Source organism: Thalassophryne amazonica, chromosome 17, assembly GCF_902500255.1.
Source record: "Thalassophryne amazonica chromosome 17, fThaAma1.1, whole genome shotgun sequence".
NCBI lineage: Eukaryota > Metazoa > Chordata > Actinopteri > Batrachoidiformes > Batrachoididae > Thalassophryne > Thalassophryne amazonica.
Genome location: NC_047119.1, coordinates 19,738,362 through 19,871,508, shown reverse-complemented (window position 1 = coordinate 19,871,508; position 133,147 = coordinate 19,738,362). Strand labels below are relative to the sequence as shown.

Here is a 133,147-nt window from a genome sequence, read left to right as displayed (position 1 = left end):
GCCGTTTGGTATGCTTATGTATTTTGGGTAAAAGATGACTGCCGCCAAAACGGAATGTTGATAGGACTAATATTTTTGGAGAAGCCACGGATATTAGCTAATAACATTGAACAATGGACGTTGCCAACTACATTCTGTACTCACACGCCATTCCAGCAGGGGGTGGTAAATCGTCTTTATATTAAAAGCATGAGTGCATGATTTTATTTAGAAGGTTAAATTTAAGTATATAATGTAATTGTAAATATATTACAAATACATGGATGACACAAGAAAGTGAAAAAACTTATTTCCATTGTGGTCCATTTAAAAGTCAAATGACAAAATAGAAGTAATAATAAAATAATAACTGTATATGATAATAAGAACCTAAACAATTTAAACAGATGAAGACAGTAAATTAACATAAAAATTACATAATTAACAGGAAATAAAAGGGTCAAGTTCCTCTTCTAAAAACTGTTGAGGTTGTAAAAACATTCTAGACCCATGTGTTATTCCAACTCATTATACAAGCTTTGTTTAATTTATTACCACCCTTGAAAAATGTCAGCCATCTATTTTATAAACACTACTCAATCCAGAGCCCATGGATCCCCACAGGCAACACACTAGAATATATTACACACACACACACACACACACAAACTCCTGAGGGTTAATTTTTTGCTTTGTGGCAAAGGCTGTGAACACTTACGTACATGTGATGTCTTAGTAGTTTTCTGTTTGTTTTAATAAATTTGCAAAAATTTCAAACTTTTATCACATTATTATTCTGGGGTATTGTGTGTAGAATTTTGAGGAAAAAATGAATTTCTTCCATTTTGGAGTAAGGCTGTAACATAATGTGGAAAAAAGTGAAGCGTGTATAATCCAGTGTTCACAATAACGGGATAGTTAAGACGATGAGGCTATCCATTTGAGTGTGGAGAGAACAATTGTGTGCACTTCTGACAATGGCATTTCAGGCTTCTCCCCAGACAATGGAATAATGCCGCTGCGCCGTTACAGTCTCAGCACAGCACTGTTATACTCTGTCGTCATCTCAAGATGATTTATTTATTTATTTTTTATTTGACAGGGCTCGACATTGCCATTTGCTTGCTTGCCTGGTGGCAATTTGGCCCACTGTCGGGCCACTACAATTTATAAAATGATGGCCCGTTCGAGCCCTTGCAAATATTCGCAAAGTTCTGTTTATTTTACCTGTTTTTTTTTCTGGTGGCAAAATTGAATTTCTTCACATCTCTGTGTCATCAAACTTCAGCAGTTTTTGAACAGGGGCGCGATAGCTGATCACTAGCCATGACGAAAACACGTTTGTTTTTGTCTCGGACACACTCCACTGAGGAAATTAGAAAAGCTCCACAATCATTGGGTCCAAGTCCGATGATTTACCCAGACAAACAACCAATATGAGTAAATTAAGTACTTTTATTTATTTTTTGGTAGTTTCTTGAGGCATTTCATGCGGAAATGTGTTCCGACCTCAAAACTCGCCCCTGTGAAATAAACCAAGTGCACCTCTCTTCTTCTATGGCATTTAACAGCAGCTGGCATTCTTACTGTTCCATTGCTCCCACCTTCTGCATCAGTCTGTTACATGCGCTCAATGAGTCCAGTTTCTTTCACATATTTAAAAATCCAACACTTCACCCTCCAAGTTGACCCTATGGCTAAAAATCTTCCTACAGAAACTTCTTTGAAACCTATTCTGTAAAATTTTGAGAGAAGCTCTTGCCTTTCTCTGGAATATTTATTACAATACATGAGGACATCATAAGGTGTTGCTGACTCCTGGATGAACCTGTCCCAATACGATTGATAGCTGACACAGAGTCAGTTCAATGTGCATTGTATTTTATTAAATGTATTTAAGTACCGTATTTTCCGGACTATAAGTCGCACCAGAGTATAAGTCGCACCAGCCACTTTATCCATTATAAAGAAAAACAAACCAGAAATAAGTCGCACCGGAGTATAAGTCACACCAGCCACTTTATCCATTATAAAGAAAAATAAACCATAAATAAGGTCCACTGGACTATAAGTCCCATGGACATACAGGTATGTTAACATGAAAAGTTCAGATAATATTGTGACGGCTACCGTTTTCAGATGCATATTTCACCAGTCGCAACTTGTAATCTGCAGAGTATGATTTTCTTTTTGGTGGCATTTTTTCGGGCCTTCTCCGTTGTCTTGTTAAGTTATCAGTAACGTTAAAATTTTTATTTTTCTATGGTAGTCAGAAGTCGCAGGAACAGTCACACAAGCCTCGAGTGCCCTCTCGTGAGCTGCATTTTACCTACAGATATGTTTGTATTTTGCGGACCACATTGTGAGCCGAACCATGCAGCACCTACCTGCGCAGCTCATGACCACCCAGCGGTGTCGATCCAGCTCCTTCCAAGTGCAGACGCTAATCCTCCGCCGTCGCTCAGTGCTCCCATGCAGCTCTCAGCGTCAACTCTGCTCACACTGATATCCAAGGGTTGAAGCTGTCTTGTTAGCCGTCCCGGAATAAACACCATGTTCGTCTGCTTCAAACGCTTTTCACAATCATCGACGCCAGCTCCTTCCTAGTGCACACGCTAATCCTCCGCGGTCGCTCACCCAATGCTCCCACGCAGCTCTCAGCGTCAACTTAAACACTCTGCTCACACTGATATCCAAGGGTTGAAGCTGTTCTGTTCGCCATGCCGGAATAACAGCAAGCACCGTGTTCGTCAGCTTCACACGCTGTGGGTGAGGTGAGGAATACGCATCCAAAGTTCTGTTCTCTGATTGGTTATCGCGACCAGCGTGAACTATAGGATGGCCGTCATACTACAGTGCCCATGATGCATTGCATTTCCTTTTCCGGTGGCCATTTTAAAACATAGATCGACTCTGTCACGTAAAATTGTTTTGTTACAGTAAATTAATTGAGATCCTACCAGTATATTTTTCATTTATAAGTCGCACCGGAGTATAGGTCGCACCCCCGGCCAAAACATGTAAAAAAGTGCGACTTATAGTCCGGAAAATACGGTAATATCACTGTGTGACATTACTGAACTGAGCATTCTTTAATCAAATCTATGATAGAAATGTACATGTAACTGTTTTAGTTTCAAGAAATGTTGCTGTGAGCTCATGATTTGGGTGTTACTGTGAGTTTATGTACCTGACTGTCTAATATTTTGGAAACATGCCAAAAACGTGCCACCTCTGTGATAATTGCTAACAGCACCGCTATATTAAACATTTTTGGGGAGAACCCTGCTTTTAGTGTTGACATGGAAATGCCATTTGCTGTGATTGTTGTGCTTGTCAGCAATAGTGGTACTTAATGAAACTGTAATTTGGTGGAAGCAGCAATTTTCTATGTACAATAGCTCACAGGTCATTGGGAAACCATTTTCAAATTCATCACCACTTTTATCTCTGGGTGTACTTATGCAGAAGGGTCTAGTAACTGTAGTGTCATCAAAGGGTCACAGAGGAGCTTCTAGTTGCCTCCCAGGTCTGACTTACATTTAGAGAGAGGATGTCAAAAATCGAGGGGGAGCCACCATAAGGAGGAGGCGAGAGAAACAAAGTAGGCAAAAAGACAATTACACGGTAAACAGCACTAAATATAGAATAATATGATATAAAAATGTGACACAACTAAGAAGACAATACCAAACATCCAACCAAAAAGAAGTTAGAAGACAACTTAACTTCATCTGGCTGTGGCTCTGCCTCACTGCCATAAAGGGGAATATAAGTCAGTTGTCTCGAGCTTGTTCCATAAAAGGTAAAGACAGTGCAGGTTATCAATCATACCAGGAACATCAGCAGGTTATTCCACTGATGAATGTGTCCTCTCTACTTAAAATAGTTTCAATCACTGATATCAGCATGTGGAATCTATCGTTAGAAGGAAAACATGTACCCTCTGGCCCTTAATGTGATGAGACTGAGGTTTCTGTCATAAAGGAATACTACAGGGCAACTTCAAACACATCCAGTTTGGCACGATGAACTCAAAATTCTACCTCATCTACTCAACAGCCACCATGGTGACGCAACTGAATTACAAGCTCTGCAACTCTGAAATCTAAGATGAATGGGAAAAGCCCTTCACAGCCATAAAAAGTTTAATCTCTTCCAAAGGACAGAGGACAAAACCACAGAGAGAATCCAACCCCAGCAATCTCAACATCCCATTAGGCAAATATAGCTGGGCTTTCTGAATAGCAACATGTGGGTTCTGAGCAGGACTGTGTAGAGTCCAAGGTATATTGGCATAACTGTCTGCAGCCAGTCTAGCTGGCACACGCATACACATATTCACACCAACATGCATTCATAGCATAGCAGGGCTTTAAAAAGGGAAACTCTGACTTCAGATGACCAGTTGGGGATGACTGGACAATATGATCTAAGAGGATGTCCTTGTTGCATGAGAAACTGGGCTGTACTGGGCAAACACAATGCTTCATGTCAAACATGAGTATCGTATTTTATGGACTATAAGATTTTGCTTTTTTCCCCCCAACTACTTTGGGAGGTCGAATGAGTTGTACAACTCACTCGTCTTTTCCACTCTTCATGACGCATTTCAGACAGATGCTTTTAGACTGAAAATTTGGTAAAATAAATGCATATATGGCATGAACTACATCTCTGTGATCATGATCCCAAGTTTCTGTTTGCAGGGAGTGCAAAAATAAAGTGCTGTGTCAGCAATACATACACACACACACACACACACACATATATATATATGTAATGGTCTAAACACAAATGTTTACAAAAAGCTTGTGCAAATAATGAAAAAGAAGCAGCTCATCCCTGTCTCTGTCTCCCTCTCTAGAGTGCGCACACAAACCTCTTCTCATTCAGATGACAAAATGGAGATATGATCAAGTTGCTGACTGTATGCGTTTGGTCTGGGGAGTGTTTCCATGAGAAAAAAAAAAGCCCACACAACAATTTTTTCCTCACAGATCTGCAACTTTTTCACCTCACAAATTTTTTTTTTTCTTTTCTGACATAAATGCAAATGAACCAGTTCTGAGAATTATAATATTTAATAAAACATCCATAGTTAATGAACAACAAATAGCCTCCAGGCTAAAAGTGAGTTTCCTTACTTCCAAACATCAACCCTTCTGGCAGGGTTTTAAATTTGAAGGTTCTTAACTGTAATTCAAGGGCACTTTGATTAGTTGTCAGCCACCTCAGCTTTTGTTAACCTATGGCAACGTGCATATCATTAATCATCACTGCTGAACCAGAGAATGTCTACAGTTGATGTCAACTCAATTTCACAATAATTTAAAAGCATTTGTATCATTTGGTACAAATTAATGGCTCCTTTATTGTGTGGTCAAGAGTATTCTACTTTTGCGTTTGTCATTTCAGAGGAAATTTCTAAAAAAAAAAAAACTCTCATAAAGGGTCTAATCACTACAGTCACATACTACAGAAGAATTATGACAAAAAAACTACAAATACTTTTTAAATTATATAACCTAATATTTAACAATTATTTACAATGTCAATGATGCTAAGTGCAGAATTTTTCCCCCTTTTTTCTGCTCCCACTTTTTGCTTGGGAGTGCCACATTAATTAAAACCCTTCTTGGTGCACCACCAAATGGACATGAAGAGTGGGGAGGGGTGGCTTTAAAACAGCCAAAATTAGGAGACTCCATTTACCCAAAAAAAGAAAATAAAAAAATAAAATTAACTGCAAAAATTATGCGATTACAGTACAGTTACCCTGTAATGTGACAACTAAGCATGACACATGGTGCAAACTAAAAACTAAACTAAAACCCTATTAACTCAACCAATAATTTGCATCCCGTTTTATAAAAATTGGAGCAATTTTAACTTTTGACCCCTGTACAAACTGACCTTTGTCAGCATTCTTGCTTTTTTTTTTACCCCATAACATTCAGTCATATAGTTCAAACTATACCTTTTTGGAATATTTATGTTAAGACAAATAATGTGGTATACCTTTCAATATGATTGGAATATTTTTTAAATTTTGACCCCTGTGTAATTCTTTAATTGACCCCTACCTGGCCGCCTATTGAAAATTCAAGTGACCTGTTGTTTTTTTCAAAAGAGCAACATCTAAGGAGTATTTGTGTTGACTTGGGTGCTTGTATCACCATTTGAACAATTCTTCTGTAAATATTCTGTTATCTGCTGCACTAGTGATGATCCACTAGTTCAGACACGCAGCCTGGGGCAGTAGTTGCCGCGAACTAAAATGCTGCGATTACGCTGGGATACAAATACAAGATGAGAGAAAAGGCATAGCATCAATACCTATAACAAATCCTAGTTTCTGATTTTTGCCCCCCCAGGAAAAAAGAAATCAAAATTAAAACCAAAAGAAAAGCAAAACTGCAAAGTATATTCCCTTAAAAAAAAAAAAAAAAGCTTTAGATCCATTTTGCTGAAAAAAAGAGTTTTCACTCGGTTTTGAGCAACATGTCAGACAGCAGCATCACCTCAGGTCATAACGTGTTAAACGGTATGATCGTCATTTGGGCTGTAATAATACCTTGAGTCTTAATCAAAAACAGAGCAGATGAGGGTGTTCAGATCCTTACCAGCACAGAGCCAAACAGGACATGCCGCATGCTCATTTTCAAAATCAACAACCACCTCGAAACAGACTAAAGATAGAAACAGCCAACTGTCAAAGAGCACTGACTGCTGTTAAGAGTATTACCTAACCTGAGTGTCCCATTTCTGTAAAACAAGGCAACAAGTGCATCAGGAGAAATGATCCTTTTATCCATAAACATATTCCCATTTTCCTTTCACTGCTCCTTTGAGTTGGCTGATGTGTGAAAAATTTCAAATGCCTGAGGTCAAGAAGTGAAACAGAGCCAGTACACATACTTTAGCTCACCAACTGTTCCTTGTGCTTTTTCACTTCTCAGAATGTTGCCACCCTTTTCCTGCACCAGACAGCCTCACTGAGGTATGGCTCGGGGAGTGAAATATTGTAATATTACCATCAGGGATTTGCTAAATCCTACAGACATGGTATTAGGTTTGCAAAAGTTACGTAGCACAAACTGCACTCTGGTTCTGTACTGATATGTCCAGGTCGTAAGCGATCATGCACTCAGCCAAATGTAAGATGATATCTGCTTCTGAAGCTCATTTCTCTTGAGTAAAACTGTATCATGGCCACAAATCATTTGGTGGATCTTTATAATTCCAAATATAAAGGAAACAGCAAAAGAAAGGTTGAAAAAAAAAAATCTTACCTTTCTATAGCTCATCAAATCATTACCACAACTGTCATCTTCATCTCCACCTCCACCCGAGGTCAAGTATATCTTGAATCTAGGTTGTCTTCTGTGAGTGCCCCTGCTGATTGTGAAAGTACAACCTTTTGATCTGTTTCCAGCTTCCATTCTCTGGGTGTCCATGTCTACCTGGTTCTCCTCCAGAGAACAGCCATCTGCGCAGGTTTCCTTGTTTTGATTCTCCAGGGAGAGAGTCCGGTGAGGTAAGCCTTTCTCCAGTCGGATTCTGGGGTAACGCACCATGTGGCTATCATTTGTGCTGGCTAAATCAACATCAGTACATTCTTCCTGGGATGAAGCAGCCTGTTGCCTGCCTTGGCTCTCATCCTGGTTCAAGTTCTGCTGGAGCTGAAACACTAGTCTCTGTGTTCTACCATTAACTCCAGAGCACTGGTCCAAACTTTGCTGCTGTACCGACCAGCTGGTTGCACCGCAAGGAAGAATTCTGAAATGCTTTAGGTCAGAGCCGTCTAAAGAGTTCCTCTGAATGCAGATTCCACCAGCAGCAGGTTGAGCTCTGTTATAACCATTTGAACCAATATTAAAGACCCTGCGTTTGGGCTGGTTCAGCTCTGCATGGAAAATGTACGAGTTCGAAGGATCTGGGCTGTAGTATGGAGGAGGTGGCTGCCTTGGAAAATCTTGGATATGTGGTTCAGTATAGGCAGGCGCAGGCTCTTGAGGAGTATAACAGGGTGGTGGAGTATCATCAGCGTGTCTGCTTGAATCTCCATTGTCTGATCCACTGGAGCGCTGGAGGGAAATCTGCACAGAGGAGCTCTTGGTGGGCCGCGGTTCAACAGAAGGGGTGAGCTGGGGAATAAACATGGAGGAACTCCGTTTAAGCGGCTCTGAACGAAAACCAAAAAACCTATGTGGAACCTGTTGCGTTGCCGAGTCTTGAAATGGCCTCGATACTGGACGTGGCTGCATGTGGAAAGTCATGGCAACATCGCTGTCGTTCTGCTGCTCCTCAGAGTCTCCTTCCAGTATTTCTGGGGCTGTGTTACTGCGGCCTGAGCCAAAGTACAGACGCAGACGTTGGGCCATTTTCACTGCTGTCTCCTGTTGCTACTCTCTTACTGGATTTTTAGTTCTCTTCTCTAGCTCCCGTCTCTGTCTCTTAATGTCGCCTACGTCTCTCTTTGGCAGGCTAGATAACTGATCCCCTTTTTTCTTCCCCTCACTCTCACCCATCCACCCTCCCACCCTGCTCGAGTCTGTTCTACAACTTTCCTTCCACAGCAAACTTTGTGGAGGAAAGCGAAGGATCAAATTCACTCCACAGAAACTAAACAGCCAGACAAAGACAACTAAGAAAAAATATTTTTCACTGTTCATTTACGAGTGTCAGAGTGAAGCCAAAAGATAGAAATAAACAAAAAGAGGGATCCTTGTATATCACGCTAAGTGGTACCAACACTAGCGACAGAAAGCAGAAATAGCCCGAGCTGAGTGACGATCAACATTCCTGACATGATTGGATAAGAGCGGCGCTCCTGGTTTCCGAGGTGACAGTGTGCTGCTTGTCAGTCACGTGACTACAAACAGACCCACCACCTCCTGTTACGACCACATGCTGCCCTCATGTGACAACTAGATCCAAACATTGCACCTACAACAGGCTCTAAGATCTGTTTTAACCCCTTTTAATTCCACTGCGACACAGCGTGTGTGATAAACAGTTAAGTACTCTGCAACTTGATTAGCATATCACTATGCCTACAACTCATTCTTACAGTATATAAAACTGTAAAGTTGCTTATGGTGAGGTCATTGTCAAGAACTAAATTCTCTCAAACAAATTGGTCTTATTAAAAAGTTATATTAATACAGCATAGTGATCCCAAGGAAATGAGAGAAGCTAAAAGAAAATAAATAATTTTAAGATCATTACATTAGTTACTAATCCGCGCAAGGAATCATCCACAGCCCCCAGGAGAGGAAAGGGAAGAAGCTAAAGCAGTGCTTCTCAAACTTTTTCAGACCAAGGACAAAACCTCTTGTGGACCACCAAACTCCCCAAATATCCAACCAACAGTACATTACAAACTAACTTTACAAATAGCTTTGTTTATACAGACAGATAAGGAAGTTCATGCTAAAAATGGGCCGAGGGGAAAAAACAAAACACATGCAATACAGAGAGGAACTGCAGCTTTCGGAAAGCAAACACTGCAATCCTCTCAGGAGAAGGAAAGAATTCTGCAAATAAGAGTACACACACGATGCATCCCATACACAGTTGAACATTTAACTGTCTGGGGTTTTTACAGGCCACACCAAACACTGCTGCAGATAAGACTCAGCTGAGGTACCACACTGCAATGCAAAGTGTGTTTAGTAAAATACATGTGGCTACAACATAAGAAGGTGAAACCGACACCTTATCTCTGGATGACAAAGGAGTATGAATTCTACCTCAAAACAGATTATTATATGGCTGCGACGCAACACATGCTTTGATTGACTGATTACCGGTCTGATATTTTCCCATATCAGACCATTACTACAACTTTGTTTACAATTTTCACGGCTCAAAATAAAACTAAACAAAAAGCGAACAAAGAAATTATGAGCGGTGAAGAGGACCGTTCTCCGATCAAATTTTATTACACTGACGAGTTTGAATTGCAGGAATTAACAGGAAATGAGCTTGAAGTGGACGTGCAAAATGAACACCAACAAGATGAAAGCAGCTCCCAACAGCCATAATAAACAAATTACTAGCCTCGCTTTCTCGGTCTGTATGGGAATATCAGACCTCTGCCTTTTTTGTATGGACCGAGTGCAGCAACTTGAGTATACATGTATGAAGTTTATTTGAATTAAAGCAATATGACTTTTTTTTTTCCTTTGTGGACTTCTTTATCACTGAGGCCAGAGTTAGGGGGGAATGCATGCACAAAACTTATCTTAGAACTGTGACCAGGTCCTCTCCCTCAATATACAGTAATGGGCTTTTAACACTGAATCCGTCAGGCCAATCAGTCAACGCATGGGAATCCGTTGGAAAACGCATCCGACGCATGACGTCAGACGCGTCACTTTGGAAGCGGCAAAAAAAAAAAAAAAAAAAAAAAAAAAAAAGGTGGGGGGCGGAGATTGCCACGTCACACTCTGGCTGTTTCCACAATCTGAAAAAGTTCAGCGATCGCCATCTTGAATTTGCGTCGCCTGAACCACAAAAAAAAGCTTTAAAAAACAGCAGTTGAAAGATTCTCCCATCACCCTGCTGGGAGAAGCTTTTTTTTCCCCACTCCCTCGGAGTGACCACCGACCGAGGGAGGACCGACAACTTGGTAGGATATCGATCGAACCGCGACAGCAGGCCTACCCGCGCGGAGAAGCCAGCCTTCAGGCATCATCACTGGGCAGACCGAGGCAGGCAGCCGGGGTGATGGAGCAAACCCACTCAATCCGAAATCTCCCACTTTTTGGATATATGCGAAGTCCCAGTTTGCCCAACGGAGTTTAGTTCTGCAGCTTTATCAAGGTGAGAATAATGTAAAAATAAAACGTGACGTTTACTGAACTGCTTTGAAGGTTTGCTAACGTTAGCGTAGCCTTTTAGCACAGTTGATCTGAGTGAACACTTTAATTTCTAAATGGTTCAGTCTTTTTATTTTTTACCAAATAAAGCTACAGCTTTTTTCAGACACCACAAAAGCTCAACTTTAAATAACTTATTTTTTGGGGCGTTTTTTCCATCGTTTTTTTTTTTCCCGTTTTTTCCCCTTTTGTATATATAAACTGTTTAGTGTTTCTTTATATTTAAAGAAATATTTTTATTTGCCCCAATCAGGAACATTTGCTGTGCAGACAACCAAACTTCCATTGATGAGCTGAACACCACGAAGTCCAGTCGAAAGAAAACATCTCTGCTTTTCAGAAAAACCACCAGAGTTCAAAGCTGCAGAAGAGACCTTCATCTGGTCCCGAGAATCCAGCAGAACATCACCTGCTTCTAAATAAAAGGCTCTTTGAACAGCAACTATTTTATTATTTTTTAAAAAGCTGTTTTATTTTATATTTTAACAATAAATGAACAGATCATTAAAAATGCCCACGAAATCAAAGTCAAAAGACATTTGCACAGGTAGAAGCTCTCCACTTATTGTGCTCAAATTCATATTTTAGAAATGACTGTCCTGATAACAACATTAAAGGCAGTTACATATTTTGGCGAAATTACAAGTTGAAATGACCATATATATATATATATATATATAAATAAAAAAAATCATGAGGTTTATGTCACAGAAATCCTACTTTACAATCACACTGCAGTCATTGTTAAATTATTTCCTGTTGCATTTATAATAAACATTAGTATTTATTTACAGTGTCTGTTTTTCTGGTTAAAATGAGATATAAATAATCTACCAGACTTAAAAAAATGTACAAATGTCCATGTTTTGTCTAAAAATAAATGTCCAAGGTTCCTTATGTTAAACAAGAAATTAAATAATCTGAAATAACAGGTGGTTTTAATTTACAGACGAAAGGTTTCTAAAGAACCATTTATTGATTTATTTAGCTATTTTAATTACAAGTGTTATAAACTTTTTTTTTTAAACAGTAATCACAGTAATCAGAAATAATGAGGTAACAACAACAAAAAACATTTCGAAGGATTTTTCTTCAGAAAACTGCTCCATAAATGAGGAGTCCTGTGACACATATGTTTTGCACAGATCAGTTGTTTCTGCACTGTCCATTTTGTAGAGATCAGTGGTTTCTGCCACCCGTCTTCCGTGTTTTGGCCCGACGCGTCGTTCCTATTGGACAACGCAAAGGTATGTCACAGCTCAGCAAGTCGGAAGTTGGATTGAACTTTGACTCCGTCAGCCTGCTGACAAGCGGCAATGCACGCTCCCGTCAGATGCGTCGGTTTAGCTCGGCTTTTGACACGACGCATCTAAAACGCAACGCGTCTCATTGAAAATAATGCTTTTTAGACCGATTTTTGACACATCTGACAGATTCAGTGTGAAAGGCCCATAAAACTCGCTTATACCGTCATCATATAAACTGCATATTCATACCTCACTGGACAAAAGCAAAAGTCCCAATGTTTTTCTATGTAATAAACTGTATATAACTGATTTTCGTTCACATCAGACAAAACATCCCGCCCCATGGCTATGTATTCCCATTAAAAACCCCTCGCATGTACCGGCCAGAGCAGTCTGGACGTGTCCAGTAACAGAGGTACAAAAATGGAATTTAGCACTGACACTCACCAATTTAAGAAAAGTGGGGCATGTATTTCCTTGATTCAAAGTCTGGGAATTAATTTTTTTCAAACCATGCTCAGACCCAGCACCTAAATGAGGCAGGCCATAATTCAAGGCCGTTGATTATTAACAAAATGCTGCTTGCTGCACATTTTCACACAGGGGCGTAGGTTTGCATATGGACCATAGGGACAAGTCACAACCAATATTTTGGGATGGCAAAATAGTCCCTACCAATATTTAGCATTTTTGTTTATATAACAAAATCATTCACTATTTTTTTGAAAACTCGATACTATAATTTTAGTCGTCACGTTTTGTGTTTTCGACGTGCCAGAATGACAGGGTTACCCATGTTGCAATTTCATTGGCTCACGTTCTTCTCACATGGACGTAAACAAAGCGCATCTCGTGGCAGGCAGTGCTTAATTTGTAAAGTGGGAGGTCCCGGAGTGCAGAGGATGGGTGGCTCCGGTGCAGTGTTGCCAGATGTACGATAATTATCGTATTTGTACGATAGTTTTGCCATCTGTACTATGTACGATCTATAATGGGAAAAAACCCAATATGTACGATAATTTCAGTTGGTTGCCCAAACACGCATCTCTCTCTGACACCCAAGAATCATTTTGCAGGCGTTGCACTCAGGCGGCATCAAAGACACACCACACACAGGGCTGCTGCTGGCTTTGGGCTGCCGGGACAGTCATTTGAAAGCCCGCCCCCTCCCCATACAAAGTAATGAGTTCCCATCCAATCTCTGCAGGACAGGACAGGAAGATTCCCCAACCAACATCTTTTTTTTTTTTTTGAAACTGTATTTCAACAAATGCAATAACAAATGAACAAAACACAAGAGCAAAGAGATATACAAGAAAAATAAAAAAAGTTCAAGTTCCTTATGGAGGTGTCAACATTTTTTCTGTGTTCAACAAAATCTGCACAAGTGGCCATGGCATCGGATGACGACAGCGACCTCGAGGTTGAATTCGACTCTTTCTAGTCTGGTAATTAACACATGTTTGTGTTACTTCACAGTCTGGTAGTGCATTTGCTTGTGCATTTGCATTCTTTTTGTGCCATAGTTTCCCCATTAATATAATTACTGTTTAAAAATGTGACATAAAATTCTTTGTAAATTAAAAAAAAAAAAACTAAAATAGCTACGTTGTATGCGTTTTGTTTGTGTACGATAATTTCTCCCAAAATACGATAATTTTGAGGTTTTGGTACTATAGTTTCATATTTCATATCTGGCAACACTGCTCCGGTGCAGAAAAACAAGAAGGGCGGGAGGGAGGGCTTGCGAACAATGCTGTGCGCCACACTTAAAATAAACTGCACACCCACACAAACACGCACACACACCTTCACAAGTGACACTAACATCCTACCTTTTCCTTAAAAAATACATTTATGTTTGCTGTCTGTCTATGTACTTTTCTGTCACTTTTGCGCTCTTTTTCATACTTTTCCCTCGTTTCAAAAGTCACCGAACGCACTTTACTGTAATATATGCAACATATAGCATACTGTTGGATAGCACGGGTTCTTGGCTTGCTGTCAGTGTTGAAATTTTTCAGAGTGAGGGCTTACATGAGAACTTATGGTAATGAGAATCAGCGGCGCACTAGTGTGAAACGTCCGTGTTTTTCCTCTGCGTTATGACATCACAGGCTTATGTTTACCGTAATACACCATATATATCATTGGAAATCCCTTCTTTTTTTTTTTGGCAAATTAGGTTGCCAGATACCTACAACTGCATTATTGATGAAGAGAATAGATTATACATCTTGTTTGCAAAAATTTTTTTTTTTTTTTTGTTAGCTCCACAAGTATTTTTTTTTTGTTGTCTTGTTCTCTCAGGTGTAGGCCTATAGAATAGATTCGTGATTTTGGGTGCAATTTTGTTATTTAAGCTATTTGTTTGTTTGCCTACACACTTAATATTGTAAATAAAGTGTTAAATTATTCAGCATTATGTCGTCATATGTTATGTATTATGCTGTACTTGTGCGTCTAATGGTATGAGTGGGTTAGGGGGTGATGGTGGTGAGCAGGGGGGCCGGGTGGGGGGGGGTGGGGGGGGTGGTATTGTCCCTACCAAAGCTGAGACCAAACCTACGCCCTTGTTTTCACACATACTCGCTGTGTATGATAAACCAAACCACTTTAGATGAGAGCCCTCTGTGGGGCTGCAAACCTGTGCACCTGCTAAGTGACTGAGCACGCAAAGAGCTGTGATTTGTCACTTTTGTTTTCACTCCTTCTCTCACATCATATTTTAAAAGTTTTTGCAGTGCGCACGCCGATTACATTTCGATCATGGATAAATTATGTTTGGCAACATTACAACACGGAGTCAGAAAAAGACTCAAATGACCTGCAATTCATGGAGGAAATTGTATGTACCATACTGACGGTTTAGAGGTTGATGATTGTATAAAGAAGTGGAGCTCATTGAGGGACAAATTAATCCAGAAAAAGCAACTGTTCCTGCTGTAAATTGCATAAAGATGCAACAGAGAACTTTAAAAGGGTCACGCGCACGTCAACATCATTGCATGTCCACGGAGTTACAGACGCGTAAATCAGGCTTTAGGATTTTAAGGTACCACTCCACAACTGACTGGGGGTGAATGACTTGACCAAATGTAATCCTTTTAATGCACATAATGTCCAGCACTTATTTAAGGCAGGAGTTTTCTTGTTTTTTTTTTCCAAAGTTTTGACCAGGTCATTAACTGAGGCAGTTCCCAATTCAAAGTCAGGTGTTTAATCAAGGAAATATGTAAGCCTAATTAGTGCTGGAGATTACCCGTAGATCATTCTGCGGCTCTTGTCTGTAACTAATCCATTACATACATAACGGATTTCGATTTTGATAACAGACAAAATACACTGGTCCACCTAAATCCATTATATGTGAGTTTTACTGTAACAATTTTATAAAAGCGAGCTGCAACATGTCGATAGTTCAGCCACTAACATTGTAGCGCATTAGGAAAGAGAAACAGAATATAAAAATTTTAAATTCTGTTCAACATTGTGGGCAAGATTGCATCAAAGAGACTGGTGAGAATGAAGGAAGGCAAAGGAAAAACTCGAATGGAAAGCACTGTCAAGCAAAAAAAAAAAAAAAGTTTCCCGGCAGCCTGGTTACTTTAGCAATAGCACACTGACTGCAGTGTTAGGAACAGTCAATGAATGTGTGTGAGAAGTTATGAAGAATGTTCTGCAAAGGGAAAAAATGAAATGCCAGTGTGTAGTTCAATGGCAACAAGCCCAGCTTGCCAAATGGCATAATGTGATTACTTCAAAGTGCTCCACTATAATCAAGATCTATTCATCCCTATATCTCCTATTAAATACTCATATATATATACACACACACACATATACATACATACACACACACATATACATACATACACACACACACGGGACATTTTTGCATTTTATTGCATAAAATAAGTATTTGACCCCCTGCTCAAGCCAGCACATGTCCAGGACCATTTGAAGTTCACCAGTGACCATCTGGATGATCCAGAGGAGGCATGGAAGAAGGTTATGTGGTCAGATGAGACCAAAATAGAGCTGTTTGGAATCAACTCCACTTACCATGTTTAGAGGATGAGAACAACCCTAAGAAAACCATCCCAACCATGAAGCATGGGGGTGGAAACATCATACTCTGGGGGTGCTCTTCTGCAAAGGGGACAGGACGACTGCACCGTATTGAAGTGACGATGGATGGGGTCATGTATTGCGAGGTTTTGGCAAACAACCTCCTTCCCTAAGAGCATTGAAGATGGGTCATGGCTGGGTCTTCCAGCATGACAATGAACCCAAACACACAGCCAGGGCAACTAAGGAGGGGCTCCGTAAGAAGCATTTCAAGGTCCTGGAGTGGCCTGGCCAGTCTCGAGACCTGAACTCAATAGAAAATCTTTGGAGGGAGCTGAAACTCCAAACCTGAAAGATTTGGAGAAGATCTGTATGGAGGAGTGGACCAAAATCCCCGTTGCAGTGTGTGAAAACTTGGTCAAGAACTACAGGAAACGTCTGACCTCTGTAATGACAGACAAATGTTTCTGTACCAATTGTTAAGCTCTGTTTTCTAGGGGGTCAAATACTTATTTTATGCAAAAAAAAAAAAATGCAAATTAAGTATTTAAAAGTCATACAATGTGACTTACTGGATTTATTTTTAGATTCTGTCTCTCAGTTGAAGTGTACCTACAATAAAAATTACAGACCTCTCCATTATTTGTAGGTGGGAAAATCTGCAAAACTGACAGGGGGTCAAGTACTTATTTTCCCCACTGTAGATATATACAGTTCAGCCCCTTGGTATTTCATGCATTTTAATTTGTTTATGGCATTTCAAATACAAAAAGTAGATCAGGCTTCTCAATATAAAAATTTATAAAATTATCTTCCTTAGACTCAAACTGAAAGTAAATCTGTACAACTTGATGTAAATTAATTAAAAATATAAAAGCCAAGGTGATGGGTTGCATAAGTCAGTGATTCTCAACCGGGGTGCCGCGGCACCCTAGCGTGCCGTGATCGATCGTCAGGGGTGCCGTGGGCAATTATCAAATATCACCTTTATCGGGTGTATGTGCTGTAATAGTGTGGCAAATGATGTAATGCTCTTTTATTCCAGTAGATGGCAGCAAAGCACGCAGTAGCGCTAAGCCGTGTGCCGACAAGAAGGCGTGATCGCCATTTTAATTCCGGGCAAGTTAGTGGTTTGTGTGCATAGAAGTTCAGTTAGTCTCGTCAAGAAACAGGTGGAATATGCTGGAATGCTGCGCATGTTGGCAAAGTCACAAACGGAGGAACAAGGGAGACAATATTTCCTTCCATAAGTAAGTGGTTTTGGTTATTGTTGTCACTTTGACCGTGATATTTGGATGATAAACAGCTGTATGTCTCCTGCCATACCTGTGTCGCCCGATGACACGGATCATTAATTTCACTTATGTCTAGTTGATATTTTCCACTGCTAGACCAATGTCTAGTTAAAATACTTGTCGTTAGTGACTAAAAATTGTTCAAGACTGGGGAGTTTTTTTTTTTTTGCACCTTAAAATAATGAGATTAATGACCCGCGCTGTGCTGCCACACACACAGAGATGTGCACACACACACCGCTGACTTCATGAATGAAACTCGGTCAATAAAGGATAATTGTGTAAAAATATAATATATATAAAAGTGTTGTAATGGTTTTAGGAGCCGTGCTGCGTTGAACAGCAGCAGCTCAGCCGAGCAGCGTAGCTTATCAGCGCAGATCCGTGTAACTTTCAACACTAATATTTGTGAATGTGTGTGTGTCAGAGTAAGTTTAATACTTTCCTGACATAATTTAATTTAATTTTACTGGCTCGATATCCAGGACAAAATGGCATTTTAACACGTATTTTGCGAGCATTTTTCTGAGTGTGTTCAGTCGCGAATCTCCAATGAAAATGCATTAACATCCGGGTACTTTGTCAATATTTTGCCCGATTTGGAGACGTCATGTCACTGCCCATGAAGGGACGTTTTCATTTAGTGTGCAGCAATGGGACTGCGCTCTCTAGTTCTTATATACAGCTCCATCACTATAGTATACTATGTTACGTCATATCTGTACCGCACGTGTTGCTAACGTGCTAAGGCACCGTGTAGAGACAGTCGAGTTAGTGGTGCGTGACATGTGACACATGACAGTGGTGTGCCGCAGGATTTTGTAAATATAAAAAGGGTGCCGCGGCTCAAAAAAGGTTGAAAATCACTGGCATAAGTAATCAGCCCCTTTGGTATAATACCTGTAAATAATCAGTTTAATTGCCAGTTTTCTTCAGACAATTCAGGAGATGGATACATGAACATTTCCAAGTCACTGAATGTCTTGAACTTTATTTGCTTCAGTTATGAAGAAATACCAACAGTATGGCACTCTATGGTAAATCTGTGTGGAGTAGACAGTTATCAAAAACTGAGTGACTGTGCAAGAAGGAGAAGAGTGAGGAAAGCCACCAAGACACCCAGACAACCCAGAACAAGTTACAGGCTTCTGTGGCTGTGATTGGAGAAATTGTGCACAGTGCATGTTTTGCATTTTGTGTCCCCAGTTATACAGCATCATGATGAAGTGGTACAGAGGAGGGTTTTCTTTCACCAAAGCATTAAATCTAGGCTTGCATCTCAGATGTACCTTCTGGCAGATTGTAGCTGAACTTTCAGGTGTTCTTTTTAATAAAGCCCTACTGTTCCTCTCCTTCCCATCCACTGTTTTCCTGTCATTCCTCCTCCTCCTCCTATAATATATATATATATATATATGCATGCACACACGCACTGTACGGCATATATAAAATGTGGATATGAAGGGCTCAGTCTAAGCTCATGAGAAAACATTCATTATTATAGGTGATTACACACTCATGACAGATGGTGATGAATGATACATTTCTGCTAATGAACACCCCTAAAACCCTACCCAATATAGCTTTGAATCAGAATAACTTCACAGCCATCATCAGTTCTGACTAACTACAGGCTCAACCTGCTGCTCAGTCAATGGTGGACAAGCTGCCTTGGCCTGCACATAGGGACAGACAGAAAAGCACCGCCTCAGAGTGCTAAGGAGAGGAAAGTGTTTGCACAGCTTGAGCAGTTCTTTCTCATGGCATCCACTTCTGTAAAACAGGGTTCCACATACGAACACAGGCCAATCATTAGCAGTCATTTCTTCCGCAGTGGAATTACTCAGTAATAGCAGCAAGTACTTCACTCACCCGCCTGCTTGCCATGTTCCCGTTTTTTTAAATTACCAAGGCTTGCATGTTTGTTTTATTTTGGTTTTCATTAAAGCAGCTGTTGATATTATGCAGATATCTAATCTAGTTGTCATGACAACTGAAAGCTTAAATAGAGTTAATTTCAGAAGTCAATGACAATAGTGTTCACAACTGTGGAGGAACTCTGAGAAACCTGACATAAGAGGAATGTAGGAGTTGTTCGTGAGCTACAATTGTTTCAGATAAAACTTGTAAACTTGCAGCCAATAGATGACATCTGCCCACTTTTTCCTCTTTTTCTGAGCAATATCTTATTTTCCTAAATCCTGTCCATTCAAATATACAAATGAGTCACACGGCAAATGCTAGTCACAGACAGAGCAATGTTTATGAGTAACTACGACTGTACAATCCATTATAACTGAAAAGCATGCAGAGAGCGCATACATCCGCCAAGGCCATATACAAAGTCTGTCAATAAAGTAACGGTCCTTTTTATTTTTTTCAAAAACTATATGAATTTCATTCATATGTTTTTACGTCAGACATGCTTGAACCCTCGTGCACATGCATGAGTTTTTCCACACCTGTCGGTTACGTCATTCGCCCGTGAGCACGCCTTGGGAAGGAGTGGTCCCGCCCCCTCGTCGGATTTTCATTGTCAGGAAATGGCGGAATGAAAAGGACTTTTTCCCCCAATCAGAATTTTTTCAGAAGCTGTTAGAGACAGGCACCTGGAAACCATTCGAAAAATTTATCTGGCTTTCGGTGAAAATTTTACGGGCTTCACAGAGAATAAGGTCTGTTACTATAGCTTCAAGGACCCCTTTAAGGACGCTCGGCGCGCCGCGCTCTGAGCTGCGACGACGCGGCACAAGCCACCGGACCATTTCTAAAGGGATGGCTCTGTGGATACGAGACCGTCGCGCGTAAAGACCGATTCGCTTTGGAATCAAGACAAAGGAACACCTCCGTTTCGGCGTGTCAGAGGACAAGTTTGGACATGTTCAGCTCTCCACAATTTCTCTGATACTTACTGGACTGGTAAGCATTGAAAGCCAAGATAGGCATGTCCAAATTTGTCCTCTGACACGCAGAAACGGAGGTGTTCCGTTGTCTCCGTTCCAAAGCGAATCGGTCTTTATGCGCGAAGCCTCCGTGCGGCTTTCCATGACAAAATCTCTTGTTAAAAGTGAAATTTGCTGGAAAATGGCTGATGTCCAGCTCTTGTGATAACCAGAGAAAGAGCACACGATGGTCTCGTATCCACAGAGCCATCCGTTTAGAAATGGCCCGATGGCTTGTGCCGCGTCGTCGCAGCTCGGAGCGCGGCACGCCGAGCATCCTTAAAGGGGTCCTTAAAGCTGTAGTAACAGACCTTATTCTCTGTGAAGCCTGTAAAATTTTCACCGAAAGCCAGATAAATTTTTCGAATGTTTCCAGGTGCCAGTTTCTAACAGCTTCTGAAAAAATTCTGATGGAAAAAAAAAGTCCTTTTCATTCTGCCATTTCCTGACAATGAAAGTCAGACGAGGAGGCGGGACCACTCCTTCCCAAGGCGTGCTCACAGGCGAATGACGTAACCGACAGGCGTGGAAAAACTCACGCATGTGCACGAGGGTTCAAGCATGTCTGACGTAAAAACATATGAATGAAATCCATATAGTTTTTGAAAAAAATAAAAAGGACCGTTACTTTATTGACAGACCTCATATAGCTTAAAACCACTGGATCCAAAATATGTTCTGGATGAAATTCAAAATTAAGTTCCTCATTTGCAAGGGCATTATTCATCTGTCCACCAAATTTCTTCAACATCCTATCACAACTCTGAGTTAAATACTGCTGTGTGCCAAACGTTCTGCTGGATCTCAGTTTCTGAACATATTCAGGATCACCTCCAAAACAGAATCACTTAATTCCCATAACATTTTCATCAAATTTCAGTGAAATCAATTCATTACTTTCTGAGTCATCAGGCTAACAGGCAAACATATGTTTGTGATAATGTTACCTCCATGGCAGAGGTAACCAGTAACAGCTGAGGAACACACTATGGCCAACAGGGAATGACATTCTTAAAGCAAAATGTACACAGTAATTTATCATTAGTTTAATTACAATTACACTAAACGTGTGAACCTCAAAGTTAATTAAAACAAGTACAATGGTTGTGATTGGTGGAACAAACTTAAACAATCTTAAGTATAATTTGTTAAAATGCAAGACCAAATTTGAAAGAAATGTGCAGTTACAGAGGGAATGACAAGAACATGAAATTTGGAATCTTACCAATCTGTTTTCATCAAACACCTCAAACAGGAGCCTGTGATTCTGTGGGCACACCTGTGATGAAAATGACATGGAAGACATTAAGACACTCATTCAGTGGATACAGGAAATGCAAATAAATGTAGATGAATATGGACAGGACTATACATTAACTTTCTGGAAACACATGCCCAATGATCTGCCTGCCCAAAACGGGCAAAGAAAAAAAAAAAAAAACTGCCTAGAGTTTATCAAATAAATTACACACAGTAGTACCTCCAATGTCTACAATATCACAAACACACATAATGCATATTCAGATGATTTTACATAAGGAAATAGGGGGAAAACAAAATTGCAATTCCACTCCCAAACTAATACTCAGATTCAAATTATCGTTACATTCCAAAACTAAAATTAGGGAGTGTGATGTTGTGTCCGGTTCAGGTCCTTCCTGAATGGCATTGTAGGCTTGGTAAATGGACTGCATTTATATAGCACTTTTCCATCTGCATCAGAAGCTCAAAGTGCTTTACAATTATGCCTCACATTCACCCATTCACGGCGTGACCACACACCGGGGGCAATTAGGGGATTAAGGACCTTGCCCAAGAGCCGTCAGTGATTTTCCAGTCTGGCTGGGTTTTGAACGGCGGATCCTCTGGTCTGAAGCTCAATGCTTAACCACCAGACCATCACCTCCCTGAGGCTTGTCCAGAAGGTTCACTACACCAGCCCTGACCAGAAGGACATGTGTTTTTGTTAAACTCAGAAGGGTAAAAGCCCTTTCCATATTGGTTTTGTGGCACAATTTTTTTTACAGCAACCAAAGAGGTATGGCTAGACTGTCAGCCTTTGTAATATGGCACCAAATTAAAATTACTTTAACAACTGATGCAGTAGTTAAGTATTAGTCATCACATGTAGCCATGTATGTTGTGATCCACTTGATTACAATGATGGAGTAGTCATAGGATTAAGTTTTAAGGGTAATCACTCAGCTGCAGGTACATGCAATAAAGGACCAAGGTAGAGAAAGATGTTGGGAAGAATTATTGGTGGATGGAACTTACTCTGAAGAAGAATTCCTCATTCCATTTGGGGTTAAGAGTCTGAAAGAAACAGAAACAGCCATTTATTTATTTAAACCCACACTCACACACCAAATGTGCTTTTCAGTGAGGCCAAACAACTTTGAACATGCATATTAAGTCATTATTTATAATGTGTGTCACCTGAAGAAGAAGGACTGTATTTATATAGCGCTTTTCAAAGCGCTTTACAAAGATTTATCAAACTAACTTCCCCAGCCAAGACCAGTATCCATTTTTACAGCTGAGTAGACTGAAATAATGCTGATTACACTTAGTTCCTTGGCCAAGGGTACAGACAGACAGCCTGAGCAGGATTCAAACTAGGTCTACATATTGGCAGACCAGCTCCTTATCCACTGAGCAAGAACATGTAGACTTGTGCGTGCATGCATGCAAGCAAGCAGTCATACTTTTAAACCTTTGCAGGCGACTGGCGATGATGTATGCAGGCACGCAGGGTGAATGTGTGTTGTGAACTTGCTTATGTAAGGTGTGTCTGAGTGTTACACTCTATCTTCTTCCTCTTTCGGGTGCTCCCTTTAGGGGGTGCCACAGCAGATCCAGGTTCCATCTCACACTGTCCTCAGTCTTCCTCTGTCACACCAACCACCTACATGTCCTCCCTCACCACATCCATAAACCTCCTTTATGGCCTCCCACTTCTCCTCCTGCCCGGTGGCTCCATCCTCAGCATCCTTCTCCCTATATACCCTAGGTCCCATCGCTATACATGTCAAAACCATCTCACCTCCCTGATATCACCTCCAAACCATCTCATCAGAGCTGTCCCTCTGATCCTGTCCATCTGCATCATTCACAAAGAGAATCGCAACATCTTCTGCTCTGCCGCCTGTCTTTTTGTTAGTGCCACCGTCTCCATCCCGTACAACATAGCTGGACCATTATAATATATATATATATATATATATATATATATATATATATATATATATATATATATATATATATATATATATATATATATATATACACACACACACACACACACACACACACACACACACACACACACACACACACACACACAAATATAATACAACATCATGCTGGACTTCAGGTCTATTGTTTACTGGTCTAAGGCACAAATGCTTTCTGCTGATGGACAATAAACTAACACCAACTCTGTGCCTGACCACACAATTTTTAGACCAACATGCCCTCACCAACAAAAGTGGTATTGTGATTTAGATGGCACATGGGCTGGAGGAGGGGGAAAAAAAAAGACATCTGACAGAGACTAGCAACGATACTTACATCATGCTGTGCACTACTTTGTGCAGGTTCTCAGATTGGGGCAAGAGGAAGGAAGGAGGAAGAGTGGGAACCAGGCTGAATCTCATAAATCAATGATCCTTTGTGGCTGATAGTAAGGTCAATAGGTTATAACAGATTGACTTTAGTTGCTATAACCTTGCGTGTTTTCCAATTACCCCAACTCTAATCACGTGCTGATTGCAGAACAGACCTGAATGAGCTTTATGATGACAGACTGGGCAGGCAGAAAGGGAAAATATGCAGATTGATAAAGTTTTGCAACCACCCACATCACAGTAGCTATGAAGACTTTCAACTGCTTGCAGAAATTTGCTTACCATGTGGCTGCACAAACTCATTCCTTCTACTCCACACATTTGACATTTTACTGGCCTGACAAGTATGTGACAGTTCGTGAAAATTCTTTTGTTTATTGGAGAAAAAAGGGGGGGGAGAGTTAAACACAACAATGTCAATGAAGCCTTAACTCCACAAGTCTCTCTGGTTAATAAACACTTCATAATACTTAACTGTTGTGTGACAATAACTGCGGAAATTAGCCCAGTGACCTTGACAACTCCAATGTCTTAATTTTTTTCAAATATCTACTGTATGACATTAAAAAATAAATAAATAAATATAAGTGAAGTGCTAGTTAACAACGCTAACTCTGCATTCCTCCTGGAGTTATTTTTGGAGTTATATTGGAGTTCTTTCAGTGCCATCGTGCAACAAGCAAAAGTCATGGCTTCAACAAGAAATATCCAAGAAGTCACAAAGAGCTCATGGAAAAGCAGAGCAAAGCCACGGTCCCACCGAATAATGAAGGATGAAGAAGGAGCCACGCACCCTGCTTTTTTTGTTTCGTGAGCTATCGTGGCAGTATAGTGGCTCAGAGTGGCTCTTAGAGGCATTATCTTCAGTTAACGAGGCTCCTCTCTGAGCGTAGCGCTAATTTCAAGATGTTCAAAATTTAGCAACAACAGCGTGGCGCAGTTTGTGTTTGAGTTACTGCGATGGCTTAGAGGCGTTTGCGTGGTGCTTACGAGTCTGCAAAACGTCCATTATCCGTGCGCATGGCACCTTTGCAGGACCTGAGAGGCTATTTTTGGAACAGCTCTCCTCTTGCGCACACAATTCCACCTGCTCTGTGCATTGGACTCTATATAAAATAATTATTTTGTAGTGGATTAATCATTTTCTGCCAAACCTTGGATGCTGAAAACACCTCTTCTAGAATCAGAGGACTGTTTCATCTGGACGCTTTTTTTTCCCCCCTCTCTTTCCTGCTCCATGTGGGATGTATTTTGCACAGCTTAAGGTAATGATTTTTAATGTTTTTTTAATAGCTTGATAAAACAGTTCCTTGCTGTAAAAGTATGTCTGTATGTTGATGTTTGTTGTATGTAAAAGTATGTTGATTTAATATCATCAAATCATCATCACGCTTCAAACGAGCATTTAGGCAGAACGCCAGCTCACAAAAGAGTGATATTTCAGTCAATACTGGACGAACACAAAGTTACAATTTGGGTGACTGCGTGAAAGTGGATGTGTGTTTAAAGCCATGGAAGATAACTCCAGTGGAGCAGCTAAGAGCAGGAGCTGTGCAGCAACACTGGTGGAGAGCGCGCAAAAGACCGATTTTGAAAACATATCACAAAGTTAAAAGTTGTATCATGATAACTTGTAAGCTGCGAAAGAAACAAAGAAATATATATTTTGAAAATGATCCACAGGTGTATATAATAAAACGGCCACCTCATTCTGTATGCAGAACAGCACCGCGCACAAAAAAAGCGCTTTTGCAGAAATAAACGGACGAACACAAAGTTAAAAGTGGATTCACGTTGTAAAAATGACTGTGTTTAAAGTCAAGGAAAAAATAAAGCCAGCAAGCCACGGACGGAAAGGAAGCCACTTAGAAAGAGCACAGAGGTGGCTGTCCATGAAAGGACAATAGCAGTGCGCGCGCAAAAGAGCGATTTTGCAGAAATAAACGGACAAACAAAGTTTTGTGTGTTTAAAGCGCAGAAGAAAAGCCAGAGAGCTGCGGAGCCAGCGAGGAGCACAGAGGCGGCTTTCCAGGAACCCGTGGTTCGGGTCTAGCTGGTCTGGTGCATTACAGGTGGACAGCAGCCTGGCGCACAACTGCGGAACTGTGCTGGAGTGTCTATTTTTGGACTGCGTTAAAAAAAAAAAAAAAAAAAAAAAAAAAAAAAAAAAAAAAGGGACATCTTTAAATGCTGCTGTGAATCTGTGAATTGAAAACCCACACTTTGAAGGGACCAGGTGTGGGAGGGCTGGAGGTTTAGACCAAACTCATGCCTAAACGTATATCATGGCACTACGTGGATTAGTGTGGCTGATGCGAGCCATTCGAGGCTGTAATGACAGGTCGGTCGTGGCTCACTAGAGGCTGCTACACGGCACATAGTGGCACCTTCATAGTGGATATATGATAGATCAAAACGTGGGTCATTCTTCGAATAATCACCCCACACCCATGTGTGGCTCCTTCAGCCTTCATTATTCGGTGGGACCGAGGCTTTACAACACTTCTGTTTTTGATATACACACACACACACACACACACACACACACACACACACCAGTGCATTGTCAGCTACTTATATCCTGTAAGGAAAGCATGGACACAGGCACCACGTTCACCTGTATGGGAGCCAGAGCTGCCTGAATCGAACATGAGGTTAGCCGGTAGCAACATAACAGTACAAGTATTTATTTATTTTTATTTATTTTAAACAAAGAGAGAAGAAGCTGCACGCAGGCACACACACACAAGTTTTACACAACAGGCTGCACCAACACAGACTGTTTGACAGTGTTTAGTGCAGTTTTCCCAAAGATCTGCCACTGTGTATGTAGCTCCACATAGCACAGCCCTGAGCAATGAACAACATACAGAGCAGAACCCTTCAAACTACATTCAATAGTACAGCCTACTTTGAAAGCCAAAGGAGTAAAGGGAAAAACAAGTAACAGCTCCCTCTACTGTGAACAGGTTTCCTACCAAAAATAGGTCGCTGGGGGAAGCAGACCTTGGCCACTGTCTCCCTCTAGACTTAAACAGAGCAAACATCACCTCTCCTAAAAGCCAAAGATGCTTCTGTAAGTATTTCCCCCCACTCAAAGATGACAATAGCACCTACCCTGGGTAAAAAACAATGCTATTGTACATAGGGCTCAAGGGGTTAAGGGGAGCTGGTGGTCGCAAACCAACAACTTCAAACTGCAATTAATAAAGTCACAGGAGACATGAAGAAATACTTGTACAGTGTATTAGAGCTGCAACTATACATGATTTCTAAACATAACATTTGTACTGATATTTTTACAATCATTGTGCGTAAAAAGCAATTATGCGTCTTCTAAGAAAGAAAGGAAGCAGTGGTCAAACTGAAACCAGGGCTGTTTAACATTTTAATTGCAGAAAGCATTTAAAAAAAAAAAAATACAGGCAAATATTTAGTACACCAAATCTGCAAGCATATTTGACATCTTCACTACCCACACTAAAAAGTAATATGGTGAAGTCTAAGTATTTGGACAACAAGTTTTGTGATTTTGTTTCTGCACACCACCACAATGACATTGAATTGAAACAATTAGTGTGTACTTGTAATGCAGACTTTTGGTTTTAATTCAATGGGTTCAACAATAAATAAATAAAAATCACATTGCCCATTTTGGAATTACAGCCATTTGTATACACAGTACCTCCATTTTTCAGAGGCCATAAGTAATTGGACAAGTGAAATATAATGCTGTCACATGTAGGCTGTAAGCAGCAGATGGTAAATTGGATGTTCCATTGTTTCCCTGAGAGGTTGACAGAAAACTTCTGTCACTTCTGGCTGTGACCACTGCAACACGCAACCCAGTGGCACTTCCTGCTAAAAGTTTAAAATTTTCTATTTTTTGCAGCTTATGTAGTGACAAGGACAAAACAGGTGTCTTGTCTTGAATGCAGAGGAAAAATGGACAGCAAGATATGGACTATTTAAGTGCACAGAGTCACCTGGTTTTAAACAGGTAAACATGAATAATTTGTCTGATATTAAAGAGAGGAATTAAATCCATAACCTCACAAAAAGTTAACTTTCTAAACTGGCATCAAAGCCAGGGCTTCCTGTTTTAATATAATGCTGTGTAAAATGCCAAAGCTCTGTGTATCTTTCACTTAATAAACTACTGTCGATGTTGTTAGCACTGAAAAATGACCACGGCTCACATAGTCACCTACAGACCACCACAGAAAATGACATTTTATTTTTACATACATCTACTAGAAAGCCGCAGAGGTTTATCCAATTTTGCAAGAGTGTGACCATGAAGGCTTGGAGAGGAAGCAAAGTCAGGATAGTGATCTCAACAGGTGAGCTGTGATGTGGACACGGGACTTTGAAGCAGCTAGCACAGCTAGCTGTTAGCAATATCTATGCTTACCAGCTTACGGACTGTGGCTGGACAAATGAAACAATCAAAAGACACAAAGGTGACAATGGCAATCGGATGTATAATTTCAGTCTTGTGGAATTTGTGTAACTGAAATATCGAAGCATACAAAGTCCTGTGAAGTAGGGGTGCCGGGGGAAAAAAAAAAAGAAAAACGAAATCGATTAATGTCCGAATCACGATTTTTATTTATTAAGATTCTGAATCGATCCAAAATGTCCAAGAATCGATTTTTAAAAAGCTTTTTTTTTTTTTCTACATTTGCTTACTCACTGCGTGTACTGTTTGTCAGGCAATGGCCTCCATACTACAACCCCTGGCAATAATTATGGAATCACCGGCCTCGGAGGATGTTCATTCAGTTGTTTAATTTTGTAGGAAAAAAAAAGCAGATCACAGACATGACACAAAACTAAAGTCATTTCAAATGGCAACTTTCTGGCTTTAAGAAACACTATAAGAAATCAGGAAAAAAAAAATTGTGGCAGTCAGTAACGGTTACTTTTTTAGACCAAGCAGAGGGAAAAAAAAAATATGGACTCACTCAATTCTGAGGAATAAATTATGGAATCACCCTGTAAATTTTCATCCCCAAAACTAACACCTGCATCAAATCAGATCTGCTCGTTAGTCTGCATCTAAAAAGGAGTGATCACATCTTGGAGAGCTGTTGCACCAAGTGGACTGACATGAATCATGGCTCCAACATGAGAGATGTCAACTGAAACAAAGGAGAGGATTATCAAACTCTTAAAAGAGGGTAAATCATCACGAAATGTTGCAAAAGATGTTGGTTGTTCACAGTCAGCTGTGTCTAAACTCTGAACCAAATACAAACAACATGGGAAGGTTGTTAAAGGCAAACATACTGGTAGACCAAGGAAGACATCAAAGCGTCAAGACAGAAAACTTAAAGCAATATGTCTCAAAAATCGAAAATGCACAACAAAACAAATGAGGAACGAATGGGAGGAAACTGGAGTCAACGTCTGTGACTGAACTGTAAGAAACCGACTAAAGGAAATGGGATTTACATACAGAAAAGCTAAACGAAAGCCATCATTAACACCTAAACAGAAAAAAACAAGGTTACAATGGGCTAAGGAAAAGCAATCGTGGACTGTGGATGACTGGATGAAAGTCATATTCAGTGATAAATCTCAAATCTGCATTGGGCAAGGTGATGATGCTGGAACTTTTGTTTGGTTAAGTTCCAATGACATTTATAAAGATGACTGCCTGAAGAGAACATGTAAATTTCCACAGTCATTGATGATATGGGGCTGCATGTCAGGTAAAGGCACTGGGGAGATGGCTGTCATTACATCATCAATAAATGCACAAGTTTACGTTGATATTTTTGGACACTTTTCTTATCCCATCAATTGAAAGGATGTTTAGGGATGATATCATTTTTCAAGATGATAATGCATCTTGCCATAGAGCAAAAACTGTGAAAACATTCCTTGCAAAAAGACACATAGGGTCAATGTCATGGCCTGCAAATAGTCCAGATCTTAATCCAATTGAAAATCTTTGGTGGAAGTTGAAGAAAATGGTCCATGACAAGGCTCCAACCTGTAAAGCTGATCTGGCAACAGCAATCAGAGAAAGTTGGAGCCAGATTGATTAAGAGTACTGTTTGTCACTCATTAAGTCCATGCCTCAGAGACTGCAAGCTGTTACAAAAGCCAGAGGTGGTGCAACAAAATACTAGTGATGTGTTGGAGCATTCTTTTGTTTTTCATGATTCCATAATTTTTTCCTCAGAATTGAGTGATTCCATATTTTTTTCCCTCTGCTTGGTCTAAAAAAGTAACCGTTACTGACCGCCACAATTTCTTTTCCCGATTTCTTATAGTGTTTCTTAAAGCCAGAAAGTTGCCATTTGAAATGACTTTAGTTTTGTGTCATGTCTGTGATCTGCTTTTTTTCTACAAAATTAAACAACTGAATGAACATCCTCCGAGGCCGGTGATTCCATAATTTTTGCCAGGGGTTGTACAGCGTCCCCGCGAGGGGAGGGTCCGGCGTGCTTCAAACATTCGTGAGCTGCAGCTTAGCATGGCGGACAAAGAGCTAATTCAGCCAACACCGTCTTTGCTGAAGACAAATGTTTGGGTGCATTTTGGATTTTATTATTTGCTGCGTAAGAAGGAGCTTGACATGACTTATGCAGTGTGCAAAATCTGCAAAATGAAAGTCAAGTACTTCGGAAACACTTCAAATCCGCAAGCCCACATGCGATGCCATCACCCGGAGCTAAAAGAAGTGGAGCAGCTGCCAGCCAACTCTGGACGAGCAAAGCAAATAAGTAAATTTACATCTAGAATCACTTGATTAACCTTGTAAAGCTGCATTTTCTTAGACAAACATTTTTTAAGTAATATAACTATTTCTCAGAGCTCTTTCAATCGAAAATCGATTCTGAATCGAATAGTCACCCCAAGAATCGGAATCAAATTGAACTGTGAGTTGTACGATTCACATCCCTACTGTGAAGCCAGAAACAGTCAGACATATATGAATTTTATTTTAATTCAAACAAATTCTCTATGAATGTGAAAACACTCCTTTGTCCATTGATGAACCTCTCAAAGACTGACAGAAAAATCCAGAGTTAAAGTCACGGGCTCCCGAGATGGAAATGTGAGCAATACAATTGGTGTCATCTGTACAGCACAGTTTCATGTTATTTCAGAGAAAAATATTTTCACAACTTTAAACTGCAAATTTGTACAATGTAACAAAGTATCCTTTTCCAGAAAAACTGTCCGACTTGTCCCAGACAAGCAAGCAAGCATTAATATTGACCCGATAAGATGATGCACACCAGCAACGACATTACGTTGCCAGACTCACTGTTGTGTTTTTGTGCAGTGACAATAAAGAAAGTCTAAGTCAAATTTTTTAACTCATGATTTGCAGTTTTTATTTGCCACTATAGACCTTTCCATTAAATTTGTACTCATCCATAATCCTAAGGGCCCTGTCACACCTTGAAATGCTGGCATATGATGATCCCCCCCTCCCCCCAATGTTGGACGTATACATAGAGTATTCATAACCAGCTGGACGTCACGTATACATGTCCTATTCTTAACTTACATGTAACGTTTCAATGAATTTACACCAACGGCCGCATATCAAGTTGCCGGCGTATGCAATCTACGCCCAACGATAGTCCCACTTATGCAAAGTGTGCAGCAGCGTATGACTGACAAGCATGTGGCGGTTGCACTACAAATTGACACTTGCATGAACTAAGACACACCTGTGCAATAATCATGCTGTCTAATCAGCATCTTGATATGCCACACCTGTGAGGTGGGATGGATTATCTTGGCAAAGGAGAAGTGCTAACTAACACAGATTTAGACAGATTTGTGATCCATATTTGTGAGAATCATGTCTTTTGTGTATATAGAAAATGTTTTAGATCTTTGAGTTCAGCTCAAGAAAAATGGGAGCAAAAACAAAAGTGCTGCATTTATATGTTTGTTCAGTGTACATCATCTAACTCACAAGAAGAAATGTAAATGCAACTATTTTACCAATCCATTACACTATATCCATTATAAGTAACTACTTTTGAGTTTCCAAATATTCCAAATATGTTCTCCACCACACAACGTGCACAAGACAACCTGCAGCTGTAGATAATTTCTCTGTGATTCTAGGAGCGACTACAGAATGGTTTCATCAACCAAGTTGGCTACAAAATGATTATTTTATATAGCGTGGCGTCCAGTGGGGCAAAATAGGACGCATAGGTGCGGCAGTGCGGTGAAAAAATTCGTGCAAGTGTCAAGGTGCCTGAAGGCTCAATATCACAGTCATGTCAAAACGAACTTCTGCCGGCCGAGGCCATGGACGTACCCAAGCCCTTCTTCATTCAAAGTACCGACACGTTCCTCCAGCCAACCCTTATATTTTATACCAATCACTGTCAATGTGCCATTATACGTAGCTGACACGTTCAGTAAGTTCTGTGGTCATTGGGAACACGTCAAATAAGTTACATATAGGTTCACAGCTCGTTACTTATGGCTTATAAATACATATAATATAAATAATTATATGTAATATGTTATATAATATAAATAATATAAATAATATAATATGGCATATAAATACTTATAAATACACCTCACCATAGCACGACATATGAGCGTGCGTCAACATGCTCTTAACTTATACAAAACCTACTCATAACTTACTAGACGTATGCCGGCATTTTTAATACACACAGCATAAGCTGGCTAAATTGTCAAGGTGTGACAGAGGTTTAAAGTTTGTGTGTCTATTGAAATTCACCACACTCACTGTTAACTGCCATGTGATGGTCTAAACACCTCAGTTTCAAGTCTGAACAAAACAATGACATTCAGATTAACTTTTAACTACAGTTAAACTGCAAAGATGTGGAAAAACACAGAAGTTGATGATAAAAGTTTCTTTGTGACTCTTTTGATGCAGCCTGCTTTAGTCATTCTGTCGCAACAGACAGGTTTGTGATAATTTGGTAGAGAAACAAGAGCCTGGTTTCATAAAGTAGTCTAATGTTGTTTAGAGGACTAAACTCAGTCGACTCAATTTTTTTTACTTCAGTCGTTCCATGAAGCACTTAGTCGGCTAAAGTTTTACGTAACCCGACTAAAGTTTTTAAGTTCAAAGTCTTATCACGTGCACAGTAAAAACAGCCAGTTATACCACACAATCAAATTCTTACTCTGTTCATTCTCCCTAGAAAATTTGCATATAGGAAGTTCACATAGATGATTAAAAAAATAGAAAGCACATTATAAAATACACAATATGAGACCGAAGAAAGTATTATATACACTATTTAAGAGATGTACAGTTTAGAGGATCGGTGGATGTGCAGTTTATGCAGCACTGGCAATTTTGTGCAATACTATGTAGTTTTAAGCAGCATTCCTGCTGTGCAGGAGTTGAAAGGTGCCTGGATGCATAAATAGTGAACACAGCTATTATAATAAATACTTAAAAGGAGGGGTCAGTGTGTCAGAGAGTTATTGAGCAGCCTAATGGCCTGTGGGTAGAAACTGTTCGCCAGCCTAGTAGTCCTGGACTTCAGACTTCTGTAGCGTCTGATTGATGGTAGGAGTGTGAAGAGTGAGTGCTGGGGGTGTGTACTGTCCCTGATGAGGTTGTGTATCCTCTGTAGGACACTGGTTTGGTAAATGTCCTGCAGTGAGGGGAAGGCTGCCCCAGAGATGTACTGTGAGGTCTTAATCACACGCTAGAGAGCCTTCCTGTCTTGGACTGTACAATTACCGTACCAGACTGTGATGGCAGTGGTGAGGACACACTCAATCTATCGGGTGTTGTAAGCCCAGTCGAGTGTTGTACGTTTTTAGCTTGGTACAGAGGAGGCTAATCTTATTTGAGTTAACAAAACTTCAGTGTCTTACCTCAAAAAAGGCGGCTAGCATGTACCACCACTTGATGAAGCAGGAAGGAAGGAGAGACTTGCGGCAGGAGCGGGTGTTCTGGGAATAATCCATCGGAAATGTTTACAGACAATGAGGCCGAGAGTGCTTCTCTGCTGCGGCGGACTCAGCCATGTTTGTAGCAGACAGACCAACCCGGAAGTAAACAAAACTGTCGCGCATTAGAGGTGTTTCTTGGTACTGGCACTCGCAAGGCTGCTATGTCCATAAAAATCATCAACTAACATAAGATGGCTAATCTACAAGTTTAGCAGCCGATGTGAAACGGAGATTAGACGGATAATGTTGGGTGTCTAATCTTAGTCGACGAAGTAAGCTTAGTAGACTAAAAGATTATTCTGCTTTATGAAATCGGGCCAAGATCTTTATGTTGGCCAGAATGTCCAAGAATGGATTGTAGATCAAACCATACAAATGTGATATGATACCATACACAATGCAAGCACTGGCCTTGATACAGTCAAAACATTCCTCTGAGCTCAGAATATGGTGAGCCCCCACAACTTGGATTTAGCATTACAATCAGCAAAAATATCTATAAATATGACTCCTGCATGGCCAAACACAGCCTACAGACATCTCTGAGTGTCAGTCAATATTGCTACTCACTTTGATATTGGAAACCTGCCTTTAAGATTTAATAACATGAACTACTGGAGCTCTTCAAGAATAATTACAGTCCTTGACTATAGGTTTACTGCGTGGTGTTGCTGTGGGAGATCAGTGTGCACAAACATAGTGCATGAATGCATGCACGCACGCACGCACGCACCTACCTCCTTAAGGACTTGAGAGCCAATGGTCTATTCAGTACAGTGGAAGGATCCACACTATGCCAGAAATCTACGCATTTCAAGTCAAACTTTAACTCAGGACTCACCTTTTTAATGGTTTTTGTTTGGACTAAGGCAAGCTCTCTGGTTTCATCAGCAACGTAGAGGGAAAGTTTGACATAAGGATCACTGCAGAAACAGAGAAAACAGCACTTAGACAAAATCAGACCTGAAACATGATTTTCAATGTGTCACAGACATTATTGTGCAATCCACATATACTGACTGACTAGAACAAATGTGCTCTACACAACATCATTAGTATTGCATTATGAAAATTCCACCCAGTAACATTACAGGACACTGGAACTATTTCCATACAGAGGAAAATGCTGTGTGTAGGCTCACAAATAAATGTTTTTTCTTTCAACAACAAAAATTATTAGTGATCCTAAACCTAGTAAGTCCACTTCCCAACAATCAACCATAGTTATATTCGGGGTTTTCACATATCCCATAATCCCTTGCGCGCCACAGAGTCGCTGCAGTCAAAACAAAGAATCCACATGATGACAATTGTAAATGAATATTATACTACAAAAATGTAATTTCTTTATGCTTTTTGTCACGTTAATAAGAGACTGCTGCATGATATCCTGAAAACTTGCTAAAACAATTATAACAAATAATCCATGTCTGCTATGTTTAATCTGCGTGGAATTTAATAAGCGCAAACCGAATTTCAGACATTTATATATATTAGTCTGGAACAAAGAGAGCAAACAGTGTTGTAAAGAACAATAATCAAGATGTTAAAGAGCAAACTTCACTTTTCTCCCAGAACAACATGATCAGAAAGCGAGCGTAGCTCACAGCAGCTCCCACTGAAAATAACGGAGAGACAGCCTGTGATTCTCGCATGTTTACATAAAATAAACAATAATAGAATAATAGAATATATTCACGAGTTTTAGGCACAATATAAAAATAGTTTTATGTTGCGATGTTAATGCTGTTGTCCGTGTTCCACGGTTAAAGTGCAGCATGATCAGAGCATCTCAATGCAGTTCTCAATGTTACTGAGATCTCGCAGCGCGGCGACCTCTTCAAGGTTTTGCGGGATTTGAAACCTGAAAAGCCTCAATGCTGGACAGTCTCCATTTCTACCTACAGTCTAAATGTTGCATTGGAGTCTGGTGAGAAGAAACTAAAATGTCCTACTAACAAAGCTGTGTGCTAAAAAATGGAAAGCAAAAGGTGAATAGGACAAATAGTAAGCACAGTGGATGTGACTATGTACCATTTTTTTATTCATTATTTTTTTTTAAGAGGTGCTGATGCAGTTTATTTCCCCATGGTTTCCACATATACTCGTAAAAGCAGAGCTGCATTCCACTTTTTGAACACCAATGACATTACTTTTCTGAAGCCTGACAGCAGCATGAAGAACACCCTCATGTAGCCTCACTAAACCTTAAAAAAAAAAAACATTATTAACTTAGAGTATCAGTATTTCCTTAACTAATGTGGCCCATCCTGCCAGTTTCATAGTGAGCCGAAAATACATTTCTTATAATAAGGAAGATGTCTAAACTTATGTCATCATCTCTCACTCCCTGTGCGCGTGCAAAGACATCAAAAAGGAGAAAAAAAGAAAAGTCCAAATATCACAAAATACACAAAAGCACAAACATATTAACATCAACATTTACTTTATCTTCTATTTCACTGCAGACAGCATGAATGAACCAAAGATGTTTCATGTTTTGTGTGGCCAGCTTCATTTAATTTGTTAATATACATCCATTTCCGGTGTGGCAGACCTGACGTCTCGCCCCTAAAAATTTGTCCGCCCTGCCTCCACTGCACATGCGTCATTTCTGACCTCAGCAGCTCGTCTAAGACAGAGTCTCTTCATCCAAAGCGATCAAATGGATTAATGGGATTATTAACCATCAGATGACAAGGTAAAACCTCTTAAATCATTCTAAAGTCAGTTCTGAGCAGAAATTAGGCAATTTTAAACAGAAACGAGGTGATACTCTGACGTTTTGAAATGACCGACGTGCAGTGAACACATCAGCTAGCAGCTCATGTAGCCATGGCGATCTTTTATGATGAAATAATGCTGAATTTATATGGAAATGATTGTTGTACAAAACCTTTAGATATCTGTCGCTGAGATAGGTGACGACTGGAAGGCAGTTTTAAGCAGAAACAAGGTGATAATCCATGAACCGTGGCTAATGATGCATGCGCAGTAAAGGCAGGGGGTATCGATTTTTGGGGGGACCGTTCGGTCTGTGATCACAGTGATCACTGCATCTGCGACGAGCTGATTAAATAGAGTATGACTGATGCGCACTGTTGATCTGAGTGAAAGAAATAGGCTTGTTGCATATTTAAAGCAAATGAAAAGAGTCATTTTAATATGTGGCACCGCTTTTAAAATGTGCACCACGACTCTGCTGAAGCAGCAGCATTGACTGGCTGCTTCTCAAACCCCCTCGTTGGAGAAACCAAGCACTCTTCTAGTTAAGCCTGTTGAAAAGAACAGTCGACAGGTCTCTAGATAACACGTAGGTTCTCATGTTCCTCAATAAAATATGTAAATAAAGACTTTTTTGTTTTAATACCAACCTTGAGAAAGGTCAGTGTTGTCATGATGCTGCTGTATTTACAGACATCTTAAAATCCTTTTCTTTTCTGCTCTTTTACTGTATGCTATATGCTGCAGCTACTGTCAATTTTTATTCATGAAGATGGACTGACAATCCACTTATCATATGCCTAAACTACATATCAGTAGTAAATGAAATGTCAAATTTCCGATCATTTTCACACATGGTCCATCTAGATATGAGAGACTAAGCCCTTCTGAGGGTCGGACTGCGTGTACTTTATGCACTTATGCACTTTTTCCAGTCTACCTCACCTGCTATTCCACCTGAGTATGGAGAATGTATGTGTATGTATGTGGGGTTTCTGGGGATAGGGGAGGGCAGAGAGGGGAGATGTATGTGCAGGTTTTATTTGCATTCTCTTATATTATTTAGTACTCTTTTTTTTTTTATTTTAGAGCACCAAGAGTATTGCTATCCAATTTTGTTGTAGTTTGTGCAATGACAACAGAATTCATTCATTCACTGATTCATTCAAATTAGCTGACTATTCTAAATAACTAAGATTATGAAAATATCAATGTGTTAGGTTTTATTTTTGGTGCCATACAGTGGTGGGCACACTTCCGATAATCCAATAACCGATTATTATCACTTTACCAAGGCGTTGCTAGGCCGGTGTCGTAGATTTACGTCGATGCTATCTGGGTATACATGCCCACAGTAGCGAACGAGTATCGGCATACCCGCCCGCTGTGCGTAAACAAATGACGTCATAGCGTGCGCAGCCCATCAACTGTCCGCAGAGGAAAAGATGAAAAGGCGAGAAGTGCGTGTTGCTTCCAATATGGATATTCCGGATGATTTTCTAATGGATAGTACGACAATGAACAGCAGCCAAAGCAGCCAGCTTGATGAGGACACCCTGGCGAATTTGGAGAGCAGCGCGGTACCAGCCAACACGACAAAAGTTAAAGTGAGCCAGCTTTTTATGTACATGTTGGGTGTCGTGCCTTTTGAAATGACATTAAATATTGTTAATGTGATTCCACGTGTTGTGTATCTCAGTAAATGATAATAATGCAAATAACATGCTGTTGTCCTGCGGTATGCATTTTCTGAGTCTCTCTGTCCATGCCAGATATTCGCCCGAGTTAGACGAAGGCGAATATCTGTCACTGTGGGCGGCTGGGCATGGACATCAGGCCTCTGAAAATGCATACTGCCCTCCAAAAGCATGTTATTGTATTATTATCGAAGATAATGTTTTCATTATCAGATTATCTTTACAGATAACTTTATAAACCATTATCGGACTAATTATCTTCCGTTAAAGTTTTGCCCGATAATTTTTAGACCGTTAACGTGGTAAACAAAGCTGAACAGCTACAAACTTTTATAAAATTTAAAATCAGTTGAGCACCAACCTGTTAAATGTTTCTTAGCAGATGTGTAGTTCTACTCTCTGCAAACAGAGGAGAGCTGCTTCTAAAAGAAACTGCTCTATCCTCTGCAGTCAAAGGGGAACTGATCACCAAAAATAAAAAACTCAATTCTTTTAACCCCATACTAATACGCAGGCAATATCACCCAAGTCATTCAGAGGCATACATTTTTAACTTATGGTTCAAATTTTAACCAAACTAATTTCAGACAAGTTATTTAAATTAATGTCACGTCTGAAGTTTTATAAAGTGAAAATATCAGATATATGTTTTAGTTTTAAAGTAATGCGCTAATTTTTAAGGTTTTAGTGTGGACATGCTGTGCCAAGTGCATGATGGGTTGGATAGGATAATCTCAGTACATTCACGACAGGAGAAATACATAAAGACACTGATCAGGCTCCACGGTCAACAGCATTAAACTCTAGTGCCTAAAACTCTCGTGAATATATTCTCTGGGTTAACAGACGTTGTTATTGTGTTTGCATTTATTAAACTCCACGCATCTTAAATGTATCTGGAATTTTGTTTTGGCAAGTTTTTCACGGTCTCTACTGCCATCTACTGGCCAGTAGTGGCCTTGAAGCTGGGCAGACACTGTATATTTTCCAGTCACTGTACTCAGTTCCAGCCCAAAGTGTACGACAGAACCGCACGGTGTAAAAGTTCAGAGAGCCCGATTTATGTTCTCACACACGTACGTTCAAAAACCACGTCGGACTCATGTTTCCAGAAGCAAAACGTAAACAGAAGCTTTTTTTTCAAATTTAATTTACATTTCTTTTTTTTTTTTTTTTTTTTTTCTTTTTTTTTTTTTTTTACAAAAACTCTCGATGGGACACATCAAAGTAAAAAAACAAAAACATTGTAAGACAGGTCTGTGGTGTTTGCACAGGCACAGTGCGAGAGGTTGAACGCTTGTAGCGCTTCAGCAGTGAGATACTCTCACGACGGCTGACCAGAATATCAAACAGGTTTGATTTTCATCCGACCATACGATCGGCGATCAGGAGGTGGTCGTGAGATGCCGTATGCCCTTAGAAACAAAGTCACTAACATGGGGAATTTAGTTTGATTTCATCTGCTGCTGATAAATGCTCAGAAATGTGAGTGACAAATGTGGACCTCCGTGACATCATGTTAGGGACCACCCCCTCAGAATCATACATTGAGACTAACGGGAAAACTGGAAGTTTGTGGACTTTTGACGATGAATAAATGAAAATGGTGAACAGGTGTGTTTTTTCAGGATGCAGCAGCAGCACTCATGATGTTTATTAGGTGGACAGTTTTCCAAAAGATAAGATTTTGAGAAGGAAAGTGGGAGCTTTTTTTTTTATTATTATTTTTGAAAGTGCCTTTTGGATAGAAATTAACCCGAGTACAGCTGATGTAACCACAGATTATATCCTTTTCATTAATGTAGTCAGAAAACTAACAAAGCATGTTGCCTCTCCCGAAAGCGTGGAACCAGCCGTGTTTGTAGTTTGTGCTGCCACATCGCACCATGCTAAGCTAAGCTGCTATGTGCGTAACCAGCAAGTCTTGCTCAGGAAAGACACATTCTTGACCATGGAGAGCGACGACGGTTATCACTGCTAACAGGAGAGCCCTGACATGGACCAGCTTCCAGCCATTTGTGATATCGGTGTGTGTACCGTGAACCGCCAATGCTAATAGCTACCGGGAGCCAGTGAGTGTGGTGAAGGAATGCCGTTTCCATTGGACAAACAACAGCGCCACAAAGCAAACAATAATTCTACACTCAACAAAAATATAAACGCAACACTTTTGGTTTTGCTCCCATTTTGTATGAGATGAACTCAAAGATCTAAAACTTTTTCCACATACACAATATAACCATTTCCCTCAAATATTGTTTACAAACCAGTCTAAATCTGTGATAGTGAGCACTTCTTTGCTGAGATAATCCATCCCACCTCACAGGTGTGCCATATCAAGATGCTGATTAGACACCATGATTAGTGCACAGGTGTGCCTTAGACTGCCCACAATAAAAGGCCACTCAGAAAGGTGCAGTTTTATCACACAGCACAATGCCACAGATGTCGCAAGATTTAAGGGAGCGTGCAATTGGCATGCTGACAGCAGGAATGTCAACCAGAGCTGTTGCTCGTGTATTGAATCTTCATTTCTCTACCATAAGCCGTCTCCAAAGGCGTTTCAGAGAATTTGGCAGTACATCCAACCAGCCTCACAACCGCAGACCACGTGTAACCACACCAGCCCAGGACCTCCACATCCAGCATGTTCACCTCCAAGATCGTCTGAGACCAGCCACTCGGACAGCTGCTGAAACAATCGGTTTGCATAACCAAAGAATTTCTGCACAAACTGTCAGAAACCGTCTCAGGGAAGCTCATCTGCATGCTCGTCATCCTCATCGGGGTCTCGACCTGACTCCAGTTCGTCGTCGTAACAGACCTGAGTGGGCAAATGCTCACATTCGCTGGCATTTGGCACGTTGGAGAGATGTTCTCTTCACGGATGAATCCCGGTTCACACTGTTCAGGGCAGATGGCAGACAGCGTGTGAGCCGTCGTGTGGGTGAGCGGTTTTCTGATGTCAATGTTGTGGATCGAGTGGCCCATGGTGGCGGTGGGGTTATGGTATGAGCAGGCGTCTGTTATGGACGAAGAACACAGGTGCATTTTATTGATGGCATTTTGAATGCACAGAGATACCGTGACGAGATCCTGAGGCCCATTGTTGTGCCATACATCCAAGAACATCACCTCATGTTGCAGCAGGATAATGCACGGCCCCATGTTGCAAGGATCTGTACACAATTCTTGGAAGCTGAAAATGTCCCAGTTCTTGCATGGCCGGCATACTCACCGGACATGTCACCCATTGAGCATGTTTGGGATGCTCTGGACCGGCGTATACGACAGCATGTACCAGTTCCTGCCAATATCCAGCAAGTTCGCACAGCCATTGAAGAGGAGTGGACCAACATTCCACAGGCCACAACTGACAACCTGATCAACTCTATGCGAAGGAGATGTGTTGCACTCCATGAGGCAAATGGTGGTCACACCAGATACTGACTGTTATCCCCCCCAAATAAAACAAAACTGCACCTTTCAGAGTGGCCTTTTATTGTGGGCAGTCTAAGGCACACCTGTGCACTAATCATGGTGTCTAATCAGCATCTTGATATGGCACACCTGTGAGGTGGGATGGATTATCTCAGCAAAGGAGAAGTGCTCACTATCACAGATTTAGACTGGTTTGTGAACAATATTTGAGGGAAATGGTGATATTGTGTATGTGGAAAAAGTTTTAGATCTTTGAGTTCATCTCATACAAAATGGGAGCAAAACCAAAAGTGTTGCGTTTATATTTTTGTTGAGTGTACATTGCTCTGTGAGCGAACACAGCATAAAATCAGCAACACAGCTTTCAGAGTATGTAATTATTATTATTATTCAATCTTACTGACAGTTTTTTTTTTTGTTGTTGTTTTTTTTAAACTGAATATACCGCAGGTTACAAAGAGGCAGAGACAGACAAAAAAATAAGTCCCTTCAGCTGCTCCCTTGTTTTCACTTGGGGTCACCACAGCAGATCCAAGGCAGATTGTCATGTTGCTTTGGCAGACGTTTTACACTGGATACCTTCCCTGATGCAACTCCATAATACATGGAGAAATGGGGCAGGGGTGGGGTTTGAACCAGGAACCTTCTGCACTGAAACCAAGCGCACCGATTGCAGAATATAACAATTTGATTTGAAAGCTATATTAAAGCCATGTTACACTTGTAAACAAAAAGCAACCCAGCTTGACTGTGTGTACTGGTTTAATCATGAAGTGGACGGTACCTGGACATGGCTGGAGTGACTTTCAGGCAGCTACAAGTCAGATGTTACGTAATAATTATGGATAAAAATGGCTGCGAAGCTGTGATGCATTTTTCAGATGCACTCTGGTTTATTTTACTTTTCTAAGCTCTATTAGGGCCCATACAAGTTAACGAGTTGGAAGAAATGGTTTATAATCTGGTCTATCATTTTTTTTAAAGATGGTGTCAATTGGAATGAGATATGCCCTTTAAGATGCAGGCTCCGAAAAAAAAATAGGATTACCATTTCCAAATCATTTTGTTGTGTTGCCAAAGGCCAATTCTATGGGAATTAAATTACAAAGACTGTAAAATCTGGCCATATTTTAACAATTTCTCTAACTGTAATTCCATTGCAGTAGAATTACTCAAAACGGCCTCTCTCCACCCTGACTTCCGAGTAGTTACAATTAACAATTCTTCTGGTCATTATGCTCTGGCTATGTGATGCGTTATCTCTCAGTGCAAGTACAACTGAATTCCAGCATCTTGACTATGACACGAGTACGATTTATCTAAACCATCAAAGCATGTCGATTAAATCTGATTTATCACAAACATTTCTATTTCTATTATTGCATCCAGTCTTGACACAAGCAATCTGATTCGGTATAGATGGATACAAAATTTGTTTTTGGCTGCCTGGCAGAGAGCATATCATTTTAAGTCAGCAGCTTTACAGAGAGCAAGAAAGAGGCCACAAGGATTAGATGTAAAAAAGTAAATAAATTGCCTGATTGCTAATTATTATCCTGGGAAATGCCTCTAATAGTGTGGTCATACAGCTCAGTGATGTGCAGTGTCTAAACACAAACAACGGGTCCACTGTATCTCAGCCACACTGGGACTCTTTCTCCTTTCTCCATACAAAAAAAAAACCCTCCCGAGAGAGACAGGCTACCTCAGGTCAACGCTATGAGAGGAAAGAGCATAATGGTGGCTGGATTCATGCAAGTTCATCAAGATGCCATCACTACCTCCCAATAAGGTGTTTCATTAAAGCCAAAAATAGCAGTTCTGCACAGTATATCAGGGTTAAGTGTTGCTTGATAATACAGCAGCTAAGTTGAAGATAACAAAAAAGGTAAAATTAGCACACCTTGAATATGTTTGACCAGAATTATTTTCCTTCATGCACATCTGCACAGTGTGCTACCACCACTGTGAAATTTCCTTGAAATCCAGAAAGTGGTTTCGGAGGCATTGTGTTGACAATACCAATATCAAAGATGCATCAATACACACAAGTCCAATTATCTCTGATGGAAACTCGATGATTGATCGGTTTAGGATAAATGAAACCAGATTCTCTTAATCTGTGTGTTTCCCCTCTTGCCTCTCATATCTCAGATGTGCTCTGTCTTCGGAGTGAGCAGGCACGCAGTGCCGTGTCTGCATTCAGCACAGAGCACAATGCATGCTTTAAAAGTATATTATCACACTGCTTCGCATGAAATACCCAGCACATCTATCACATACACATCCTCAGCAGCGCGTGTCAGTCTTGCCAATTCATAACGCAGTACTAATGCAAAAATAAGCAGTGCAAATCTCAGTAAAAGCTGAGGTGGGTCACTTTTCTCTCAGATCAGACAGAGGAAAGAATGCAATCAGGATGCTAACGTGAGGCTCGTTTAGACAGCAGGAACTTGGGCCATTTTAAGGTGCATGGCATCTTGTATACTGTACAAGACTAAACATGAAATAACTCCTCTGATAATTTCAGTCTTCACAGAGCTTAAACACGACACACCAGTGCACAATATGAAAATCTGGATAGCTATCATATTGCTAGGGGTACAAACAATCATCATTTTGACAGTGATTAATCTGCTGATTTGTTTTAATTAATAAATTAATGTGCCAATTATTTTTTGATTAATCTATTGATTAATTTCCAGTCAATTAATCCTTTGGTCAACAATTCATAAACATAGCTGCTACCACTATCTTTAAACCTTATACTGAAACACTTTCTCATAGTTGAAATAAAAAAAATAAAAAAAAAGATATAAAGTGCCTAAAATTAAAAAGGCATCTATGGGAGTGGGGAAGGAGGGGATACAGAAAAAAAATTAAATTCTTGCACAGTGTTACCTCATCCTGACAAATGGAAAGAAAGAAAAGAAAATCTGACATTTATAAGCAATCTATGAATGAAGCTACACAATGATTCTCCCAACTTGCAATATGCAGCCTGATCTGAGCAATTCCAGTAACGACTTTTGTTTTTGTAGCACTGCTACGTGTATTTGCACTTCATTTTAAATCTGCTGATTATAATCAATCATCTTAACCTGCCTTTTTAGTGTTGATTTGCATCGCAAACAACATAGGGGTGAAGGGGATCGTTTTTTTTTTTTTATAGATGCATCAAGATGCAGAAATGGGATGATTCTGAATCAATTCACAAGTGACAAAAAAAAAAAAAAAAAAAAATCACTCACTCGTGTGGAATGGGTGAAGCTTTTGAAAATTCAAGCTAAAAATTGGCCATTCTAGGGGTACCCAAAGGGGAAAAGCCAGGTACGACAGCCTTAAGTCCCTTCATCATGTCCAGAAGGCTGGGGAAGTTTGTTGAGTGGGGGCAATCTCATTCTAGGTTAGCCAGTACATGGTCCTCAGTGAGGCAGTCGGAGTCCATGGACATTTTTAAGTCAAGACTTAAAACCTATTTTTATTCTCTTTCTTATGAGTAGTTTTTATTTTATGTTTTATTGTTTTACTTCTGTTTTTAATTAGGTATTTGAATTTTTTATTTTTATTTATTTATTTTAATTTTTTTATGTTGAACTGTTCTGTGTGAGCCACCTTGAGACGGCTTTTGTTGTAATTTGGCACTTTATAAGCTGATTAAATTGAAATTGAACAACATTTTATTGAGTCTTAAAGTAAATAAATATGAAATTGGTTACTGGATCCTTAAACTCTGGACATAATAAACTCTACAAGGTGGATCCTTGATCTCTGGACATAAACAGAAATAAAATCTGTAGTTTTTGTCAAAAGCATTTCCTTTCAGACATTATTATTGGCATGAATGTCTTTCCATACCTATGAGCTGCGCTCTTGCAGCCGAGCTGCAGGTCAGGTTTACAAAGAATGCAGGACGTCTCATTTTGGGAGGAAAAAACGTTTTAGTCGATTGTAGTTTATTGTCTGTATTGCAACATTTGTAAGAGGTGTCATTTTATTTAAAGCAGCAATTGCTTTTGAAGTTTGAAGTTTTCCGAGCGGACTCTGTCTCAGCAGAGAGCCACGCCAACGGAACAGAGGACAACTCTCGTTTCTCGACTGCAACAAGATAAGAGTCCCAGTTAGCGACTTTAATACACACAAAAGTGACTCATGATATTTTAATGGCTTTCAGATGGGTTAAGAAGCAGACTTACCGCTTCTGAAGAGCAGCGAATCAAAGAGCCACAAGCCAATGAATTGAAACATTGCTTCGATTCACGCTTCAAACTGGAGTCGTGCTGCAGAAACGGTTGATTATAGACGCTGTATTGAAAATAAGCGCAACGGTCCAAAATAAGCGGAACAATCCAAAATTATAGCGGAACGGGCCGTAACGCAAGTTTACACTAGCTAGAACCCTGAAATGTTAAGAGTGGGTAGGAAAACAGATGCTTGTTACAGTTAATGAGCACTTTTCACATTCCTTATGTTATACTGTATTTATACTTCCACCTTAGTTTTTTTTTTTGAGCCAGTAATGTGTTTTTTATACAAGTAAATCTGCCATACAGCTGTGTTATAGCCACTGGACACAAGGGTGCTTGATCTTTACATCTCAGCACCCTCCGCAAGATAGAATGGACTGTGGGACATCACCCACTAGTTTCCTATAGAGACCCGGAAGAGTCAAAATGAAGCCAGTGTCTGGGCTGTTTTCTGTACGACACCATGTTCACAGCAACACATCTCATTATTGCAAAAAGGGGTGGAGCGTGGGTGGCTTTACGTCTGACAAAAGATGTCGGAACACGCCCCTCTCGTAGAGTTCGGCCCACGTAACCTGGATTCTGGTGTTTATTAAATCACATTTTTTGGGACTGCGCAGTGTTCTCCTAATAGTTTACTTTATTGTGGACATTAAAAATTATGAACCACATATTTTCTCAGTAATCATAATTACTTGGAGCTAACAGATGAAGCTACCAACAGCTGCTAAAAGTGATAACACCATTAGCATACAACATTAAGCCACTGAGTTTCACTAAGTGCGTCTACTACAGAGATGTCTGATCTGTTAGGACGTTTTACCACAGACCAAGCCATATTCTTCCAGGTGTTTGTAATAAAATACTACAAACAAGTAGACACAGTCTCCCCAACCAGTCGCACTGAGCGGACTTGGAGCTAAAGACAAGATGTGGAGACCCTCTGCTCAGCAGTTCCCAGCTGTCACAAAGTGACCACACCCCCAATTATACAGAAACTAAGATGGTAGAAAAAAAATAATAAGCCCCTGTACAATTGTCATGGAGGTGTAAACTGCTGAAAGAGACCAAAACTGGTGTTTGTACCAGGCTGTAAACATGTTTATTTCTGCTCTAAAGTTGGACATTTTAACACTGAGTCCTATGGAAAAATGCTATTTTGGAGCCAGCCCCAAGTGGCCAGTCAAGCTACTACACTTGTGCATCATCCTCATTTATAGAAGGCTCAGGTTGCCACTTGCTCTGTTCCAAATCCAGGGAAAACAGTCTGTGGAGCACCTGCTGAGCTGCAAGACGAAAGACAAAAATCCCATTTCTGGAATATGACACAACAAGAAGCACCTCGCGACAAGTTCTGGTTACAACTGAAGACAGTACATCAAAAATCTAAAAATAAACAACAACAACACAGTTACATGACAGAGAGCTTGTTGTACCTGTAAAGAAAATCTCATCTTAAATCTTTACTCTCTGCAAGCATGCTGAAGGCTCAGCTGATGGCTGACTGATATTCTGTTTCATAACAAGCTAAGAAATAAATCCAAATTAGATTATTTGTCAAGTGACTGGGGGCTGTCATTTAAATTTGATCACCTAAAATTCATTTCCACCACTACTTTCATTTTAACATGCATTGGGGCGCATAATATTAGAGCATACTGTGTGCACAGTTCAGTCATGCTCAACCAAAAGTGCAATTAAAAGGAAATTAGTGTGTACAAGATGAGATGTTCTGTGCCATGTCTTCTGTTTTGAGTTTCTGCAAATAAGCAGTGTAAAAGTTTTACCATTATCACAAAGCACACCGCTGTTTTAATTATTCCTGTAAAATTACTGAAGTGGTAGTAATCCAAACCAGAGTCAGTGCACATGAGTCCATATTTAGACAGGTGCTGAAAGAAGGAGAGCAGGTCCTTAATCCAAAATTTGCTCCTGGTGCACTGTTTAGTGCCTTGCATGGCACTATGCTGACACCCATATGCGAGTGTGTATGGACGACTATAAAACACTTTAAGCATCTGCATAGGATGGAAAACCGCTGTAGAAATACATTCCATTTATGAAGTGCCCTTAAAAGTTTAGACTTCATCGCTGCTGATGCTAAAAGGAAACCAAGTGCACCTATTAAAAACTCTGGACACATTGTGGTCTTTTCTAAGCTTTTGCCTGGGCCCATAAAGGTCATGTTCAAGTTTTGCTATTTAACCTATTTGCACAATACATGATTCAGTAGTTTCTGTTGTGGTGTCTCATGATATTACTCATTAACTGTAACACAACAAAGATGGTTCATTAAGCTGAATGATCTATCAAAAGAAACGTGGGTTGAATACAAAAAGGAGCACTATGCAACACTATATAAAAGATATAGCACCAGGTTACACATCAGTACTGAGAGTTACAGTGCATCCAGAAAGTATTCACAGTGCTTCAATTTTTCCACATTCATTTATTTTACAGCCTTATTACAAAATGGAGTAAACTCATTTTACCCCTCAAAATTCTACTCACAACATCCCATAACAACAACATGAAAAGTTGTTTTTATTATTATTGCAAATTTATTTTAAAAAAATAAATAAAAAATAACAAATCACATGTACATAACTATTCAGAACCTTTGCTCAATCCTATGTTGATGCACCTTTGGAAGCCACAGGTCTTCTTGAATATGATGCCACAAGCTTGGCGCACCTATCTTTGGGCAGTTTTGCCCATTCCTCTTTGCAGCACCTCCCAAGCTCCATCATCCAGGATGTCTCTGTACATTGCTGCATTCATCTTTCCCTCAATCCTGACTAGTCTCAGAGTTGGTTCCAAACTTCTTACATTTACGAATGATGCAGGCCGCTGTGCTCATTGGGACCATCAAAGCAGCAGAAATGTTTCTCTACCCTTACCCTTGTGCCTCAAGACAATCCTGTCTCGAAGGTCCTTTGACTTCATGCTTAGTTTGTGCTCTGATTTGCACTATCATGTCTAATCAACTGAATTTACCCCAGGTGGACTCCAATTAAGCTGCAGAAACATCTCAAGGGTGATCAGTGAAAACAGAATGTTCCTGAGCTCAAGTCTGAGCTTCATGGCAAAGGCTATGAATACTTATGTACATGTAATTTCTTAGTTTATTTTTTAATACATTTGCAAAAAATCTAAAAAACTTTCACATTATCATTATAGGGTTTTGCATATAGAATTTTGAGGAAAAAATGAATTCCATCTATTGTGGAATAAGACTGTAACATAATAAAAGGCAGAAAAAGTGAAGCGCTGTGAATACTTTACAGACGTACTGTAACATCACACAACACAAAACAAAGAGGCTTTGATGAATGTTTCAAAGATCCTCATATTTTCAACCACTGTGCCTTCACAAGTGTTTCAAAACATCCGGCAAGAGTAATTATTACTAAAATGCTTTTATGCTGGGAAAGTAATACAAATGCTAGTGGGTAGGACACCGAAGGTAGTTAGGTAATCACTGATTAACATTTTAAGTTCAAGGTCTTTGTTTATATACAGAAGGAATGTAGTACAGACTGTATTGTACAAGGCTGAAAGGACAAACGTGGGAAGACATGAAGAAATCAAAATGAAAGGCAGAAACAGATACGACACAATACACTTGTCAGTTTCTATGCTTTGCTTTCTGCATTTCATTATATCAAAGGCCCAGAAAAATTCAGATTTTTACCTCAACTCTACATGATTTACATAAAAAGTTAATGAAGACAACATCATATACTGTAATTAGCACCTTTCGAATGTAACTCTAGCCCAATGTCCATCTTGACTAAACAAGGAGCAATGTGAGAGAGTACCATGCAATTACTACACCACTACTTGGGGAGTTCAAAAATAATACAGCAATCTGGATTAGTGCAGCAATTAGTACAGTCAATGCAAAGTGAAAATATTAATCCAAAATCATCATGCATTTATTGTGAAATTCCCATAGCAATTCAATGTCACCATTTCTGTCCATGCACACCTATTTCCTCAACATTCTAGCTGTGGTAGCAGCCTTACACCATGCAGATAATGGGCACATGGTACAGGGGTCGAAATACATTTTTAAAACTTACTTGCACTGGTGCTAGTAACAAAAAAATTACTTACACCAAAAAAAAAAAAAAAGTTACTTGCACAACCAAACGTCAGCCTTACATCAACCTTAAAACTCCTCCTCTGATGTGTCAGACTCTTCCTCTCTGTGGAGAATTTGAGGGGAGATCAGTAGCAGCGGCAGATAGTTTTTTTTTTCACGTACGCACGCGAATAAATCGTCCGTGAAGATTATTTTATTTATTAACTACACAGATGTATAATAAAACAGAGTTTGAGGGGAGAGAGAGCGAGGAACTATGGAGCCCTGGAAGTGTCATCGCAAAATGTTTTGCATGTGGAGAGAATGTGTGCACGTTTTATTATATTGTGCGCTCATTTTGTTATATTGTGCGCAAGTTTTATTATATTGTGCACACGTTTTAAGTATCGTTTGAGTAAAACAAGGGCACGATCTACTTAAACATGGCCTCAATTTCTAAAACGTGCACTCAATTATTCAACATTGTCTTGACACATAAATGTTGACTATTAGTCAACAAACCAGCAGACAGTGTAATACATTTCCCTATTAGAAATAGATCTGGTCAGGGTATACCATGGTTTGGGCGCACAAGGACATATAGAGAACTCCAGCTGCCCAGCAGGGCATCATCTGGACTTCAAGCACATTAAAAAGGACGCTGAGGGTGAAGCGTCTCCCCCTCATGAGTATGACAGTTTAGCTTATATTATGGAGTTCATTTTGAACGAAAGGAAAACGTGCACTCGTTTTATTAATTTGAGGGCTCAATTAAAGGAAAACGTGCATACAAATTATCATGGCCAGGAAAACGTGCGCACGTTTTATTCATTTGAGAGCACGTTTTATTAACTCATGGGCTCAATTAAAGGAAAATGTGTGCACAAATTATCATGGCCAGAAAAAAATATGACTTTAAGTGACCTCTCCTGGGTTCCGTAAGGAACCGCAGCAGCAGCCAGGTTTTTTTTTCACGTGCGCGCGCTAACTAATCGTCCATGAAGATAATTTTATTAACTACACAGATGTATAATAAAAGAAATGGTGACTGGTTTATAACACAATGATGACAGAGTTTGAGTTTTTTTTTTTTTTTTTGTTTACATGTGCGCTCACAAACGGTACAGGAGGTCAAACTGGAGCTCCTGCAGCTCATAATGAAAATCCCCGAATTGGGAACATCTCATGAGGATGTTGTGAACCCAGGGACGGCGCCGCTGGCGACATTTGTCAGCTTTCCACAACAAATGGAGCACAGCAACTCGCTCCGTGTGCGAGAGTCATAAAATGCAGGGAAGACGAAGACAACAAACTGGAAATTGTTTTTTTTTTTCTTATTTATTCATTCTACTGGTGCTTATAGTTGATAAAACTTGGATAAAGTTACTTCCACCAGTGCTAGTGCAGTATAAAATTACATGCACCGCTCGAATAATATGTGCACAAACTAGCACATGCACGTACTAATTCGACCCCTGTGGTATCACCTCACATCAATCACAGACCCCTGATTTTAACTGGACTGTGGAAGACTTTGTGATATCAGTAAATACCACATCACTGACCAAAGAATCGTGACCACTTGTGAGGCAAATGGGAGAGCGGTAGTTATGTGAGATGGAAATGAGATCAATCACTAACACAAAAATACTGGATGCAGACTGCATGACAGAAAATGCTCTTTCCTAAAAAGTGACACTCACCTGGCTCCAATGATGTCCTTCTTAGCAAGGTCGATTCCTGCAATGACCTTAACCCGCAGCACTCTCGTTTCATGCTGGAAAGGAAAATGATGGATTCAGACATTTGATCAAACCCATTTGAAAAACAATCGCATGGTACCTTTAACCCCAACTTAAAAACAAACATGTTTAACCACTTTAGGACCCATTCTGAATGTGTTACTTTATCAGACCATTTCATCTACAAATGGCTATAATTTTTAAAGCTTTACTTGGCTGATACCAATGCTTCCCAATTTAATCCTGCATCCTTAATACAGATACAGAGCTAACATGAACACTTGATAAGATAAGAAAGAATCACACTTGGTCACAATCTGAATTATGAAAAGTACTAGAGAACAGATAAAGGGAAAGGTACATGATCAAGAGCCTGCTCTACGTTAGCTTTGGCCACAGCTGGTTAGGGGTTGAAACATTACTGAATGATTATCATATATGGACAGTATGTAAACAGCTTTGCAGAATGTAGTCAATAAATTATCTTGGAAACTTTACTTACAGTTAGTCCCTTTGTTTTTTTAATCAATATGACGATGCAATATGATAAACACACACAAAAACGGGTTGCCATAAAAACAGACCTTGCATTCCTCCTGCCTAATAAAATGATGTGCATATACACACACAATAATGAACCAGTTACTAGGGATGTCCCGATCCGATCACGTGATCGGAAATCGGGCCCAATCACGTGGTTTCAGACTTGATCGAAATCGGACACTGCATCCCGATCAGGAATCCAATATAGATTTTATCCTCATTATTTTGATCAGCGCGATTTCAGGCTCATTATTGCAGATTAATGGGCCTGTCACGCGTCGGAAGCGTCAGAGGCGTGAGACGTGTTGCTTTTTAGAGGCGTCAGAAGCATCGCTTTAACTCAGCTTTTGACGTGATGCTTCTGACGGGAGCACGCATTGCCGCTTGTTGGCAGGCTGACGCGGTCAAAGTTCAACCCAATCTTTTTTTTTTTTTTTTTTTTTTTAATTGAACAAAAGAAAAAACATAAGTTCAACCGGACAGCGGTGGGGGGAGTTACGCGCGCAAAGTTTCTTTCGCAGAACTGCTGTTGGTGTGTTTACGTGCTCAGCCTGATGCCTCGGTGGAATGACAAGAGGATGATGGACACATTACCACCGAAACTCTTGCTCAGTCATCCTTCCGTGCGCAGCAGGACCCGGTGCTGACCAAGTCCTCAGGATGACGATCTGTCATCTGATTAACAAAAAGAAAAAAACAAATTGTCCTGTGATCGTTTGTCTGCAAAACAGAGCGAGAGATGGTGTGTGCACAAGCAACGTGCACACTCATCACATTTAAGTCTTAAAGCGCTTCCGTCTTCATTCATGTTCAATGCGCTGCTCTGAACTTGTTGAACACTGATAAAGCATCAGAGGGGTACACTGAGGACTGTCAGGACGCAAATGTAAGTTTTTTTTCCCCTTTTACTTTTCAAGTTGACTTTTGAACTTTCGACACTCTGAGCTGTGACGTAGCTTCGCGCTGTCCAATAGGAACGACGCGTCGGGCCAAAACACGGAAGACTAGTGGCAGAAACCACTGATCTGTACAAATGGTAAATGCACTGCATTCATAAAGCGCTTTTCCATCTGCATCAGACGCTCAAAACGCTTTACAATTATGCCTCACATTCACCCCGATGTCAGGGTGCTGCCATACAAGGCGCTCACTACACACCGGGAGCAATAGGGGATTAAAGACCTTGCCCAAGGGCCCTTAGTGATTTTCCAGTCAGGTGGGGATTTGAACCACAGATCAGTGCAGAAACCCCGTCTTAAGAAAAATCCTTGGAAATGTTTTTTGTTGTTGTTGTTTGTTACCTCAAAATTTCTGATTACTGTTTAAAAAAAGTTTAGAACACGTAATTAAAATAGCTAAATCAATAAATGGTTCTTTAGAAACCTTTCATCTATAAATTAAAACCACCTGTTATTTCAGATTAGATCATTTCTTGTTCAACATACGGAACCTTGGATATTTATTTTTAGACAAATAAAATAACATGGAAATTTGTACATTTTTTTAAGTCTGGTAGATTATTACTTGATTGTTCAAGCTACCTCAAGGAGAAGTGCACTGTTTAAGTGATAAATAATAAAATAAGGTGATTAAAATGAAATTATTATATATTTAGCATTTGTTCATTCATTTTTTTTAAAGTATCGGATCGGGACTCGTATCGGCAGATACTCAAAATCAGATGACTCGGAATCGGATCAGGGCCAAAAAAAAAAAAAACCTGATAGGGACATCCCTACCAATTACCTTATTTAACAATTGGTCAATTTAGTGAACGCCATCCATTTCTGAGAAAATCCCTGATTTTGGAAGAACGAAGGTCTAGAACAGGGGTATTCAACTCCAGTCCTCAAGGGCCAGTGTCCTGCACCTTTCAGATGTGTCCTTGGTCCAACACACCTGAATCAAATGGCTGAATTACCTCCTCAGTATGCAGTCACGTTCTCGAGTGCTGCTAATGATCTCATAAATTGACTCAGGTGTGTTGAAGCAGAGACACATCTAAAATGTGTAGGACAAAGGCCCTCAAGGACTGGAGTTGAAGAGCCCTAGTCTAGAATGATGAACTCACAGCTAGAAATCTAAATTAACATAAATATAGAATATAATAAAAATATATAATATAAATTCTCCTCCACTGCCGTGAGAAATGGCAGTGGAGAAGAGAGAAATCATAGCTATTGTTAATAAATGTAAAAACAAAAAAGGCCCACTGACTGTGACGCCGTAGATATGACAACAGTTAAGAGAGTTATTGGTGCAATTGTTAAACCACTGACTCACATCTAACCTGTCATTCCAAACTGGTAGATTTCTAAGGAAAATGCAAATTGCAAAACTCATACCACTATATAAAACTGGGGACAGACACCAATTCACATATTACAGGCCTGTTTCTTTACAAAATTTTCCAAAATTTTAGAAAAAGTCTTTGTTGACAGACTGGATAAAAACATTGATAAACAAACTACTGGGTGGATGGAAACTGGCTGGACTGATCTCTAATGAGACAATAAGCAAAAATGTGTCACGATTGCTCTTACAGATCCATCCAACCAGTCTCACTCATGGTAGGGATTGCAAATGCCTTTATGTTGTTTTTTTTTTACAAATGAAAAAGCGATAGAGATACTGTATATTTACAAATACACATTTATTTGTAAAAACCAACACAGCAGTTACAAATCAGAAATTTGTGTTTGTGGGTTGCAAAACATGTGCAAATCAAGGAATATCAGCAAATCACCATCTGTGCATTTGCAGGTATTAATGAGACAGATTTAACTCCATAGCAGTGCAAGTTAAATAGATGATGTGAATGCGGAAAGAATAAAGGAAATTAAATTTCTGGGTGTGATGACTGATCACAAAATCTGATGGAAACCTCATTAAATATGTTCAGACAAAACTATCCAGAAGCATCTCAATTATTAATAGGCTAAAGCAAAACACTTTCTGAATTGTAAAGCATTAGACATTCTGTATTGTTCCCTGATTCTACCATATCTAAATTACTGTGCAGAAGCTTGGTGTAACACCAACAACATTTCACTCCGACCATTATGCATGCTCCAGAAAAAAAGCCATCAGGATGCAGCATAAGGCGGGTTATTATGATAACACTAATTCATTGTTCGTCAAATCCTGCCTGCTAAAATTGCCAGATCTGGCAGAATTTCAAACTGCTCGGTTCATGTATAAAGCTAGAAACAAACAGCTACTGATAACTTACAGAAACTCCTGGTTAAGAGAGGGTGGGTATAAATACAGGGAAAACCTAAATTTCAAAATCTTAAGTGTTCGAACAACCATGACAAGAATGCGCATTTCAGTCAGTGGTGTGAAGTTCTGGAACAAACTCAGCAAAGAGCAGAAACAATGTCCAAGCATGAGTTTAAGAAAATACGCAAACTGGTTATTATTAAATTAATAGGTACAGGGATGAGGAGGGGAGGTGCACAGTACAGATATACAAACAATGTGTCGGGTGTGCAATTGCGTGTTTGTCTATGGTGTATGAGGGTGAGAATGTGTACCTATGTAGGACTACCTCTGGAGGGAGTGTATTACAATACACCCATTTACTCAAAGAGGGTGTTGTGGGGCGAGACGTGCCTTCCACAACATCCTCTTTGCATCTGGATTCTCCCCTGGTTTGCTGTCCCTGAGCAGGAACAATCAGAAATTTGTGTATTTATGTGGAAAAGGCAATCTGATTAAGAGGTAAGAAGGTTTTTTTCAGCACATTTACATCATGCCATCCTCAGAAAACAATGTTAGGCATATTTTGGGTAAAAAAAAAAAAAAAAAGAAACGTTAGCATTTGTTGTTGTGTCGTGGGTCTGCAGCTGTGATTTTAGTTTAACCATAGCAAGGACACTCACAGAGTCACTCAGTACAGACTTTGAAAGAAAAGTTTAAAACTTTATTTTTAAAAACTGTTTGCTATGACACACAAACACACCACCTCACTCCACCTCCTGCAGACAGGACATAGAGAGATGAGAGGAACAGACACAGGGACTCGCTGCCAGGAGACAACAAAAACAAAACGGATGTTATTCTAAAAAATAGATTTTGAAAGTGGTAAATTTTATATCTTGCGCCCAGCCCTGATTTTCATCAGTGCGAATACTACCTTTCCTGCGAACCCAACTGACAGAAATCCGTCATAGTGACAGAGAACTTTAATTCCTGGGTTTATTAGGAATGGGCTTGCTATTTCTTGGCATCAATGTTATGTATTTACAGAAGAACAGATCGCCAAGGGGAAGGCTGCATGCTAGGAATAACACATTAAAACAGCATTTTGGCAAGGGGGCGCGCAGCCAAAACAAGGGGGCATGGCGCCCTTATTTCCCAATTTAGAAATACCCCTGTGTTCTACTTTCCAAAAATTAAAGACATTATTATGCTAAGTAAGGAGGCCATGGCTTGCTTTGGAGTCAGCGGCAAAAAAGACACTGATGTGCAGCCAATTCAACACAAAATCGAACCAGGTTTAACAAGTTCAAAAAAAAAAAAAAAAAAAACATTTTCTGTGTTTGAAACTAAAAGAGTGTCACAAGTATCCTGGGTGGGTGGGGGGTCATGTGCTAAGATCACTCCCATACCATGTTTGTATGTTCGCTGAGCATGCACAAAACACGGGACGTCTGTTCTGTACTGAGCTTTTCTGTGTGTGTACCAAATTTGGTTCTGGTCTTATCTATTAATGATACTGCTTCACTGGACAGTTAGCAGTACTTTATCCATCCAGACTGAGTTTAAATCAAATGAACAAGCGAGTTATTTTCAAAACTAGCTCTCAGTCCTTTCCACACACAGAAAGAGTAAACTCAGTACAGAACAAAACTTTCCATTATTCGCGCATGCGCAGATAGCAAATATACAAATCTGGTACAGGGGTCATCTCCGTAAGTGATACTGCTAACCATAATGCCAGTAATGTATAGAGATTAAATGACTAAAATGTAACTATATCATCGCATCTCTACAGCAGAGGATTGAGTCGCTTTTTGATGCCATAAAGTAGACTTTTATATTTCCAATGTCAGTAGCAGATATCCCAGTGACGTCTTGTGTCCACCCCTTTTCAGTACCTAAACTGGCCATTTCTTAGTTCTTCGGCACTGTATACAGTGGAATTTTCAGGCTCAGAGTCAATCTCTCTCTGTGTGAATCGAGAAACATCCCCTCCACAGGTAGCAATTGCACAATTCTACATAAGAAGCACCTTCAATGGCTTAAATCTGATGTGATGAAGTCAGCTCTTAGCTTTTTCACTCAAAGCGCCGGCCAGTAACTACTGTGTGCGCAAGGCATTATGGGAAGTTGCGAAATCGACAACCGCATATGCTTTAATGAGACCACGCCCCAGTTTTCCAATAAGATCCCAGATGGATATCAGACATTTGCCATCCATTCCAGGCATCTCAATAATGTGCAGTCTGACTATTTCTGACTGCAGCAGTAATGCTGGCTAATGTGATTGGTGCAAACTGCCTGTCACGATAATGGTGGGGCAGCTGCTTTTCGAGCAAAATATGATTTCACCCAGCAAACTCAAACAAAGCAAGAAAAATAACAGACGGCACACTGAGTTACACCACTGTTACTGTTGGTGAGGGTTTGTTAGCTCGGCTAACGGTAACATTAGCTGCCAGAGAAAGCACCTCGTCATGTCTGCCGTCTCGCAATGAAGTTTTTGACGCCACTAAAGCTTACCTCATCTTCTGAAAGTCCGTATATTGGCTCGAAATTCGTAGCCATAAAGCCCCCGGTCCACTCTGTGCACACACACACAAAAAAAACAAGCCGTTTGGCAATGCTAGCTGGCTAGCCTTGAACAATAAAGTCCCACTTTTCGTCTCTGCTCGTGTGATGATAGCCAAATTTCACGGTGAGATCAAGTCCTTAAAAGTGCCTTTAATAAGCGTAATCCTCGCCAGTGCTGTCCGTCCACAACACCGTATGACAACGTTGGAAAACTGCTGCCGAAATGTTTGGGCTGAGACGGAAGGTTTTTGTCAACTCTGAAACCGAGTAACGTTTTTGCTACTCGACTTCCGCCTACGATGTCGACCAATCACAAGCCAAGTAATCGTGATTGGCAGCATATTTCACCAATCAAATCACTGAACTGGGTTCACATATTTGTTTTGGATTTCTGATTTACTGTTTTATATTTAACGTATTTTGACCGGAGAGTCGTTTGAACTATTGTTTAACTTGGCGCCGAAACGGTTATACTGTACCAATTTTTAGCCAAATTACGTACCTATAAGCTAATAAAAGTCAGCTGGTGTTTTTAAAAGAAACACTATAAAGTGTGCAGCCAGAAACCCTGCGCTGAATCTGAGATAATGTTTTTTTTAACATGGAAAAACACTTTGACATATGTCACAGAAGTCAGAAATGAGCTGGATTTATAGCAGAGGACATTCTACTCGAGGAAAGACTACCAACAAATAAACATCACAAAAGGTTTGAGCATGTTTTTGTCCTCCTTTTTCTTTTTTTTTTTGCCAAAGGTGTTTTGTAAGAAACCCTAAATCCCTTTAGAAAAAATGGTAACAAGGTTTTTTCCTATTTTATGGGCTACCAAGAATAAATTAAATACATTCTTGAACATTCTACTCCAATTTTTTTTTTTTCAATTTGCACTGACCGAACAAATGTTCGATTTTGATTTAATTTTTTTATTTTTATCTTTGAAGACAGGATGTTTGTCTTTACTGTATAATTTTCACAAATACTTGCCAAATTACTATATACATTTACATTTTAGTGATTTTAATTTTGTTGAGCACATAATATAAATTCAAACAAATAGCATGGGTACATCCATCAACAAAAACAGTAACAACATAGGTTTTTTGGACAGAAAAAATATAAATGAGGGGATAGGGGAGTTGGTCCATCCCAGCCAGCTTGTGTAGACAATAACTCAAAAATAATAAGTGCTATAATATTTTAACTCAGTTAAAAACTGCACATGATAAGAATGAATTGATTAATTTGTGGTGAACTGTGACGCACCAAATCAAAGAAAAAAAAAACCCTGCTTTGTTTTACCTGTGTAATATACCATAGAATTGACTGCCCCCTGCTGGAATGTTAGTGAATGCTGGATGAATTATGAAAATTTCGTACAGTTGTGGTACTTACATGCAGTTCATCTCAAACACTGAGCATGTCATGTACTCTTCAGTACACACCCCCCTTCACAACAGCATCACCTAGACGTTAAGCAAGCAACTGTGGCAAGACGTATGATGCCCACTGCGGGAAACATTATAGGGTGAAGTATGCATCACAACTGTTAAGCAAAACCAGAATTAAAGAGATAGAATGTGTGCCTGGGGATGGTGCAAAAACATTTCTTTAATACCGTAAAATAGTAATAGCTAACATGAAACACTTCTATGGAAATTTTTTGCAATCTTTGAAACAACCTTGTTTTGAACATAGAAAATTAAAGAACAGATAGAATGCAAGGCTGGGGATGGTATCAAATCTTTATGTTGGTACTACAGCAGTTTAGTGCTAGCTCACTCAAAACACTGCTCCAAAACATTTTGAAACCTTTTAAAAAGCCATGTTTTGAACATGGTTCCAGAGTCCAAATGACACAAAACCCATCACAATATGAGACAAAATACACAACCGAACAGAAAAGTAAAACCTTAATTAAAGATGGGATAGAACGTGTGACAGGGGATAGTGGTAAAATGTATGGTTGGTAATGCATATTAGTACAGACTCCAAACACTGCACCGAAACCTTTCCAAACCTGCATTGGTCTGAAGTCAACATTGAAAAGAACCTGCTGGCACCTACTGGACTGCTCAGGCATATGCATCAATATCAAATTATGAATGTAATATTTAAATTTTACAGTCAGTGCTGAGTTTGTACAACCCCTGGCAAAAATTATGGAATCACCGGCCTCGGAGGATGTTCATTCAGTTGTTTAATTTTGTAGGAAAAAAAAAAAAGATCACAGACATGACACAAAACTAAAATCATTTCAAATGGCAACTTTCTGGCTTTAAGAAACACTATAAGAAATCAGGAAAACAAAATTGTGGCAGTCAGTAACGGTTACTTTTTTAGACCAAGCAGAGGGAAAAAAATATGGACTCACTCAATTCTGAGGAAAAAATTATGGAATCACCCTGTAAATTTTCATCCCCAAAACTAACACCTGCATCAAATCAGATCTGCTCGTTAGTCTGCATCTAAAAAAGAGTGATCACACCTTGGAGAGCTGTTGCACCAAGTGGACTGACATGAATCATGGCTCCAACACGAGACATGTCAGTTGAAACAAAGGAGAGGATTATCAAACTCTTACAAGAGGGTAAATCATCATGCAATGTTGCAAAAGATGCTGGTTGTTCACCGTTAGCTGTGTCTAAACTCTGGACCAAATACAAACAACATGGGAATGTTGTTAAAGGCAAACATACTGGTAGACCAAGGAAGACATCAAAGCGTCAAGACAGAAAATTTAAAGCAATATGTCTCAAAAATCGAAAATGCACAACAAAACAAATGAGGAACGAATGGGAGGAAACTGGAGTCAACGTCTGTGACCGAACTGTAAGAAACAGACTAAAGGAAATGGGATTTACATACAGAAAAGCTAAACGAAAGCCATCATTAACACCTAAACAGAAAAAAACAAGGTTACAATGGGCTAAGGAAAAGCAATCGTGGACTGTGGATGACTGGATGAAAGTCATATTCAGTGATGAATCTCGAATCTGCATTGGGCAAGGTGATGATGCTGGAACTTTTGTTTGGTGCCGTTCCAATGAGATTTATAAAGATGACTGCCTGAAGAGAACATGTAAATTTCCACAGTCATTGATGATATGGGTCTGCATGTCAGGTAAAGGCACTGGGGAGATGGCTGTCATTACATCATCAATAAATGCACAAGTTTACGTTGATATTTTGGACACTTTTCTTATCCCATCAATTGAAAGGATGTTTGGGGATGATGAAATCATTTTTCAAGATGATAATGCATCTTGCCATAGAGCAAAAACTGTGAAAACATTCCTTGCAAAAAGACACATAGGGTCAATGTCATGGCCTGCAAATAGTCCAGATCTTAATCCAATTGAAAATCTTTGGTGGAAGTTGAAGAAAATGGTCCATGACAAGGCTCCAACCTGCAAAGCTGATCTTGCAACAGCAATCAGAGAAAGTTGGAGCCAGATTGATGAAGAGTACTGTAAGCTGTTATAAAAGCCAGAGGTGGTGCAACAAAATACTAGTGATGTGTTGGAGCGTTCTTTTGTTTTTCATGATTCCATAATTTTTTCCTGAGAATTGAGTGATTCCATATTTTTTTCCCTCTGCTTGGTCTAAAAAAGTAACCGTTACTGACTGCCACAATTTTTTTTCCTGATTTCTTATAGTGTTTCTTAAAGCCAGAAAGTTTCCATTTGAAATTACTTTAGTTTTGTGTCATGTCTGTGATCTGCTTTTTTTCTACAAAATTAAACAACTGAATGAACATCCTCCGAGGCCGGTGATTCCATATTTTTTGCCAGGGGTTGTATATACAACACATGCGCATTGATTGTCAGACAACTGAACTATTTGTTTTATGCTCCAGTTAAGAACAATTAGACAAAACGTCCCAAGAGCGCCACTAGATGTCAGTGTTTAATTATCATTAGCATTTGTGTGCTTGGAGCAGTTTGTGTGTGTGTGTATATATATATAAATTAACAGCATTTATGGCATGAATTACATGACAGGCACATCACCAGATAAATACATACACACCGATACACACATCTAAAATACAATAGATACTGTGATAAAAAAGACAAGAAATGTTTGATTGTATTATAATGAATGTTTTATCGATATACAAGGTGCATTCGCTGTGGCTGTGTCGCCTAATGTTACTTTTACATTATCTGTGGAGCAGATGGTTGTGTTACATAACATTATTGCCTCTATGTGGAGATTTTAAAAGGGGAGGACTCGAGATTTAGAAATAACTGGCACAAGCACATCAATCTCAAGCAAATTTGTAAAGAACATAATTTTTCTATACAAAAATACTTAAACAATTCAGACATCTCTTTATAAAACATTCTGAACATGTGTCGTTTAATCTGAGAGTAAAAAAAGAAATCAATACAACATGATATAAATAATCTAAAATATCAAAGCCAAAATAATGAATTGTGTAAGCATGGGTGGTCTATTATAATAACATCCAACCATCACTTTTACAGCAAGTTTTCTTAAACAAGTATATGGATGGATACACAAATATTTCTTGGCATATGTCTCAAAAGGTATTTGCATTAATCATTAAGAAAGAGAACATTGTAACTCAGCTCAAATTTTTTCTTATTGTCCTTTACAAAACTGTATGTCCTCTTTGTTCCAGAGTAATATACACTCAACAAAAATATAAACGCAACACTTTTGGTTTTGCTCTCATTTTGTATGAGATGAACTCAATGATCTAAAACTTTTTCCACATACACAATATTACCATTTCCCTCAAATATTGTTCACAAACCAGTCTAAATCTGTCATAGTGAGCACTTCTCCTTTGCTGAGATAATCCATCCCACCTCACAGGTGTGCCTTAGACTGTCCACAATAAAAGGCCACTCTGAAAGGTGCAGTTTTGTTTTATTTGGGGGGGGATACCAGTCAGTATCTGGTGTGACCACCATTTGCCTCATGCAGTGCAACACATCTCCTTCGCATAGAGTTGAAGAGAACACCTCTCCAACGTGGCAAACGCCAGCAAATGTGAGCATTTACCCACTCAAGTCGGTTACGACGACGAACTGGAGTCAGGTCGAGACCCCGATGAGGACGACGAGCATGCAGATGAGCTTCCCTGAGATGGTTTCTGACAGTTTGTGCAGAAATTCTTTGGTTATGCAAACCGATTGTTTCAGCAGCTGTCCGAGTGGCTGGTCTCAGACGATCTTGGAGGTGAAGATGCTGGATGTGGAGGTCCTGGGCTGGTGTGGTTACACGTGGTCTGCGGTTGTGAGGCTGGTTGGATGTACTGCCAAATTCTCTGAAACGCCTTTGGAGACGGCTTATGGTAGAGAAATGAACATTCAATACACGAGCAACAGCTCTGGTTGACATTCCTGCTGTCAGCATGCCAGTTGCACGCTCCCTCAAATCTTGCGACATCTGTGGCATTGTGCTGTGTGATAAAACTGCACCTTTCAGAGTGGCCTTTTATTGTGGGCAGTCTAAGGCACACCTGTGCACTAATCATGGTGTCTAATCAGCATCTTGATATGGCACACCTGTGAGGTGGGATGGATTATCTCAGCAAAGGAGAAGTGCTCACTATCACAGATTTAGACTGGTTTGTGAACAATATTTGAGGGAAATGGTGATATTGTGTATGTGGAAAAGTTTTAGATCTTTGAGTTCATCTCATACAAAATGGGAGCAAAACCAAAAGTGTTGCGTTTATATTTTTGTTGAGTATATATAAAATGTCTGAAATTCGGTTTGTGTTTATTATATTGCATGCAGATTAAATGCAGCAGACATGGATTATTTGGAATATTTGTTTTAGCAAGTTTTCAGGGTCCCATACATGCAGTCTCTTAATAACGTGATGATTATTGGTAGTATAATGTTGATTTGCAACTGTCGTCATGTGAATTCTCAGTGTTATTTTGACTGCAGCAACTCTGGCTTGCAAGGGATTATGGGATATCTCAATAGGGCAAATGCATGCAAAAAAACAAACAAAAAATATATAGTATATAAACATGCAATAGATAACACAATAAAGCATCAAAGTTATTTCTAGCGTGTATCTCAAAAATAAATAATCAAATATGCAGTCTTTTACTTCTCTCTGACCTCTAAATGCAGTATGACTAATTCATTTAGAGGCTACAATATTCCAATTCATTAGCCCTCCATCTGCATGCCTTGATAAATTTCAACCAGACTGCCAAGTGCCGACGAAGTCATATATCAACCAAGCCCAATCTCCCCTATTTTTTATTTATTTATTTTTTAAACCTTTTGTGGATGACGACTTTCCACCCACGTGAAAATGGGAGTTGTCTATTAAAGACGACCTGACAAATATCAAAAGATGACGCAGGTAAATATTATAGCGGAAACACTTAATTACACTTACCGGTTTTTACGCAGCAGCAGCTACAGCAGGTTCCCCGTGGGCGTGGTTTCAGGGATTTCTACTCTTTTGCCCCGCCCTCTTCAGGTTGTTGCTGCTGTATGGCCGACGGTGGCGCTGCTGAGCTCCTGTCAGTCACACAGGTCCACCCACAGTCACCACGGCGATGACACGCGCTACTCTTCAGCTGCGGTAAGCCAGAAATACAATTTAAAAATAAAAATAATATATGAGAATCCGAAATTTGTCTTTGTTGGTGTTCTTTTATTGTACAGAATCAGTCTTATTTTAAGCCTAGTTATTTTCTCACAATCTCTGACTGATCCAGTCAGACAGCAACACCAGTTGTTTGCATTGTAGTTGTGCAATATTGACATTGAACTGAGATCAAGTGAGCAAGATTTATTCTGCTCACATAAGACAAGAAGAGATGTTGTTATTAACCTCGTAAGCCCTAGGCATATTTCACCAAACTCACATACCCGTACATTATGATTTATTTCTCAGCTTGTACAAGGTCAGAAATGCAAAGGTTTGGATCAGCTAAAAGACAGGTCCTAGGGGATGTTGTGGATGCAAAAAATTAAAAGTAAATAATACTTGGTAGGAGTAAATTAGGTTTTTTCCCCCCAAAAAATGAATTCCGATTTATGTCTTTATTTGCTTGGCATTTCAGCTGTGGTTAGTTGATATGTGATTAGATACTTTTGTAGAGACTTGGCTTGACATTTCGATGTATAATAAGTGTATGTTGGTGTCAGCATTCGTTAGTTATGAGTGTTCAAATGTTCCAAAACAGGGCAAGTCCCCAAGCTTTTAATTCACTTTAAAAAAAAATGATTGTTTCCTTGTCAAACAGCCTCATTCAGAAATCAGAACTGGTGACAATGAGAAATGGAAAGATGACACAGTCCAAAGCTGAAAGAGAATGATGTAAAATAGATTCAGCTCAAAAAAGTAAAAAAAAAAAAAAAAAAAAAAAGACGCTGTTTCTATTGTCTGATTATGTTTGTGCCGGTTTTCTATTATTCTACTTATAAGATTTCCAGATTTCGTGCATTTTCCCCTGGGTCCTGTCAGAAGGGTGATTGATTGCTTTTTTGTTCATTGTATCTATGTGTGTGTAAAATGTGCAAATCAAGATATGCATAAAGCTGAATTTAAAATACACATTTACTACAAACTGTATCATCCCACCACTAAATAACCATGTACCCAACAAGAAAAATCCTCTAGTGCCACCACTGCACTGCTAAATAAAATAAAATAAAGTAAAAAGTATGAATGCATGCATGAAACAAAGCTTCTGAATGAGTAAATTGTGAGATGTGTTTTGTGATCAGTGACAGGAACAAACAAAAAAAGTCCTGGTAACCTGCAAATTGATGCCCTAGATATGTAAATTACAGAAACAAAAAAATGATTAAATGGGAATCGACCATTCTGTGCACTGTTAGCAATTTATGTAAATTTTACAGTAAAATTTACAACATACTGTATTAACATTTTTGCTGTAAATGACATTGAACTAGAAGCACTCAGAGAGTGCAAACCTCCACCAAGGCCATCGGGTCACTGACGCTGTAACATCTACACGCCGTGGAATCATTGAACCTAAAAAAGTCTAACGATGTTTGCTCAGTAGTAAAAAAAAGTTTCATCTGCTGTGACTGGATAGCATGTATCCTTAGCGCTTGGCATCACAGTTTATTGCAACTTGCACCTTTCCCAGAAGCTACTGTCATCTGAGCACTGATATTGATATTGCATGTGCTTATAGACAAAAACAAATAAGAGACAAAATTCAATTTATTATTCAACTAAACTTCAAATATGTGAATTTTTTAACATTTATGAAACACTTCTCTAAACAAGGCCATAGGGTCACTGACCCTAAATTCCCTCCTTGGCACAGTGATCTAAAATTGTATATAATAATTGTATATAATAATCATTAGATTATTAATATATAAACAAAAATAAATGTAAGAAATATTACAATTTGAAAACAAATGCACCCGAACGTGATGACAGCTGCAACTGCTTAATGCAAACTTTTAACATTGAAAATGCCATAGACATGCTAACGTGTTAGCATCGGGATCCGGATCGTGATCCGGATCACCACTAAAATTTAATCACTTGTTCCTCTTGTCATTTCCAACCACTCCACAAAATTTCAACAAAAATAAATTTAAGAAAAATTACAATTTGAACACAAATGCACCCGAACGTGATGACAGCTGCAACTGCTTAATGCAAACTTTTAACATTGAAAATGCCATAGACATGCTAACGCATTAGCATCGGGATCCAGATCACCACTAAAATTTAATCACTTGTTCCTCTTGTCATTTCCAACCACTCCACAAAATTTCATCAAAATCCGTTCAAAACTTTTTGAGTTATCCTGCTGACAGACAGACAAATAAACAAACAAACGCGACCGAAAACATAACCTCCTTGGCGGAGGTAATGATGGGAAATTATATGCAGTCTTGCGATTTTATTGTAATTTCACTGTCAATCCGGGATTTTACAGCAACTGCGACAAAATAAAGGCAGCAACTGGTATTTTGAATCTACGCGGTCATACCAACACAAGTACTATCATTTTGTCATTGGAGCTCAACAAACATCACACATGACACTGGATATATCTTATATATTTACGTGTATGGATCCATCTGTTGCTGATCTGTGGGTGCTCTCTGTCTCTTCTAGCTTGTTTCAATATCATAATGACTTTTATCTGAAACAGTTTATTTGTCCAGGAGTGTCATTACTATTATTAGCTAACATTAGCTTAATGGCTAGTGGTGGGCTAATGCAGTACCAGGTAGTATTTTTTGCTAGCCCAAAACGAACAGCTAGGTAAGGAACGACCTAGTTAAAAACAACTCACGTAATGTTTCTCTGTATTTTCTGGAGTATAACTTGCGATTTTGTACTATTTTGGGAGGTCTTGCGACTTTGGGAGGTCTGCAGCTTATATGCTGAAAAAAAAAAAAATCACACATTCCTTATTCTCAATAATACTATTTATATATAGGACTTTTCAGGAATCAAAGTAATAAACAAAATAATATAAGAATAAATGCCAGTAATAAAAAGTATAGTACAACAATGCACAAAATTCCAAAATTAAAGAGTTGATGATAATACAGAAAAAAAAGGTGGAACTTATACTCTGGTACGACCTATACTCTGATGCGTCTTATATATGTTTTTTCCTCTTCAAGAGGTGTTTTTTAACAGGTGCAACTTATACTCTGGGAAATGTGGTGTTTTCATATTCATGAGAAAGTGTTGCTGCTCAGTTTAGCTAGTTGTTTAGCTAATTGCTAAATGCTAATTGTTCTAATTGTTGTATGCTAATTGTTTGCCACACTTTCAGGTTTGACTACCACCATTTTTACTACTTTTTTTTTTTATTATTTATCATTTTTATTAATTTTTTTTATTATTGATGAGTTGTTGTATTTGCCATTTACCAGCAGTTGCTACATACTGTTATGGCTTGGCTTGCAAGGCCGCGGCAAGAAATGGGGTGGGGGGGCAGAACCAAACCAGTAAAAAATAACAATTTTATTAACAAACTAGTGAAAAAAAAATACTACTAAATACTAAATACTACTAAAACACAAGGCAAAAAAAAAAACCAACAAAAAAAAAAACAGCCTGACAACCACAAATGTAATACCGGGTGCTACACCCATCTTAAGGCTTCTAAATGCCAGCCAATGTACCCAGTAAGCTTATTAGTTCATTAGTAGACAAGATGCAAACACATACGCAGGAGGACGTCATATGATACATCCAGATCATTTTATTCTGGGAGCTCATAGGTTACTTTTTATGGTTTCTGCCCAGTATTCATCACAACGGCACATCCAACAGACACCAGTCTGTTTCATGTCTTTTCACGGCAGACAGAGATGCAGACAGAGAGCAAGGCCAAAAGAAAACGTGGGCTTAGCATGGGCTTAGTGGGAAAATACCTGTCTGCACCCTCTTCAGGAAACTGCTGGACTTTGATTTGATGGCAGTGATGATTTGATTTAGGCAGTTAATGGGATTGTTCTGACATGACCATATAAAATCTGTCCAGTACTGAATTAGAATGTAAAATGTGATGTGATATTAATATATAGAGGCCCTTGGAAAAAAAAAAAAAACTAAATGTGATCACCCCATTAACTCATAGTAACATGTTAATGAACAATAATGTTATGTGACAAAAACTTTATGTGTTGCTAGTAAAAAGGAAGAAAATACACCTTTTTTTTTTCCTTTTTCACTGCAAAACATGGGACAGTATAAATTACTGTATTTTATTGTAATATTTACAAAAACAGTATGGAGTCTATTAAATTATAATATTGTAATTTTTTCCTGTGAAATTACAGGATATTTTTGCCAGCTCACTTGCTGTAAATATACAACAAATAATAAATGACAGCATTTTACTGTAAAAAAAAAAAAAAATCACAGTAGCCAACTGTATGAATACAGTACTGTACTGTATTAAATGTACAGTAAAATTTCATTTCATTCTTACTGTAAATTTACTGCAATTAGTTCCCAGGAATTTCCTGTGAAAATACAAGAACTTTTGAACAGTGCGTATGATCTTGAGCTTTAAGGTAATTCCACAGTAGACAGCTGATTGGAAGGTTGTGTGGTTTTGCGTTAGTGGGTGATGATGGTGGGGCATCAGCTGTGTAATGAGATTGTGTGATTTGCACAGGCTCAGTGGCCTTTAGGTTGTTGAGAAAGAAGTAAAAGGTCACTGTCCAGGATAGCACCAAGCTGATCAACTTAGTACCAGACTACATGGCTACCTGCGCCTTACTGACTTTTTCTGCTATTAGTCCTGTGCAAAGACACCAAAAGTAAATGTCAAATATTTTTATAAAAGTCCTACTTTGGGCAAAATCAGATACCTAATCAGGTCCTGCAAGCGGGTGTAATCAGTGGTAAAAGTAGAGCTGTAATATGAAAAGTATGCTGGCACTCTTTCTTCAAAACCATTTTGAGATCATAACAGGGACATTTAACTGGTAAATGGACTGCATTTATATAGCGCTTTTCCATCTGCATCAGACGCTCAAAGTGCTTTACAAAAATAATGCCTCACATTCACCCCGATGTAAGGGTGCGGCCATAGAAGGTACTCACTACACACCGGGAGCAATAGGGGATTAAGGACCTTACCCAAGGGGCAAGGTGATTTTCTGGTCAGGCTGGGATTTGATCCAAAGATCCTCTTGTCTCAAGCCCAACTAGACCATCACCTCCCCTATATTATCCCCATACATCAGGGATTTTCTAAGTTAAACTTTTATATATATTTAGTCTCTCATCTAGTCTCATCTCTTGTTTAATGTGAACAATGAGTCTGGGTCTTTGACGCACACAGGTGGCTGATGCAGATGGAAAAGCGGTATATAAATGCAGTCCATTTACCATTTAAATGTCGTCCTCTCCTCTTTTTTTGGTTGCCCCAAACTCTGTCTTCTCACTGATAGATTTACCCACTAAACATGTATCCATTTTGCTCTTGGCATGTTAGCCAACAATGTTTTCTTTTTCCTTTTTTCCCCTTCTTTTGTTGGTTAGCAATGTTTACAGTTCTTTTTTGCACCCCCCCGGAAGAACTCTGGTGCCCCCCCAAGGGAGCACGCCCCACAGTTTGAAAACCAGTGCCCTACATTTTAGCTTTTTGAAAAAATGTGGGAAAAACACACATGGAACTTGTATATACTTGAGTGTATTCTGCAATAATCAGTTGCACTCGTATGAAAGTGGATTGAAAACAGCGTGTAATGCACATTTTGCCTACTATTTAAAACATCAGGCCTGATTTTCTCAGTTTTGTAATCAGGATAGTATTGGGGCCAAACACTGGCAGTGAGAAGCCCCCCATTACAGCTGCTAAAAATAAAAACAACAGTATAATATGTCATTCTATGTTCTAGTCTACAAAACTATACCTCAGTTCAGTATCCTTTATCGACTGACAAAGTTTGATCCGGATCTGATCCAGAATACAGATTTTGTGGCCATTTAAATTTAACATTGAAAACCACATTAAATGTATATTTTACATTATATCTTGCCCCAATCACGCTCATATTTGAAAGTGAAGTGCAGACTCACACTCACTATCACCTGACAATGTTTGATCCAGATCATATCAAAAGTGTCTCTCATTTGTCACAATGAGTTGCAACCTGGCACCCTCAATGAATAGACTAGAATGAATAGAATAGTTTTTTCTGTATTGCGGATCAAGTGGATATTTGATTTTAACATTAAAAAGCCCTTTTGATCTATATTTTGTATTATATTTTAGCTTATGGAAAGCCAACCTAACAGGACTTTGACCTTGAGAAACTTTTTCCAATTTAAAAATTTGTGGAATTGGAAATTAGTGTTGGTGGAGGTTTGCGCTCTATGACCGCAGTGCTCTAGTTCTCATTTTATTAGCATTTTGACATGCATGGGTAGCAAAGTGTTACAACCAAAGTAAGCCCAACTGAAGGCTGACTTATATGCTTTTTGTTTTTGTTTTTTTTTTAAATAAATGGCTAAGAAATGTCCAAATGGCTTATTTGCAGAGTATCATCTGTGTCATTTATGGCTGTTATCATCTAAAATCATCTTCACCACTGTTTTCATTTTAACTGTACAGTAGTGTTCAGAATAATAGTAGTGCTATGTGACTAAAAAGATTAATCCAGGTTTTGAGTATATTTCTTATTGTTACATGAGAAACAAGGTACCAGTAGATTCAGTAGATTCTCACAAATCCAACAAGACCAAGCATTCATGATATGCACACGCTTAATGCTATGAAATTGGGCTATTAGTAAAAAAAAAAAAGTAGAAAAGGGGTGTTCACAATAATAGTAGCATCTGCTGTTGACGCTACAAACTCAAAACTATTATGTTCAAACTGCTTTTTTAGCAATCCTGTGAATCACTAAACTAGTATTTAGTTGTATAACCACAGTTTTTCATGATTTCTTCACATCTGCGAAGCATTAATTTTGTTGGTTTGGAACCAAGATTTTGCTCGTTTACTAGTGTGCTTGGGGTCATTGTCTTGTTGAAACACCCATTTCAAGGGCATGTCCTCTTCAGCATAAGGCAACATGACCTCTTCAAGTATTTTGACATATCCAAACTGATCCATGATACCTGGTATGCGATATATAGGCCCAACACCATAGTAGGAGAAACATGCCCATATCATGATGCTTGCACCACCATGCTTCACTGTCTTCACTGTGAACTGTGGCTTGAATTCAGAGTTTGGGGGTCGTCTCACAAACTGTCTGCGGCCCTTGGACCCAAAAAGAACAATTTTACTCTCATCAGTCCACAAAATATTCCTCCATTTCCTTTTAGGCCAGTTGATGTGTCCTTTGGCAAATTGTAACCTCTTCTGCACATGTCTTTTATTTAACAGAGGGACTTTGCGGGGGATTCTTGCAAATAAATTAGCTTCACACAGGCGTCTTCTAACTGTCACAGCACTTACAGGTAACTCCAGACTGTCTTTGATCTAAATGTTTCCTGTGAACTGCTCAACTTACCTGTGTGAGCAGGTATTTTTGCACATGAAAAGTGTGCTCAGGCCCATCCGCAGCCGTTTGATAACGGACCATTCTGAGGCATGTTTACAATTAAAAGTGACAAACTACGAACCCCAGATAAAAAAGCTCAGCCAAGAAAACCAAGGACAGGGATCACACTGACTGGTAGGCAAGATATATTAATTGACACATAGCCTATGATTCATTTTAGTCTCAGCCCACACTGATTAGTTAAATACGTTGCTGTTTGCTTTGAATTTGTTGAACGTATTCCTGTAGTTTGTGTCATTTTTACCATTATTGTTGATAGTGGCACACTCATCGACTAGAAAATTTGAAATTGGCACTCAATGTCTCAAAGGTTGCTGACACCTGCTATATAGTGAGTACCTTGTATGGCAGCACCGTCACATCGGAGTGAATGTGAGGCATTACTGTGAAGAGCTTTGAGTGTCTAATGCAGATGAATGCAACCCATTTACCATTTAATCTAATTTTAACTGGAGAGGTCATTTAGAATTTTGTTTCCAAAGTTGAACTGTTCGGTGTGTCTATATTTAGTGATGTTGCGATAAAATAGAAAAGTCCAGATTCTAGCTAGTGGCTCATATAATCTGTATTCTTGCATCACACAACCGCAAAGCATTAACCAGAACAAACAAATATTACTTTAATCTCAGCAGGAATTTGCCCTCTGCTTTGCACTACAGAGAACTAGCCACAGGGCTCAAAGTGTTTATAATACCTGTGAGAGAAGTTCCACATGATTTATTGTTGATATTTAGGTATCAACATATGAGGTCTAACTTTCTTGATTTATGGTTCCCAGTATTGTTTTCAGTGTTGTTTTGGCAGACACTGCCCTTGACAGTCTTTCTGTGTGGTGTTTGCATGTTCTCCTCGTGTTTGTGTGGATTGCTCCTGGGTTCTCCGGCTTCCTCCCACATCCAAAGACACGCAGGTTAGGTGGATTGGAAACTTTAAATTGGCTGAGCGGGTGTGAATATGTTTGTCTGTCTATATGTGACGCTGTGACAGGTTGGCGTCCCGTCCAGGGTGTACCCAGCCTCACGCCCTATGACTGCTGGGATAGGCTCCATCTCCCTTAAATGACCCTTAATTGGAATAAGTGGTTGAAGATGAGTGAGTGAATGAGTGAGTGAGTGCCCTTGACTGTCTTGATAAGGAAATTTCCTCGAAAGGTGGTGAACCAACCGGTTCATGCAGTACTCAGAAATACTTTTGTCTGATGTTGTGAAGTTTGTTATATGAAAGTAGTCTGACCTATTCATCGTATCCGATATACTTATTACCTTATCTTATTAAAGTTTATCCAAACTAGGTAATGTAAAACTACATGGAGTTGCAAACATTGGAATTGTCTGTATTTACATTGTCTGTCAGGAATGGTTCACAATGAAATGTTGGAAGAGTTCAACCAGATTTCTTTGAACCGGTGCCATAGCTGTAGAATTTTATATATTTACTGTAGAGGATTCCATGTGATAAAATAGTTACAGTATTATATATATTTACACAGTTTGAAAAAAAGCTTTACTTTCAGTCAAGTTTTCCAATTAATTTTATCTTTACTTAACTTTACCATAAATTATACAGCAGGATTCTATGCAATGTTAGCACTCTTAGCTTCCAGTCAAACAAACAATGTAAAGAAAAATATATGAAGAAAAAAGAAAAGAAAGGAAAAATGTTTTAAAAAGAAAAATTAAAGAAAGGTTTTTTTTTTTAAGTTTGATAACCTAATGTTTGACACAGTTGTTCCTTAGTCATTACCATCCACTGAAGAAAAGCTGAATATATCTTACTGTGTTCAACCATTTTTACATTCTATCATCTGTCCATAGAAGTATGATAAATTTCTATGAAAGTGTTTTTGGAGATTCCTGGCCAATCTACCAAAAGTTCACTGGTGATTATGAAAATATGGTTTACAATAAAAATTCATATTTATTTAGCAAATTTGACTTTTCTTAATCACAATGTATTATTATATTTTTTTTATCAGTGACAATATTACGCTGTCATTCCATGAATAAGCGGAATCCACTCAGCGGATTATCAAATTGCGATGAATCCGACCTCCCCACCAAAAATTTCTAGATCCACCCCTGAAGTTGTGGGTTTGAGTCTACCAAATCTCATTTCTTTTCTATGTGAATTTCTTGCATGGATTCCCTCCAGTTTCCTCCTACTTTTAAAAACAAAACAAAAACACGTTAGGTTCATGTCCCAGCTGTGGTTGGCAGCAGGATGCTGCAGGAAGTACTTCAATCACTATAAAAAAAAAAAAAAAAAATTAACCAGAGTGGAGCCTAGTGTGGTATTACAATGAACACGTAATGTGTACTCTTCAGTCTCATCAGTTTAAAAAAGTCATTATTTTGTTCTCTTGTACCTTTAAGAAAACTGAATTAGCCTGTGGACACAGTGATCATGCGTGAGAAACATATTTTCCTTATTTGTCACCTTTGTCAAGGTGCTGTTGTACAACAAGGCCAAAAGGGATCAAGTTGCATCACTGGTCATAGTTTAAGTGTAAATGTTATGTAATACAGCTCTTTGTTGTCTGTTGAACCTGTGATCCTGAGACACTGCACACTCACAAACCTTATAAATCATTCATATTCACTGGCAGGAGTTTAGATTTTGACATTTAAGGCAGAGTCATTTTTTTTTTAATTCTTTATATTGTAATTACATAGGTTGTATTGTGCATAGTTGTTTTTCATTATCTTTTGTAATTAAATATGCTTTTGAACTTATGTTAAATGTCCTCTAAGTCCCACAATTCTATATCTTTTCATGTAGAAACTCCTCTACTGTAAGAACAGATTAAGCCTAAAATGCCATCACAACTGCCAACACATATGTTCCTAGGATGTTCCTAGTATTTCTGCCTATTTTGTTTGACCCACTGACACAGTCGGTGGGAGAGATGCTCATAGGTGGGAGTACTCATACTACTATACTTAATACTATACGTATACTTGGCCAAAAGTAGTGTGCCACAATCGGCCTCGAGCCTAGTCATTGAAAAAAAAAATAACTTCCTTGGAAAATTCAAAGAAGAGAGCAGACACACGTGAAAATGATAGTGCCATCGAAGGGGCCATGGCGTCCTACAAATATACATGAGAAACTGTTTTTAAAAAGTGTGCCTTGGGTGAGCAGACGTTTTCACTGCATACGTGCTTATGTGTCTTCTGTAAACATTCAGGTCAAAGGACAGGTAAAATAATGGCAGGTCAGTATGTCCAAATTGTGTCCCCACTCTCTCACTTACTCCGACTAAGTACTATACTTGTAACAACTGCGTAGATACTAAGGGGATTCAGATGTAGGAACGGCTGGAGTCTCCAACACTGAGGCACCTGTGTGCTGGAAATGCCCCTCACAGCCAGAATGTCACAGGTGACATTCCCTAACAATGCAAGTGATACTCATCATCTTAATCTCACTAATTATGACACAGTCATTCCAGCGGTACCCAAGATTCTTACGAACAGCTCCTGCACCAAAGACATCTAGTTGTCACCTTCAGTTTCAGGTTAGTGTCCAAGTCTCACAACTGTACAATATAACAGGAATCACCAGGACTCTAAAGACTTGGACCTTTGTTCTCTTTCAAAGGTATCACTGTAACGGAGGCCAGCAGGTGTCGCTGTGCAGATGTAGTTAGTAAACCTCACTCCCAACAGCTCAAAAGGATTCTCTGGTCACAAGGCCAGAGCCCTGGGTTTTAGCCTTCTGGTTAGAGAGTCCGACTTCCATGCCGAGGATCGTGAGTTTGTGTCCCGAGGGGAGCGAATGGGCGGAGTCATAACAACACAACGCAGAGTGCAGCCGCTACATCAGAACTGCCAAACACCTCTGTCCAGTGACCACATTAATCCAGAAGCTCTTCCCACGCATCTCTCGACCTGAAATCCAAGGAACCAGTGACACGAATATCACTAATGAGACACATTAATGTCTCAACACTTTCATCACATACACTTTTGTTGTCCAAGTTCAGGAAGTGATTGAAAGCCTGGATCTTAGTCTTAATCAAGGACAACTGTAAACCCAGACATTGATTCCTTTCTCAGCTTCTCAAGTACTGTAATCAGGGAATCCATTGATTCAGCAGTGATCAGGACCGTATCCAAAGTCAAGGTCTGACAACCAACAGAGGCACATAAGATGCTGGTTTCCACAACCCTACCCAACACCCAGTCCACAAATGTATTGAACAGGGTAGGAGCCAGAACACGTCCTTGATGAACACCAATATTCAGTGGGAATAATTCAGAGATTTTGTCTCTGCTCTACACACCACTCACAATATCTGTGTATAGACTTACATTATATTCCATGATAGCGTGCTTAGTTATTCATAATCATGGAATTAAACCACACAGTATGTTTTCTGTTCATCTGCAGTTTTTCATAACTCAAGAACAATACAGATTTGTGCCATCTATATAAATGTGTATTTCTATATGTGTATTTTTATATGTGTATTTATTTTTACTATTTATAGTAAAAATAAACTCACTACTGTCAATTACAGATTTGACAGTAGTGAGTTTATTTTTACTATGGAGTACTAAGTCAAAGGCAAGCATGTGTTTCCTATGATGTTGATAAGGCCATGGCGATCTAAAGTATGGCCAGATTTTGCTTTCACTGTAATTTCATTACTATAGAATTAACTGTCTATTGTGGATTTGATAAGTAACAAACAAATAAGCTGAATGAAAAATGGTGAAAAAAATAGGGACAAAAGCATTCATAGGATAGGTGAAATTCGGCTTCCATTACATTATTAATGATGAGAGAGCTTCACACTGTTGGCCAGTGTATTCCCTGCTTAGCATGTAACAGCTTATTCAGTTGGGGAGACTGATTACGTAAGACGGCTACATGCAGCAGGAGGCTAATCCAGTGTCTTGACCTTCATGCCAATCAGATCATGGTGATGTTATTGAAATTAAAGCACCATAAATAATGATGAAGTGTTGTTAATGTTCACTTGCAGAAAGTCAACATGTTGTTACCTCCGCCAAGGAGGTTTGTTTGTCTGTCTGTCTGTCAGCAGGATAACTCAAAAGGTTTTGAACGGATTTTGATGAAATTTTGTGGAGTGGTTGGAAATGACAAGAGGAACAAGTGATTAAATTTTAGTGGTGATCCGGATCCCGATGCTAATGCGTTAGTATGTCTATGGCATTTTCAATGTTAAAAGTTAGCATTAAGCAGTTGCAGCTGTCATCACGTTCGGGTGCATTTGTTTTCAAATTATAATATTTCTTAAATTTATTTTTGTTTATATATTAATAATCTAATGATTATTATATACAATTTTATTGAAAGAGACAAAAAGAAATAGATCACTGTGCCAAGGAGGGAATCTCTTTAGGGTCAGTGACCCTATGGCCTTGTTTAGAGAAGTGTTTCATAAATGTTAAAAAATTCATATATTTGCAGTTTAGTTGAATTATAAATTCAATTTTGTCTCATTTGTTTTTGTCTATAAGCACATGCAATATCAATATCAGTGCTCAGATGGCAGTAGCTTCTGGGAAAGGTGCAAGTTGCAATAAACTGTGATGCCAAGTGCTAAGGATACATGCTATCCAGTCACAGCAGATGAAACTTTTTTTTACTACTGAGCAAACATCATTGTTAGACTTTTTTAGGTTCAATGATTCCACAGCGTGTAGATGTTATGGCGTCAGTGACCCCATGGCCTTGGCGGAGGTTTGCACTCTCTGAGTGCTTCTAGTTAAGGAATTGTAACTGCTTGAAAATCATGGCTACAATGTTTTATGTAAAAATCTGGCAATAGTGTCAGTTTGTTTTAATGAAATAAACATAGGACTGCAGTATAAGAAACAAATGTATCTATATTCAGTCTTGGGCCAGTAAAAGCAGTTATAGCTGTACATTTTATACAAGTAATGTACAATCTACTGCATGTACACGCTTTGCACTGGCTCTAGCTTTTCTATAAATGAATGAATCAATTAATCAATCATAAACAATATTTTATTTATGTTATTTTTTATTTATGTATGGGTGATTCTTTAACTACGGGCACTATTGGCCTTGTAAATGTAATTTCCACCACACCATTGCCTTACAATATAAAGCGCCTTGGGGCAACTGTTTGTTGTGATTTGGCGCTGTATACATGTGCTCTGATGTCACTGTTTATCTCCATAGAAACTACCCAAACAATCTTTCATACAAACTATTTAAAGGGACATTACAATGTTGTGGTGGAAATTACGGCAATAGTGTGGGACTACATTTTGTTTAAAAAAATCACAATTGTATGACATTGAATACCCCAATTATGTTTTGATTATTTTACTGGTATTTTATTCAGAGATATTTTACAACATTAGAAAAACGTTTCTTTACCATTCATTTTTATCATTGAAGATCAAAAGTCTGGGTGTGGGACAAGCACAAAATGGCAATATTTGCATATAATGATGCTGAAAAAAGGTGAAAAAGTCATCATAGACTACTAGAACAAATTTTTTAACACACTTTCATTGTAAAGATAACTATAAAAGTGTGAAATTTCCCCTTTTTTATGTTTTTCATACAATATGATCAAAGGACATAATAAGTGCCTGTAGTCTAAGAATCACCCGTATACGCATGTGCACATACACAAGCTTTTGACAAGAGCAGAAGTTTGCGTTAGCGGAAGTTACCGTGCACGCTGACATCCGCGAGATGTCTTGTCACTCCAGAGGTGTTATCAGGTTACAAAAACAGCATTTTCAGTTTTAGAAGTGTTTGTCAGTAGCTTTTCAGAGGTCTCAAACTCATTCCAGAAAGGGCTGAGAGGGTGTAGATTTTCTTTGCAACCACCCACTCCAACAAGTGAGTTCACTGATTAACTGATTCTACCTGCTCAAAGTGATTATAATCAGTGAAATCACCTGGTGGAGAGTGGGTGGTTCCAAAGAAAGCCTGAACCCTCTTGACACTTTCTGGAATGAGTTTGAAGCCTCTGTTTTACATAATATATGAGAAAGATGTTATATTTACACAAACGAAACTGAGTTAGCAGCTAGTAGCGAGACCAGCTACCACTGGGAGGTCCAAGCTTTTCTCTTCTACCCGTAAAGCCCACGGAGAGTCAAATGACCCCAAGCTCACCCGTGGAGAGCTACTTCTGTTATGTAAACAAGGAAGTCTCAGAACACCTCAGGGGAGGGGCTGACTTGGCTAGCCACATTCTTGTGTAGCCACATTCTTGTGTAGCCACATTCTTGTGTTTGCATATTTGCTGTCTGTGTGCCTGCTTAGCTGAAAGGGCTGCTGATTTGTGCTTAGGTGGATAAATAACTTTACCCTAGGGGAGAGATGAAATTTTGTTTTCTGAATTGTATTGAAATGTACCAAAAACACACCAAAAGAAAACTTTGTTTTCTGGATTTTATTGAAATATACCAAAATGTACCAAAAAACACACCAGAAAATCAAAATATATACAATAGGTACAGGTTACAGTCACTCACAATGACTAACAGTCTCCACACTGCCATGGAAGGTCTTTTCTGCATTTGCCACAAGTATACCTGTCGCAGACAGCACATCGAAACACACAGACAGCAAATATGCAAACACAAGAATGTGGCTACACAAGAATGTGGCTAGCCTAGTCAGCCCCTCCCCTGAGGTGTTCTGAGACTTCCTTGTTTACATAACAGAAGTAGCTCTCCACAGGGGATCTTGGGGTCATTTGACTCTCCTGAGGTAGATTGGTCATTTGACCAGTCCTTGGCCTTGTGAGTGCTACTGACGTCACCACGCTAAGTGTCTTGTAAATTTCTCCAGTCCAGAGGTATTATCAGGTTTCAAAAACAGCATTTTCAGATTTAGAAGTGTTTATTTCTCGCTAACTTTTACATAATATATGAGAAACATGTTATATTTAGCCAGAAACTAAACAGTGCTGGAGCACCAGACAGAGACCAGGCAGCAGTGTTGCCAGATGTACGATAATTATCGTACTTGTACGATAGTTTTGCCCTCTGTACGATCAATAATGGGAAAAAATCCAAAATGTACGATAATTTCAGTTGGTTGCCCAAACACGCATCACTCTCTGACACCCAAGAATCATTTTGCAGGCGTTGCACTCAGGCGGCATCAAAGACACACCACACACAGGGCTGCTGCTGGCTTTGGCCGCCCGGGGACAAAGCCATTTGAAAGCCCGCCCCCTCTCCATACAAAGTAACAAGTTCCCATCCAATCTCTGCCATGACAGGAAGATTCCCCAACCAACAACATCTTTTTTTTTTTTTTCGAAACTTTATTTCAACAAATGCAATAACAAACGAACAAAACACAAGAGCAAAGAGATATACAAGAAAAATAAAAAAGTTCAAGTTCCTTATGGAGGTGTCAACATTTTTTCTGTGTTCAACAAAATCTGCACAAGTGACCATGGCATCGGATGACGACAGCGACCCCGAGGTTGAATTCAACTCTTTCTAGTCTGGTAATTAACACATGTTTGTGTCCCTTCACAGAAAAAAAAAATCTTTCTAGTCTGGCAGTGCATTTGCATTCTTTTTGTGCCATAGGTTCCCCATTACTATAGGGATATTGTGAATTACTGTTTAAAATGTGACATAAAATTCTTTGGAAATAAAAAAAAACACTAAAATAGCTACATTGTATGCGTTTTGTTTGTGTACGAAAATTTCTCCCAAAATACGATAATTTTTAGGTTTTGGTACGATAGTTGCATATTTCATATCTGGCAACACTGCCAGGCAGTAAGTAAGTAAGTAAGTAAGTAAACTTTATTTATATAGCACTTTTCACAGACCAGGGTCACAAAGTGCTTCACATGATAAAATCAATAAATACAAAATAACACATACAAACATTTAAAAGAAAATCAAGCTAAAATGCAATTTTAAAAAGGTGAGTCTTAAGTTGCTTTTTAAAAACATCGACAGAGTCTATCGAGCAAAGGGAGCAGGGAAGCTCATTCCAAAGGTGCGGCGCCACGGCTTTAAAAGATCTGTCCCCTCGAGTTTTAAAACAGGTACGGGGAACCATCAGCAGGTTCAGGTTGGAGGACCTCAGGCCCCTGGTGGACACATACGGTTGGATCAGTTCCTTGATGTATTCTGGAGCCTGCCCATGCAGAGCTCTAAATGTAAGCACCAGGATTTTATAATTTGTCCTAAACGAGACAGGGAGCCAATGCAGGGACTTGAGTATTGGGCTAATATGGGCTCTCCTGTGGGTGCAGGTCAGAAGCGGTGCAGCGGAGTTTTGCACAACCTGCAAACGAGCCAGTTCTTTCTTATTAAGACACGTGAACAGGCTGTTACAGTAATCCAGTCGTGAAGATATAAAAGCATGTACAATCATCTCTAACTCTTCAAAAGACACCATTTTTCGAAGTTTAGAGATATTCCGGATCTGGAAAAAACAATTCCTAACTAACTGTTTCATATGATGTTCCAGAGACATCCCTTTATCCAAGATAATGCCAAGATTGCGCAGGCTGCCCTTAACTGAACTATTCAGTTCACCAAGGTGCAGCCTAACAGCAGGCATGGCACTCTCCGGAGCAACAATCAATGTTTCAGTCTTATCAGAGTTCAGCTGCAAGCTGTTTTCACTGAGCCATTCCTTAACTTTGGTGAGACAATTGGTTAAAGAATTGAGTTTCTGGGTCTCAGTTGTTTTAAAGGAGCAGTACAGCTGCAGGTCATCAGCATAGAGATGATAGGATACGTCACAAAACTGCTGGATCAACTTGCCGAGAGGGATGATATACAAAAGAAATAAAATAGGTCCCAGAACCGAGCCCTGCGGCACACCCCACAAAAGGTCAGCAGACTCAGACATCACATTAACAACAGACACACTAAAAGTTCTACCAACCAAGTAGGAGCTAAACCACTCTAATACAGGACCCGACATCCCCACCAGATCCTGTAGTCTCCTGATCAGGATGCCATGGTCAACTGTGTCAAATGCAGATGACAAATCCAACAAAACCAAGACAGTGCATTTGCCAGTATCAGCGGCCATCATAATGTCACTCGACACTTTCAACAGAGCCGTTTCAGTGGAGTGAAACTCACGGTACCCAGATTGAAAAGTGTCATAAATGTTGTTAGTCTGCAAAAAGAAAGTTAGTTGGGCACAGACCAATTTTTCCAGGACTTTAGCCAGGAAGGGGGTTTTTGATATTGGCCTAAAGTGCTTCAGATCTGTAGGGTCCAGTCCAGCTTTCTTAAGCTGTGGCTCCACAACAGCATGCTTAAAAGAACTGGGGAACACACCAGTCGACAGGGACATATTAAACATTTTGGCCCAATAGAATCAAATACATTCATGAAAAGTCTAAAAGGAAGAACATCTAGTGTACTAGAAGATGGTTTCATTTTGCTGATAATGGATAAAATGTCCTCCTGTGTAACAGGAGCAAATGATGCCCAGCATTGAGGGGGTGGTCCCATATGCTGGGGGCCTTGACAAGGTGGCACTGACTGTGGCAGTCTATCTTTTATAGCCCTGACCTTATCAATAAAGAAAGTCAGAAACTCATCACTAGTAGTTTTATAGTGAACAGGAGTGACATAAGTAGCAGGTGCCACAATAGAGCTAATAGTTTCAAAGAGCACCTTGGGATTTCCTCTATTAGAGGAAATCAGCAGATTGAAGTAGTTTGCCCTGGCCTCTTCTAACATCTTATTTAGGGAGGCTATTAGGTCTCTCAAATGCAGCCTGTGGACCTCCAATGATATTTGCACAGTGACCATTAAAGCTGTCCACAAGGCCATCAATTTCAGTGCACTCACTAAAAAGAAGAGGATCAAACCTATCACAAAAATGTGTGGATGTTTCCCCTGTGATAATCCTCCTTTCTACCTTGGAGAGCACAGGCCTTGGCTGAGACGGCACCCTCAAGTCAAAGAGAACACAGGAGTGGTCGCTCAACAGAACATCCTCTACGCACACATCAGTAACATGCAGACCCAATGTGAAGACCAGATCCAAAGTATGGCCTTTACTATGGGTGGGGCCTGACACATGCTGTTTAAAATTAAATGTCTCAGTCACTGATAAAAGTTCTACAGCATGACTTGATGTGTCATTGTCAATGTGCAAATTAAAAATCCCCCATAATTAAAACCCTTTCCAATCGAATTATGGATGTTAAAAGGTCTGTAAAATCCTTTAAAAAGGTCCCAGCAGGGCCTGGGGGGCGATAAATCAAAATACAATAAAAAGTATCTGAGGAACCAACTTCCATCATAAGTACCTCAAAAGAGGCGGCGTGATCTGTGTTCGTATGTCTGCATGTGAACTTGTCCTGGTACACAGCAGCCAGGCCCCCACCACGGTGAGAGGGGCGGGGCTTTCCCACAACTAAACAGCCAGCCGGACAGAGCTCATTTAAATGTATTAACTCGTTCTCCCTCTGTCACGTTTCAGTGAGGAAAAGGAAATCCAGGTTCCTCCTGACAAAAAGTTCATTAATAGAGAATGCTTTATTTGTGATGGAGCGTGCATTCAATAATCCGATCCGACTCAGCGATTACGCCTCGGTCGAGCCAGCAGAAAGCAGCGGGATTGGCTGCAGGCATCTCCCACGGTCATGTGACATCCAGCTATACCGGCACAGCCCACGTCGCTCCCAGGATGTACACAAAGACGGCCGAGATGAGCCAGGGATCCAGGCGGGACGTCCATCAGGGATACAGCGATGCAAGGGCCAACCACTACTGCATGGAGGGACCGCGGAGAGCGTTAGCAGAGCAGCACCGCCAGCCATGTCCTGCTGAAGAGAAACGGGGCACAGCCACCTGTAGCTTCGGTATGAGCGAGCCACAGACCTCGCCTCACATTTTACCCGAAACTGGATGCCCGCTCTGCAACCTCGAGGCTTTGAGGATTTCCTCTTGGACCCCTTTTTGGAATTACCTAGACGATGCAATAACAACAGGTATTCCTGGGAGGAGGGCGAGCACACAAACGGGGGTGGGAAAGTTTGTATCTGTCCCAGTCATTAAAAAGGCATTCCATTGACTCTTTGATTTGAAAAAGAGAGCCTCGATCATAACAGTGATGTGACAGTGCCGCTCTGCTCTGATTGGCTGTCACCAGGGGCGTCGGACTGGGAGGGTAAAGGGTACTATGTATCCAGGGCCCAGAGCATTGGGGGGCCCACAAAAAAATGGCATTAAATACATTTTTGTGTTGCATGTTATTAATGTCCATACAATTCATGTTGTAAAAGAATAGAATTAGAATGAATGTATAAATGTTGCAAAACATAATTCTGCTCTAACAATAATACTGAAAGATCTCTGAGGGCCCTTCCCACCCCTGCACGGTTGTACAATGGTTTAGTCCAGGAGCACAGACGACCCCCCCCCCCCCCCCCCCCCCCACACACACACACACATCCCAAACTGACAGAAGTGTTTAGCAGTGCTGAAACAACTAATTGATTTAATTGATTATTAAAATAGTTGTCAACTAATTTAGTCATCATTTAGTTGTTAGATAACTTTGTTTTACCGCAAATGTTTCGTTTCTTCCATATAAATCAACCGTTTCTGCAGCGCGGCTTTGCTTTGAACCTTGAAGCACTGCTTCTAAAACCCCAAAGAGCATATGTCTGTGAGTAACATTTACTTTTTTTTATGTTAATCTGACCTGTTATGGTCTTCTGAAACAGTTGATAGATGTATTTTATAACTTTAAAACGGTACCGATGCTAACGCGTTAGCATGTCTATGGCGTTTTCAATGTTGAAGTTAGTATTAAGCTGTTGCAGCTGTCAGCACGTTTGTTTTCTTTATAATAATTCATGGCTCAGCGTTTGTTGTAAAAGAGTCAAATGTATTACAATATTTTATTCATTTATTTTTATTTATATATCAATAATAATAGAAACAACAACAATAATACAACAATAATATAAAACAACAAACAACAATAATAATAATAAAACAGTAATAACTAATAATGCCTCAATAGTTTTAGAGAAACGGACAAAAAGAATCTGATAAAACAAAACAGAAAAGATTAAACCAACTAACAATGAACATAAATAAATATAGAAATAACTGTTTCCTGTGAACACCTAGTGACTCTTAAACCTCCACTTCATCCCTGTCTTATTAAGTTTAATGACAATTTGTTTCGGTCAAACCACATCTAAGCTGTGTTTTTACACAAGAAAAAAATAAAATGCAGGAAACTGCTCATTTGTGTCTTTTTTCATGAAAATATCTTAATATAACATATTACACTTTAGTCAGGCCTTTAAAATACTTTCGCGGACTCTTTCTGTCAGGGGCATAGGTTTGCATATGGACCATAGGGACAAGTCACAACCAATATTTTGGGATGGCAAAATAGTCCCTACCAATATTTAGCATTTTTTGATATAACAAAATCATTCAATATTTTTTTGCGAACTCGATACTAAATTTTAGTTGTCACATTTTGTGTTTTCGACTTGCCAGAGTGACAGGGTTACCCATGTTGCAATTTCATTGGCTCACGTTCTTCTCACATGAACGTAAACAAAGCGCATCTCGTGTTGGCAGTCAGTGCTTAATTTGTAAAGTGGGAGGTCCAGGAGCGCAGAGGATGGGTGGCTCCGGTGCAGAAAAACAAGAAGGGCGGGGGGGCTTGCGAACAAAGCTGTGCGCCACACTTAAAATAAACTGCACACCCACACAAACACGCACACACACCTTCACAAATGACACTAACACCCTGCCTTTTCCTCAAAAATTACTACATTTATGTTTGCTGTCTGTCTCTGTACTTTTCTGTCACTTTTGCGCTCTTTTTCATACTTTTCCCTCGTTTCAAAAGTCACCGAACGCACTTTACCGTAATATATGCAACATATAGCATACTGTTGGAAAGCACGGGTTCTTGGCTTGCTGTCAGTGTTGAAATTTTTCAGAGTGAGGGCTTACATGAGAACTTACGGTAATGAGAATCAGCGGCGCACTAGTGTGAAGCTTCCGTGTTTTTCCTCTGCGTTATGACATCACAGGTTTACGTTTACCGTAATACACCATATATCATTGGAAAGCCCTTTTTTTTGTCAAATTAGGTTGCCAGATACCTATAACTGCATTATTGATGAAGAGAATAGATTATACATCTTGGTTGCAAAAACTTTTTTTTTTTTTTTTGTTAGGTCCACAAGTATTTTTTTTTTGTTGTCTTGTTCTCTCAGGTGTAGGCCTATAGAATAGATTTGTGATTTTGGGTGCAGTTTTGTTATTTAAGCTATTTGTTTGTTTGCCTACACACTTAATAATGTAAATAAAGTGTTAAATTATTCAGCATTATGTCGTCATATGTTATGTATTATGCTGTACTTGTGTGTCTAATGGTATGAGTGGGTTAGGGGGTGGTGGTGGTGGGCAGGGGGGCCGGGGGGGTGGTATTGTCCCTATCAAAGCTGAGACCAAACCTAAGCCCTTGCTTGCTGTAATATGTTGTCAGTGGTTGAGATAGTTGCTGTAGGCGTCTAAACCTGATGGAAATCTCTTTGTGGTGTGTCAGTGATGGTTATATGTGCAAAATAAAACAAAACACTACTCCAGGTATGTTTTTGATGAGAATGTAACATAACTTTGTTACAAGGTCAAACGTTGATGTTGTGTGACAAAGGCCTTTTCACTTAAAGAAATAATGGCAAAACTCACATGTAAGTAAAAAAAAAACCCAAAACGATTAATCGAAAAAATAATCGACCGATGTACTGATTAGTAAAATAATCGTTAGTTGCAGCCCTAGTGTTTAGGCTGAAATAAAATATGTCTTTCCTAAAAAAAAAATCAAAGTCCGTATTTCAAAAAAGAAGAGAAAAAAGGACAGGGAAAGAAAACTAAATGAGGGAAAGCAGCTGCTAACCAAATTCTTTGAAAAGAGAGGTGAGCTTGAAAGCTAGCTATATTGAGTTGGGGGGTCTGGGGGACCAAATTGCACCATTTTCTAGAAAAATGGTGCAATTTGGTGCATTCCTGTGCATTTTAACAGATGGGAATGGTACAATTTGGTGCAATTTGGTTCTGTTAAAATGCACAGGAATGCACCAAATTGTACCATTTTTCTAGAAAATGGTGCAATTTGGTCCCCCAGACCCCCCCAACTCAATATTGCTCCACCAACTTTAAAAAGGGTTCTGACTCCCAGGTGTGATCTAAGGTATACATGATTTAGACCTGGTTTGACTACGCATTAGAAATTTGGTGTTTGCATTAATAAAAAAGAACATAACGGGGGGGGGGGGGTGTCTTCAATATGGCTAGTACCTAGGGCCCAGAATTTGGTGCTATGCCCCTGGCTGTCACCCCTGCTCCTCAAAAAAAAAATGGATTTGCATGATTCATAGCATAAAAATATGAAACAGAATGTGACTGTTTAACCTCTTTAAATAGGTCAAGGTTAGCCATCTTTGAACTTGTCCAAGGTCTGTGTCCCAAGAATGTTCCCTGTGAACTTGAAGACCCCGGCAGTAATAGGACTGGACTTATGCAGAGCACAGACAGATGGACAGACGGACGGACTGACAAAGCCTGCAATATCCGATGGTCATATATTGATAGCCATCGGGTAGCACTGGTACCACATTTTGTTATACAAAGAGACTGGTAGCGTGTTTTTGAAAACATGGCTGTGATTGGTCCATCTGATACATCAGCTGCTATTGGCTATCATGTCACGCTCTGTGATTGGCTGTGGCGTAACCGCTGAAAATGTAAGTTGGTTCCACTCCTCCAGAGACTGTGGTACCAGTGCTACATCGTAAACAAAGGCTGGATCCAATCAGAGAGCAGCGTGTCTCAGCCAATCAGCAAAATGTCAGAATCCTGACTAAAAGTCATGTGACCAAATAACCCGATACCGACTCCTTTGCCTTGGCTGGAGGAGTGGAACCAACTTAGCCATCGGGTAATAAGCAACTGTTGATGCACCTTATAAAACCTTCCCTCACATTGCAGCATTTTATTTATATCTTTGTCCCATTAGATTTTTAACTATTTATTATTTAGCAATGCCAAATTATAGTATGAATGTAAAGAGTCTAAAAAGCAACGCGTCTCATTGAAAATAATGCTTTTTAGACCGATTTTTGATGCTTCTGACACGTCTGACGCGTTCAGTGTGAAAGGCCCTTAAGAATACATTATTCATGTTCAAACTGCAAATTAGTATCTTTCCTCACTGTGCAACAGTTTCCAGGTTTGGTGCAAAAGTATATGTCAAAGTGTTCCCGCATTATCTGATTTCCTCATCAGAAATGAAAAGTCATGCAGTCTATAATGCAAACATGTCCATGTGGCCATGGAAATGATGTGAGGTAAACTATCTGCAAAAATCTCTGGTGTGGTGGCAAAGCCTTGAACTGTAGTTACATAATCAGTCACGCTGTATGTGCCAGCTGGTAGATGTGCACAGAAATTATGCTATTTTTTTTTAATCCTTAGTGGAACATTATACTATTTGTGATTATTTTTAAATCCCCCCCGTGCCTTTTCTCCATATTTGTATTCCGGCTGTTCCCACCATTTGAATGCTTGTATTGTGTATTTTTGGCAAAAACGTAACACCATTTTAGCTGAATGCACAATTATGTTCTCTTACAAACTGTTTTTACTCCCGATCTCAGGGAGGTGATGGTCAAATGGTTAAAGGCTTTTAATCCCATAGTTACTCTTGGTGCCTTGCACGGCAGCACCCTGTCATTTTTCTTTGCTGCTGACAGTTCATGTTCATGCACTGAAGGTATAGTTTGTATAACATTTAACACAGACCTGTAAGAAAAATATGATGCAAGAAAACGTAAGATGGTTGCAGCTGTCCAAGTGTTGGAAATTGGCAAATTTCCTCATACACAATAAGCCCAATCAGCATTATCAACGTGCATGTGCCGTGACCGTGTGTTCGATCCATTTATATCTTACCCTTAAGTTAAATTAGCAGCTTTAAGCAGCATGCCAGGTCCATCTTGTTCCGTGGATGGGACACGTGGGATGCCAAGGTGGAAAAAGCAAATTTGTCCAGTACATGAATGCAGACATCGCATTTATTCAATTTATCCAATGGAATAGCAAGATCTCAGAGGATGTGCTGAGTGGACTAAATTAGTAAGTTCTAATTATTTTTTTACTTTCATCTGTTACATGCAGCCGTTCTACTCTGTGTCAGCCTGATCCCGTCAGATCTCAGAAGCTAAGCAGAACAGGATCTGGTTAGTACTTGGATGGGAGACCTCTCTGGAACACCAGCGGCTGTATGTGTTTCTCCAGGTAAAACTGGAGTTGCGTCAGGAAGGGCATCTGGCGTAAAACTTGTGCCAATTACCAATGCGGATCTGGCTGTATCCGCTGTGGCGACCCCAAACAAAACCGGGAGCAGCCGAATGAATAACTTTCATCTGTTACATATCCAAACTAGCAGAGTGCAATCCTCTGCCAACACTAGTTTCCAGTTCCACAAATTTTTACCTTGGAAAAAAATTTTCAAGGTCAAAGTCTTGTTAGAATGAGCTTTTCCTAAACTAAAATATACTGCAAAATATAGATCAAAAGGGCTCAATATTAATGTGTAATATCTGCTAAATCCACAATACGGATCAGATGCAGATCAAACTTAGTCTATTCATTGAGAGTGCCAGTTTGCACCTCATTGTCACAAATGAGAGTGATTGAGACACTTTTGATTGCGATATAATGCAAAATGTACACCAAATGGGCATTTCAATATTAAATTCAAATGTCTACAAAATCCACAATTCGGATCAGATCCGGATCAAACTTTGTCAAGCCATAGTGAGTGTCAGTCTGCACCTCTCTTTCAAATATGAGAGTGATTGGAGCACATTTGATTAAGATATAATGTAAACATATACATCAAATTGGGTTTTCAGTGTTAAATTTAACTGGTCACAACATCTGTGATCTGTATCAGATTCAGATCAGACTTTGTCAGTCAGTAAAGAATGCCAAACATTCTCACATATGAAAGAAATTTGATCTTTTTTGACAGAGTTGTGAATTTCTGAAAATTCATTCAATGTTAAAGATACGGGTTTTTCCAATTTTCCAAGATTTTTCCTGACTTTGTCCTTTGACCTATAACCTTGAAAATATAATCAGTTCTTGCCTGTCATGATATGAATCTTCAGTAAAAATTTCATAACTACACACAAAAATGAGACCGTCGGTGATTTAGGGGAGTCACCTACAGTCCCCTCAAGAATACAGTTCTGCAAGGGTCACGAAGGCACTAACACACACCATATGCCCAATGGTGGCAAAATTGTTGCATGACAGCCATGTTTATGTGACACAAATTAATTAAGACTGTCTTTTTTTCAGAAACTCATGACTTTGGCAGGACTGTCGATGTTAACTGATGTCCATCAGAAGTGCAGCTGTCACTGACATCGCTGTACTGAGTCGACACTGACCATGGTTTGTCCCAATTGTTCAGCACCACTACCAGCTCCGCATTGGTTTTTGTCAAATAGGATATAGGTTGTGTCTGACGCAATACATGGATGCTGCTGTTACGCATATAGGACAACATGCCATACAACACCTAGAGAAACACTGATGCAATATTTCCAAGTATGGAAAAGATAAAATACTGATGAGCCCAGTTTTCTGTAGAGTGAAGGCTCACTCAGTGCTGATTAAAAGGGTGTTTTATATTAAGTTTCCTAACTCACAGGTTTCTAAAAGGACTGTTTCTGTGGCACAGCCGCATTAACTGTGAGTGCAAACAACACAGGACCACTGACCAAATGTCAGTGACATGACAGTTTAATTTAATATCAATATTACTAACTGGATAATACAGTCTTCATTTTATTCAGCAACATTTTGGATAGAAATGGGTCTGGTTTCTCACCTTATTGATCAATCAATCAATCAATTTTTTTATATAGCGCCAAATCACAACAAACAGTTGCCCCAAGGCGCTTTATATTGTAAGGCAAGGCCATACAATAATTATGTAAAACCCCAACGGTCAAAACGACCCCCTGTGAGCAAGCACTTGGCTACAGTGGGAAGGAAAAACTCCCTTTTAACAGGAAGAAACCTCCAGCAGAACCAGGCTCAGGGAGGGGCAGTCTTCTGCTGGGACTGGTTGGGGCTGAGGGAGAGAACCAGGGAAAAGACATGCTGTGGAGGGGAGCAGAGATCGATCACTAATGATTAAATGCAGAGTGGTGCATACAGAGCAAAAAGAGAAAGAAACAGTGCATCATGGGAACCCCCCAGCAGTCTACGTCTATAGCAGCATAACTAAGGGATGGTTCAGGGTCACCTGATCCAGCCCTAACTATAAGCTTTAGCAAAAAGGAAAGTTTTAAGCCTAATCTTAAAAGTAGAGAGGGTGTCTGTCTCCCTGATCTGAATTGGGAGCTGGTTCCACAGGAGAGGAGCCTGAAAGCTGAAGGCTCTGCCTCCCATTCTACTCTTACAAACCCTAGGAACTACAAGTAAGCCTGCAGTCTGAGAGCGAAGTGCTCTATTGGGGTGATATGGTACTACGAGGTCCCTAAGATAAGATGGGACCTGATTATTCAAAACCTTATAAGTAAGAAGAAGAATTTTAAATTCTATTCTAGAATTAACAGGAAGCCAATGAAGAGAGGCCAATATGGGTGAGATATGCTCTCTCCTTCTAGTCCCCGTCAGTACTCTAGCTGCAGCATTTTGAATTAACTGAAGGCTTTTTAGGGAACTTTTAGGACAACCTGATAATAATGAATTACAATAGTCCAGCCTAGAGGAAATAAATGCATGAATTAGTTTTTCAGCATCACTCTGAGACAAGACCTTTCTGATTTTAGAGATATTGCGTAAATGCAAAAAAGCAGTCCTACATATTTGTTTAATATGCGCTTTGAATGACATATCCTGATCAAAAATGACTCCAAGATTTCTCACAGTATTACTAGAGGTCAGGGTAATGCCATCCAGAGTAAGGATCTGGTTAGACACCATGTTTCTAAGATTTGTGGGGCCAAGTACAATAACTTCAGTTTTATCTGAGTTTAAAAGCAGGAAATTAGAGGTCATCCATGTCTTTATGTCTGTAAGACAATCCTGCAGTTTAGCTAATTGGTGTGTGTCCTCTGGCTTCATGGATAGATAAAGCTGGGTATCATCTGCGTAACAATGAAAATTTAAGCAATACCGTCTAATAATACTGCCTAAGGGAAGCATGTATAAAGTGAATAAAATTGGTCCTAGCACAGAACCTTGTGGAACTCCATAATTAACTTTAGTCTGTGAAGAAGATTCCCCATTTACATGAACAAATTGTAATCTATTAGACAAATATGATTCAAACCACCGCAGCGCAGTGCCTTTAATACCTATGGCATGCTCTAATCTCTGTAATAAAATTTTATGGTCAACAGTATCAAAAGCAGCACTGAGGTCTAACAGAACAAGCACAGAGATGAGTCCACTGTCCGAGGCCATAAGAAGATCATTTGTAACCTTCACTAATGCTGTTTCTGTACTATGATGAATTCTAAAACCTGACTGAAACTCTTCAAATAGACCATTCCTCTGCAGATGATCAGTTAGCTGTTTTACAACTACCCTTTCAAGAATTTTTGAGAGAAAAGGAAGGTTGGAGATTGGCCTATAATTAGCTAAGATAGCTGGGTCAAGTGATGGCTTTTTAAGTAATGGTTTAATTACTGCCACCTTAAAAGCCTGTGGTACATAGCCAACTAACAAAGATAGATTGATCATATTTAAGATCGAAGCATTAAATAATGGTAGGGCTTCCTTGAGCAGCCTGGTAGGAATGGGGTCTAATAAACATGTTGATGGTTTGGATGAAGTAACTAATGAAAATAACTCAGACAGAACAATCGGAGAGAAAGAGTCTAACCAAATACCGGCATCACTGAAAGCAGCCAAAGATAACGATACGTCTTTGGGATGGTTATGAGTAATTTTTTCTCTAATAGTTAAAATTTTGTTAGCAAAGAAAGTCATGAAGTCATTACTAGTTAAAGTTAATGGAATACTCAGCTCAATAGAGCTCTGACTCTTTGTCAGCCTGGCTACAGTGCTGAAAAGAAACCTGGGGTTGTTCTTATTTTCTTCAATTAGTGATGAGTAGAAAGATGTCCTAGCTTTATGGAGGGCCTTTTTTATAGAGCAACAGACTCTTTTTCCAGGCTAAGTGAAGATCTTCTAAATTAGTGAGACGCCATTTCCTCTCCAACTTACGGGTTATCTGCTTTAAGCTACGAGTTTGTGAGTTATACCACGGAGTCAGACACTTCTGATTTAAAGCTCTCTTTTTCAGAGGAGCTACAGCATCCAAAGTTGTCTTCAATGAGGATGTAAAACTATTGACGAGATACTCTATCTCCCTTACAGAGTTTAGGTAGCTACTCTGCACTGTGTTGGTATATGGCATTAGAGAACATAAAGAAGGAATCATATCCTTAAACCTAGTTACAGCGCTTTCTGAAAGACTTCTAGTGTAATGAAACTTATTCCCCACTGCTGGGTAGTCCATCAGAGTAAATGTAAATGTTATTAAGAAATGATCAGACAGAAGGGAGTTTTCAGGGAATACTGTTAAGTCTTCTATTTCCATACCATAAGTCAGAACAAGATCTAAGATATGATTAAAGTGGTGGGTGGACTCATTTACTTTTTGAGCAAAGCCAATAGAGTCTAATAATAGATTAAATGCAGTGTTGAGGCTGTCATTCTCAGCATCTGTGTGGATGTTAAAATCGCCCACTATAATTAGCATATTAGTTGATGAATGTGAAACTTGGTCAGTGTGTAAAAGCCACAAAATATTTCCTCTTCATGGATTTATTTAATATATTTAATAAGGACAGTGCTCATTAGAAGCTTCTTTGGAGTATACGCATTATTAAATAAAATACTAGAATACCAAGAGAAACAAAGAAAAAGGAAACAACAACAACCAAATAATCATCCATCCATTCTCTAAATGTATTTATTCCAGTTAAGGGTCCAAGAAAAATAGTGCAATCTTTGATAATATATTAAAATATTGTGTAACATTTTATCTGGTATGTTCTCCTTGAAATCATGAGCTAGCTCAGCAGCCAATTTTCCAAATGCTTTTTATCCTCAGCAACCATAAGGCTACAAGGGTGACACAAGCTCCATGCATCTGTTCATTAGTGATCTGATTTTCAGCAAATTTGAACTGGACATACCAAATGAGTGTATCTCAGATGAGTTCCATTTTGGATATCAAGTGGTATTGTGGTTAGGTCTAGAGGTGGGCAGATCGATCCTAATATCGATACCAACGTTGGTATTGATATTGAACGATCCTTGTGTAAAAAGATCGATACTCAAGCTTTTTTCTCTCCTGCACACACTGACTGCTGCGCATGCAGATTCATCAAAGTCTACTCTCTGTCTGTAAGAGTAGCACTGCGCTGTGTCACACAACACGGAGCAGCGCACCCTTGTATTGTGGGTTGTCAGCCCTCTACCTCAGGAGATTTTGTTTTAAGTTGTGTTGAGTGATATTTTTAAACAAAAATGTTGATTGTGATAATAAAGTATTTTGTTGTCACGTACAATGTTTGGCAAAATTCTGTCCTAGGTCTTTTGGATCCTTTGGATCTATGAAGCTTAAATATGAAAAAATATCATATCGATATCGGCGATACTGGGCCTGTATTTACTTGGTATCGGATCAATACCAAAATTCCCGGTATCGCCCACCTCTAGTTAGGTCAGCAACGCAGTTGGTTTTTATTTCCAAATACATATATTTATTCGCTGGAAATCCTGCCCATAACTGAACTGAGTTCATTCAATGAGTCATTTGTTTGAGTGATACATTCAAATATATGTAAATATATGTAGTCCCAACTAAACTAAGTTACATTATCTCGCATGGATGTGTCTTAAATATTTGAGTTAGGGCTATATATATTTATTAGATGGAAATCCTGCACATAATTGAATTGAGTCTATCCAGTGAGCCATTTTTTGAGTCTATATGTACCTAACTGTATGCGCATAGTTATTTACAAATAAATAATTTTACTGTTGATTTTAAAGCAAAAGTGTTCAATCACAATGATCGTTTTCCGTTGATATGCAAACTTGTGACTCACCCTTGCTGTTGATAACGTCAAGCCTTGAAAGGTAATATGACTGTATGATCATCTTTTCTTTCCTTCTTTGTTACTTATCTGTACAAAACAGCCAAGCCTTTGTGGTGCCAGGATGAAGAAGGTTGTGGTTGCTGTGCTGTTGCTGTTCTTCACATCATACACTGCAAAAACACGTAAGTCTGCGAATATGCAAACATGGGTTTCCATCCAGATACGTTCTCAGAATAAGTTTAGACACCAGAGAACAGTGGTGGCCACACTTCCGATAATCCGATAACAGATAATTATCAAAGATAATGTTTTCTTTATCGGATTATCTTTTTAAATAACTTTAAAAAACATTATCGGACCAATTATCTTCCGATTAATCTTTGTCTGATAACTTTTAAACCTATAAACAAAGCTGAACAGCGACAAGCATTTTTAAAATTAGTTTAGCACTCACCTGTTAAAAGTTAAAATTAGTTTAGCACTCACCTGTTAAAAGTTATGTTACAGACGCACAGTTATAACCTTTGCAAACAGAAGAGAGCCACTTGTATAAAAAGCATCTCAGTCCTCTGCAGACAAAGGAGAAACAGCCCCAAAAGAAAAAAAAATATTTCCTTTAACACCGTACCAGTAGGCTGGCAATATCACCTAAGTCATCCAGAGGCATACATTTTTAACTTATGGTTCAAATTTTAACCAAACAAATTTTGGACAAGTTATTTAAAATTACTGTCACGTCTGAAGTTTTATTAAGTGAAAATATCAGATATATGTTTTAGTTTCAAAGTAATGTGCTAATTCTTAAGGTTTTGTGAGCACATCCTGTGACCCGCAATGCATTTTGGGTAGGATGATGTAATCTCAGTACATCACGACAGGACAAATGCATTTCAGACACTGTTCAGGCTCCACGGACAACAGCATTAAACTCTAGTGCCTAAAACTCTCTTGAATATATTCTCTGCGTTTATAGATGTTGGTTTTATTTGCATTTGTTAAATTCCACGCATTTTAAATGTAGCAGACAGGGATTACTGTATCTGGAATTTTGTTTTCAATGCCTCTACTGCCATCTACTGGTCAGTAGTGTTCACTAAGCATGTGGGAACCAGTAGATAGCAGTGTTCTATTTATTTTGACCCCGGTTATGTCAGATGACTGTCAAATCAACTTTTTGACTTTGCAAATGGCTTTTTTTGTGTGCAATGAATGTATACATTATACAAGTTTCACTTTTTTAATGGAATTACAACCTTATTTCTTTTTCAAATTCTCCCATTTTTTGCATCCAGCCTTATTTCCTTTAGAAATTTCCTTGACAAATAATATGTCTATTAGGACGTCAGGTTATGTGTTACACATATACATGTGTGTGTATATATTTTCCAACTTATTCCCACTGATGAAACTTTTCATTTTCTGCCTGAAAGCTTATTAGATGAGTGTGTTCAGGGCTCCGTTTGTTTACAAAATACACACATGTTACAGACCTTGAAATCCAACAGCAGGGATTGATATTATCCAAAGATTTATGAACATACAAATTAACGTGCTTACACTTTATCATGATTTTCTCCGTTGTGAGATATAAAAGTGTCTTATCGTAGCGTTCGTGCGTATGTGCATTATAACGCAGCGCACGAGCGACGTTACGATATTCTTCAGAACGACAACATACTCAACATGCATCCAGCAGCATACACGCTGCTGTCATAGACAACTGCCTGTAAAGTTTTTTGGCAAGTTATAACTTTCTAAACAGCGTAATTTGTAATGAAATCTGCTTCATTTATGCGGCTCTTTCGGCACCATGTTTGTTTTTTCAGAGACAGCAGTAAGCTCCTCCTACCCCTCCAAACGGGATTTGTAGCCCTTCACCTTCCCCTCCGCCTCGCTCCAAAAAGAGAGACTCAGCCATTGTTTAGCAGAGGCACTTTTACCCAGAATCCTTTGCGATCTGTCTGTTTGTTACAAAACCTCAGAATTAGTATTAATGTTATTTATAATCAAAACCATAAGTCAGCATGACTTTATTTTTCAAGACCTGCGCTTGACCGGAGTGTCGTAACTGATAGCGAGTTGGCTTTATGGCTGCTCTCGGAGTGCCTCTGTGCTGGGAGCTCTGTAGTAAACAAGAGCTTCCAGCAGGGGCCAAATGTTGAAAGAAAAGTGTGGTCTCATTGTTGGGGTCTGTTGTTGTTTTTAATATTATTATAAGCTATTAAATTTGTTCTACTACTAGTTGTAGATGTGTCAGAGGTAATATTGGAATTTATCAGTTATCTGTAACTTCCGATACATTTTAGGGTGGTTTATTGTTTTATCTTTATCGAAGATAACTTTTCAGTTATCTGATTATCTGTTACCGAAGTTAATTTTTTGGTTATCTGTGCCCACCACTGCCAGAGAAGTCTGTGAGGGGCGTTCGAGCAGAACAGCACAACTAATCAGTGAAAAGGAGCATTGTTTCTTTTCTGTGGCATATTTTCAATAATTCTAAACATTATGTTTTTGTAGCATATTATCTTGCACATATGCATTCAATTCAATTCATTTCATTTATACAGCGCCAAATCACAAGAAAACTGCCTCAAGGCGCTTCACACGAGTAAGATCTAACCTTACCAACCCCTAGAGCAAGCAGGGTTAGAAGGTGGATACATGAACATATTTCAGTCCCTGAGGGGTTGAGCTGGAGTCTGTTGTGGAGGTGTCAGAGAGGAGGATGCCAAGGAAACTGCTCAGCATCCTGGACAACACCTCCCACCCCCAGCATGCCACACTGACATCCATGTAAATACTCTTGCCCATTTTTGTTCTATAGTGCAGTGTGCAGGGGCCGAGGTTCCCTGTGCTATCACTGGCACCTCAGGCGCTCTTACATACTGTCCTATTAAAAAACAGAGTGAAATAGAAATCCCATCCCAAGGAGATGGACCCCATCGGATCGAAAGAGTGGCTAATTTTTGCCAGTTATGTACACAAGCCTGTATCCCAAAACTGTATTCACGAATTCATTCATTCATTTTCAACTGCTTATCTGGGTCGGGGTCGTGGTGGCAGCAGACCAGACAACTCAGCCAATATCTTCGGCCAAGTCATCTAACTCTTTCTGAGGAATTCTAAGGTGTTCCCAAGCCAAATAGGAAATATAATTCCTCCAGGATGTCCTGAGTCTTCCCCGGGGCCTCTTCCCATTTGGATGTGCCTTGAAGACCTCCCTAGGAAGACGACAAGGGGCATCCTCAGTAGATGGCCGACCCACCTCAGCTGACTCCTTTAGATGCGAAGATGCAGCAGCTGTACTCTGAATCCCACCTGGATAACCAAAAACAGTAGCATTACATTTTTCAACAAAAAATATTGCTAAATCTAGAGTTTAATAACATCTCCTCTGTTGGCATCACACAGGACATTCTGACAGATTAGGGGACCCCATTTATCTTCCACACAACATCCTGCTATTTCTCAATGGAGCTACATACTTACCAACAACTTTGGTTTCTACCAGCAAACTTCAATGAAATCAGTCATAAATGGAAGGTTAGAATTGTCGTTTGAGGGTGATATGTTTGTGCGGTGTGCAATTGTCATATTTAATTGATACTATTTTATTGAACTGGTCAGTATGACTTAAAATTAAGGTTTAATTGTCAGTTTGTTTTGGCACTGTCCATTTAGGAAGATATGGGAAAATGCATTGCTCATGCTATGCTGAATGGTGGATGAATGTTTGTCATAAAATCAGGTTTATTCATGACAAATTCATAAAGATCATTTTCACTGTGTGCATTATATCCACAATATTCAAGAACTAAAGACATTTGACTAAAGACTAAAGACATTTGATTAAAGACTTCGGTCAGCTACAAAGAATTCCTTTGGTTACACAGAATTTGCACATCTGTCCAGGCCGCTACTTCCGTCACTTCATCCCTTGTGATGAAAGAACCTTGAAGGTAAATATTTTTCAAACCACGTGCATATGTAGCTCAGTTGCACGTTATCAGAATGTGGCCAAATAACATAATTTTCTTATGTTTCTCACATAAGAAACATTAGTGAACATTTTCTTATGCTTCTCAATTGGAAACATACTGAAAAAAGAGAACAGTTGAACCAACTTAAAAAGTTCAATCGGTAACATCTAAATTAATTAAGTTGTTTGAACTTAAATTAATAGGTTTTGTAAACTCTAACTTACAAACTTAAGTTCAAACAACTTAATTCATTTAGATGACCAATATACATGTTCAAGTCACATTTCCTTTAATTCTAGGTAATAGTACCCATCAGCATGAAGACAAGGGCTAAGGCAATCTGACATCAGAGCACAGAGACATTGGCCTTCACCAGAATGATTGAAGTCTGGCTGACCATGTCAGGGCAAGTCTAGAATCCACTTATGTCCATATCAGGTTGAAAATCAAATTCCGTGACCTTAACCATTGCCAAAGTGAATTCTTTAAGGGCAGCCTCAGGGTCAACCTTAACTGACAAACTAAGTTTAGCAGAAATAAGCAAAAGGGCCTGACAGACAGACATGACCTTAACCCAGTGGTTGACTTTTGGCTAATTTGACCTTGCTGGACAATTTTATAACACCTCAATATGTGTGCCACGTTTGGTGCAATGGAGGTAGATGATCTGCTGTTGCGACCTCTACTGGTAGCAGCTGAATGAAGAAGAACTGGTGAATAAGAGACAAACCAGTGCAATGAAAGAGTAAAAGTAAAAGCCCTCAGCAGATTAATTTTGAGTGTGCATGTCTGTCTTCCCACCTGGTCTTTTCTGTGTAGAATTTCCATGTTCTCCCCATGTTTGCATGGGTTCCTCCCACCTCCAAAGACATCCAGGTTACATGAATTAGAACTTTTAAACTGACCTTAAGTGTGAGCGTGGATGTGATTGTGTTTGTCTATATGTGGCCCTGTAATAGACTGGCTTCCTATCTATGGTGTCCCATACCCCTCCCAATGACAATTGAGAGAGGCTCCAGCTCCCCCGTGACCCTTGTTTGGAATAAGAGGGTATAGAAAATGAATGTCTGTGTCTGTCTGTGCCTTCTGTGAACCCGTTAACATTCACTTTGTGTAACATGTACTCTATTGCATGCTTTTTTCTCTTGTTTTTAGTCCACAGCCCACCGGAGAAGCCCAAACTCACCAGCTGCCGCTCACCTGAAAAAGAGACCTTCACCTGCTGGTGGCAGCCAGGCTCTGATGGAGGCCTGCCCACTACCTATGCCCTATACTACCGTAAAGAAAAGTGAGTGGCTCCCAGTTTAACAGCCTAACGCATAGCTGCCCTATACACAGATACTATGAGTGTTCTGTGGAGCTGTGCTAGAATGCCTGACTTCTCAGAGAATACTGGTGTACATCAGGGATGTCTTCAGGTTCTACACTGTTCAGTGCTTGCATGGTCTGGGTGCTCGGTAGGGCTGTGGAAACCTGCAGCTGAGGTGCCTTTGATGGTGAGAAAAGGTTTACTGGCCTTGACTTCACGGTTCATTCTGTATGTGCACAATCAATGGATGCCCTGATTGCAGCACCTGAGAAGCTGAATAAGGCGTGAGAGTGTCTGTGATGACGACATCATTTCTCCCACAGTACAAATAACAGTATTATCATTAAGCAGGTCCTTGAAAATCAGTGTTGACAATGTCATATGAATGTGCAGTTATGGAGATAGACAACTTGAGTGTCAGTGTAGCATTTTCCTACATGCACAGGTGTTGATGAGAAGATGGCTTTGTAATTCACAGTATTGATGGCAGCTCACAGGTAGAAAATGGTTACTCTTACTGAATGCACACTAAGAATACCCTACAGTGCATCTGCATACAATAACACATGGTTTATCTGCCTTCCCTACAGTTCTGATACAGTGTTTGAGTGCCCTGACTACCACACTGCTGGAGAAAACTCCTGTTTCTTCAACAAAAACAACACTTCCATTTGGGTCAACTACAACATCACCGTGGTAGCCACCAATGCATTCGGCAGCAACTTCTCTGACCCTGTGGATGTAGACGTGGTCTATATTGGTGAGGGAATATGTAATACTCATCAACTGAAACTCAGCCTCATTACTCAACCTCATTGGGGACAGTACACACCCCCAACACTTACTCTTCACACTCCTACCATCAGGCAGACACTACAGGTGTCTGAAGTCCAGGACTACTAGGCTGGTGAACAGTTTCCATCCACAGGCTTCTCAATAACTCTTACACACTGACCCCTCCACCACCTGAGTGACTATTACTTCACTGTCATTCTTCTCCTCATCATTATTACCATAATCCTTTTAAGTATTTATTATAATAGCTCTGTTCACTATTTATGCATCCAGGCACCTTATGACTCCTGCACAGCAGGAATGCTGCTTAAAACTACACAAAATTGCACAAAATTGTCAATACTGCATAAACTGCACATCAACACACCCTCTAAACTGTACATCCCTTAAATAGTGTATATAATACATTCTTCTGTCTCATAATGTGTATTTTATAATGTGTTTTTTTTATCATCTGATGTGACCTTCCGACATGCAGTTTTTCTAGGGAGAATGAACAGAGTAAAAATTTCATTGTGTGGTATAACTGCCTGTTTTTACTGTGCATAAAAAACACTCTTACCAATACTTGCCCTTGAACAGGAGGATTTATTTAATCAGCCTGTTCTTGGGCCAAGATTTACCTCCAGTTTTATTGATATTAGGTTGTCTTTTTGAGATATACTGACGTCAATAAAACAAACAAACAGTAATGAAAACATATCCTCCTTGATTGTTTTTCACATAACAGTAAAATATGGAATGTCATTTCTGCAACATCAGAGTTGATCCACCAGAGGGTGCATTGCCTGCTTCATCCACACACATTCCATGTTACTTTGAATAGTTTCCCTGTAAATTATTTACTTATTTATATCTCTCTGTGCAAGTCTCATCCTCTAACTCACATTCACACTCTAGTCCAGCCCCACACTCCAGAGAATGTGACGGTGACTGTGATGGAGGACAAAGACGGGCCCTTCCTCCGGGTGTCATGGGAACCACCACATAAGGCAGATACCAGATCTGGTTGGATCACCCTTATCTATGAGCTCCATGTCAAGTTGGAGGGAGAACAGGAGTGGGAGGTATGTACGATGACTGCATAATCTCACATCCAGTGGTGGGCACTGTTCATAATCCGATAACCGATAATTATCGAAGCTAATGTTTTTGTTTGTGGATTAGCTTTTCAGATAAGTTTTAAAACCATCATCAGACCAGTTATATTCTTTTTTTTTTTTTTTTTTTTTAATTCTTTATTTACAGATAGTGGTTTACAACATATACCTCACAAGTACAAAAAGGTTTTCTATACATTCCACCACCTTTTTTTTTTTTTTTTTTTTTTTTTTTTTTTTTTTTTTTTTATTAGAACAAACATTTTGGAAGTTAAAGAACTCAAAAGGGAGAGAGACAATGCACACCTACACTATAAATATTTCCAGGTGGAATGGTAAAGTAACCGATGAGAGTAGAAGAAAAAAAAATCTGTTGCCCTCAGTTAAGTTGTACCTCCACAAAGTCTGGTTGTAGAGGTTTAATGTATTTGACCCAGCTTGACCATAATTTAACAAAAGCAGGTTTTTTTCAGCCTGATAGAGTAAGTAATTGCTTCCATTACATATATGTCATTCACTATTTTTATCCATTCAGATATGGTGGGGGGATCCGGAAGTAGCCATCGTCTTGTAATTGCTTTTTTAGCAGCTGAGATCAGAATAACAACAAGATATTTGTTTTTAAAATTTATGTTGTTAATTTGGCCAAAGAATAGAGTTGAAAATTGGTATGGTATATTAATCTGAAAAATTTTTGATACCGTTGTGTGGAACTCTGCCCAAAGTGGTGTGATCTTTGAACAGGCCCAAAATATATGCCAATGGTCAGCTTCAGAAGCCCCACACTGTCTCCAGCAGGCTGCATTTCCTGCTCCAAAATGAACCTTCTGCTTGGGAGTAATAAAAAATCGCATTAGACATTTCCAGCTGAACTCACGCCATGAATGTGAATTTGAACATTTCCACTGAGATTCACATATGTCCAGCCAGTCATCAGGGGATATTATCATGTCTCCTTCATTCTCCCATTTCTCTTTAATGTAAGTTGTGGAGTGAGTTTTTTTTGTCAGAAAGCTTTTGTAAATACTACTAATGACTCCTTTAATATCAGTATTTTTGTATGCTTTTAAGAATATTATCAGTAATGGATCTTGAAAATCTGTTTTGACACTAATATTATGTTCAAAGTGATTCCGCAGTTGTAGGTATCTAAAAAAGTCGGAGTTGTCAAGCTGAAACTCAATCTTCAATTTATCAAAATCTTTCAATTTTCCACTTTCTGTGAGGGAGTAAAACGTGGTAACTCCTTTTGAAATCCAAAGTTTAAAAGTGTTATCCAATGAATTAGGCTTAAATCCAGGATCGAATGCACATCATTGTATTATTTGTATTTTGTCATCTAACTGATATTCTTTTTTCACTTTACTCTTTACTCCAGATTTTTAATTGAGTTTTAATCCATGGATTCGAGATGTCTTTGATATGATAATCTAAACTTGAGTGGGCCAAAACTGCCTGTATAGAGGGTTTCATAATTGAAAGTTCTATATCTTTCCATCGAGCGTAACATTTTGAGGAACACATATTTAGAAGTGGTTTTATTTGAGCTGCATAAAAATATCCTTTAAAATACGGTAAGGCCATGCCTCCCTCTCCCTTTGGTAGTTGTAGCGTTTTATATTTAATCCTGGGCCTTTTTCCCTGCCAGATAAACCTTGAAATAATTTTATCCAGCTCTGAAAATTCTTTTTCAGTAATTTCCACTGGAAGTGATTGGAACAGAAAAAGATATCGCGGGAGGGAGTATGTTCATCTTTACACTTTCAATACTGTGATAAAATTAAGGAAAGATACTGTGTTCCATCTCTTGATATCATCTTTAATTTTTGTTAATAAGGGATCATAGTTTATTTTTGCTAGTGATAAAGTATCTTTGTTAAAATGAATTCCCAAGTATTTTAATAATTGTTGATCCCAGTTAAGAGTGTATTTATCTCTAAGTTGTTTTGAGGGTGAATAATTAAATGTAAGCAGTTGGGTTTTTTGTATATTTAATTTATAACCTGAGTATTGACCATACTTATGTAATAACTTTATCACTTCTGGGAGTGTATTATTTGGGTCTGATAAATAAATTAGTACATCGTCGGCATATAAGGCAACTTTATGCTCTTCTTGATTTATAGTTATACCTTTGATGCTTTCTGTCTGTCTTAACCACTGGGCTAGAGGCTCTATATATAATACAAACAGGATCAGTGATGACCTGCAGCCCTGCCTTGCGCCACGCTGAAGGGTGAAGGATCTAGTAAGATTACCATTAATTTTAATTTTAGCAGAAGGTTCACTGTACAATGTACAGATAACGTTAACAAAATTAGAATGTATACCAAATCGTTCCAGCACTTTATACAGAAAAGCCCAGCTGACTGAATCAAACGCTTTTTCCGCGTCAAGGCTCACTAAGAGGGCCTCAAGACTATTATGTTGAATGTGATTTAAAATATGTAATGAGCATCTGATATTATCATGAGTTTGTCTCCATAAAACAAAACCAGTCTGGTCTGTGGATCAGAAAAGGAAGTATCTTCTCTAATCTTTTTGCCAAAATACTTGTGAATAATTTCTGCAGGGGTGGTGGCCAAGTGGTTAATGCGCTTGGTTTCAGTTCAGAAGGCTCCGGGTTCAAATCCCACCCCTGCTACATTTCTCCATGTAATGTGGAGTTGCGTCAGGAAGGGAATCCGGCGTAAAACCTGTGCCAGTTCAACATGCAGATCCACCTTGGATTTGCTGTGGCGACCCCGAGTGCAAACAAGGGAGCAGCCGAAGGGACTTACTTACTTGTGAATAATTTCTAATCAACATTTAGGACCGAAATCGGCCTGTATGAACCACACTCCGACCGGTCCTTGCCTTCCTTTGGGATGACAGAGATAACCGCTTCTTTCCATGAAGGTGGCATTTTTGATTTTTTGTAAAAACTGTATTGTTTGCTTTGAAAAGACATGGCATAAGTTCCTTTCTAAATGCTTTGTACCAGTCTGGAGGGTAGCCATCTGGCCCAGGCGTCTTATTTGCCTTTAACCTGGAGATGGCGCTGTTTAGTTCCTTTTCAGTTATCTCTGCTATCAAACTTTTGTTTTGTTCCTCAGACAGAGAAGGCAAGTTTAGAGAGCGCAAAAGGTTTTCAATTTCTTGCACACCTTCTACAGGTGGTTGCGAGTACAAATTCCTGTAATATTTTTCAAATGCTTCTTGTAATTGTTCCTGTTTAAACAAAATGGCTCCAGAATTTGGAATATTGTGAATTTTATATATTGTGCTTTCTGCTCTCTCTTTTTGTAACCGTCTGGCAAGAATCTTAGCTGCTTTGGGACCAGCTTCATAATATTTCTGTTTTGCAAAGACAAACTTTTTTCAACTTCATTTGAGTACACAACAGATTAATTTCATTTTGGATTTTATTAATTTCTTCTAAAAGTTTTGGACATTGATTAATTTTATGTTGTCTTTCAAAATCCTTCAGTCTCCTATTGCAATCAATGTATTTAAGTTGTTTTGCCTTCTTATTGTGTGAGCACCAAGAAATAATTTTACCACGAAGGACTGCTTTTAAAGTGTCCCATACTATAGTTGAGTCAACCTCTCCTGTGTCATTTAATTCCAAAAATGACTTTATTTCCTCTCTCACCTCGCTCACAAACTGTGGATTGTTTAAAATGCTTGTGTTAAGCCTCCACAGTGTGTTCCTTTTAGTTTCCTCAATATTCAAGAAACAAGAAATTGGAGCGTGGTCAGAGAGGTCAATAGAGCCAATATCACAGCTGTTCATTCGATTACGGTCCCTTTTAAAAACAAAAAATAATCTAATCTTGAATATGTATCGTGAGGATATGAATAGAAATTGTAATCACGGCCTGAGGGATAGAAGTCTCTCCAAAGGTCTCATATGCCCAGTTCCTCTATTAGATTGTTTACTTTTTTGTGCAATGTTGTAGTTGGTACCTTTTTAGATGTGTCTAAATTTGGGTTCAAGCGAAGGATAAAATCTGATCTGCAGATTACAATCCCTGATGCTCCAGCCATCAAATCAAACACCTTTCTATAAAAGGAAAATTTACTTCCAGGTGGAGCATAGACATTACAAAGGATAATTAATACATTATTGATCCTTCCTGTTACCACTATATATCTCCCTTCCTTGTCTGACTCCTCAGATACATATTCAAAAGGTATTTTTTGGGATATTGACAAAAAAATACCTATGACCCCTCTTCTTTGTCCATTATTATATGATGAATAACAAGCTCTAGTGTATCCCATTATTTTCATCTTCTCATGTTCTAAATTTGAGAGGTGAGTCTCTTGTAATAATACAATTTGAGCTTTTTCCCATTTGACCTTTGTAAATATTTTACTTCTTTTGGCTGGGCTTGAAATACCCTTCACATTAAAAGAGATTATTTTAATGTCCTGTATATTCATGTACTTTAAATATGATGCAAAAAGTTATTTCCCCCCAAGTAAATATATAATTATCATAACCATTTAAGTGCATTACAAAGCTCTTTCCCATAAAACATGTTAACTGGAACAGTAATAAAGAAAAAGTTTCAAAAACAACTCTGTAATAGTAGAGAAGCTTGAATCTTCGACTGGACTGGGTTGCTTGACGTGAGGACGTTTCGCTTCAAATCACAGAAGCTTGCTCAGCTAAAATTCTTGCTCTGGTAGTCTGACTTCTGTCTTGACTCTTGTAGAGAAGAATAAACCAGAAGCCAACAAAAGCTGGAGTTTTTTAACCTAACCAGACCCCACCTACCGAGAGGCTGACTGCTATAGGCTAGTGACTAAACAATAGCTCTAATTAGCACCTATTGTGCTCTAGTTAGCACTCTCCTAATGACAGGACGGAAGCCTCCCCTGATGGCTCCCTTGATGACTCTCTCCTGATGACGTGAATGACTCATTACCATGAACAAAAGACTGAAACTGCTTTGACCTGAGTACCACATTGTAAACAGGGGACAAAGCATGTCTGAGACCTCCTCCGCGGTTAAGGCTGGGTTTCAACTGTTTTACAAAGAATGCTTCCTTGACACCTCTCTCAAACCATTTCTTCTCTCTGGCTAAGATTTTAACTTCCTTGTCCTCAAACGTGTGGTTAGTGTCTTTCAGGTGGAGATGAACTGCAGACTGAGGTCCACTGGCGACCTCTCTGCGGTGCTGGTATAGCCTCTTGTGTAAAAGTTGCTTCGTCTCACCTATGTAGTGTTCATTACAGTTTTCCTGACATCTGATATGATACAGTACATTGCTGTGTTTGTAACTAGGGATCCTGTCCTTAGGGTTAACTAATTTCTGTCTCAAAGTGTTGACTGGTAAAGTAAACTGGGATTTTGTGCTGTCTGAAGATCCTCTGTAGTTTTTCCCCTACTCCTGCTAAATAAGGGAGAGACACTCCTCTTCTTCTTGTCTCGGTCTCCTGTCTATCTGGTCTCTTTGTTTTCTGGGACTTCTGCACTTTGTCCAGGGACCAACGTGGGTACCCACATACTGTGAGGGCTTTCCGTACAAGTTGTTGCTCTTTAGCCCTTCCCTCTGCAGTTGTGGGGAAGGGCTAAAGAGCAACAACTTGTACGGAAAGCCCTCACAGTATGTGAGTACCCACGTTGGTCAGACTACCAGAGCAAGAATTTTAGCTGAGGAAGCTTCTGTGATTTGAAGCGAAATGTCCTCACGTCAAACAACCCAGTCTAGTCGAAGATTCAAGCTTCTCTACTATGGAAACCACCTGGACAACTGAGAGCCTACACAGAAACAACTCTGTAATGTTCAACAGGCACTTCCAAGGCAGAGGCTTGTGTTAGAGGAGCCCTACATGGTGACGAGTGATGCAGGTCCCGAAAGGGGAAAGTCCCACTTCTTTGCAGGAATGGGGCCCTATGACATATCCGCATACTAGCTGGATTCTTAACTAAAAAGCATTTTAAACTAGCTTGTACCCCGACTTTTTTTTTTCAAAATAAAGTGCATTAAAAATACAAAACCTTTTATTGCTCATAACGTTACCTTTATAGCCACGGTTTATTCTTTGACAGTAGTAAAGTAAGAGATAGTTTCCCCCCCCAAATGACGATCTTCTATGGCGCTCTTACAGTCAGTCCTTGGTGTTGCTGCTTCTTCGGAAACTCTGGAGTTTTTCTATGAGACGGGCGTGTGGGTCCTCCAGCCGCTGCGCGTCGTCTCCCGCTGTGCTCTGCTGCTGACCTCCGCTCCACGCGCGTCGTCCGCTCACTGGTCTCCAGCTGGACAAAAGCTGGATCTCTTGTTGATCAGGGGTGACCGTAGGTTTAACCACACTGACAGCAAACCCCCGGGAAGCCAGGTCTCTTGTCGCCTTGGTTGCATTTTGATAGAGATGAGTCCCATCCTTAAAGAAAACCCGCATCTTGGCTGGGTATGGGGTCTGGAATTTGATACGATTCTCCTTGAGCACTTTTTTGGCCTCCCCATATTCATTACGTTTCTTTATCACTTCAGTGGGAAAATCGTGGTCTACAAAAAAGCGCTCATCGTCACAAAACACTTCTTTCTTCTGCCATGCTCTCCGTATGACCTCTTCTCTGATGTGATAGCTGGCAAATTTCACCACAATAGATCTGGGTTTAGCTTGACTGCTGTTGTTCGGTTTAGCCACCAGGGCGCGATGCGCTCTTTCAATCCTAAGTACTTCATTTCCGGGAAAGTCAAGTGCTTTTTTCAGCATGTTTTCCAGAAAAGTCACCATATCTGATCCTTCCTTCCCTTCTTTTATTGAATAAATGCAGAGATTGTCCCTCATGCCTCGCCCTTCGTGATCCAGCAGCTTCACCTCGAGGTTAGCTTGGCGCTCAGTTAGCCTCCTGATTAGCGTGGATGCTGCTTGTAGCACAGTCGCCGTTTCATCAATCCTCCCTTCTGCTTCGTCCATTCATTCATTCACCCTTCTTAATTCACATTTAATGTCTGAGTATTGTTCACTGCTGTCTTTTCTGAAATCCTGTAACTCTTCGAATATAATCCGCAGTGAAGGTTCAGCCACAGCTCCGCCTTGTTGTGCTAACGTTAGCTCTGAGGAGTGGCCTTGGTCACCACGGGTTTTATCAGCTACGTCTTCAGTCAAATTGGCACTTTTCATACTTCTTGTTAAAACTCCCGTATCCATCTTCAAAAATCCCCAGGGTTTGTAACAAGAGTAGCTGTGGGAGCTTGAATTGCAAAAACCGTCAGGAGTAAACTGCTTATGCTGCCATTCTCTCGCTAGCTGCACCGGAAGCCCTACGGACCAATTATCTTCTGATAAATTTAGTTCCGATAACTTTTAGACCGCTTTTAGAATGTTTTTTTTTACATCACTAGTAATGTTGAAAAACATTTATAATCCCTTCTGCTCCTGTCTGCTATGTATTTTGCAGCAGTGAGGTTGCTAAGAGGAGCTGAGCTCAACTCTGCCCCAGCAGAAGGGGCCTGGCCACCAGACTGCCACAAAAAAAGAGAAGTCATTACTCCTTAACACCATACAGTGGTCCCGCCATGAGGCAGAGGTCTTGAAATGGAAAGCAGGTATGACTTATGGTTTTGATTTATAAATCATATTATTCTGGATTGAATAACTACATTAATGTAAACTCTTAAAATGTACAAAGTGAATATATAACATTTCTGTTAATTTTAAAAACCAGTACAAGTGAATCAATGTAACGTGTGTTGGTTTTTCACATAAATGTGCTTTTGTAAAATATGTGATTTGTTTTTTCATTTGTGTTAAAAAAAAAAAAAAAAGAAAAAAGGCATTTGTCCAGTGACCAAAAGACAAACATTCTGGGGCAATGAACATGTTTTCACTATTATTTGATTTCTTTGTGTGACTGACATCGTTATTCAAGTCTAGCGGGATCTTGAAAATCCTCCATTACAGTTTAACAGACTTTTCGGCTTTACAAATGCCTTTTTTTTTTTTTTTTTTTTTACAAATGAAAAAAATGACATATTTTACAAAAGCACATTTATTTGTAAACACCAACACACATTACATTGATTCACTTGTGTTGGTTTTTACATAGAATAAATTAATCAACCAGTCAGTATGAGCAGAGGCTAAGGTTACCCATAATGCCTTTGGGCATCTGTGTGTGTTCAAATCTTCAGAATTAGTGCATTATTTTAAAATTAACACATACTTTTATATATATATATATATATATATATATATACGAGGTCTGTGATAAAAGTAACAGACCTTATTATTTTGTTGTGAAAGTGTAGTGACACGGACCCACAACAGGGGGCGTTAATGAACGGACAATGGATAAGCCAAAAAGTAACAATTTAATGTTGTGAATCGCACAACGAAATACAGACAATAACAGAGGATGAGGATGGTAAATCATACACAAGGTGATGTGTGGGCAGGCTCGAAGATAGAAGACGTCTGGCCAGAGAAGAGCCGGATCCCACACAGTTTCCACTGCCAACGGATCTGAAGAACACCGGAGCCGCCAAGTCCTGCGCCCCAGGTGGCCACTGTCTTCAGCAGTCAGACCCGGTACTGCTGGCAGAAACAGAAACAGTTAATGGTGGGTGTGTGAATACACACCCAGCAATCTTTCAGTGCTTAATTCGTCCAGGAGGGAAAACCTCCAGACACAGAATCACCCGTGCAGCTCCTGTCAGTCACTTCCCTGGAAGGAGTGAGAGGCGAAGACATCGCGCTCACACTATCCGCCAATCCAGCTTTAGACTGTAGCCACAGGAAAACGGCTGCACACAGAACAATGTTTAGTCACAGAAAATCACCGCAGAGAAGGTTACCTGAGTGGTAGCTGATTTCTTGGTGGGGAGGTGGAGTTGCAGTCCGGCTTTTATGGAGGATGTGGTTGATGAGTGACAGCTGGTGTTGATGATGTGTGACAGCTGTCACTCCCAGTAGGTCCGACGCCCTCTCGTGCTTGGAGCCCGCACTCCAAGCAGGGCGCCATCTGGTGGTGGTGGGCCAGCAGTACCTCCTCTTCAGCGGCCCACACAACAGGACTCCCCCCTCAACGGGCGCCCAGGCTTGTCCGGGTGCCGGGCGTAGAAGTCGGCCAGGAGGGCCGGGTCCAGGATGAAGCTCCTCTTCACCCAGGAGCGTTCTTCGGGTCCATACCCCTCCCAGTCCACCAGATACTGGAACCCCCGACCCTTACGACGGACGTCCAGGAGCCGACGCACGGTCCATGCCGGCTCCCCGTCGATGATCCGGGCAGGAGGCGGTGCAGGTCCAGGGGTGCAGAGTGGTGAGGTGTGATGAGGTTTGAGACGTGACACATGAAAAACCGGGTGGATCCGCAGTGAAGCTGGCAGCTTTAGCTTCACTGCGGCCGGACTGAGGACCTTGAGGATGGGAAATGGTCCAATAAACCGGTCCTTGTGTTTCTGTGACTCCACTTAAAGCGGGATGTCCTTGGTCGACAACCACACCTCCTGCCCGGGCTGGTATGCAGGGGCCGGGGAACGCCGGCGGTCTGCATGGGCCTTGGCCCTCGTTCGGGCCTTCAACAGGGCAGAACAGGCGGTCCGCCACACCCGGCGGCACCTCCTGAGGTGGGCCTGGACCGAGGGCACACCGACCTCTCCCTCCACGAGCGGGAACAATGGGGGCTGGTACCCCAAACACACCTCAAACGGGGAGAGGCCGGTGGCAGACGACACTTGGCTGTTGTGGGCGTACTCGATCCAGGCCAGATGGTTGCTCCAGGCCGTCGGGTGCGCGGAGGTCACACAGCGGAGGGCCTGCTCCAGCTCCTGGTTAGCCCGCTCTGCCTGTCCGGTGCGCGGATGTCACACAGCGTAAAGTCTGTTCCAGTTCTTGGTTGGCCCATTCTGCCTGTCCGTTAGTCTGCGGGTGATACCCGGACGAGAGACTCACGGTGGCCCCCAGTTCCCTGCAGAAACTCCTCCAGACTTGGGAAGAGAACTGAGGACCACGATCCGAGACGATGTCCGATGGTATCCCATGCAGACGCACGACGTGGTGGACCAGGAGGTCTGCCATCTCCTGGGCCGTCGGGAGCTTCGGGAGGGCCACGAAGTGGGCCGCCTTGGAGAACCGGTCCACTATCATGAGGATGGCGGTGTTGCCCTGGGACGGCGGGAGGCCCGTGATGAAGTCCAGGCCGATGTGGGACCAGGGGCGGTGAGGCACCGGTAGAGGCTGGAGGAGGCCCGAAGTCCTTTTGTGGTCAGCCTTGCCCCTGGCACAGGTGGTACAGGCCTGGACGTAATCCCGGATGTCGGCTTCCATAGACGCCCACCAGAAGCGCTGCTGGACCACTGCCACGGTTCTGCGCATCCCCGGATGACAGGAGAGCTTTGAACCGTGACAGAAGTCCAAAACCGCAGCTCTGGCCTCTGGTGGGACGTACAGTTTGTTCCTCGGGCCGGTCCCCGGGTCCAGGTTCCGTGCCAGGGCCTCCCGGACGGTCTTCTCCACGTCCCAGGTGTAGGTGGCCACGACAGTGGACTCGGGGATGATGGTCTCTGTTGGGTCCGACAACTCAGCCTTGACCTCCTCTTCGTGCACCCGGGACAGGGCATCCGATCGTTGGTTCTTGGTCCCGGGGTGATATGTGATCTGGAAGTCAAAGTGCCCGAAGAACAGTGACCAGCGGGCTTGCCTGGGGTTCAGCCGCTTGGCGGTCCGGATGTACTCCAGGTTCCGATGGTCCGTGAAAACCGTGAAGGGCACCGTCGCACCCTCCAACAGGTGTCTCCACTCCTCAAGAGCCTCCTTCACCGCCAGGAGTTCCCGGTTGCCGACGTCATAATTCCTTTCAGCCGGGGTCAACCGGCGGGAAAAATAGGCACAAGGGTGGAGAACCTTATGGGACTCCCTGCTCTGGGACAGCACAGCTCCTATCCCTGAGTCAGAGGCATCCACTTCAACTATGAACTGGCGATTAGGATCAGGCTGCACCAGAACTGGCGCGGTCAAGAACCGGCGTTTCAACTCTCTAAATGCGGCTTCGCACCGATCCGACCGGGTGAAGGGGACTTTAGTGGAGGTCAGGGCGGTCAGGGGGCTAACCACCTGACTGTAGCCCTTAATGAACCTCCGATAGAAATTTGCAAAGCCGAGGAACTTTTGTAGTTTCCTACGGCTTGTTGGTTGGGGCCAATCTCTCACCGCCGCAACCTTGGCCAGGTCAGGGGCGACGGAGTTGGAGGAGATGATAAACCCCAGGAAGGACACAGAAGTACGGTGGAACTCGCACTTCTCGCCCTTCACAAACAGCCGGTTCTCCAACAACCACTGCAGGACCTGACGTACATGCTGGACATGAGTCTCAGGGTCCGGAGAAAAGATGAGTATATCGTCTGCATATACGAAGACAAACCGATGCAGGAAGTCCCGCAAGACGTCATTAACCAATGCTTGGAACGTTGCGGGGGCGTTTGTGAGGCCGAACAGCATGACCAGGTACTCAAAGTGACCTAATGGGGTGTTAAATGCCGTCTTCCACTCGTCTCCCTTCCGGATCCGAACCAGGTGGTACGCATTTCTAAGATCCAGTTTTGTGAAAATTTGGGCTCCATGCAGGGGCGTGAACACTGAATCTAACAGGGGCAGAGGGTATCGGTTGCGAACCGTGATCTCATTCAGCCCCCTGTAATCAATGCATGGACGGAGTCCGCCGTCTTTCTTGCCCACAAAAAAGAAACCAGCACCCATCGGGGAGGTGGAGTTCCGGATCAGCCCGGCAGCTAATGAGTCCCGGATGTAGGTTTCTGCGTTCCGGACGTGAGAGGTTGTACAGCCTGCTGGACGGGTACTCAGTGCCCGGGATCAAATCGATGGCGCAATCGTACGGTCGGTGCGGGGGAAGAGTGAGTGCTAGATCTTTGCTGAAGACGTCAGCAAGATCATGGTACTCCTCCGGCACCGCCGTCAGATTGGGGGGGACTTTGACCTCCTCATTAGCTGTCACACCGGGTGGAACCGAGGATCCTAAACATTCCCGGTGGCAGGTTTCGCTCCACTGCATCACAACCCCAGACGGCCAATCAATCCGGGGATTGTGCTTCACCATCCATGGAAACCCTAAAATCACTCGGGAGGTAGAAGGTGTTACATAAAACATAGTCTCCTCCCTGTGATTCCCAGACACAACCAATGTCACGGGCTGTGTCTGGTGTGTGATTAATGGAAGAAGGGTGCCATCTAGTGCCCGTACCTTCAAAGGTGAAGGCAGAGCTACCAGAGGGAGCCCTACTTCCTTTGCCCATCTGCTGTCCAGCAGATTCCCTTCCGACCCCGTGTCTACTAGTGCTGGGGCGTGAAGGGTTAACTCCTCACTTAGGATTGTGACTGGGATTCGTGCAGATTTACAGGGTTTCCCCGTGTGGGTATTATGACCCACCCTTAGCCCACTCTCTAAGGACGAGTGCTGCTGTTTTGACCGTTTGGGGCAGTTTTTCTGCGTGTGCTCAGGTGAGCTGCAGAGAAAACACTCCCCACGGACCAGCCTCCTTTGTCTCTGATCTGATCGCCTTTTGGCCCTGCTCGTTTCCATAGCAACGGCAGCAGGGGGAGCTGTCGTCACGTGGAGTGCCCTGGCTGTGGAGCGTGGGGAAGACGGCTTCCTTTCGGACCCGGGAGGAAGAGGGACGGCTTGTGCCTGACCACGCCCCTCGTCTCGCTCCCGTCTGTGTTCTGTTAATCGGTTGTCCAACCGTATAACCAGGTCGATAAGCCCGTCTAAATACCGCGGCTTGTCCTTCGCCACCAGGTGCTCCTTAAGGACCAGGGACAGTCCGTTTACAAAGGCGGCGCGGAGCGCAACAGCATTCCAGCCGGCTCGGGCTGCCGCGATGCGGAAGTGGACTGCATACTTAGCTGCGCTCCGGCACCCCTGTCTTATCGACAGCAGCACACTTGAAGCGGTATCCCCTCTATGAGGGTGGTCGAACACTTATCTGAACTCCCTCACAAACCCAGCGTATGATGTTAGGAGCCGTGAATTCTGCTCCCAGAGCGCCGTAGCCCAGGTGCGTGCCTCTCCTCGAAGCAAATTTATAACGTAAGCTACCTGGCTAGCGTCTGACGCGTACATGACGGGACACTGTGAAAAGACGAGCGAGCCCTGCATTAAGAAGTCCGCGCACGTCTTGACACAGCCTCCGTACGGCTCCGGAGGGCTTATGTATGCTTCAGGGGACGGTGGGGGGGTTCGTTGAACGACCAGCGGAACGTCTGTTTCAGGCCTCCGGTCAGCAGGCGGCGGTGCTGCAGCAGCGCCCTGAGCCTGCGCTTCCACCTGGGCGGTGAGAGCCTCCATCCTCCGATTGAGAATCACATTCCGCTCGGTGACTAAGTCCAACCGAGCAGTGAAAGCGGTTAAGATTTGCTGCAGCTCACCTAACACGCCTCCTGACGCCTGTGCACCTCGCTTTTCCATTGGCTGTTCAAGCGATGGTTGACGCCCCTCGGGATCCATGACGCTGGCCGAGAAATCGTGTAGTGACACGGACTCACAACAGGGGGCGTTAATTAACGGACAATGGATAAGCCAAAAAGTAACAATTTAATGTTGTGAATCGCGCAACGAAATACAGACAATAACAGATGAGGATGGTCAATCATACACAAGGTGATGTGTGGGCAGGCTCGAAGATAGAAGATGTCTGGCCAGAGAAGAGCCGGATCCCACACAGTTTCCACCGCCAACGGATCTGAAGAGCACCGGAGCCGTCAAGTCCTGCGCCCCAGGTGGCCACTGTCTTCAGCAGTCAGACCCGGTACTGCTGGCAGAAACAGAAACAGTTAATGGTGGGTGTGTGAATACACACCCAGCAATCTTTCAGTGTTTAATTCGTCCAGGAGGGAAAACCTCCACCTCCAGACACAGAATCACCCGTGCAGCTCCTGTCAGTCACTTCCCTGGAAGGAGTGAGACGTGAAGACGTCGCGCTCACACTATCTGCCAATCCAGCTTCAGACTGTAGCCACAGGAAAATGGCTGCACACAGAACAATGTTTAGTCACAGAAAATCACTGCAGAGAAGGTTACCTGAGTGGTAGCTGATTTCTCGGCGGGGAGGTGGAGTTGCAGTCCGGCTTTTTTGGAGGATGTGGTTGATGAGTGACAGCTGGTGTTGATGATGTGTGACAGCTGTCACTCCCAGTAGGTCCGACGCCCTCTCGTGCTTGGAGCCCGCACTCCAAGCAGGGCACCATCTGGTGGTGGTGGGCCAGCAGTACCTCCTCTTCAGCGGCCCACACAACATTATTTTTTTCAAAAACCATATGGACTTGAATCACGTGTGATTACATCAGACATGCTTGAACCCTCGTGGGCATGCGAGAGTTTTTTCATGCCTGTCGGTTACGTCATTCGCCTGTGGGCAGTCTTTGAGTGAGGAGTCGCCCACCCTCTCGTCGTTTTTTTCATTGTTTAGGAATGGCTCAGAGACTGCTGCTTTGTTTGATAAAAATTTGTTCAAAAACTGTAAGGCACAACTGAGTGGACACCATTCAATAAATTCAGCTGGTTTTCGGTAAAAATTTTAACGGCTGATGAGAGATTTTGGTCTGTAGTGTCGCTTTAAGGACGGCCCACGGCGCCTGACGGCGATCTGCGCTTCGAGGCGGCAGCGTCTCGCTGTTTCAAGTTGAAAACTTCCACATTTCAGGCTCTTTTGACCCAGTAAGTCGTCAGAGAACAGAGAACTTTCAGAAGAAGTCAGCATGAGAAGTATATTCGGACATTCCATTGTTAACAGACATTTTGTAATGAAAGAACGTGCGGGCAGAGTCGCATGTCGGGCCAGACCCGACCGCGGGGGGTCACGACAGGAAAAACACCGCCGTTGGAAACCTTAACGGGCAAGTTGGAACATGCCCAAGCTGTTAAACAATTTCTCAGTTACTCACTTGTTGAAAGCCATCAAAAGCCGCCTGAATTTTACAAATGGTTTTCAACACGGAGGTGTTTTTCCTGTCGCAGCGCACACAAATTCGCCGAGTCATCACGGAAACGACTCAGTGAATTTGCGCGCATGTCTTTCATTACAAAATGTCCTTAAACAATGGAATGTCCGCATAAAGTCCTCATGCCGGCCTCTTCTGAATCTTCTATGTTCTCTCACGACATCCTGGGTGAATTAAGCCTTAAATTAGAATGTTTTCAGGTCGAAACAGGCCGCCGACGGCGCCTGGAAGCGCTGCGCGACGTCCAGCTCCGTGGGAAGTCCTTACACCGACAGAAACACCCCATAATCTCTCATCAGCCGTTAAACTTTTCACCGAAAACCAGCTTAATTTCTCGAATAGTGTCCACTCGGATATTCCTCACAGGTCCAGAAAAAATGTTGATAAAGCAACGCGCGCCGTCCACAGCGGCTATTCAGACAAAGAGATTCCGATGGGCGGGTTGGAGCACTCCTCACTCAAGGCCTGCCCACAGGCGAATGACGTCACCGACACGCGTGAAAAAACTCACGCATGCGCACGAGGGTTCAAGCATGTCTAACGTAAAAACATATGAATCAAATCAATTTATTTTTTGGAAAAAAAAGGACCGCTTTTTTCATCACAGACCTCGTATGTGTATATATATATATGTATATATATATCTATATATATAGATATATATATATAGATATATATATATCATATGTTATATTATATATATCACTTTGTACATTTTAAGAGTTAATATTAATGTAGTTATTCTATCCGGATTAATTTGATTTATAAATCAAAACCATAAGTCAAACCTGCTTTTCTTTTCAAAACCTCTGCCTCATGGCTGGACCACTGTATGCTGTCAAGCTTAACGGCGCTTTCCTACAGCAGTGGGCAGGGTGCACAAAGACAGAAGCGCTGACTCATTGGCTGTGTTTGGGTTTGTGATCGCCTTTGATTCTATTAGAAGCTTTGGTGATGTTTAAACTCAAAATCAGCTTGTTAGTAGCTGAGAGTGTACAGGAGAGAAAATTGAAAGTTATCGGTTAGTGGTTAGCTGTAGCTTCCAATAAATTTTTAGGCAGTTTATCGATTTAGCATTATAAAAGATAACTTTTCAGTTAGCTGATTATCAGTTATCAAAGCTAACTTTTTGGTTAGCTGTGCCCACCACTGCTCATGTCTAAGGAAGTTAACTGTCCAGGCAGGGTGTAGTGTGTAAACCCCCCCCCCACACACACACACCCCATCTGGCCCTCATGCAACCACGAACAAGATCACAGAACATAATGCAAGGACGCGTTTTGTAAAGATATTTTGGTTTTAAATACATTTCAAGAGCCTCTTAGCCATTATTATCACAGACATTCAACAGTGGTTCCCCAACTAAAGAATCTAGCAAAGTTAACATCCGCATGGTCAGACTTGCAAACAAGTGCTCCAAAGCTGTATTGACTATAGGTGCCTTTGGTCATCAGTCAGTAAGACTCTATGACTTCCCTGGGTGGGACTCCAGTCCAGCTCAGGTTACTTCCCCAGCCAAGACTGGCACACAGACAGATGGGAGGATTGGGATAATGCAGATGAAATACCTTGTCCAAATACACAGTTAGCATGACCTAGACCCGAACCCAGATCTACATACTGGCAGCTCAACTCCTTATCCCACTGAGTCACCTGTTCTACTTATGTGTGCATCTTTAGATTAAAAAATAGTTGCAAGGTAGCCTGTACAGTTACAGTCTGTCATAATAAATTGAAGATATCCTACAGCAGAGGTGTTTTGAATGTTAATTGCACCATGGTGGTATAGCAAACTTTCTTATAGTTTTGTCATAATCCACACAATTTGGAATATAATTGTAATTATTTGAGAGCAAGATTGACAAATTGACCACAGCTTGTGCTCATATTGCCACCATTGAGATGTAAGCAGTGTGTGTGTGTGTGTGTGTGTGTGTGTGTGTGTGTGTGTGTGTGTGTGTGTGTGTGTGTGTGTGTGTGTGTGTGTGTGTGTGTGTGTGTGTTCTATTTTCAGGAGCATCGTGCAGGCCAGCAGAAGATGTTTAATATTTTTAGCCTGCGCTCAGGGGGCACTTACCTTGTTCAGGTGCGATGTAAGCCCGATCATGGCTTTTGGAGTGAGTGGAGTTCTACTTCCTACATCATACTTCCTGACTGTAAGATTTTCCTCACACACACACACACTCATTGTAATATTCTGTTAAGACAGGTAGACGTGCAGCTGCTGATGTGTTGAATGTTGCTATGTTATGCTGTGTAGATTTCCCTCAAGAGAAATCCCTATGGGTTCTCGTCACAGTCTTTGCTGCCTTCATCTTCCTCATCCTCATGTGGATCTTACACATCAGTAGTCACAGGTGAAACAACAATATTAGATTCCCTGTGCAGTTAGACTTTTATGTTAAGTGTGTGTGTGTGTGTGTGTAATAACTCACACTTTTGATCCATTTTGGACTGGTGGAATGACTGAGGCTCAGCCAAGGACAGAGTGCTTTGATTTTGGGAAAAAATTGTTAAAAATCTAGTCACAGGCCAAGGTCAAGTTTTTGCCCAAATGCCTGTATTCTTTCTTTCATTCATTTTCTGTACTCCCTTATTCCATTTAAGGGTCTTGGGGGAGTTGGACGCTATTCCCGCGGTCACTGGGAGTGAGACAGGGTACGCCCTGGACAGGCCACCAGCCTATCATAGCCAAATGCGTATACATAGGGGATATATTGAATGGCTATTTCAAGGAATTGATTAAATATACACCTACATATGGTTACTATTAAACACTAGCTGTGTTTGTATTGTCATAAATCAGTTTTTAAAATGAGATTTTTAACCTTTAATTTCTTTAATGCATAAATCATTTATCCAGTTTACTTCAGAGATCTGAAACCCATTATGCTCTGCACTCAAATGACATGTTATGTGTTGGTGTACCTCATGTCCACACTGAAGCGGGAAAGAATGCCTTCAGTTTTTCAGCTCCCTCTGATTGGAACGTTCTCCAATCCGATCTGAAACTGTCTAGAATGACTTCTTTGAACACCTTCTGGTCTGTTTTACGAGATCGCAAATCTCTATTGCGCAGTGTCTATGTTTCTAAGTTTCAGTCTATTTGAGACCTTACATCCTTTGCAATGTTACCATGACCAAGATGATATGTTGACGTTAACCTGTCCATTATGACGTGTGCTGCTGCCTTTCTTGGCCAGGTCATCCCTGTAAAAGAGGTTTTGATCTCAATGGGTTTCTACCTGGTTAAATAAAGGCTATTATTAATAGTATTATTATAAATACAGTTTTAATTTCACTGGGAATGTTCAGACGTTTCAAATTAGATTTTGATTTTCTGTTGATCCACTGATGAAGGAAAACCATCAAAAGTAGGTTCTTCTCAAAATTTCAAAAGTATTTGCTCAACAGTGTAGATACTGTGATTATTTTATAATAGGGGATGTAAATACAACAAATTGTTTGCTGTCTATTATTTATGGACTGATTTTTCTTTCCTGTGGACAATCCATAATTGATTTGCTTATTTATTTTCATATTTGTAGTATGAAGAATTATCTTTTACCACCAATTCCTGGTCCTAAAATCAAAGGATTTGATGAAGAACTTCTCAAGGTGAAAGTTTCTAATGTTACTCTAACTCTCATATTCTGCTACAGATTCTTAATAAAACATAAGATTCCTAATTCATCAGAACTCTTGTTCTTTGTCTGTAGATCAGCAGGTCCGAGGACTTCTTCAGTGCACTGGTGGTGCACGACTTCCCTCCAAGGATGCCATCTAACTATGAGGATTTGTTCGTGGAGCACTTAGAGGTTTATGTCCCTGAAGGGCAGGAGGGGATGCTGGAGGAAAGCAAAGATCTCCAGGATTGCTGTCTCAAGTCCGAAGGCTTAACATCTGATAGCGACTCTGGCCGAGGCAGCTATGACTGCCACACTACACTGATGAGAAAGTGTAACAAGGGAAATGCAGATGAGAACGGCACAGATCATGAAGTTACTGGATCAGATAGAGGGAGTAATGAGATTGTGTGGGAGGAGACAGCAGGGAGCTATGCTTCTGAAGAAGTCATTAGTCCCAACATTTCCCATGGCAAAGTGAAGACCCTGCCACGGGTGTTTTCACCCCTTCCCCAGTACGGCTCTGATCCACGGTTCCTTCCAAGCTCTCTTGAGATGGCCAAACAGCACTGCCTTTCTGACAGCCTTATCCCCTCAGGCTCCATGTCCGACTGTGTCCCTCAGCCATGTCTCAGCCCCAAATTGGATCTTAGACTGAGCTACTCAGAGATTTGCTTAAGCAGCTTGCAGCCACATCTGCTCCGTCCTCACATCCAGATCCACCAGTACCTCCACGCCCACAGCAATGTTAACATCTGCAGTACTGACCAGAAACTGCCTCCACCCAGTTTCTGGTGCAATGATTATGTTGAAGTACAAAGGGTCAACCAGGAAAACCAGGAAGACACCGTGCTTCACCAGCCAGTCTTGTCAGGCCACATGGAAGGCTGCTCTCAGATCCTCCACATGGAGGATTACAGCAAAGTGAAAGAGGTGGATGGTGAAAACATGCTTCTACTCCAGACGGAGGTGGATGTGAGGGACGAAGCAGTGGATAGCTGCTTAATGAAGGATCAGGAGATGCATGGAAGGAGTGAAATCTGTTACATAACACCCGCCTCTACCACTACCCAAAAGTCAACAGTCTGCAGCCACACTGCCATACAGGTTAAGCAAGAATTGATCCTATTAGCAGATGGTTATGTTGACACAGCTGCTGTGTTCACAGTGCCAACTTAAGAGGTGCCGCACAAACCAAACGAGCACCATAGTGGACATTGCAAAACCTGTTTTCGGTTTGGACTGAAACAAAGACAAGAAGATGACAATTCCTTCAAAATAATCCACATTTTGCTGTCACATCAATGCTCTATTTTATTTATGAACTCATATTATAATAGACAACATTTATTTCCTGTAGCACGGTTGAGGTCGTGCTTGCAGTTATGTCAGGTGCTTCATTTGAGTTTGTACACTGGATAACTCAAAAACGAATGAGCAAATTTTCACAAACATTTTGTGGGAAAAAGGTTGACGGCAGCTTGAAATAGAATCCATTAATTTAAAGGAAGAATCTGACAAAAGGGCCAGGTACTGTTCAGTGTTTTAACACTACAAGATAAAATGTGGACAACTGAATCCCCAATATCCTCATACATCCGGAGTTGCTTGAGGAAGGACATCTATCATAAAAGTGGTGCCAAATTAACATATGGATTCATATTGGAGCTGCTACAGAGACTTGGACCATAATAGGTGGAGACAAAAGAACCACATGGTTCATCATGTGTATAGTGAAATAGCGGCTAACACACACTTGCCTCCCAGCAAGAAGTTCCTGGCTTCACATGCCAGTTTGAATTTCCTCCAGATACGCTGGTTCCCTCCCACAGTCCACCACAAACAAAACAAACATCGCACACATTTGTTACTTCTTGTACATGTGGAGTTACGTTGGGGAAAGGCATAAGGTGCAAAACCTGTGTTAAATTAATATTGCTGCTCAACATTGGGGACCCTGACTGAACGGGAGCAGCCAAAAGGAAAAAAACAAAGTCATGCACTTACTATACGTATAATACTATCTTTCCTGGTATTTATTGCAGTGAAGTGGTATGATTGCAATATCTGTTACTGTAAAGAACTGGACAAAGCACATGATGAATAATTATATTTTTCTGCTGATGAGGAGGTTATATTTTTGCTGTCTGTTTGTCTGTCAGCAAGTTATCTCAAAATGATATGCAGTAACTTAAAATTTAGGTTTGGTTACTTAATAGAAGTAGCTGTAACTAAATGAAGTAACTGAGATAAAGTAAGTGGGTAACTGGAAAAAAAAATCATTTAGACTAACTAAGGAACTTAAGTAGCAGTAACTAAGTGTAACTGATTAAACTAGTGTGGCAGTAATCAAAAACCCATTGCTGTGTAATGTAAAGGGCTTCTTTGAACTCTTGATCTGGCCAGACCTTTGATTATGATGGTCTTTGATCTTGATTTTGTTTATCTTGATCACAGGTTCAAAGCAGTCATCTAAGAACTGCATTGAGAATCAAAGATAAAAAGCATGAGCCACACTTTGATCCAGATTCCTTTGATCATGTAATCAAGATCAACAAAGTATACAATGGTGAAAAACAAAATCTCCTTGCCAGGGCTCAAACAGCAGCAATTAGGATTAAAAAAAGAGTGATCAGGGTCAATGCTCTATATCAGGACTGATGATCAGCAATCATGATCAAACATCACCAATTAGGATCAAAGATGAGTGATCAGGAACAAAGATCTGGATCAAAGGTCAGCAATCAAGATCAAGAAATGTTTAAGAAGACATCAAATCTTGATCTTTGTTATGCATATATCATTGTTTATTTTTTTTTCTGTTCCTGGTGTTGGGGTCACATATATTTGAGGGTGTTAAAAAAAAAAAAAAAAGCCAAAATAATAAAAAATATTCTCAGGATATATTGAATGTTGAAGTTTTCATTAAAAGGCCATAACAAAGTATTGTGTGTGTGTGTGTGTGTGTGTGTGTGTGTGTGTGTGTGTGTGTGTGTGTGTGTGTGTGTGTGTGTGTGTGTGTGTGTGTGTGTGTGTGTGTGTGTGTGTGTGTGTGTGTGTGTGTGTGTGGAGGGGCTAAGAAAGTTGTGTCTTTATACATATGTAAAACTGATAAATTACTGTGTTCTTTCAAAAAATGTGTACATGTATATTTTAATGAAGAGTAACCTGCCTCATGAAGTGTAGCACATTTTTATTTTCCTCACCGTAAAAAGAATAATGTCATGATTATACACACACACCTTCACCTTCAACTGCTTATTCCAGTTAACGGTCGAGGGTAATGTTATTAATAACAGAATATTTTTAAAACAGATAAGGACAACAAAATCTTGCCAGAAATAAGTAAATGTTTATGAATATCAAACAATGCATTGTATGGACTGCCAAACAAAATCAGTATCTTGTGTGACTGCACTTTACCTTTAATACGTGATATATTTTTATTTTTTTGGTGGAACGGAGGGGGGGCGGGTGAACTGTCCTATGGTTTAAAACAACATTGTGCTGATCAGTTGATCATTATCCCTGCTTATCTTGTGTTTGTATGGAGAGGTGGGGGTACACTCTGGAGAGAAGGGGAACAAAAGCCCAGACAGTGGAAGAACATGCAAACTCCACACACACACCAGGCGGGAAGTGATCCCAGGACCTTCCTGCTGTGAGGTGATCAAGCTAGGTTGACAAATTGAAATGCTCGGGTCCATTTTTTCAAAGTAATGCTGGTAGAGAGGTGAAGGAGAAGAACGTCAGGAGTAAGCTGTGATAGAAGGATATCTGCAGAGTAAAAAGGAAAGTTTACAAGATGGTAGTGGGGCCAGCTATCTTGTATGGTTTAGAGGCAGTAGCATAAACGAAAAGACAGGCGGTGGAGCTGTTGGACTGGTTTTGAATGTCATATTTAATGGTCACAGCACATCCTTTCGTAAAACAGCATGCACTAGTCATTTCTTGATTGCACAGATGGGGCACCCACCCCTTATAAAATAATGGCTTTGCTATGCTGTCAGTACAACAGTCAAAATCCAACATCTCTTCTGCGTCATGACACCTGAGTAACGGATCAAGTGTAGGGATTGCCTGTTTGGGCAAAATACAGTGGGGACCCTCTCTCCCCTGTGGCTGCTACCGTAACCATGAAGGCTCACCAGGAACCCTGAACATGAGACAGTTAATGGGGCTCTGGTGAATTAAGACATCCTCAATGCTGGATCAGGCGGAGGAGGTGATGGCTTGTCACAAAACAGCCTTGAAGGCAGCTGAAGGCTGCAGCAGGCCCTCCGGCTCTGATCGTCTGGGATTTCCAAACCATCAGACCAGGCTAAGGATCTGTCAATGACTGTGTGTTTGCCCGAGTGCAACCACATTCCTACGTCAAATAACCCCTTGGACAGGTGTCTCTGGTTTGACCTGGGATGTAGATATCCTATCTGGGAATCAATCAAGAGACAGCCTTCCTCACCACATAGGGATTACCACAACAACAGTGTGTCACAAAGGAGCTCAATGTCCACTCTAGCATTTATTCATCTCTATGATGGGCCCCCTCAGGGAGGCCAATATGTAGATACAGCCAGGGGTAGATCCATGCAACCTAGAGTGCCTTAATTGAGAGTGGCGTCAACTCAGAACATGGCGCCATTTTGGGTCCAACTGCGCTGAACTACTGAATGAACCTTTAATGTTTTCAACATTTTTTAAACCATTTAACCACATACAGCCACATGGGGTGTGCAGCCAGTACATTCTGAGTGGCAGTCCCAAGCCCAGATAAATGAGGAGGGTTGCTTCAGGAAGGGCATCTGGCGTAAAACAAGCCAACCCAACTATGCAGACTAAGAATCGAATTTCCATACCGGATCGGTCGTGGCCCGGGTTAACAACATCCACCACCGGTGCTGTTGCCCAACAGGGTGCCGGTGGAAATTGGGCTACTGCTGGGTGAAGACGACGAAGAAGAGGAGGAGAACATTTCCACAAACAGCGGGAGAAGAAGAAAACTAGAAGGGTGGAAATGAGAGTAGCGACTTTGAATGTTGGTAGTATGACTGGTAAAGGGAGAGAGCTGGCTGATATGATGGAGAGGAGAAAGGCAGACATATTGGGCCTCATGTATCAGCGTGATTACGGCGATATTTGAGCGTATATGGGGTGTACGCCAAAACCGCTGCGCTACTTGGCATTTATCAATGTGGTCGTTGGCGTACGCTGCGCTGAAAATATACACCAGGTCGAGAGGTGGTTTAAATTATACACCAAAATGAACCAGCGCTGGAATCCACATAAAAATGAAAATGATCAACATGATAAACAGTGCCATTATACAAATCAATGCATATGTTACATAAATAACACTTTCTTGATTATACTACATAATAATCAATACAAATCCCGCTTTTGTGGGATTGTTGGTCTCGAGCACGATCCATGACCACAGCGCTGACTGCAAAGAAAGCGCTGCTCGCCTTTTTCTCCAGAGCCTGGAGCCAGAGCAGCACTGAGCTTAACTTTATGTGGTGTGATAGTTTTAAACAATGAAATTGATCATTACAACTGTAGTGTTGTCATTCCCTTTGCCCGTGCTGCAATCAGGTTTTGTTTTCTCCATTCGTTTGTTACAATAAAATAAATAAAGAAATACATTTTAAAAATAAAGAAATCTGAAAAATTAGGCGTGTCTTATTAATTGAGCGAGCAAATATCCACGTCAAGAATTATTGATGTGAAAAGAGAATACAGTGGTCCCTCGCTATAACGCGGTTCACCTTTTGCGGCCTCGCCGTTTCGCGGAGTTTTTAATCCAATTTTACATGCCTTTTTTTTCAGTGTTCTGTGTGTCTGTTTATAAGAATCTTCTCGCCAAGAAGAAAAAAGTGCCAACAACTACTCATAACTGTGTTTGTCACTCGGAAACAGACACCTGCAGCGAGGTGTGAGTGGAAAAAGGCGCAGCATCAGGACGCAGAGGCGCGATCAGAGGAACTGTGAAATACTGGTCAGTCACTATTAATAATTTCTTATGTGTCCAACCTCGTACGTTGATCGTTAAAATTAAATTCATTAGTTCTAAAAGCCATCATAATTATTTATAGGAAAACGTTCTATTTTTATTTCTCAAACAAATGTTTGGGCCTGAAAACAGTTTGGTATTATTTTCCTACTAAGGTTTGAACTTTGAGAGTGTTTACACACAAGAGAAAAGTGAGAAAATGTTCATGCCTGATTGAGAAAGTGTATAAAGTGGTTTTACAGGGGTTTTACAGCTTTGAAACGTCTATAATAATTGTAAAAAATAACGCTGACTACGTCGCGGTTTCACGTATTACGGGGTATTTTTTAGAACGTAACTCCCGCGATAAACGAGGGATCACTGTAACACTTTTTTGATTATACTACAAAACTATTAATACGACGGCTGCTTTTGACACTCTATGGGCACACGTCGTGATTGGTGGAGTTCTTTTTCTTTGCCGTCTACCTGGCTTCCATGTCATAAAATGAGGGTGTGTCTGAAGCGCAGTCTGAATATTTATGGGCGTGTTTATTATAATTACGATTGTTTTCACCCACCGCATTTATCAAGGTCACGTCAGGCGTACGCTGGAAATGGGCAGGTGCGCACTGCTTGATACATGTCACGGCAACTTTGGTGTACTTCAAATTTACACCGTAAATTTACGCCACAAGTGCGCAACGTTGATACATGAGGCCCAATGTGTGTGCAAGAGACCAAGTGGAAGGGAAGTAAGAGCAGGAGCATCGACGGTGGGTACAAGGTGTTGTACCATGGTGAGGACAGGAAGAGAAATGGTGTTGGGGTCATTTTAAAGGAAGCGTATGTTAAAAGTGTGTTGGAGGTTAAGCGAGTGTGTGACAGGGTGATAAGTGTGAAGTTGGAAACTGAAGGGGTGATGATGAATATCATCAGTGCATATGCCCCACAGGTAAGTTGTGAGATGAAGGAGAAAGAAGATTTCTGGAGTGTGTTAGATGAGGTGGTGGAGAAAGAAGATTTCTGGAGTGTGTTAGATGAGGTGGTGGAGAGTGTGCCCAAGCATGAAAGAGTGGTGATAGGAGCAGACTTCAATGGCCATGTTGGTGAAGGGAACAGGGGTGATGAGGAAGTAATGGGTAGATATGGTATCAAGGATAGGAATGGGGAAGGACAGATGGTAGTTGATTTTGCAAAAAGGATGGAAATGGCTGTGGTGAATATCTACTTTAAGAAAAGGGAGAAGCACAGGGTAACATATAAGAGCGGAGGAAGGTGCACACAGGTGGACTCCATTCTTTATAGGAGATGATGCAAGCTAAAAGAAATCAGAGACTGTAAGGTGGTGGCAGCAGAGAGTGTCGTTAGACAGCATAGGATGGTTGTTTGTAGGATGAATTTAGAGGTAAAGAAGAAAAAGAGAGTGAGCTCAACAAACGATCAGATGATGGAAGCTGAAGGAGGAAGACTGTTGTGTGAAATTTAGCGAGCAGGTGAGAGAAGCACTAGTTGGAGGGGAAGCAGTTTTGGACAACTGGAAAAGTACTGCAGATGTGGTGAGGGAGACAGCTAGGACAGTACTGGATATGACATCTGGACAGTGGAAGGAAGACAAGGAGACTTGGTGGTGGAATGAAGAGGTTCAGGAAAGCATAAGGAGAAAAAGGTTGGTGGAAAAAGTTTTGGGATTGTCGTAGAGATAAAGTAGACGGGAGTACAAGGAGATGCAGTGTAAGGTGAAAAGAGAAGTGGCAAAAGTGAAGGAAAAGGCATATTGCGAGCTGTACAAGAAGTTGAATAGTAAGGAAGGAGAAAAGGACTTGTACTGATTGGCCAGACGAAGGGACAGAGCTGGAAAGGATGTGCAGCAGGTTAGGGTGGTAAAAGATGCACATGGTAATGTGCTGACAAGTGAGGAGTGTGTGCTGAGAAGGTGGAGGGAATATTTTGAAGAGCTGATGAATAAAGAAAATGAGCGAGAGAAAAGGCTGGATGATGTGGTGAGAGTAAATCAGGAAGTACAAGAGATTAGTAAGGAAGAAGTGAGGGCTGCTATGAAGAGTGGAAAGGCAGTTGGTCCAGATGACGTTCCAGTGGAGGCATGGAAATGTCTCGGAGAGATGGCAGTAGAGTTTCTAACCAGATTGTTTAATAAAATCTTGGAAAGTGAGAGGATGCCTGAGGAGTGGAGACGAAGTGTGCTGGTTCCTATTTTCAAGAACAAGGGTGATGTGAAGAGCTGCAGTAACTACAGAGGCATAAAGTTGATCAGCCACAGCATGAAGTTATGGGAAAGTGTAGTAGAAGCTAGGCTTAGAAAACAGGTGAAGATCTGTGAGCAGCAATATGGTTTCATGCCGAGAAAGAGCACTACATATGCAATGTTTGCTCTGAGAATACTGTTGAAGTACTGTAGAAGGCCAGAAAGAGTTACACTGTGTGTTTGTGGACTTAGAAAAAGCTTATGACAGGGTGCCAAGAGAAGAGCTGTGGTATTGTATGAGGAAGTCTGGAGTGGCAGAGAAGTATGTTAGGGTAGTGCAGGACATGTACAAGAATAGTGTGACAGCGGTGAGATGTGCAGTCGGAATGACAGACTCATTCAAGGTGGAGGTGGAATTACACCAAGGATCAGCTCTGAGTCCTTTCTTGTTTGCAGTGGTTATGGACAGGTTGACTGATGACATCAGACAGGAGTCCCAGTTGTCCAGGTGGTTTCCATAGTAGAGAAGTCGACTGGACTGGGTTGCTTGACGCAAGGACGTTTCGCTTCAAATCGCAGAAGTTTCCTCAGCTAAAATTCTTGCTCTGGTGGTCTGACTTCTATCTTGACTGTTGTAAAGAAGAATAATCAAGAAGTCACAAAAGCTGGAGTTTTAAACCTAACCAGACCCCTCCTACCGAGAGGCCGACTGCTATAGGCTAGTGACTAAACAATAGCTCTAATTAGCACCTATTGTGCTCTAGTTAGCACCCTCCTAATGACAGGGCAGCTGTGGCTCCCTTGACGACTCTGCTGATGACGTGAATGACTCATTACCATGAACAAAAGACTGAAACTGCTTTGACCTGAGTACCCCATTATAAACAGGGGATAAAGCGTGTCTCAGACCCCCTCCCCGGTTAAGGCTGGGTTTCAAACGTTTCACAAAGAATGCCTCCTTGACTCCTCTCTCAAACCATTTCTTCTCTCTGGCTAAGATTTTAACTTCCTTGTCCTCAAACATGTGGTTAGTGTCTTTCAGGTGGAGATGAACTGCAGACTGAGGTCCACTGGTGCCCTCTCTGCGGTGCTGGTATAGCCTTTTGTGTAAAGGTTGCTTAGTCTCACCTATGTAGTGTTCTTTACAGTTTTCCTGACATCTGATAGAATACACTACATTGCTCTGTTTGTAACTAGGGATCCTGTCCTTAGAGTGAACTAATTTCTGTCTCAAGATGTTAACCGGTTTAAAGTAAACTGGGATTTTGTGCTGTCTGAAGATCCTCTGTAGTTTTTCCCCTACTCCTGCTAAATAAGGGAGAGACACTCCTCTTCTTCTTGTCTCCGCCTCCTGTCTATCTGGTCTCTTTGTTCTCTGGGACTTCTGCACTTTGTCCAGGGACCATCGTGGGTACCCACATACTGTGAGGGCTTTACGGACAAGTTGTTGTTCTTTAGCCCTTCCCTCTGCAGTTGTGGGCACCTGTAGGGCTCTGTGTTGAAGCGTCCTGATCACCCCAAGTTTGTGTTCAAGGGAGTGGTTTGAGCCAAAGAGGAGATATTGACCCCAGGTTTGGGGTCAACTGTTCAAAGTAATGGAGAGTGTGGTAAAGAGGTGAAGAAGAGAGTGCAGGCAGGGTGGAGTGGGTGGAGAAAGGTGGCAGGAGTGATTTGCCACCGAAGAATATCAGCAAGAGTGAAGGGGAAAGTTTACAAGACAGTAATGAGACCAGCTATGTTGTACGGCTTAGAGACGGTGGCACTAACAAAAAGACAGGAGGCAGAGCTGGAGGTGGCAGAGCTGAAGATGTTGAGATTCTCTTTGTGAGTAACAAGAATGGACAAGATTAGGAATGAACATATCAGAGGGACAGCTCAGGTGGGACGGTTTGGAGCCAAAGTCAGAGAGGAGCGATTGAGATGGTTTGGACGTGCAGAGGAGGGACCCAGGGTATATAGGGAGAAGGATGCTGAGGATGGAGCCACCAGGCAGGAGGAGTAGAGGGAGACCAAAGAGGAGGTTTATGGATGTGTTGAAGGAGGACATGCAGGTGGCTGGTGTGAGAGAGGAAGATATAGAGAACAGGGTGAGATGGAAACGATTGATCTGCTGTGGCGACCCCTAACGGGAACAGCCGAAAGACAAAGAAGAAGATTTAACCACATACAGCAACACATCCAGGTACAGGTGCTATCAAAATAAATATAAAATAGTTAAGATATCAAATTTACATAAATATACAACTCATGATGATCTATTTAATTAATTTAAGGCCTGATTTATACAGCTGCAGCTCTGTAACTCCGTGTCATGCAATAAAGTTCTCCGTCTCTGGATTTTGCTTTATTTTGGATTAATTTGACCCTCAACAAGCTTTTCTTTCTACAATCATCACCTCCGAATCAAAGGTAAGCTGTACATTTTCCTCTTTTATGACTTTGTGCTGAAAAGTTGTGGACTTTTCTGATCCATTTTTAATCAGCGTGCGCACTTTACTGTACATGGGACTGAACAATAAATTTACTTCTCAAAGCTCTGATGATGATGTTGCTTCAATCCCATATGGCTGACTGTATTTTCCCAAATGTTTCTTCTGTTTGGATGTGCTGCACAGCAACCCAGCATTTTTAGCGAATAAATAAATAAAATAGCTGGATTTAAATGAAGACAGATTAACAGCAAATGCTATTTTGAACCCAAGATAGCACCAAGAGTCACGTGACCGATTTTATCGACTCGTCACGTCGCCACTTTCAATTAAGGCACATAAAGCACCCCCTCCCCACCTTTTCATGGACCAAAAAAATAAAAATTCCTGCCAAATACTGTTTCTGAACCCTCTATTCAACAAAAAGTGACTCAGCTAGATAAGTTATACCAGACCATGACTCAGAAAGGGTGTTCATGTCAGGATTTCTCCTGGAGTCTGGTCTGAACTCCACATAGAACCAGGCCAGATACTTGCATGTTGTATGTCGTTTGCTGTCTGTTGTCTTGCTTTCCTCGTTTTGCCTCACCAGCTTCCAAAGCCTCGTCCATGATCCTGACAAATACCAGGAGGACCTAATCTGATTGCCGCCTTGTGACCTTGACTGCGTCTTCTAGCTGTGCGCTCAAGACACTGAAGGTTTCCCAGCTTAAGCTCAGGTAACACTGGTCTCTCCCTGTAATTCCCGCATTAGAAATTAGAAAGACAAATTTCCCCATGGGGACATTAAAAGTATCTATATCTATCTATCTACTTTTCTAACAGACCTCGTATTTTCCTTTTGTACTCCTCTCCATGTCAAGCTCCCTGTGTTTGGGTCCATAGTCTGAAATGGTTCGGTTCCACCCGAACCCCTAACCATCGCAGGTCACTGTTTTTAGCCATTGACATTTTAAATGTTTCTGTTATTTGTCATCATAATGTCGTATCATCACATTCAAGATTGCACATTACAAGTTTAAAAAAAAAACAGCTTATAAGAGTTCTTTTCTCTGTGGTAAAATATGTGCCAAAATGCAGGAAATGGCACCTAACATTTTAAAAATGTCTGCAAATCCATGCCCCCCCCCCCCCCCCCCCTTACAAAATCCTGGATCTGTCCCTGTCTCCACTTTTACATTTTGCAGCATGGCCGGAAGACTGATAAAAAAAAGAAGAGGACTCAGTGTTCTGAAGATATATATGTTATTTTGCTCATAATTAACTTTGCATGCTAACAATGCTAAAAGTTATCACATTTAATAGAATGCTTTGT

General features: G+C 40.6%; 2 protein-coding genes and 1 pseudogene across 10 annotated transcripts in view; 2 read left to right on the top strand and 1 right to left on the bottom strand.

Moving 5' to 3' along the window:
• nedd4l (NEDD4 like E3 ubiquitin protein ligase) overlaps positions 1 to 58,502 on the bottom strand; it is a 103,730-nt gene extending 45,228 nt beyond the window's left edge. For 2 of the 9 annotated variants that reach the window (XM_034191470.1, XM_034191471.1), the window contains exons 1-5: positions 58,200 to 58,502; positions 51,891 to 51,964; positions 34,833 to 34,914; positions 22,701 to 22,739; positions 21,649 to 21,702 (exon numbers count right to left, since the gene is read on the bottom strand). In XM_034191470.1, the coding sequence (XP_034047361.1) occupies positions 21,649 to 21,702; positions 22,701 to 22,739; positions 34,833 to 34,914; positions 51,891 to 51,964; positions 58,200 to 58,244 (294 nt within the window). In that variant the 5' untranslated portion in view covers positions 58,245 to 58,502. Of the gene's footprint in view, positions 1 to 7,274; positions 8,607 to 21,648; positions 21,703 to 22,700; positions 22,740 to 34,832; positions 34,915 to 51,890; positions 51,965 to 58,199 lie in introns of those variants that run through there. The other 7 variants (XM_034191466.1, XM_034191469.1, XM_034191472.1 and 4 more) reach the window with 6 other exon arrangements.
• A 6,258-nt stretch (positions 58,503 to 64,760) lies between these two features.
• Positions 64,761 to 124,108, top strand: prlra (prolactin receptor a). Its single transcript, XM_034192314.1, has 10 exons — positions 64,761 to 64,836; positions 90,674 to 90,769; positions 95,546 to 95,627; positions 100,581 to 100,713; positions 101,325 to 101,494; positions 102,430 to 102,596; positions 119,597 to 119,738; positions 119,843 to 119,939; positions 121,131 to 121,200; positions 121,302 to 124,108. The coding sequence occupies exons 2-10, from the start codon at positions 90,767 to 90,769 to the stop codon at positions 122,385 to 122,387; spliced, it is 1,950 nt and encodes a 649-aa protein (XP_034048205.1). The 5' UTR covers positions 64,761 to 64,836; positions 90,674 to 90,766; the 3' UTR covers positions 122,388 to 124,108.
• Positions 89,475 to 89,593, top strand: LOC117530163 (annotated as a pseudogene).
• Positions 124,109 to 133,147: the final 9,039 nt, after the last annotated feature.

Excerpts from the sequence above, each read along its gene's own strand:
- prlra (XM_034192314.1), top strand. Across the intron at positions 102,597-119,596 it reads AGGGAGAACAGGAGTGGGAG|GAGCATCGTGCAGGCCAGCA; the intron begins GTATGTACGATG and ends TTCTATTTTCAG. Across the intron at positions 119,940-121,130 it reads TTACACATCAGTAGTCACAG|TATGAAGAATTATCTTTTAC; the intron begins GTGAAACAACAA and ends TCATATTTGTAG.